General features: G+C 44.7%; 2 protein-coding genes across 2 annotated transcripts in view; both read left to right on the top strand.

The window, feature by feature from the left end:
• The first annotated feature begins 16,319 nt into the window (after positions 1 to 16,319).
• ARAP1 (ArfGAP with RhoGAP domain, ankyrin repeat and PH domain 1) lies at positions 16,320 to 64,605 on the top strand. Its single transcript, XM_044668111.1, has 31 exons — positions 16,320 to 16,384; positions 16,571 to 16,726; positions 17,239 to 17,308; positions 18,167 to 18,287; positions 18,659 to 18,861; positions 19,101 to 19,207; positions 20,097 to 20,296; positions 25,467 to 25,552; positions 26,624 to 26,806; positions 29,299 to 29,473; positions 31,368 to 31,502; positions 32,352 to 32,487; positions 33,366 to 33,468; positions 34,069 to 34,264; positions 34,850 to 34,895; positions 35,565 to 35,728; positions 35,856 to 36,068; positions 37,032 to 37,137; positions 37,447 to 37,594; positions 38,450 to 38,536; positions 42,416 to 42,484; positions 43,469 to 43,586; positions 48,533 to 48,646; positions 48,974 to 49,119; positions 50,334 to 50,342; positions 57,091 to 57,114; positions 58,962 to 59,044; positions 60,480 to 60,530; positions 61,438 to 61,501; positions 61,713 to 61,862; positions 64,278 to 64,605. The coding sequence occupies exons 2-31, from the start codon at positions 16,647 to 16,649 to the stop codon at positions 64,293 to 64,295; spliced, it is 3,405 nt and encodes a 1,134-aa protein (XP_044524046.1). The 5' UTR covers positions 16,320 to 16,384; positions 16,571 to 16,646; the 3' UTR covers positions 64,296 to 64,605.
• A 35,095-nt stretch (positions 64,606 to 99,700) lies between these two features.
• PDE2A (phosphodiesterase 2A) overlaps positions 99,701 to 135,066 on the top strand; it is a 192,113-nt gene continuing 156,747 nt past the window's right edge. The window contains exon 1 of the mRNA XM_044668911.1: positions 99,701 to 99,774. Within this exon, the coding sequence (XP_044524846.1) occupies positions 99,701 to 99,774 (74 nt within the window). The remainder of the gene's footprint in view (positions 99,775 to 135,066) is intronic.

Here is a 135,066-nt window from a genome sequence, read left to right as displayed (position 1 = left end):
TGTGTGTGTGTGTGTGTGTGTGTCCGTGTCACCAGGGTTATAGAATAACTATCATACAGAATGACTGAGCTAGGCAGAGACCATCTAGTTCAAACCCCTCATTTTTACAAAGGAGGAACCTGAGGCACAGGCATGCAAAGGTCTAGCCCAAGATTTCATGGCATGTCCTGGGAGAGCTAGACCTAAAACCCAGGATGCTTTCCCCACTGGATGGAGGGTCCCCATGCAGATCCCAGAAAGCTCCTCCTCTTCTCCTGGGGCTGCCTTTGGCTCAGCCAGTCCCTGGCCTCCATCCGGTTCTGGGAGGAAGGCAGAGGTGACCTGGGGATTTGGGATGGTATGATATGGTCTAGAGCTCCTTGGGCTGGGGAGCTTGGGGAATTGTGTTCTGGTTCTGGTTAGTTGCTTCCTTCTTCTGGGCTTTGTTTCCCTCTCTGTATAGAGAGGGGAATAGATTAGATGCTCTCAAGTTCTAAATGATCTCCCAGTCCCTCTGGAAAGCCTTGTCCTTCCCTGGCCAATCCGAGGTCGTCAGGTAGATGGTCACTTGTTGCTAGGGCCGTTATGGGGCAGATTTTGGTCTCTTGGAGGGAGAGTCCCTCAGAACTGAGCTAGGGGGAGGGAGGGACAGCCCCAGCCTCTCTTCTCTTATCTTGAACTATCTTTGGCAATAAAGGATGACACATGATTGGGGATGGAGGTGAAGGAGTGAAAGATTTTGGGAGGCATGCAGTCTGGTGGGGCTGGGGAGGAAGTGTCTGCCCCAGGGGATTCTGGGTGGCTTTTTTCGTTTTCTCTTTGTGGGATCATGTTTTCAGGAAGTATCAAGCGGTGGAGGGGGAGAGGCGGGGAGCAGGAAGCAGGCGGAGCTTTGGACTGGGCATAGAGACAGACACAAACACAGGGCACCTATACCCACTGAGAAAACAGATGGACATTCACAGTTACGTTACCTGAAACCTCAGCCTTGAGCACCCACTGATATAAACACATACACACACACAGAACAGCCCCATAGACACACACAGCCAGACATCACACCACAAACACACACACACCAACCATATGCAGACATCACAAATTCTGTTAGACACAGCTGGCCAGAGAAAGAAAGAGGAGGACGAAGAGGATACGACTTGAGGGTGAGCGGGAGTGGTGTCAGCTGGTCAGCCCCCTGCCGGAGTGATCAGGGGAGGCTGGGATGGGGCTGGCTTCAGAGGATCAGTGTGGCTCTTGTCCCCCTTTCTCTCAGTGCCTCTCATTTCTCCTACATTTTCTTCCTCTCCTCTTGTCAATTCTTTCTCGATCTCTGAATTTTCCTGTCTTGTTTTTTCTTGCTCTTCTCTCCATGTTTCCTACATTCTCACGCTTTTTCATTGTCTTCCTCATTGTTACTTTCTCTTTTCTTTCAGTCTTTTCTGACTTTCTTCTAGTCTTTGGCCTTCTCATTGAGTTGATTTCTTCCTTTTTTCTTCTGCTTCTCCCTTTCTCTCTCTTTTCTTTCTTTCCTTCTGCCCTTCTTTCTTTTCATTTGCTCTTCCTTCTTCCTCCTTCCCTTTCTCCCTCTTCTTTCCTCCTCTTTATCATTTCCTCTCTCTTTTCCTCTCCCTATTTCCTTCTCCTCTCTGTCTCTCTAGGTCTTTCTTGCTATAGGATTCTATATCTGGTAGTGTTTCTCCTTCTCTTCCTGCCCTTTGGGAAAGGCTGGTTCAACATGGAGGCAGCCAGTATAAGAAGGGATGAAGTATTTCTTCTTTCCCACCCCACCTCCAACAGGAAAGTGGTTTCAGGGGTCTCTGAGTCCCAAGTTGTAGTTCCTGAGCTCTTGAGGAACTGCCCCCTAGGATCACTTGGGTATCTTACCACCTGAACCTCAGGGGCTCTGTGTGGTTTTATCAGGGCAGCCCAGTCTGGGGATGCGGTTCCGTGTAGCTGGCACCTTCCCCATAACCTTTCTTGGGGGCTGGTGACTAGGATAACTTTGAGAAAGCATGGCTGGATTTTTGTTTCCTTAGGCAAGGACTGATTTTGAAACAGATTAATTCAGTGTTTTGGGTACTAGACCACTTGGGGCTGAAAACAACCAAGGGAGAGTTGCATGTGCTAGCACCAGAGGTGGTCCTGATGGGGCTGGAGGCTAAAGGTTGTCCGCACTTGTGTTACAGACTTAGACCTGGAAGGAGGTCATCTGAAACTGGTCAGGAAGCCTTTCTTAAATAGCCCTGCCAAGTGCTCATCCAGGCTCTGCTTGAAGACCTCCAGAAATCCATCCTGGAGTGGTCCCAAGTCCCCCTTTCTCTCACTTTGGGACAATTCTGGTTGTTGTCAGTGAGGGAAAGGGATTATGTGGATTGATTGATGAAAATGCCTGGGGTATGGGGTTCAGACTCCTAAGGGGATCTCCAAATGGCCCCTAGGGGCTAGCTGGCCAGGAAAGAGGAGAGACTGAGCTGTGCCTTGAGGGATATGGAGAGATGTTTCTACATCAGAACAAGTAAGCAAAGGGCATTCATTGCTGGAATGAGCTTGGTTTATGTGGGGAGAGGCTGGTGAGATGCCTGGTCTGGCTGGAGTAGGGGATGAGGGTATGTGTAGCTGAGAGCTGGGAGAGATGAGGATGGAGAAGAGAGATGGAGGAAAGACCCCAGGGAAAATAGCGAGGAGTTTGGACTCCCTGGGGGTCATAGGGAACCACTGCAGGTTCCTGAGCTGAGGAAATGACAAGTTGCAGGAGGATAACCTTGACTCCAAGTACAGAAAGGTCAGTAAGGAGGTGACTGCCTCTTCCACAGAAGAAAGCTGAGATGGGACTGGGAACCAGGGAAGGGGGGAAGGAAAGGAGGAGACTTGAACTCTCTTTGCTTCTGTTTTTTTCCTCCTCTTTTTCTTTGCATCTTTGAGTGTTTCTCTATCTTCATCTCTTTGTATCCTTCCACCTCTCTTTTATTCTGTATGTGGCAGAGGAGAGAGAGGAGGAGGCTAATCAAATGGTCTGGGCAGGAGGAGCTGAGGCCTGAGCTCAGCTGGAGATATCAGGGATGGAGATCATTGGGCGAACACGAAGGAAGAACCTTCTCCTCTCCAGACTTTGACTCATAGCAGGAGGGAAAGAGATTGCACAGCCTAAGATAATAGCAACTGATAATTCTATGGTGTGGCCGAGTTTGCCGAGTGCTTTACGCACACTGTCTGCCTTATGTGGAGTAGGAGCTTCATCAATGCTTATTTAAAGGAATTCACGTTCATTTGAGGCCCACAGCAACCCTTTGTGGTAGGCCAGACAGTTTTTATGATCCTCAGCTCCCATTTTCCAGAGCAGGATGAAGTGACCCTCCCCCCCCCCATGATCACCCAGCTAATTAAGGTGGGGGTCGAGGATCTGAATCCAGTGGCCAGTGTTCTAGCCCCTGGGCCTCCCTGGGATTTTGATTTAAGGCTGCTAGATAACCCCAGCTGGGGATGGAGCTTGGGCCTGGTCACTACCAGGAAGCCTGGTTCCCTCGGGCCTAGCCTGGGGAGAAACCCGATGACCTCTTGAGTCTTGTGATGCTGGGGAAGGGCCGGGGCTGGTTTAGACCCAGCTCAGAGGAAGCAGGCTAGTGTCAGACGGAGAGACAAGGGAGGAGGAAGAATAGGATTGAGGAAGTGGGGTACCCTGGGTCAGGGGATAAATGAGACCTGTGGTTCGGACGTTTGGGTCTCTTTGTTACAGTAGATCTAGTGCTGGGCCTGGAGGGAGGGATGACTGGGTTCAGATCCTGCTTTGGATGCCAGCTGTGTGACCTTGTCTTATAACCACTCTCAGCCTTAGTTTCCTCCTCTGTAAAATGGAAACCATAATATCTTCACAGGGATTTGTTGTGAGGACCAAATGAGATACCACGTGTAAAATGCTTTGTCAACCTTAAAGCATTCTAAAAATGTTATTTGCCGTTATCTCAGCTTCTAACTAAAGCCAGCAGGGCCCTACAGGTCTAGGCTCGTCTACCTGAGTCTGAACATGGCTGGGAGTTCTAGATGGATGAATAAATGACAGTGTTTGTCCTAAAGGAAGTCCTCCCCAGGCCCCAGTCGGAGGACATCAGGCTTCAGGACTGAAGCCCGGCCCGATCAGTCTTCCCACAGTGGCTTATCACAGAGACTACGAGAGGGTGAGGATAGCTCCCCCTCCCCAGGCTGATCTCAGCTGTCAGAGTCGGCACCTTGCTACGGGGGTGTCCTGGGAGCTGAGAGGTCTCACATTACAGACCTGTAGGGAGATATTGTCGGGTAAAGATACCTATCAGGCATCTGCTACGTATACGGTCCTCTGCAAGGCAGAGAGAGGACACAACTGAGGGGGCAGCAAGGTGGCCCTGGTGGATAGAGGGTGGGGCCTGGAATCAGGATGACTCGTCTTCCCGAGTTCACATCTGGCCCTTGTTAGCTGTGTGACTCTGGACAAGTCATTTAACCCTGTTTGCCTCAGTTTCTCATTTGTAAAACGAACTGGAGAAGGAAATGGCAAACCGCTCCAATGTCTTTGCCAAGAAAACCCCAAATGGGGTCATGGAAAGTAGGACATGACTGAAAAAATGAATAATAGCAACAGCAGCACATAAATGCTGCCCTCAGGAAGCAGCTTATAGTCTAATAGGTATGCACATAGTAGCTGTGCACAAGGTGTTATATTCAATGAGTGGAGAGGAGAAAATAAGACAAAATGGCCCAGGAAAACTGGAGGGGGAAGAGACAGATTGGGAAGGTTTCCTGGGGATAGGTGGGTCCTGAGCTGAGCCCCAGAGGAAGAAGGACTTCAACAGGTAGAGATGAGGAAAAAAGTGCATTCCAGACCTCACTGAAGGCCAGGATAACCCCCTAGTCGTGGTAGAGGGCTTTTGTGGGTCCCTTGTCCAGTCCATGTGAAATGAGTCTGCAAAGGGATACTGGAGTCAGATTGGGGGGGCCTTGAATGCTAGACTAATGGTTTTGAATTTTGCCATGTAGACAATAACGATTCTGAAGCAGGGTAGAGACATGGGCGGTCTTGGGCCTTAGAATGATTATTTGGCAGCTGTGTAATAGGAAAATTAAAGGGAGACTAGTAATAAAAGGGAAAAGGAGATGGTTCTTGAGCTGAATTTTGAAGGAAATGAGATTCTTGAGGGGAAGAGGAAGAACATCCCATGCAAAGGTATGGAGGTGGGAGATGGAGTATTGTATCAGATTGGACTATCTTGTAGAGTGTGGCAAAAAGTAATGAACAGTGAGGCTGGGAAGGAATGAAAGTGTGTCCTGTAAGATCAGGAGATGGACAATCTGGAAAAGTCCCCAAAGTGAAAAATGAGGAAAGGCCATTAGATTTGATGATGAAGTCACTGGTGACTTTGGAAAGAATAATTTCTGGTGAGTGATGGGGAGGGACACACTTCTGCTGTGGGCAGAGTTTAGTGTCATGGTCCTGGCCCTTAGGGAGCTCAAGATCTTGGGTGGGGAGAAAACACAGACATAGATAGCTGTTACACACCTTTAAATAATTGAATTAGAGAGGTTCAAACAACTGCAATGTCAGTCCTGAGGGAACAGGAACAGCGGCCTGGAGGAGATCGCTTTTGAGTGAAGATTGAAATGATGGGCAGGAATCCACCCGGTAAGGCTTTCCTAGTGTAGGGAACAGCCTGAGCAAATGTCTAGGGCTGGATAGCACTTAGACTAGAGCCTAATCTGGCCAGTGCATAGAGGTTGTAGAAAAGAACGATAGATGTTGCAATGGTGAGGTTGTAGAGGGACGTGAATGCCAGTTGGGGGTATTTGAACTTGACTCAGCAGTCAGTCAGCTAAATGGCACAGTGGAAGCAGTGCTGGGTCTGGAGTCAAGAAGACTCATCTTACTAAGTTCAAATCTGGCCTCAGACTAGCTGTGTGACCCTGGGCAAGTCACTTCATCCTGTTTACCTCAGTTTCCTCATTTGGAAAATGAACTGGAGAAGGAAATGGCAAACCATCTAGTATCTTTGTCAAGAAAACCCCCAACATGGTTGCAAAGAGTCAGCTAAGAGTGAAAAAGGAAACAACAGTAATGGTCAGTAGGGGGCAACTGAAGGTTTTGGAAGGGAAGATCGACGTGGTGCCTCTATATGTTAGGAAGATCATTTTGATAGTGTGTGTAAGAGGATTTGAAGTGGAGAGAGATTTGAGGAGGGAAGAAGACCTAGTAGAAAACCAAGAGAACTTCCAGGATTTGGGAAGGTCACTTCCCCAGGGGTTCCTGTGGTCTAAGCCGTTCCATAAATTCTGAGTAAGTGTAGGTGGTTACCTGAGCCCAGAAAAGCTAGGCTAGTCTCGTTTGGTATCTCATTTCTGACAATGACCAGAGAACTAGCTCCGCCATCTTTCAGAGTGAGAAAGACAAGGGCTCCGACAAAACAGTTTTCTTCATTTTATAGATAAGGAAACTGAGGCTCTGGTTGCTTCTTGCTTATACTCATAGAACCAGGAAGTGTTGGAATCGAGATTTTAACCCATGCTTGTCTGGACTCCCGGGCCAGTGCTCTTTATTATACCTTGCTCTGTGAAGGAGAACAAAAGAGTTTGAATTTTACTTGGGAAGAAACAGACCACTGAACATTTTTGAGCAGATGTGACCAGAGCTATAGAAAATGAAGGAATTAGTCTGCAGTGTATTAAAAACAAAATGATGGGTAGGGAGTTGGTGAGGGTGGTTTGGTTTGGGGAGAGAGTAGTGGTGGGAAGACATATTAGAAAGTGAATGCAATAATTGAGATAAGTAGTGATGGGGCACATATTAGGGTGGCAATGGAAGGAACAAATGTGGAAGGTGCTATGGATGTATAATTGAAAGGACTTAGTAACTAACTGGATTTAAGACAAAAAAAGGAAAAAGAAAAGTAGGGTTTTCTGGGGATGGGATCAGTGGAACCCAGGTTGACATTTGAGGCAAGGTGATGCCATCAAGCAGCAGAGGCCTGCAGCTGCAAGGGCGGGGCTCTGTAGGGCTTGTAGAACCAGCTGTAAGGGCAGGCCAGTGACCCCACCTCAAACTGAGCAATTGAGGCAGGGGGGACCATCTGGGAGTTTCCACCCAAAGGAGACCAGGAAGTCAATTCTCAGAGGTCTTGTGGATTCCTTAGTATGGTGTCATGAGAAGAGATCCAAGTTTAAGCTTTAATTCTCATACTTCCTAAAAGCATGCTCTTGATGCAGGTAAGAGATACCTGGGTGGGGAGTCAAAGGACCTGGGTTCAAATCCCACCTCTGATACTTGTGTGACCTGGGGAATCCCCTTGGTTTCTCTGATCATAAATTTCCTCATCTTCATTCCCTCCAGCTAAGGCATTCTGTGATTCCTTCTCTTTAACTTCCTGATCAAAGTTCTTTTTGAAAACTCCAGATTTGTCTCTGCTGAATGGAGATGGGACTTTGTCTTCTACCTTCCTTCTACCTTATATACTCGGTGACCAGGAAAGTCCCCAGGAATTGCAGCTGGGGAAAGGGTCAATGGCCACTCCATTTCTGGAGAGTTAGAGGGGAGATAGAGAGAGCAGGCAGGAACAAACAAGGACAGGCTGAGATTGTAGATAGACTTCATCTCTAATCTTCCCTTAAGGAAATCATGCTGAGCACTGAGCATGTCTTAATTGAGAGTCTTGGATCAGATGATGTTGGAGGCCCCCTTTGGTTCCAGATTGATGATTCTATGACCCTTTCTAGACCTCTGTTTTCTCTTTTGTAAAATGCAGCTAATCATTTTTGCTCTACCAGAAAGTACCCAAGGCATAGGAGCTCTGTTAAGGGAAAGAACCAGAGTAGACCTGTTTATTTTTTTTAAATAACTCTTACCTTCTACCTTAGAACCAGTACTGTATATTGGTTCTAAGGCAGAAGAGTGGTAAGGACTAGGCAATGGACGTAAAGTGACTTGCCCAGGGTCAAACAGCTACGGAGTGTCTGAGGCCAGATTTCAACCTAGGACCTCCTGTCTCTAGGCCTGACTCTCAGTCCACTAAGTTACTCAGCTGCCCCACAGAGTTTTGTTTTTTTTTTTTAGGATTTTTTTTTATTTTTATAGTAATATATAACATTTTAATAGGAAATTCCCAGTGTGGAAACTTCCTCTATCATTGTAGTTCATCGTATTCTCTGCAACTTAGAGTCTTCAGTAGTTGTCTAGCACACTGAGAGGTTAAGTGATTTACCTAGGGTCACAGAACCAATTTGTGTCAGAGACAGGACTTGAACTCAGGTCTTTCTGGCTCTGAGACTCACTTTCTCTTCATCATGACATGTTACCTCTCTCTGATATTTATTATTCATAGTCTTCCATCAGTCCACCCACAGAACCAACATGCCAGAGGTGGGATTTGAACTTGGGTATTTCTGGCTTTTTCTTCATCTTGTAATGCTACCTCTTGCTGATATTTATTATTCATTTTATTCTCCCATCAACCCCTGCCTCCCTCAGACTATGAACTAGGGAGCTTGGCTAGTGTCCATCTCAGACAAGGCTGGCCTGGGTACAGGCCTAGTGGTAGCGTCTATATTGGGGTATTGGATTGTGTCTAGAGCAGGGCAGCCCTGATGAGACACTGTGCCCAGGAAGATCAACAGAAAAAACTGGGGATGTTGGTCCTATTAGAGAGAAATCTTCGGGAAATGTGATAGCAATCTTTGAGTATCTATAAATCTGTCACGTGGAGGAACATTGTTCTTCTTGGCCCCAGAAGGCAGAACTACAAGTAACGAGTATGGGGAAGTTGTAGGGAAGCAGATTTCTGCTTGATATAAATAAAACCTCTTAAAAATAAGAACTATTTCAAAGTAGAGTAAAACTAGGAGAAAATAATTTCCAATAATGGCTGGATGGCTGCTTGTCTATGGTGGTAGTTTTGTTTGGGGATGGGGTAGCTCTTCCTGGGCCTCCTAACTCCTCTCATGATCTTGGATAATGTCCTCTCTCATTCTGAGTCTCAATTTCTCTCTCAAAAAGATTGGACTATGAGATCTCTTAGTCCCTTCTTGCTATGGCACTCTGTGATTCCTTTCCCCTAACTTCCTGGTCAAAGTTGTTTAAGAAAACTCTAGATTTGTCTTTCCTGAATGGAGACAGGGCTTTGTCATAGTCTTCTTCACACTTTACACCTTAAGCCCACGAAAGCCCCCAGGAGTGCAGCAGGGAGGAAGTCAATGGCTATTTCATTTCTGGGCCCCAAGGAGATAGAGGGGAGATAGGGAGAGCAGGCAGGAACAAGCCAGGATGGGCTGAGATAGTAGATAGGCTTCACATCTGTAATTTTCCCGTAAGGAAACCATATTGGGAGCTGAACTATCTGTTTCCCCTTTCTTCACTTCTCAGTCAGCAAATTTTGCTGATGGGAAGGCTGTTGGCCAAGGCTTCCCCAAGGATGGGAGGGACTGTAGTTAGGGTGATCAGAGAAGTTTTCTGGTGAGATTGGAGCTGGTCCTTGAAGGCTAGGAAGATTTGAAGAGAGGGAAGGAGAGCATCTTGGTGACTTGCCCAAGTGGGGTGGCAAGGACAGTATTAGAACTCTCAATGCACACTAGCTGCCTGGCCAAAGATTTCCTTGGCTTGGGTCAGGCTACTGGCAACTGGGAGAAATCAAAGCAGTTTTCAGAATGTGCTTCCTGGAAACCCAGAGTTCCACGAATTTTCCTAAAAGAACCTCAAGTTGATGACAGGCATATTTGATTCATTCTTCCTTTGTTTCTACTGTAATACTACATTGGGGCTGGGGTCAACTCTCTGAGCACTGCCAAGAAATTCACATGCTTTTCTTGATGTCTCTTTAGGACATAGCTCTAAACTCAGGTTCATTAAAGAGGAAGAGAAATCTAAGGAGTTTGTATTTTATCCAATAGTGGAAATCAGGTCTTACTGAAGATATTTTGAGAAGAGGAGTGATAAAGTCAGGATAGATTGGAAAAGAAAGAGACACTGAAAGCAAGGAGAGATTATTGCTTTAGTCCAGAAGAAAGGGAAAGGATTGAACTGGGATGATGATTGGGTGAATAGAGATTAGGAGATTCCCCTGTTTGATACAAGAGATAGTGTTGAGATAGAATAAAAAAGACTTGCAAGCTGATTGGATGTAGAGGGCAAAGGAAGAATGACAAATAACTCTGAAGTAACTTTGGGTTAATGGGAGGAAAATGGTGTTGCCCTCATAAAAAAATTGGTAAGTTTGGAGCCGAGGTTTTGGGTTAGGGATGATAATTGAACCCATGTGAGCTGCTGAGATCATCAAGGAAGAGTTGAGAGAGAAGAGGAGAGATACCAGAACAGCTGAACTCAGGGCTATATTTTAAAGGTATAGGATAGGACAGGGGTCCGCAATGTATGGCTCTCGAGCCATATCTGGCTCCACCTCCCGACCAGCCAGTCTGAGCAGAGCCCCAGGATGTGCCCCAGGGGGCCCTTGAGCCCCTGCCCCATATTCCAGCTCCTTACGCTTCCATCCTCCTCCTTCCGCAGGCGTTTATGGCTTTCATGGCCAAAAAGGTTGCCAACCGTTGTTATAGGAGATAGATGATGGTTCAGTAAAGGAGAATGAAATAGGAAGGAAGGAAACAAGAATTCATTAAGCGCTTACTATGTACTAAGCACTTTACAAATATCTCTCTCTTCTGATCCTCACAGCAACCCTACAAGGTAGGTGCTATTATTATCCCTGCTTATAGATAAGGAAACTGAGGCAGAGGTGAAGTGACTTGTTTAGAATCACACATCTAGTAAGTGCCTGATACCTGACTTGAATACAGACTTTTCAGGCCCATCATTCTATCCATTATACCACTTAAATGCCTCAGGAAGGGTCAAGAAGGATAGGGGAAGAACCAAGAAACAGAGCAACAAGGCAGGAGAAGATATCCAGGAAGGAGTGGTCAGTATTGTCAAAAGTTGAAGATCATGAGATGTTTAATTTAAGGAAGGAAGTGCGGAAGCCATCTAGTCCAATTTTACAGATGAACAGAGACGCAGAAAGGTTAATTGATTTGCTCAAGGTCACACAGATATGCAATGGTAAAGGAGGGTTTTGAAATCATGCTCTCTGGCACTCTATCCAGATTTCTTTCCATTTTGGCATGCTATCTCCACTTGGATGCTGCATTGGCTTCTCAAGCTCAACATGTCCAAAACAGAACTCATTATCTTTTCCCTTTCCCTTTTTTCTTCCCAATGTCATTTGGTTGAGAGCACCAGCCACCCGGGTTGGAAACCCAGGAGTCATCTTCAACTCTTCCTCCTCCTCTTCCCCTTATAGCCAATTTGGCAAGCCTTGTTAATTGTTGGTTCAGTCATTTCAGTTGTGTTTGACTCTTTGTGACTCCATTTGGGGTTTTCTTGGCAAAGACACTAGAGTGGTCTTCCATTTCTTTCTTTGGCTCATTTTACAGATGAGGAAATGGAGGCAAACAGGGTGAAGTGAGTGGCCCAGGATCAAGCGGCTAGTAAGTGTTGGAGGCCAGATTTGAATTCAGGAAAATTAGTCTTCCTGACTCCAGGCCCAGTGTTGTCTCCACTGTGCCACCTACTAGCTGCCTCCTTGCTAATTCCACCTGTACAATATCTCTCAATTTTCTTTCTTTCCACTCCTATAGCTCCTCTCTAAGATCACTCCTCACCAGGATTATTGCAATAACCTTAGTAATTGGTCTCCCTATGTTTGGTCTCCCCTCTTTGATAATTCTTCCACTTAGTCGCTGATGTGGTTTTTTCAAGTACAGACCTGACTGCTCAGAAGCTCCAATGACTCCCTTTTACCTTAAGGGTAAAGACAAATGAATTTATTTCACTTTTAAGGATAATCTGGCATCACAGTCTGGCCAGAGGACTTTTCTAGACTTACTGAACATAACTGTCCTTCCCATGTATTAACATTCCAGTGTTTATTGTACCTCGGGGTATGCTAGAGTCAACTCCTTCCAGCTTGGAAGAGCTGAGTGTTAAATTTTCAGTGTGAGCATTTACTCCTCAGAATTTGCTACAAATTCAGGGCTTGATTTATAGTTTTATTGATTGTCTAGACTGAAAGCGATGGTTCCAATGTCTTTAACAGATTCAACTTTAAAAGTGTGCTGTTGGCCTCAGATACTTCCTTGCTGTGTGACCCTGGGCAAGTCACTTATCCTCCATTGCCTAGCCCTTACCACTCTTTTGCCTTACTTACTCATGAGAATGGGCAGTTGGGTGGAATGACCCTTCTTCTACTATTGCCCTCAAGTTCTGGGATGTCCTTGGAGGTTCAAGGAGAATGATACAAAACCTCCCCACACTGATTCTAAGAAGGAAGATAAGGGTTTAAAAAAAAGTGGAGCAGGTGGTTAAACATTTACCAGCACATCCCTGCTAATCTATGACATTCCATTCTCTTCCTTTATATTTGTGCACAAGATGTCCCCCATGCCTGGATTACGTAGGGAAAGGGAATGAGCATTTATTGTTCGTTTTGTTCAGTTGTGTCCAATCTATTTGGGATTTTATTGGCAAAGGTACTGGAGTAGTTTGCTATTTCCTTCTCCACCATATTTTACATATGAGGAAACTGAAGTAAACAGGATGAAGTGCCTTGGCCAGAGTCACACAACTAGTAAGTGTCTGAGGCCAGATTTGAACTCAGGAAGATGAATCCTGGCTCTAGGCTCATTTATTAAGTACCAGCTATGTGCTAGTCTCTGTGCTTACCTTATGGGTAAGCACCTCCTTGACTCTTTTTGGTAGAATCTTCTAGCTCCCTTTTCAAAATTTAGCTTAAGAGCCCCTGTTTAGGGGAAGCTAGTCTTGTTCCCCCCTCTCAGTTGATCAAAATTATTTTAGATTGGTATTACTTAGTATCTATTTTATATACACTTTGCTTTTCAGTTTATACATTGTTCCCCTCCCACGGGATGTAAGCTCCTTGAGGGCAGACATTGTCTCATTTTTGTATTTGCCTAACACAGAACAGGCATTTCATAAATACTTGTTAAATCAATGAATAAGAGGATTGGCATAGATATTCCCTAAATTTCCTTCCAGTTTTAAATCTATGGCTTTCCCCTCCTTGTACTATGTTATTATGTGTCCTTCTCTCCCTGGATCTCCTTGGATCTCTATGTGTCTCTGTTAGAGGAGAAAGGTGAGGAAGTTGCTAAGTTGTCCAGGCAATAGGAGGAGAGACCTAGACTTGGGTCTAAGCTGGGAACATGGAGGCAGAGACTAAAAGAAAGATTAGACAGATTAGAGTGGGGGATGGCAAAGAGATTATCATGAGAATGGGCAGCTGGGTGGGATAACCCTTCTTCTAGCATTGTCCTGTTGTTCTGGAATGTCCTTGGAGGTTCAAGGGGCATGGTACAAAGCAGGGGGGCCCCCATAAGTCCATTTGGCCCATCGCTTCTTCCTTTCTTATAGCCTCCCCACAGAAGAAGAGAAGTCACCTGAGCCAGAGCTGGACACACCTCCATCCCCTGTCTCCCGGATTCCCTCCCAGCCCCCTCCCCTTCCTCTCAGCACCCCTGAAATCCCCCCGAAGCCCTCCCGTCTACTGCCTGAGTTTGGTGAGTCTTTTGTTTCTCTGAATTCCTGAGAGTCATAGTTTCTTAGGTTAAGTAATAGTCCTTGACTGCTTTCCATTAGTATTGTGTAGAGGAGCTGTAGGGATCACCTAGATGAACTTAGGGAAATGGGGCATTTAGGGGATCCCTTATTCTTGAAGAATTCCACCCAAATAGTTTCTTTGCTGTTTTCTTCAAGGTTTCCCTTGGTGTCTTCTCATCTCTGGAGATACCAGACCGTTTGTTGGGGGCAAACCTAGCCTGGGGCTAATATTCATTTTTGGACTTTCTCTGAGAAGACACTAATGCTAGAAAGTTGTCACTGAGCGCAGTGTTTCAAAGTCTCCCCATAGCTCTGAAATTTGCACCAATGTTTCAACTCTAGATCTACAGTCTAATTTCTTTTGGGCCCGCTGCCTGGTTTCCATTTAGCTAACTGCTTGATTTCCACTAACCAGAGGCTTATTTTCCATTGGGCCCCCAGCCTGACTTCTGTTAAGGCCTGAGTACAAGGTCTGGACCATTATTTCTAAAGGCCTAGCTGAGAAATAACTTCCCTCATCCTATCTTCTTCGACTGTCCAGTGAAAAGGTATTCTTCTATCCTGGGCCATCTGTCAGCCCTTGGAGTAGAAACCAGCCCCTTCTAGCTCTCCCATCCTGGCCCCCACCCTCAAAGCCTTTGCAATGACAGGAATTGTATTCCCTCCTTGGGCAGCCCACTCCATTGTGGGACAAACTGATATTAAGAAGTTTTATTTCCCCCTATTTAGTCAAATTTCCCTCCCTGTGACTTCCCCACATTGTTCTGAGTTCTGTCCTCTAGGGACAAACAGAACTTGCCTATGTCTCTCCGGTAACAGTTCTTTGAATAGTTATTGTGCTCCACCTCAAATCTTCTCTTCTCCAAGCTAAAAACTCCTCTGTTTTTTTTTCACCCAGACTTCCTCTAGTGTGAGCTCTAGTTCTCTCTCTATCCCATTTGCCCTTCCGGACAAGTTCCACCTTGTAAATGTTCTCATCAATTTCTTCCACCAGTGGTCACTAGATGACCACTCGCCCCTGTGGCCACACATTCCAGGCGAGGCACAGGATACTTTTCTGGCCCTACTCAAGGTGTTCCCATTCCAGCAGCCCCAGATATTCTACTGTGATGGGGCATCCTCTTCTCCCTGACCCGATGGGCTTCTCCCTCCCTCCCAACAGGATGTTACTAGCTGTGATGACACCAAGAGTGGGCTGAACACCCTCCTTCCCTTCCACACTGCCTGTTATAAATAGCATTTCCTTCCCCACTCTGCTTTTACTCCAAAAGGGCAAGATGAGGACAACTTAGGGCAATGGAGCCATTTCCTAGGATTGCAGGATTTAGAGCATGAAGAGACTTTAGATATCACATAGCCCCCTTATTTTATAGCGAAAAGGAAACTTGGTTCCAAAGAGAAGTGACTTCTCTTAAGGTCAGAGAGCTAGGAAGTAGCAGAGTCTGGATTCCAACCCAAGTTTTTGGCCCTGGATGCAGTGCTCTTATAGCTGCTTTCTTTTGACATCAATGATTCTCCCCCCCAGCCCCTCCAGTCCCCAAGACATTGCTTAAATCAGCCCTGGGTTTCTGAGAGGACTTAGAATTTCCTTGAACTATTGCTGTGGGCTCTGTTGCCTTGGGGGAGGAAGTGAACGAAGCCAGACGTAGAGGGGGAGCAGCCTCTAGCTGTGTGGCAGGTCCCCCTTCCCTCCAGGCTTCACTCCTGTGTCTCTCCCTCAGACAATTCAGACTATGATGAGCTCCCTGAAGAAGGGCCACCAGCCCCAGGCCTCACCCCAGTGATGGTCAACAAGGTGGGGACCGTGGGGTTGGATTGGGTGGGCCACAGCCATCTGTTACCATGAAGGCTAAATGTCTTTCCCTTGGGGCTGACTGTCTGTGTCCTCCTGAGGCTGCCTTTCTGTCTTACGTCTCTGTGGGGCCGCCCTTTTTCCATGTCTGCCCATCTCCACAGGGTAATCTGTCTCTCATCTGCTTGTCCAACCCACAGAATGAGAACCCTAGGGAAAAGGTGGGAGGGTCCAGTGGCTCCAGCCCTTAGCACTCAGTTAGGTGGCCATTGGGTCACAGCAAAGGTTAACCACAGGACCGTATACAGCCAATATCTAAGACTCACTTGCTGAGCCTTCTGCTGCGGTCCAGGGGAGGCACAAAATTTAGACCTAAGGCACAATCCATGCCATGTTCAAGCTCATAGTCTGGGTGGAGCGGAAGATAGAGTACAGTAAATGTGGGAGATGCCAAAGCTGGAGGGTGCTGATCAAAGCCTAAACTTGACTGTCCCTTGTGCCTCCTCTCCCAGCCCCTCATCATTCAGGAGGGTGGCTGGGAAGTCTCCGGGAGCCCAGACAGGCTCAACCTCACTTAGCAGGTCTGAGCAGGAGAGGACCTTCCTTTCCTTGGATCCCTTGGAGGATGGATTAACCAGGGCTTCCCAATTCCTTCCTGTGCTCAACCCCACAATGGAAGTGTGGGAGGAAGGCCAGTGAGGCGAGGCTCTGTGGGCAGTTTGTGTCTGTGTCTATGGCGGGGGCGCTGTGAGTGGGGTGATGGGGAGAAGCCGGAGTAAGCGTGAAACTGGCCGTGACTCCTTTGGGCCAAGAAGGGAGGAACTAGCTGAAATGAGGCTGTGAAGGTGGAGGGATGGAAGAGCCTGATCAGGGGTCCCTGGTGGGGGGCAGGAGGAGCCATCCCTACAAGATGTCTCGAGGGCTGTGAGCGTGACCAGTCTGCTGAGTGAAGGCGACGAGCTTGCAGTGGACCCCCACGACTATGAGGACATCCCCAAGTAAGAACTGAGATCCTTCTTTCTGGAGCTCTTCCTGTTTCTCTTAGGGGAGCAGTCTCCAGGTTGTCTTCTCCATCCCTCCCAGAGTTTCCCCTCCAAATGCCCAGACACCCCCCCCCCAATCTCTCCTTCAATGGGAGAGGATTTTCTTGCCCCTTACCTACCCTGGCCCTGTGTTTTCCCCAGCGGCATATGGGATGATGTTGGTCTGAGATCCCCAAGCCTCAGCAACACCCCAGCCCCAGAGCTCCCTCCGAATCCTATGGAGGGGCCGCCCTGGACCTCAGCTCCCTCCACACCTGTCATCAAGGCTGGCTGGCTGGACAAGAACCCACCTCCAGGGTGAGTGATGACCCCAATGTCTCTCCTGTTCCTCTGCTTCCTCCTCCCATGACCCCTTTTTCATAGTGTTTGGAGAATGTACTGTTGGTCATTTCTAGCTTTAAAATCTCCCATGAATAAGGCTTAGAAATTTCCTGTGGATGGTGTTTAAAGATCTCTCCTTCATGGGATTTGGGGCCAATCCCCTGCCTCCAGGAAGATTTCCCCCTGTCCCAGCTTCTTGCAGGCAGTCTCCACCATCCTGGCCTTCCACGGCCCTCAGCGTCCAGAGGCTCTGACTAGTCCTGCCTCCCTTGTTACTGAGTACCTCTTCCTCCCCCCAGTGAGATCTCTTCTTCTGTTGAAGGCCACCTGCCCCTCCAGAGAGATGGCAAAGCAGGCCTCCCAGGTGCTCCTGGTCTAGCTCTGTATCCTGTGAAACCTGTCCATTGGTCCTTGAGCTGTGAACCCTTGAAGCCTAACTCTGCCAATGGCTTTCTTCTCCTCAGGCCCCACATATCCTACACTCCCAGATCCTACATATATCAGAAGCGATGGGTCAGGCTGGATTCTGATTACCTACGGTACTTTGATAGTGACAAGGTAAGACTCCAGGAGACCCTGAACTGAGCCTTCACCCTGACCCCTGACAGAGCCCTGATCCCACACTGGGTCTTGACCCAGTCATTGGACTGAGACTCAGCTCTATTCCCAGCCCGAGACTTAATCCCTTGATTGTAAGGTAGCTGGTGGCATAGTTAATAGTGTGCTGGGACTGGAGACAGGAAATTCTAAGTTCAAATCTAGCCTCAAACATTTCTTAGCTATGTGACCTTGGGCAAGTCACTTTGCCTTGGTTTTCTTAACTCTAAAATGGGGATAATAACCACACCTACCTAGCAAAGCTGTTGTAAGGATTGAATGAGATAATATGTGTAAAAAGCACTTTGTCCAGGACAGCTAGGTGGCTCAGTGGATTGAGAGCCAGGCATGGAGACATGAGGTCCTGAGTTCAAATCTGGATTCAAATACTTCTTAGATGTGTGATCCTGGCAAGTCACTTAACCCCTAATACCTGGTACTTACCACTCTTCTGCCTTGGAACCAATACTTAGTATTGATTGTAAGGCAGAAGGTAAGGATTAAAAGAAAAAAGGCACTTAGCTCAGAACTAGGCACAAAGTAGGCACTATAAAAATGCTTATTCCCAACCGTATCCCATTCTATTCTAAAACCTGATCTTGACCCTGGAATAGGAATTGACTCTTAGCTCCAGATAGAGTTTGTGCCCATGCTGAATGCCGGTTCCTTCATTCGCCCTACAGAGAGGGAAGGGATAAGGAAAGCAAAGCCATTTTAGGGGAGCTCTGGAGGGTTGGGCCTCGGAGAGCCAGATCTCTGAGTGACCCGCCCCTGGGTGGCTGCTCTCCCTTTCCACCTCCTTCTTTTCTGATGCTCCAGGATGCTTATTCCAAGCGTTTCATCCCCGTCTCCTCCATCTCTCGAGTTTCTGGCATCAGTGACCAGAAGTTTGAAGTCATCACACACAACCGGACCTTTGTCTTCCGTACTGAGAGTGATGGTGAGGGGGGATAGAGGAGGGTGGAGGAAGGGGCATTGAGAGTCAGGAAAAGGCCTCCCCCCCATCAATCTAAGAGGGAGGCCCAGCCTTTCTCCTAGCATTGCTCCCCACCCTCTACCCCATTCTACACCTGGCTGAAGGGGAGACAGACCTCAATCTACAACCCAAACACCAAAGCTGAGCTGAAGAAGCATGCCCAATTGAAGGGATGGAGAATAAAGACCTGATTAGAGTTGGGAGTCAATCCAATAGGGCTTCCTGGCAGGAGTCACAGGCTAGGGAAGGGCTGAGGGTCATTGCTTGGTAGAGGGAAACGGAGAGGAGATGAACCTGGATCTCGGTGTCAAACCTTCTCCCCTCACCCCATGTAGCGGAGCGGAAGGAATGGATGCAGGCCCTTCAGCAGGCAGTGGAGGAGCAGCGGGTCCGGGCCCGACTCTCAAGGGCCAACCTTCTGGAGCCTCACTGCCCTGGGATCCCCGACCGAGCCGGCAGTCTGGAGCTTCGGGGCGTGAAGAACAAGCTCTATGTGGTGGTGGCTGGCGATAAGGTGCTGCTGTATAAGAACTTAGAGGTGGGCATGAGTCCTGAGAAGGAGCCCAAGAGGGCCTGGGAATTGGAGGACTTGGGAGCCAGAATCCTGCTTTCATATTCATCCCTTATCTCCCTGTACCATCATCTCTCCCTCCTCACCCACATCCCTTCCAATACCCAGATCCTCCCCATGGTGTACCCTCATCTTCTTCTTCTCCCATCCCATGCCCCCTTGTATGCTAACCTAGAACTCTAATCCCAGCTCCATCTTTTCCCCAGGAATACCAGTTGGGTATAGGCATCACTTCCATTGATATGAATGTGGGCAATGTGAAAGACTCAGATCGGAGAAGCTTTGATCTCACTACTCCTTATAGGATCTTCAGGTGAGCTCCTCTGACTCCCAATTCTGCTGGAGAAAAAAAGCCACTTGCTTTTCTCCTCCCTGGCCCCCATGTTTTAGCTCCTTCAGTTCCCTTCCCTATCTCCCTCTTACCTCATCCCCCACATTTTTAGGCTGTTCTTCTCACCCAGTCCCAGATTCCTCCCACCTTCTCCATCTCAGGCCCTTTTAGCACCCCTCTTTTCAGATGACTCCTCTCCTTCAGTTTAGTTCTTTATACTTTATTATTATTATTATTATTTTAAAACCCTTACCTTCCATTTTGGAGTCAATACTGTGTATTGGCTCCAAGGCAGAAGAGTGTTAAGAGTAGGCAATGAGGGTCAAGTGACTTGCCCAGGATCACACAGCTGGGAAGTGTCTAAGGCCAGATTTGAACCTAGGACCTCCATTTCTAGGCCTGGCTCTCAATCCACTGAACTACCCAGCTGCCCCCTAATTCTTTATACTTTAGACAACCCTACCCATAACCTCCTCCTTTCTGAAGCCATTTGTCTCCTTCAATTTTATCCCATTATCTTGGGATAACCAACCCCCTCACTTTCTCCATTCTTTGGTTCCTCAACCAGCTCCTCCCCTATCTCTAACAACCCACTTTTTCAATTCCATCATCACTGGGCCATTCAGCTGCCCCATCTCTGTCCACTGATATTGGACAAGTCAAGATGTCTTACTTTCTCCATTCTTTGCTTGTCACCTCTTTCAGCCGAGTTCTTTCCATATCATTCCCTTTGCCTCTGCCTTCCACAGCCCATGGGCCTCTTACCTCCCTGCTCTTACCCTGGGCCATTCTATTGCTGCTGCACCCCTTTCTTCAGGCTGTGTCCCCCATTATCTCCTCCAAGCCTTGCTCACCACTCAGATCTTCCTAGTTTCTCAGCCGAGTCAGAGTCAGAGAAGGAAGAGTGGCTGGAGGCCATGCAGGGTGCCATTGCAGAGGCCCTGTCCACCATGGATGTGGCCGAGCAGATCTGGGCTGATGCTCCTAACCGACTCTGCGCTGACTGTGGGGCCACCCATCCGGACTGGGCCTCCATCAACCTCTGCCTTGTGATTTGCAAGAGATGCGCAGGTATGGTAATACATGTATAATCCAGATTGAGTTGCTTGCCAGCTCAGGAGGGGGAGGAAAGGGAGGGAAGGAAGGAGACAATTTGGATCATATAACTTTGGAAAACTTATTTGGAAGTTTGTTATTAGATGTAATTGGTAAAAATAAAATATCTTTATTAAAAAAAGAGATGTGCAGGTACTTGACACTCACCCATCCCTCTACAAACCTGGGAGGCTGGCGGACTCTTGGGGAGGCTTCCTGGAGAAGGGCAGCCTTGAGAAGGTAGCAGAATGCAGGGTGAAGTGAAGAACCCTGGACTTCAGAGTCAAGAGATCTGGGAGGCTAACATCCATCGGTGGTGTGACTTTGGGCAAGACACTACCTCCTTGTGGGCCTTAATTTCTTTATCATGAAATAGGAATGAGGATATCCCAATAACTGTCATGGAAGGTTGTTGTGAGGCAAGGGTTTTGTAAATGCTAAAGATCTCTGAGAATGACAGCGGGGATTCTTTTTGTATGATTCAGAGACTCAGAAGGAAGAGGACCTGCCAAGAGCAGGCATGAGACCGAACGTGGGAGATGAAATATGCTTCAGTTGGGTTGTAATATGGACTTTAGGAAGGAGAGTACTGTGAGATAAAAGTGACAAATTGTATAGATGCTGGGCTGAGTTTGGGCAAGGAGATGTGGCTAGATGGCAGTGCTTGTGAAAAAGACCAGGAGGTCTTAATGGACCACAAACCTCCAGATGGCTCATCTTAGAACTGGAAGGAAGTTGAGAGGCTAATAAATCTAATTTTTGTCTTTGTATCCCTGGTGCCAAACACAATGACTAGCATGTGTAATAGCTTAATAAATGCACAGCAATTACTTAGTCCAGTCCCTAATTGAGCAGGACTTTCCCTATAAAACATTTCAGTTCAATTTATTAAGCATTTCTTAAGTATTTACTCAGCACCAGGCACAACTCTGGCCATTGAGGATACGAAGACAAGAATATTGCTGCCCAGGATGTGCTTATATTCTTCTAAGAAGAAAGAGTGCATGTACTGACAAGCATAAGCTAAATCTATGCCAACTAAGTACAAAGTAATTTCAGTGCAGGGGTGAGGTGGGGCAATTGATGATGGGATGCTTACAATTGGAAGAGCCCAAACAGCTTTTTGTGGGAGGCACACATGAGCTGAGAGCCCTGAAAGGACTTGGGGATCCTAAGAGAGGGAACCAGGTTTAGTGAATGGGGCACTGGAGTTAAAACGAGGAAAACCTGAGTTCAGATCCTACTTCGGACACTTATGAGAGATGTGTCTGGGGACAAATCACTTAATCTCTCTGTGCCTCCACTTCTTCATATGTAAAATGAAGGGGCTGGATTCGTTAGCCTCTAAGGGCCCTTCCGACTCTAAAACTATGATTTAAATGGCAGCTACAATGCTAGCACCTAGATACTGGGGATTCAGAGACCAAAATGGAACTGTCCCTGCTTCTAGAAGCTTATGTTATAGGTGGGGTGCAATATTTTCCCAAATTGGTAAATAAAAAAACAAAAACAAGATAAGTAGTCATGGGAAGGCAGGGTATTAACAATAGGGGAGGTGGGAAATCTCATAAGTATTAGCATCTTAACTACCTGAGCTGGACCTTGAAGGGGGTTAGGGATTCCAAAAGGTGGAGATGATGAAGGGAAGTATATCAGGCACAGGGCAACCCGGGCAAAAACATGAAGGTAGGAGGAAGAATTTCCTATAGGGGAAATGGTCACTTTGTGTGTAGCATGCATGGGGAGGTGGGTGAGGAATAATTTGTAATTAGCCAGGAGAGAGGGTTTAGAGTCAGATTCAGAGCTTCAGATACTAAAGAGAGGAGTTTGTATATGATCATTATTTTTTTAAGATTTAAATATTTTATTTTTTTAGAAAAATTTTCCGTGGTTACATGATTCATGTTTTTACTTTCCCCTCTACCTCCCTCTCCCATAGCCAATGTGCATTTCCACTGGTTTTAACATGTGTCATCAATCAAGACTTATTTACATACTATTGATAGTTACATTGGTGTGGTCTTTTCGAGTCTACATCCCCAATCATGTCCGCCTCAACCCATATGTTCAAGCAGTTGCTTTTCTTCTGTTTCCATTCCTATAGTTCTTCCTCTGAATGTGGGTAGCTTTCTTTTCCATAAATCCCTCAGAATTGTCCTGGGTCATTGTATTGCTGCTAGTACAGAAGTCCATTACATTCGATTTTACCTCAGTGTATCAGTTTCTGTGTACAATGTTCTTCTGGCTCTGCTCCTTTCACTCACCAATTTCTGGAGATCTTTCCAGTTCACATAGAATTTCTCCAGTTTATTATTCCTTTGAGCACAATAGTATTCCATCACCAGCATATATCACAATTTGTTAAGCTATCCCCCAATTGAAGGGCATGCCTTCGTTTTCCAGTTTTTTGCCACCACAAAAAGTGCGGCTATAAATATTTTCGTACAAGTCTGTTTATCTATGATCTCTTTGGGGTATAAACCCAGCAATGGTATGGCTGGATCAAAGGGCAGGCAATCTTTTAGCGCTTTTGGGGCATAATTCCAAATTGCCATCCAGAATGGTTGGATCAGTTCACAACTCCACCAGCAATGCATTAATGTCCCAATTTTGCCACATCCCCTCCAACATTCATTACTCTCTCCTTCTCTCATTTTAGCCAATCTGCTAGGTGTGAGATGATATCTCAGAGTTGTTTTGATTTGCATTTCTCTAATTATTAGAGATTTAGAACACTTTCTCATGTGCTTATTGATAGTTTTGATTTCTTTATCTGAAAATTGCCTATTCATGTCCTTTGCCCATTTATCAATTGGAGAATGGTTTAATTTTTTATACAATTGATTTAGCTCCTTGTATATTTGAGTAATTAGACCTCTGTCAGAGTTTTTTGTTATAAAGATTTTTTCCCAGTTTGTTGTTTCCCTTCTGATTTTGGTTGCATTGTTTTTGTTTGTACAAACCCTTTTTAATTTAATATATATAATCAAAATTATTTATTTTACATTTTGTAATTTTTTCTAGCTCTTGCTCGGTTTAAATTTTTCCCTTTCTTATAGATCTGACAAGTATACTATTCTGTGTTTACTTAATTTACTTATAGTTTCCTTCTTTATATTCAAGTCATTCACCAATTCTGAATTTATCTTGGTGTAGGGTGTGAGATGTTGATCTAAACCTACTCTCTCCCATATTGTTTTCCAATTTTCCCAATGGTTTTTGTCAAATAGTGGATTTTTGTCCCAAAAGTTGGGCTCTTTGGGTTTATCATACACTGTCTTGCTGACATTACTTAACCCAAGTCTATTCCACTGATCCTCCCTTCTGTCTCTTAGCCAGTACCATATCATTTTGATGACTGCCACTTTATAGTATAGTACCAGTAATATCTGGTACTGCTAGGCCACCTTCCTTCACGTTTTTTTAAAAAATTTTTCCCTTTATATTTTTTATCTTTTGTTCTTCCAAATGAACTTTGTTATAGTTTTTTCTAATTCAGTAAAAAAGTTTTTTGGTAATTTGCTAGGTATGGCACTAAATAGGTAAATTAATTTGGGTAGAATGGTCATTTTTATTATGTTAGCTCATCCTACCCATGAGCAATCAATGTTTTTCCAGTTGTTTAGATCTAGTTTTAATTGTTTGGAAAGTGTTTTGTAGTTGTGTTCATATAATTCCTGTGTTTGTTTTGGTAGATAGATTCCTAAGTATTTTATATTGTCTAGGGTGATTTTAAATGGTGTTTCTCTTTCTACCTGTTGCTGCTGTGATGTGTTGGAAATATATAGAAATGCTGATGATTTATGTGCATTTATTTTGTGTCCTGCAACTTTGCTAAAGTTATTGATTATTTCTACTAGCTTTTTAATTGATTCTCTAGGATTTTTTAAGTAGACCATCATATCATCTGCAAACACTGATAGCTTAGTCTCCTCATTGCCTATTTTAATACTTTCAATTTCTTTTTCTTCTCTAATTGCTATTGCTAGTGTTTCTAGTACGATGTTAAATAACAGAGGCGATAGTAGGCATCCTTGTTTCATGCTTGATCTTATTGGGAAGGCTTCTAATTTATCCCCATTGCATATGATGTTTGTCGATGGTTTTAGATATATACTGTTTATTATTTTTAGGAAAGGTCCTTCTATTCCTATACTTTCTAGTGTTTTCAGTAGGAATGGATGTTGTATTTTGTCAAAGGCTTCTTCAGCATCTATTGAGATAATCATGTGGTTTTTTATTGGTTTGCTTGTTGATATGGTCAATTATGTGAATGGTTTTCCTTATGTTGAACCATCCTTGCATTCCTGGTATAAATCCCACCTGATCATAATGAATAATCCTCGTGATCATTTGCTGGAGTCTTTTTGCTAGTATTCTGTTTAAGATTTTTGCATCTATGTATTTGATCTTAAAAGCCATAGGGAGCCACTGAAGGTTTTTGAGCAGGGGAGTGATATAATCATATCTCGGCTTAAGGAAAGTCCTTTTGGCAGCTATGTAGAGGAAACTGGAGTGTGGGGAAAGACTTGAGGCTGAGAGACCAATGAGGAGGTTTTACAATAATGGAAGTGAGAGGTGATGAGTGCCTGACCTAGCTAGGGTAATATGGCTTTGTGAGGGGAGAGAAGAAAATGGATGTGTGATGTGTTTATCTGGAACCTATAAGATCTGGCAAAGGGATCGGATTGAGTGAGAGCAGAAAGTCATGTTTGTGAGCATAGTTGTGACTGGAAGAATGGTGGCGCCCACAACAGAACTAGGCAGGTTAGGAGGGAGGGAATTCTGCAAGGCAAAAAAACAACAAATTCAGTTTGTTAGGAAGTTTTTCCTTATGTCCAGTTAAAAACTGCCTTTCTTGCCTAGAACCCTGATCCCTTGGTTCCCAGTTCAGAGCTCATTCCATTGGACGATACTGCTGTTCTTCTTTGCCCATCTTCCTCTTTCCCTTATTTCTCTGCCCTGGGCCCTGCCCCTCTGCCCATTATAATCTATCTTTTGCCCATCCATGGATGTGTGTCTCACTGGGGCCAAGGGCAGGATATCAGAAAGGTGGATGCTTGGGGGAAGAGGGGAATGGGGAAAAGGCAGGTTCCATACCTGGCTGGCTGTTTCACTCGGCACCCCTGTATCCCTCTGTCTCCAGGGGAGCATCGATGGCTGGGACCGTCTGTCTCCAAAGTCCGGAGCTTGAAGATGGACCGGAAGGTGTGGACAGAGGATCTCATTGAGGTGCGGATGTTATTCTTTCTCTTTCTTTTTCCCAGAATTCTTGGTTTTTGCAGCACAGGGATGGACTCTTGACTACCCTCAAATCCACACCCCCTTCTCTCAAGATCAAAGAAAATCCAAACCAAGGGGCAGCTGAGCCTGGAGACTAACAACAGAGGAAGCCCCCTCCCTGGCCCAGCCCCTTAGAGTGACCCTCCTGGGCCCAGGCAGGAATGTTTGGCCGGAAATCACTGGGGTGTGTGTATCTTGGGTTGGGGAGCTGGGGTAGAGGGCTAGCTTCCAAAATCCCGCCTTCCTCATCAGGAGGCAGACAGATGCTCCCCCCGCCCCCTCCCCAAGCTGCAAGAACCTCAGGAATGTAATGTTCCAGATGTTGGGTGGGGTAGGGCTGGCGGCTAGAGGCTCCCCTGTCCCTCCCCAATAAATGCCTGTCTTTCTGTTCCCTTAATCCGTATCCACTCCCTAAATATTCATTTCTCCATCTATTTATTCTCTGGATGTCTGTGCATTTATCTGTCCTGTTCTCAAATGTTTCCTAAATATTTATGTTGTTATGTCCGTCCATCTCCTCTATATATCCATGTCTTATTTTTGTTTTTGTTTTTAACCCTTACCTTCTGACTTAGAATGGATATAAGTGTTGGTTCTAAGGCAGAAGAGCAGTATGGGCCAGGCAAATGGGGTTAAATGACTTGCCCAGGGTCTCACAGCTAGGAAGTTTCTGAGGCCAGATTTGAAGTCAGGATCTCTCATCTCCAGGCCTGACTCTGTCCACTGAGCCACCTAGATACTTCTTCAAACACCTAGCTGGTTGTCTGCTTTTTAAATGTTGGCCCGTTTGTCCGCTTCTTGAATTGAGTATTGATCTCTGTCGTTGCCTAAAAGACTGAGCCCAGGTTCCGGACTAGGATAGGAGCAAGAACAAGTATTGACTTGTTAAGTTAGATCCTCCCCAAGCTTTTGACTTCACTTTCCCTTTCTGGAGAGGAGGGCATGGAATGTCAGGAAGGGGCATTGATGCTGTCAGTGCTAACTCCTGATCTCCTCTCCCTCCAAATTTTGTATCCTCAGCTCTTCCATCATCTGGGGAATGAAGCTGGGAAGCGGTTCTGGGCAGCCAATGTTCCTCCTAGTGAAGCGCTGCACCCCAACAGCAGCGCTGGGGACCGGCGGTACCACCTGGAAGCCAAGTACCGGGAGGGCAAGTACCGCCGTTATCACCGTTTCTTCGGCAAGCAAGAAGAGCTTGATAAGGTCAGCTTGAGGGTGGGTGTTGGGAGAGGTGGCATCCTTAAGACATCTGGGCTGGTTGTCTTAAACCATTGGGCTATTCCTGAGAAGTCACTTGTCCCAGGTCATACAGTTTAGTCAGGAGCAGAGCTAGGATTATAACCAGGGTCATTAGAGCAGTTTGTTGAACAGCCAAGTCCAAGGGGCAATAGGAGATCAATTTAATCTGTTGCCTTCATTTTATATGTGGGGAAAATGAGGTAAAGAGAAGGTTGCATAGAGAATGAACATCAGAACCAAGACTAGAAGGTTTAGAGTTAGTATAATGATTCCATGGGAAGAACTCTGGCCTCCTGGGTCGGGGATTCTGGGTCTCAGTTTACCCACTTATAAATTGAAAGGAATGGACTTGCTGATCCTCTAGCTCTGATATTCTTTGTTCTGAGTGAGGCCCTTTCCAATTCTGACATTGTTTTAAGGCCCTTCTAGCACTGACATTCTGGGTTCTAAGATCCTTCTCAGCTCTGACATTCTCTGTTCTAAGATCTTTCTCAGCTCTGATATTCTATGTTCTAAGGTCCCTCCCAGCTCTGGCATTCTGGGTTCTAAGGTCCTTCCCAGCTCCAATGTTTTGTGATTGTGTGTTCTAATCTAATGATTCTGTTCTAACGAAAATCTCCTGTCCCCTAGTCCACTCCACCAGCTGCTCCCCTCCCTTCTCTCCTCTGTCTCGCACCCTCCCTTCTTGCCGCTATGTCCTGCCAAAGGGAGCAGGCCTGACGCCCGGTGCTATTTCCTGCCGGGCTCATGGAAACCAGCTGGGCCTTTCCCGAACCAGCTCCCCTAGGCTTCATACTCCCCTCCTCTCCCACTCCCTCCCCTCCAAAAGCAAGGCTTTGTGGAGGCCTTGGGGATTCCATCCCCATGGAATGATAGGTACAGGGCCCAAGTGACTTTGGACACTTCTTTGAGCCATTTGAGAGCTGGGATGAACTCGTCGCCTCTGCCACAGAATAGGGAGCTGAACACCTTGTTCTAACTCTTCTCCCTCCCTCAGTATACACACTTGTTCCTTAGGTTGTGCAGTGTGTGTGTGTGTGTGTGTGTGTGTGTGTGTGTGTGTGTGTGTGTGTTTACACGTGTCCTGAGGCAGAAGTTTTACCCCAGTTTTACCTCTGGTGAAACATCTCTCTCAATCTTCTGAGCTGCCCCACCCCAGACCAGTCCTAAAACAAAGCCGAGCCACCTCTGAGCTGGAGGGACCCACAAGTCTGGCTCCCCAGCCAGGCCTGCTCAGGGTGAAGGAATTGGCTAGGTTCAGGCAGCCTGGGCCAGGCCAGGCGGCTCCCATTGGAGGGGCCAGTGGGCGGTCGGTGAGGAATTCACATATGGGAGGACTTTACTGTAGAATCATCCCGCCTTCTTTCAGCCCTTTCTTTCCCTCCCCTCCCCAAGGCCCAGAGAGATTGAGAGAGAGACTGAGCTAAAACTGGATTCGGCCACATCCCAGGGACCCAGACCTAGGAAACAGCTGCCCTGAGGGGCCCCCAAGCCTCAGGGTGAAGCTGGGATCTGACCTGTGACTCTGACCTGGCCCCACATTCTCACCTCTGCCTCTCCCCCTACTTGTTTCCCTTCTCTCCTTCTCTTCCCTCTCTAGTCACTCTCTCTTTCTCTTTCCTTCTCTCTCTGCCTCTTCCTTCCTTCCTTTCTGTCTCATCCCCTTTCTTCGACTTCTCCAGAACTTTTCTTCTCCCTCTTCTCCACCACCCTGCCCCCCCATCCCTGAATCTGTCTGTCTTCTCTTCCCCTCGTCCCAGGCTCCTTTCAAACATCTGTCTCCTTCCCCCCTTTCTCTCTTCATTTCCCTAGTGGTCTCTTTTTCTTGGTCTCTCTCTCCTCCACTTTACTCTTTATTTCTCTCAACTCTACCTTCTCCTCATCTCTGTCTGCTTCCCTCCCTCCCCATCTCTCTCCTTTTTCTTTTTCTCCCTTTGCCCCTTCTACCTTCCTCCACCTCATAGACTCTGTCTTTGTGTCTCCCTTTCTGCTCCTCTCTCTCTCTCCTTGCCCTCCATTCCCTACTATGCCCCTCTCCCTACTTCCCTGGGTGTTCTCCTTTCCCGTCTCTCTTCCAGCTCTCTAGATTTCTCTTTCTCTCCATTTTCCCTGTTTTTGTTCCTTTTTTGTATACCCACCATTCCTGGTACATAGTAAACTCTTAAATGCTTGTTTGTTGACTGATTAAGTTAAATGCTTGTTGACTGATTGATTGTTCCCTGTTTTTCTCTGTCCCGAGTCTCTTCCTGTATCTCTCCTCTCTCCTGTCTCTTTCCCTTCTCTCTTCTTCTTCCTCTTTCCCTCCAGCCCCCAATGCCCCCTTCCTCCTTCATTTCTTTGCTCCCTATGCCTGGGTCTGGATATCATTGCTATAAATGGGGGAGATTTGAAGGGGGAAGGGAGAGAATCCTCTCCCCTCTCTCCTGGGCCTGACCCAACTCAATCTCACCTCCCAGGCCCTTTGTGTGGCTGTCACCACTACTGACCTCGAAGAGACGCAGGCTCTGCTGGGCTGCGGGGCAGCCATCAACTGCTTCTCAGGGGACCCCGCAGCCCCCACACCCTTGGCCGTGGCCAGGCAGGCTGGCCAGAGGCTGCAGATGGAGTTTCTCAGGAACAACCAGACTACGGGTAAGGGGGAAGGGACCGACCACACACATGTGTGGTGGGGGTGATGTGTGTACACGTGCCAGTCTGTCTGTCTCTGTCAGCATTTGTGTCTCTGCTTCTACGTGTTTGTGTGTGATTGTATTTTGTATTGTTATATGTATATGAGAGAGAGATACAGAGATAGAGACAGTCAGAAGAACTAGAGGAGCATTGTCTAGAACTAGAGCTGGCCCATCCAGGGCGAGTGCCAGGGGGCTCTGGGGTCCTGGGTCCACAGCAGCAGAGTCATTGATTTCATTCCTGTCCAGGGACAATCCTTGCAGGGACTGGAGGAACTTGAGGGTTTGAGTCCTGGTTATTCCCCAGGCTCGGGGACCCTAGGAGTGGAGTGAGGAATAACACTGAGGCCTCAGGGAGTTCCAAGTTTGAGGTGGGAGTTAACCCTTGTCCTCAGGAAAACTTCCTGCCTGCCTGGAAGGATGCAATAACATTTATTAAGCACCTACTGTGTGCCAGGCATGCTGCTAAGCATTTTACAAATATAATCTCATTCGATTCTCATAATAACCCTAGGATGCTATTATTATCCCCATTTTATAATTGAGAAAATAGGCAAACAGAGGTAAAATGACTTTCCTAGAGTCACACAGCTAGTAAGTGTCTGAGACTGCATTTGAACTCAGGTCTTCCTGTCTCCAGGCTTAGCACTCCAACCACTATGTTACCCAGCTATAATTTGTGGGGCCTTTCTGAGCATGGACTGACAAGACCATCCCAAAGGGAATTAAAGACTATGAGGCCATCGGGGTCAGGGCCTGGGCTCCCCTTCTACTGTTGGTCAGTAGGTCTCTGGACTAGTGACTTCTTGGAGCTCTTGCAGGGGAAAGACCACCCACTCAGGAGCCACACGCAGCCACCACCCACCCAGAAGCCATGGCAGATACAGCCTAGATTGAGTGGGCCTTCCTCTGGGAGGAGAAGAGCAGGACCAGGTGGTGGGACCACAGAGTGGGTTGGGATTGGCCAACCTAGAGACCAACTAGCCCACCCGTGCTGAATCACAGGGTCTCTGAGGGCCAGGGAACTTCAGCCAGGCAGCCAGGCAGTCAAAGCTGATTAAGTGTCTGCTGAGGCGACACACTGCACTTGGCATCGGAGAAGATAAAGTAGTTGGCTCAGATACAGTTCCTAGCTTTGTGGAGCTTATATTCTGGGGGAACAATAAGACCCCTACTCTTCTCACTTCCACCTCTCTCTGTCTCTCCCTGTATGTGTCTCACTCTGTCTCTTTTCTCTCTCTTTCTCTCTCTGGCTCTCCCTGTGTGTGTGTGTGTGTGTCTGTCTCTCTGTCTCTGTCTGTCTCTGTCTCTCTGTCTCTCTCTCTGTCTGTCTCTCTCTCACATACACACACACATCCATAGACACTACTCTCATTCACCATTTTCCATGTTGGATGCATCAGAGAGGTGTTGTGGACAGAATGCTGGGTGAGGTCCAAAAGGGAGCGTCTTGCCCAGCCCAGTGCCTGGAGAACGTCGGGAGGGCATCTGAGGGGCTCCATTTGCCAGCTCTGAGTCCCCGCTTAGACTCTCAGATTCAGAACATCAGAACTCTGAGGACTTTTGGGGATCCCCTAATCCAGCCCTCCTCATGTGTGACAAAAGAGCAAAGTGCAGCCCAGAGAGACTTGGCCAAAGTCACACAGACCTGCTCGTAGCAGAGCTCAGATTTTCACCCAGTTTCTCTGACTCCAGCCTCAGCATTCTTGATATTTGAAGGGCTGGGGCTGAACATTGCTCTGTTGGTGTTTGTGGTGAGTGGGGAGTTGGGGGGACCCTGCCCCTCCTTGTGGAATTCTATCCCTGACCAATCACCCCTTTTGCTCCCTTCCTCACCTTTGCACTCCGCTCCCCAGAGATGCCTCGGCTGGACTCAGTCAGCATTGTGGAGAAGCATTACTCCGTCGTTCAGCCCACTGTGAGCCATAGTGGCTTCCTCTTCAAGACAGCCTCTGTGGCCAAGCCCCTGCAGGAGCGCCGTTCCCGAGAAGGTACGTGCTCCCTCCCTCCCTCCCAGCCACTTGCCTCTGCCTGAGCTTGTGAATCTCACCGATTCATTCACTGAACAGTAGGCTCAGGAGGGGAGAAGAAATACATCGTGGAGGTAAAGCAGGGCTCCTCCCCTTGAAGAGCTTGGTCTGGCAGATAAATTAGACCCATCTGTAGGAACTGATGTCCAAGACAACATAAGAAAGGCTGTTGAGTTGGAAAGAGAAAGGGCTGGGTGAGGACGGAGGAGGCAGGAACGTTGTAGATAAGAGAGGTCAGGAAGGGCCTCTTGGAGGAGGTGGAGTTCGAGTTGAATTTTCAAGGATGTCGAATTTGGTCAGTGAAGGAGGAGGACATTCCAGGCAAAGGAGCCATCCTGAGCAAAGGCATGGAGGTTTTCATGTTTAAGAGACCTGAACTGTTCCCATCAATTAGGCAGGTCCTTCGGTGGTAGGTGAAGCAATCAACCTTTATTGCTGTGGGTAGAATATTCCCTCTGCCATTTTCTGGGAGCATTTGGGGGGTGGGGAAGAGAGAGAACCTGGCCCCTACCCTCAGGGGCTCCTTAGCCAGGGAAGTCGATGATAGAGCTCCCTCGTAGAGTATTGTGATCTGGTGAAGCTGAGGGAGTTTTGGATATGATCATCAGACTCAGTCATGGAAGACTTCCTAGAAGGAGCCAGTTATCCTTGCACTCTGCTGAGAGAGGAGGTTAGGGGCATTGGAGCTTCCCCAGAGTGGGGCATGGGGACGGAAAAGGTGGTAGACCTAGAATGTGGTCTGGATGTAGTAAAGGCAAGCCCTGAAGGATCTCAACTTCTCTCCTTCCTCCTTCCTCTTGCCTTGGGCAGAGTTCAGCCGACGCTGGTGTGTTCTCAGCGATGGTGTCCTGAGTTACTATGAGAATGAGAGGGCTGTCGTGCCCAATGGGGAGATCCGAGCCAGTGAGATCGTGTGCTTGGCTATTCCACCACCTGACACCCATGGGTGAGCCCCCCTCTCCCTCTCTTCCAGCCCTGTCTAGCCCAGCCCAGCCCCTGCACTCTCATGAGGTCCATCCCATCTGTAGCACAGGGCTGCTGTCATGTTCCCTCCCTTCCCTTGAACAATCTTTCCACCAATCCCCAACCTCTCTATCTCTGAGTTATATCAGTGGAGTGGTCCCTCTCCATTCCTTCTCTGTGTTGTCAAGAACCTTAGTTGGGCCAAGCATAGGAGCCCTGGGTTCTAGTTCCAGTTCTGCCTCCATGTAACCTTGGGCAGTTACCCTCCCATCCCCTTTAACACTGATCTCCAATGATTGTGTGATTCAGAAATTCACTATGCTGAGATTCTCTTTTGCATAATTCTCTGTTCTGAGATTCCAGAATTCCATGTTTTTCCATATTCTATGATTTTAGAATCCTGTGTTTTACGTTTCCTAGGATTCTAAAATTCTTTGTCCTAAGATTATGCATTCTATGATCTAGATCTAGAAACTGCCTTAGGAGCTAATGAACATTCTACGAGGTGTCACTTTTCCCTACTTCCCTAACACTCTCCTCCCATCTCTATAACTCCAGCCTCTCTGGCAAGGCATGAGAACAAGGCAATCGTGTACAGATTCCTCAGTGCTGAGGAGAGCCTGGGTGGGTTGAACCAAGGAAGACTTCCTGTAGGAAGAGAAGTTGAGAGATAGATTTGGGGAGAAGACAGAGGTTGGGGTGATAGGGACTGACCGAGGAGATGAGGAGAGGTCCTTGAGGCTGATAGGAAGTAAAGAAGGAAGCAGAGAAGGGCTGAGTTATGAAGTGGGGGAGGGCAGGGGGATTGGCTGGCCCTTTGCCTCTTTCTTTTCTCCCATCTCTTTGTCCCTTTTTCTCCAGCTTTGACAGTACCTTTGAAATATACACGGAGACTGAGAGGATGTACTTGTTTGGATTGGAGAGCCCAGATCTGGCCCGAGAGTGGGTCAAATGTATCGCTAAGGTGGGTATATTTGGTGGGAGTCAGGAAGAGTGGCAGGCCATGGTGGACCCTTCCTAGATCTGTCCATTCATGTCTTCAGATTCTAAGGGATGGCCAGAATTGTTCAAGGAGAGGCAATATCCTTATTGCTGAAGCAGTCAGGGAGGGCTTCCTAGAGGAGGCAAGACTTGGCTCAATATGGATTTGTAGAGCGGGGTTGGGAGGGGCAGGGGGACAAGGGCTAAGGTCTAGCTGATGACTTTCCTTCTCATTTCAGACTACCTACAGCCTTGACTTTCTTTAGGCCTTTGTTTTGTTTAATCCTCTCCTGTCTGCTTTTCCACACCATCTTTGAATGTGGGAGCAAGCTAGGGCTGAAGCATCCAGGAGAAAACCTGATGGGGAGGCAGATGGAGAGACTGAGGCACAGGAACAGGGAAGATTACAGTGGAAGAGGTTGAGATCAGACTCTTCCCAAACACTGATGCTATTTTGCCTTGGGCTCCTAGCTGGTGAGGAATGCTGGAGGGAGGCCTAGAATAAGTCAGGTTTCCAGGACCTGGAGGCAGGGGGCTTCCAGCGTTTGACCCTACTCTCTCCCATGTCCCTTCCTCTCCACAGGCTTTCGTGCCCATCCATGCGGAGGAGCTGCTATGCAGGGACTTTGAGCGTTTGGGCCGCCTCTCCTATAAGGCTGGCCTTAGCCTGCAGCGGACCCAGGAGGGTTGGTTTGCATTGTCTGGCTCCGAGCTCCGAGCAGTATTTGAGGAGAGCCCCAGCGAGGAGACCCTACAGCTCCGAAAGCTGCAAGAGCTATGTAGGCAGAACCCCCTTGTGCTCCCTGACTCAGCCCCGCTCATCCCCTTCTTCCGAAGGTTGCTCAACCACGATGTGACTTTAAATAAGTCACTTCCCTCTCCCTGGGACTGTTTCCACATTTGTAAAATAAAGGAAGCGGGAGGTTGGACGAGATGGTCTCTGAGTTTCCACAGAAACTTCTGGGTTCTCTGTTCTGAGTCCTGGGCTTCTGATCCCTAATTTCCCCCAAACTCCCTGCATGACTGCCTGGATGATCTCAAAGGTCCCTGCCAGCTTTCACAACTTTGACCCTGGAACCTGTCAGATCCTCTCCTTGGAAGGCAGACACTTTACCCAACTCCTTCCTTCCCCCTTTTCTCCAGTCGTGGGTGGGACAAATTGAAGGCTCCCCAGGCCCTTCTGGTCTTCTCTTCCCCATGCACAGCTGAAGGACCACACATGATCCCTCTCATGGGATGATCCGTCGTGCATGTGTCCCACACCTGCTCTGTTGGAGCCTGACTCCTAAGGAGGGGAAGGGAGGAGTTTGGGGAGAGACGGGTGCAGATGTGAGTGTGTCTGAACCTATCCTCTCCTTCCCCAGCAATCGAGGGGGACAAGGAAGTCCTCGTCCTGGTGGAGAGGGGAAGGTGAGAATGGGGACCCAGGTGGGAGAGGGAAGACATCAGCTGTTGTCTTCCATGGGTCCCCGAAGGGCCTGCAGGGGGCATCTTGGAGTGGGACGTTTCCTTAGTTTTGAGGACTCTTGGGAGGGAAAAGCAGCATTCCAGATTTTCTGTAAAGTGGGTCATAAAGAATTCCCAACATAGAGTATAGCAGTGCTGGGCAACAGAGGGCAGAAATAGGAGCAATGGAGAAGAGGAGGTCGTAGGGAGGCTCTGATGTCAGGGAAAGCTCCCTATTGATTCGAACTGACCCAGAGGAGAACAGGCTGCCTCAGCAGGTGATGGCTTCCCGCTTAAACAGAGGCTGTTGATTCCCACTCAGATGTAGGGTAGACTTATATGCTCCCTGAGGTTCCTTCCTCCTGGAGACTGTGATTCTGGTCCCTGGACTTGGAACTGGGAGCTCTAGGTTCTATTCCCAATGTTACCCCTAGCTTCTGTGACCTTGGGGAAGTCCCTTCTCCTCTCTGAACCCCAGTTTTAACTTCTCTAAAAGGATGGGGTTGGATTGGATGACCCACTAAGGATCCTTCTTTCTGACAATATAAAACTACAAGGGCCCTGTGGATGGGATAGGGAGGGTGAATCCCACTGGGCTTCCTGGAGGTGACATTGACTGGGCATTGGGCCCAGGACCCTGTATATTCAGGGGGAAAGGAAGCTGGACTTCGCAGGATGGCTGGGGGCTATCCAGAAGGCAGCAGCAAGTTCTGGGGACACTCTGTCTGAGCAGCAACTGGGGGACTCTGACATCCCTGTCATCGTCTACCGATGTATAGACTACATCACTCAGTGTGGTGAGTGGAGCATCTGGGGCAGGGCTCTGGCTATGGCCATGGGTGGGTTACTCCTCTTCCTTTCCAAGGACCACCTAATTCTCTCTCTGATGCCTCCTCCTTTCTTCTCTCCCTCCTTGTCATCTAGGATTGACCTCAGAGGGCATCTATCGTAAGTGTGGGCAGACGTCAAAGACACAGCGGGTGCTGGAGAATCTGCGTCGAGATGCTCGCTCTGTGCGGCTCAAGGAGGGGGAGCAACATGTGGATGATGTCTCCTCTGCCCTCAAGCGCTTCCTGAGGGACCTGCCTGATGGGCTCTTCACCCGGACTCAGCGCTGTGCTTGGCTTGAAACAGCAGGTGCTGCTGTGGAGTGGACCTGTGGGCTGACCAGCTGACAGACAGACAGGCAGACAGATGGACGGACGGACGGATGATAGACTGTTGGTAGGCAGGAGAAAAGACCAAACCAAGAGCAGACTGTTGGACAGACTGATTACACTTTTGAAAAATGGGCCTGCTGACAAGCCAGGATAGTGAAGAATTTTGAGATGATGCTGAAGGGATTGGATGTTTGGTCTGAGAGAGAGAAGACTTAGGGGGGTCCTGAGAGCTGTTTCCCCAGAAGGCCTGTCCTGTTTGACCCCGAAAAGCAGAACTAAGAACATTGTAGGATAGGTAGGATGGAATTTCAAAATGATAAGTTTAGGCTCGAGATAAACAAAACTTGTTAATGATTAGAACTGTTCCAGCATGGAAGGGGCTGCTTCAGGCAGCAATGACTGCCCCTCTCGAGAGGTCTTCAAACAAAGGCCGACTGACCTCTTCCACTATGTTGTGGACGAGATTCCTTTTCAGCTGTAGGTTGGACTAGTTGGCTGTTGTGATCCCTTCTCACTCTGATTTTGTGACTGATGGCTGGACAGATAGATGTGCTAACTAATCAATGAATTGACTGACTGACAGAAGGACTGGTCAAGTGATTGACCAGCTGCCCAACTGCCTGATAGGACAACCTGACACCTGAGTAACTGAATGGCTCTGGCCAAATGACCAACTTCTCTAGTTCCCTTCCCTGCTCCCTACTCCCCAGCCCTTTCCCTTATTTCCTACACCTTTAGATTTCTACTCCCATGTGGCACTGGCAGAACAACTCCTGTCCTTACCTCCCCACCAGTCTCTGGGGTTTGTTGTGTGAAGGCCCAGGGTGGGTGCTGGGGGAATATGGGCTGGGAAAAGCTGGCTGGGGTTGAAAAAGAAACTAAAAGGATCATAGACTCTGGAGGGCCCAGACCTCATACCTTCCTATCTCCTGTTCCCCAGCAATTGAGAATGAGGAAGAGAAGATTTCTAGGTACCAGGAACTCTTGGGACTCTTGCCCCCTGTCAACCGGGCTACAGTGAAGGCCCTCATCAGCCACCTGTACTGGTGAGACCCAGAGAAGACATCATTTCTCCATCTCCCCCATATCCCTCCACCCCCTCCCCATGCTGGCCTATCCCATCTATGGAACTTTAGGCCACAGGTCAGAGGATCTGGCGCCCCACTCCCTCCCCTTGGGAAAGGTTTCTCCCTCTCTTCACTTCCAGGCCAAGAACCATCTGGGTTCTTGGTTCTCTCATCTAAGGGGTCTTTTTTCCCCTAATGTTCCAGGGCATTCCAGGAAAAGGGGATCTAAGGGGCTTATCAGATTAGGGGAAGGAGGACCCTGAATTAAGGTCTTCCCATCCTTCACAGTGTACAGTGCTTCTCGGAAACCAATCAGATGAATACCCATAACTTGGCAATTGTATTTGGGCCTACGCTTTTCCAGACAGATGGTCAGGACTACAAGGCTGGCCGAGTAGTGGAGGACCTCATCGATCACTATGTCCGAGTGTTCAGTGTACGTTTCGGGAATGGTGATGGCAATGGAAAAAACCTGGGAACTATGGAATCCATGTCCCAAGGGGTCCCAAGCCCAGGACTGGAAAGGGACTGGAGATTTTTCTGGAGTGGGAGTCAGGAGACCTCCTTTCTAGTACTTGTTCTACCTTTGATTCTCTGTGTGACCTGGTATAAGCCACTTCCTATCTTTTATCTTTGGTTTTCTCCTTTATAAAAAGAAGGAATCAGACTAGATGTTTTTTCAGGCCCCTTAGAACATAGAACATAAAATGTCAGAGCTGGAAGAGACCTTAGAACAGAAGAAGAGGCGATATGTGTGGGTTAGTGGAGAGAATGTGGGATTTGGGGTTAGAGGTCCCGAGTTCTCATCCTGGCTCTGCTTCTTAGTAACTCTGACCTTGGGCAAATCAGGGAGCTCTCTATCCTGTGGTCTGTTTCCTTACCTGTAAAATTAGGACTAGATGGTCTCTGAAGGCCTCTCCTAGTTCATAGAAATTAAGACTGGAATATTATCCTTGGCCGGGACCTTAGGCATACAATAGTCTTCTAACCGAGATGGCATGGCTGTGAAAAATCAGTTCCATCCAGATTATACACATATAAAGCCCTTTGTTGAAAAAAAAGAAAAGAGAATCTAGTCCAGTCTCTTATTTTCATAACTGGGGAAACTGAGGTCCACAAAAGGAAAGGATTTTCCCAAGGTCACACAGGGAACCCTCACCCTTAGTAACTTCCTTTGAGATTCTAGTGGGTAATTTGGGAGAGGGTAGCTAGAAGAGCCACCTTACCCCATCACAGGCAATTCCCCGACCCCTGCCCTCTTAATTCTTTGTTGCCTCCTATCTCCCCTTAGGTGGATGAGGAGGAACTGAGAAAGCAGCGGGAGGAGATTACGGCCATCGTCAAGATGAGGGTGGCGGGCTCAGCCAGTGGAACACAGGTAAGGCAGCCAGAGTCCTGAGCAGCCCACTGGCTCCAACCAAGCTCCATCCTTCCCTGAGTTTGGCCTCATTTTCTTTCTGCCTGGCCTGGCCTTTGGGCACTGACTGTCCAAACCACGGAAGAGGGAGACGCCCTTCTGTCTCTAGCCAACTGCCACTGGTCCCTGCCTGTTCTTGCCACTGTTCCTTTGGTTCCTTAAGTTCTTTCATTCTTTCCTTAATGAATAAGCATTCGTTAAGGGTTTCCTACAGGACAGACCCTATGCTTTGCTAGGGACAGGGGCTACCTAAGTACCAAAATGAAAAGCAGGCCTTCGAGTCAGCCAGCAGTCAGTAAAATATTTATGGGCCAGGCATTGAGCTAAGTGCTGGGGATATAACAAATGACAAGAACAGAGTCTCTGCCCTCAAGGAGCTTGGGAGAGGCTACATGCAAGTGACTATACAAATGATATATATGGAAACAATGCAAATGGGGAATAATCTTGGAGGGAAGTCATTAGCAATGTGTGTGTACACGTGTGTGTGTGTGTGTGTGTGCGCGTGTGCTGTAGAAGGTCCATTTAAAAAAATTTTTAAATTTTATTTTCCCATAGTTGCATATTCATGTTCTTTCCCTCTCCCCCAAGCCCCCCGCTCAGCCCCACTTAGCTGATGCACAATTCCACTGGGTTTTACATGTATCATTGATCAAGATCTAATTCCATATTATTGATAGTTGGACTAGAGTTATCGTTTAGTGTCTTCATCCCAATAATATCCCCATCAGCCCATGTGTTCAAGCAGTTGTTTTTCTTCTGTGTTTCTCCTCCCACAGTTCTTCCTCTGAATGTGGCTAGTTTTCTTTCTCATAAGTCCCTCTGCCTTGCTCTGGATTCTTGCATTGCTGCTAGTAGAGAAGTCCATTATGTTTGATTGTACCACAATGTATCAGCCTCTATGTACAATGTTCTCCTGGATCTACTCCTTTTACTCTGGAGGTCTTTCCAGTTCACATGGAATTCCTCCAGTTCTTTGTTCCTTTGAGCACAATAGTATTCCATCACCAACAGATACCACAATTTGTTTAGCCATTCCTCAATCTAAGGACATTCCCTCATTTTCCAATTTTTTTTACCACCACAAAGAATGCAGCTATAAATATTTTTGTACAAGTCTTTTTCCTTATTATTTCTTTGGGGTATAATCCAAGTAGTACTATGGCTGGATCAAAAGGCAGATAGTCTTTTAAAGCCCTTTGAGCACAGTTCCAAATTGCCATCCAGAAGGGTTGGATCAGTTCACAACTCCACCAGCAATGCATTAATGTCCCAATTTTACCACATCCCCTCCAACATTTATTACTTTTTTTGCTGTCATATTAGCCAATCTGCTAGGTGTGAGGTGGTACCTCAAAGGTGTTTTGATTTGCATTTCTCTAATTATTAGAGATTTATAACACTTTCTCATGTGCTTATTGATAGTTTTGATTTCTTTATCTGAAAGTTGCTTATACATGTCCCTTGCCCATTTATTGATTGGGGGATGGCTTTTTTTTTTTGTATAATTGATTTAGCTCCTTGTATATTTGAGTAATTAGACCTTTGTCTGAGTTTTTTGTTATAAAGATTTTTCCCCAATTTGTTGCTTCCCTTCTAATTTTGGTAGCATTGGTTTTGTCTGTACAAAAACTTTTTTGTTTAATGTAGTCAAAATTATTTATTTTACATTTTGTTATTTTTTCTAACTCTTGCTTGGTTTTAAAATCTTTCCCTTCCCATATATCTGACAAGTATACTCTTCTGTGCTCACTCAATTTACCTATAGTTTCCTTCTTTATATTCTAGTCATTCTGAGTTTATCTTGGTATAGGGTGTGAGATGTTGATCTAGGCCCAATCTCTCCCATATTGTTTTCCAATTTTCCCAGCAGTTTTTGTCAAATAGTGGGTTTTTGTCCCAAAAGCTGAGTTCTTTGGGTTTATTGAAGACTGTCTTGCTCAAGTTGCTTACCCCTAGTCTATTCCACTGATCCTCCCTTCTGTTTCTTTGCCAGTATCATATTGTTTTGATGACCACTGCTTTATAGTACAGTTTAAGATATGGTACTGCTAGGCCACAGAAGGTGCATTTTGAATTGGGCAGTGTTAAAGCCAGGAATACTCTCAGGTCTTCTGACTGGGAATCCATCCCCCATGCAGCTTCCTGTGGCTGAGATGCTGAGGGGCCAGAGCAGAGCCTGGGATCTATCCTCTGGTATTCAGAGAGAGACCACAGGGGCCTGGAGTTGGAAGGAGGGAGGGATCCCAGGTATCATAGAATTCCTAGGTACCAGAACCTCAGATCCAGCAGAGAGTTCAGGAGTCACTGAATCTCATTGTTCAAAGGAACTCCAGAAGGCATCCACTCTAGTCTCTCTCCCTGCAGAGGAAACCTTCTTCCAGCAACACCAGAGTAGTAATTCACCATTAGAGTGATACTGCTCTTTTCTCACAAAGAAACTGAAGTAGGTAATGTAAATATTATTCTTTTGCAGAGGAGGAAACAAGCTTAGAGAGATATTGCTATTGGCCTTTGGTCACACAGCTAGTCATTGTCACAGACTTTAAACTCAAATCTGTCTGTATGCTTTCCAATACCAAGTGGTCACGAAGACCTGTAGGGATGGGGAGCTCACTCCCTCTCCTGAAACACTTCTATTTGGGGACATATTTGATTATTATTGTTATTTTTTTAAACCCTTACCCTGTCTTGGAATCATTGCTATGCATTGGCTCCAAGTTGGAAGAGTAATAAGAACTAAGCAATAGGGATTAAGTGGTCACACAGTTAGGAAGTGTCTGAGGCCAGATTTGAACCCAGTTCCTTGTCTCTGGGCCTGGCTCTCAATCCACTAAGCCATCTAGATGCCACCTTGACATCTTTGATTATTAAGAAATTGTTCATTGGTGCTCTGTGCCTTACATCTACCTCTCTGCGCTCTTCCTTAATACTCCTTAATTGTAATTTCTGCAGCCAAATAGGACAAATCTGATCTCTTTTTTACTTGACATACCTCTAATTGAAGCTAAATATCTGCTGAAGGATGGGGGCGGGGTAGATTAGTTGAGAGGGCATCAAACAACCCGGGGAAGCGTCCTGCTTTCTGCACTGGTGATGTATAAGGCAATCTCTCTGCCCTTGGCTAGCCCAGTGTTGTCCTCACCAGACCCTCTTCTGTAGGTCCACCTTGGTCAGACCCCCATTTTTCATTGTGCCTCATCTAGAGTCTCCCTCTGTCCTGGCCAGGCCCCTCTTTCCCCTCACATTGGCTAGCATTTCCCTTTGCTCAGCTTTTCTAATTTCTCCCCTGGACTCAACGTGCCCAACCCAGACAGACCTCTCCCAGGACAAGGCCATTCCCTAAGAGGGATAATTCTGGGGATGAGACATAGGGGTGGAGTCCTAGGAGTCATAAGATCATAGATTTTAGAGCTAGAAAGATGAAAAATGACATAAAGGCTGCCCTCAGGGACCTTAGGAGGGGGGCAAAGAGGACACGTGCACATGGGATGTAATTGGGACACACAATAGAGCGTAAGAAGGTTCAATGAGTCTATCTACAGGCTTTTATTAAACTCTTCTACTTACTGGACATTGTGCTAAGTGCTGGGGATTCCTAGAAAGGCTAGTAGAGGACCCAAAGAAAGGCTTTAGGAAGTTCTGAGGTGGGAGAGATGACTTTCATCCCGGTCCAGCACTGTGCCCTGTACACTACACTGTCCTTAGCCTTCTGTAGCTCCGTATATGTCTCAGAGGGTAGAAAGAAGTTGCCAGAAGACTAGTGTTCTTCAGGGGAGACTTCTGTCCCTTTTTGTCCCCTTTCACCTTCTCTAACTCTTTCTTCTCGTCCCTCCACAGCATGCTGGAGATTTCATCTGCACCGTTTACCTGGAGAAGAAAGCAACGGAGACAGAACAGCATGTTAAGGTGAGCCCGAGGAACCTCAATGCCCAGCCTTGGCCTCTGCTCCTGGAGCTGTCCTAGGTGCTGGAGCCCATTCACCCCAAGCCTGTCAAACAGAATTCTTGATGCCTCCCAGTCAGGCCTGTCTTCCAGGGACCTCCACACTGGTTTTTTTCTAGAACTGATCAGTGTTGAGGGCTGATACAGGCCATCTATAGAACCAGGCGCTAGAGGAAGTTAAAGAAATGATCCTAGTAATGAGAGTGCCATTTGCAAAGTGTTTTTCTCAAAATAGATCTGTGAGGTACTAGGTAGGGTCAGGTTGAGCATTTCCCTTTTTTTGGTGTGAATGAATGAGGCTCCCAGAGTGAGGCAGCCTCTAGTCACACAGCTAGCACATGGCTCCCATTTCCATAGCATTCTAAGATTCAAATTGCAGTAAATGGCAAAAATATTATTATCATTTTAGAGATGGGAAAATGGAGGCTTATAAAAATGAAATGACCTATTTAGAACCAGCAGGTAGTTGATGAAAGAAAGGGAGCTCAAATCCTGGCCACTTGACTTGCAGGTCTCATGAATACTTGATACCTGGGGGGAACTTGGGGATTTTGGCCCTATAAAGATGGAATAAGGTGGCCTACTTAACCCAGTCACAACTTACAATGATAGGTTCACAGATTGGGAGCAGGAAAGGACTTTAAAGGTCATTTAGTTGGCCAGTTGTCTCATTTTAAAGATGAAAAAATCAAGACCCGGAGAGGTCACACAGCTGGTAAATTTTGGAGGTCGGATTTGAATCCATGACTTTGGACTACACATCCTATCTTCTTTCCACTATATCTTATCAGGGCGCACCTGAACTGGAGTCTGGGTCCTGGTTGATTCAGGTTTTCCCTTTGCCCTCTTTTCAGGGATCAAGCTGTGGCCCAGGCTTTGGGGGACAGTAGTCTTCTGGGATTAGGAAAGAAAAGTCTTATTTCTTGACGTTATGCCTCTTTCCCTCAGATCCCAGCATCCATGACAGCCCAGGAGCTCACCATGGAGATCCTAGATCGTAGGAATGTGAGGATAAAGGAGAAGGACTATTGGACCTGTTTTGAAGTCAATGAGAGGGAAGAGGCAGGTAAGTGGTCTTTGGAATATGGATGGATTAGACTAGCAAGAGGTGACATAAACATGCGTTCACAGAGATTCATGCTGTGTTCATGTGAACCAGGGCCACTCAGTACAGCAATTTGAAAGAGGGCTCTCAGTGTGAGTCCTGGGAGTTGAAAAATGAGGCGACTTGATTAATTTCTCCCAGTAATTTCAATTCCTTCAATTCTTCATAAAATGAGTACAGGTCTGAATTTTAAAATGAGTTCGCTAAAAAAAATGGAAAGCAAAGGCTTCTCTAAAGAGTGATTATATATTAGCTCTACATCCATACTAAGGAGTGAAAAGAAGAACACTCATGCACAAGATTTACATATCCAAATGAGATTAATTAAATAATATCCTGTATAGCTAACTGAGGCCTCTGGAAGTCCAGAGACAGGAGACTGGTGGGTACTATAGTCCTCCAATCTTCATCTAGGTTGGGGATTTGGTATGGCAGCTCTCTGTTTTCCCCCATTTGCACAGGAAAAGGCCCATTTCAAACCTCCCTTCCCTTCTTTTCAGGAGGTTCAGCATGTTGTCTGGGGGCGAGCAAGATGTATGTTATCTGTTTCCATATCTGGTCTCTGGGATCATTGAGCACAGTAATTGGTTAAGAGGGATGAGAAAAGGAAATTGGAATGCTCCTTCTCAAAGTTGGCTAACAAAGGAGACAGACATTGAGTACTTTATCTGTGACCTCAAGTACTACGAGACCAATTGGGCTAAATTCAATCCTTAAACAGAGTTATACTTGGGGAGATGAGAAGAACATCTCAGCCGATTTTAGGGGTGACCACAAAAGAAAGACAGAAGCAATTAAAATCATGTAGTTATACTGGAGAGTAATCAATTAATAGAGGCATGAGACTTCCCAGAGAATTCTGCCTTAAAATTGCCTAGCTATTGCCAGGAGAATGGCCTCTGGTTGTTCTTTCAAGTGAGGATCAAAAGCTCTTTGATGAAGTGCTTATAGCTTTTCCCCTTGGCACTTTATGTAAGAATGTTAACTCAGATTATATAGAGGAGGGGTAGAATACATAAAGCTCCCCACGGGGTGGGGCAGCCTCAATTATTAATATAGCTGCCTAGAAATATGTATATGCATGTATGTATATATTCTCTGGTAAGTGGTGTTAATGCATTTACATTCCCCTGAAAAGGGATGCCACTTATGGTTATAAAATTCCCCAAAGCAATCATCTCTCTTTGTACAAATCTTAAGAAAGGTCCTAGAAACAACAGACTAGGCACCATACAATGTACCATGGCAGCTGTACCGTGATGGTGATGGGGTGAGGGCTGTAGACACCGGAGAGTTTACTACCATGTTCTAGGTCATGAATAATGGAAGCGATGGTGATAGAGGTGATGCGATGGTGGTGACGGAGGGATTGATGGTAAAGGGGGGATGATATGCGCTGATGGTTAGCATAGGATCTTAGACTTGCAAGAGACTTCAAAGGTGAAACAGTTTGAGCCATACCTGAACAAAAATCCTTCTTACAACATCTCCCAGAGGGGTCATTCATTCTCTCTTTGAGCACATGGAGAATGAATATTAATCTGAACCTCTTTTTAGCATCCCTAAAACCACCTTTTGATTTTAAAGCAAAAAACCTTAGGGCTGAAGCTCTGAACCAGATCTCTCTGAGGCCATGGGTAGAGTTCTCCCTCTTCTTGTCTACCACGGTAGAAGATGCCATACATGTGCCCTGCAGTCATTCTAAACATGACGTGGTTACTCCTGGTGTCCAGAAGACTAGCCTCTTGTTTGGACTGAGGTCTGTCTGGCAATCAAAGAGGCTTGGGAAAGGGATGTCACAAGGAGCATGAATTGGCGGAGGGGAGAGGAAGTGGTGCTCTTTCCTTGCAATCATAGACTGAGAAGGTGTGGGGTCTGGCTCCGAGCTGGTGGTGCTGCCTGCTCGAGGAGGAGGTGGCTAAGAGAGCTGGTCAGTCACATGTGGCTTGGGTTTTTCCTCTTTCTTTCTCTAGCCCACTTTTTATTATTTGTTGAATAATTACAAAATTAAGATAAAGTCTCTGAAGAATTTTAATCATGACACGCACTTCCATTGAGAGGGTACTCACTGCTTTCTGAGGACACCTATTTTGCTTTCAAGCGCCTTTGAGGTGCTGCAAATCATAAGCTGTCTGTACCTTCTTGTCCTTTGCAATTCTTTTCCATGCTTCTCATAAATATTGCAAACAGGACTTGCAGGGTGTGTTGGAGGCCTTCCTCTCTGGGTCAAAGAACCCTCAAGGGGTCCATGATAGATTTCAGGGGCCCCGTAAATGTGGATGGGGAAAAATTACATCTTTATTTCAATATAATTACATTTTTATTTCAATACAATTTGTTTTCTTTGTAATCCTATGTATTTTATTTTATATAATTAAAAACATTATTCTGAGAAGGGGTCATCAGACTGACAAAGAGATCTATATCATCAAAAAACCATTAAGAACTACTACTGTAGGTCTTTTTCAACATTGCAAGGATACCTGAATATGCCTTGGGCCATCTCTTGCTGTGTAACTAGTTCACTACCTTTTCTTATTATGCTTTGCCTGTTTGTACATCACATAGATTTCCCCCCATATACCTCTAGCTAGCACTCATGGTGCCATGCCTTATAACAAAGAATTTTTAAAAAAATTCTTTAAGATTTAAATTCTTTAAAATTAAAAAAAGAAACAAGAAATTCAGCAAAACCGATTGACACACTAAAAACATCTGACATATGCATCATTCCGCCCTTGTGGACCACTGCAAAGCAGTGGGGGAAGGGGATCTTCTCATATTTCTTCACTGGGGCTAACTAAACTTGTTCTTCAGTTTCCCAACATTCAGTTTCGATTGTTTTGTGGTGGTTGTTCTTTCCATTTACATCATTGTAGTCATTGTGAATATTGTTTTCCTGGCTCTGCTGACTTCACTTTGCATTGGTTTCCTGGATATCTCTTACACAACATCTCATATGCAAGTTATTATTGGAAATGTGCTGCCAGCCTATTTACGCCTGCCATGCATCTTTCCCATTGATCTTTGAGTGTGCTGCCATTTTAAGGTTTTGTAGGTTGTGGTCTATATATACCATGACTTCAAGCCATGTAGCATCACCAGAAGAGGGTTAAAATTGGTGCTAAAAAGATGGATTTTTGTTGCAGGGGATAGCTTGGGATAGTGGGAAGAGTTAAATCATTTCCTATATACCATTCAGCCTGTTTTGCTTCCTCTTTATCAATTCTGGACCCAGTTGATTGTCCAACTGCAGTGTCTGATATATTGCTGAATCAGCTCTTTGAGTTATTCATTCAACTCCTTCATTTACTTGGTTTTTCCTATGAAGATAGAGTGAGCTTTTTTGAGTGACTAACTGTAAATCTCTTTTAGTTATTCAGGGTTTAGTATCATCAGCCCAAATCAATCTACTTCAGCATTTAAAAGGAAAGTGCCTACATCAGTAATTTATTTTATTTTATTTTTTAAACTCTTACCTTCTGTCTTAGAATTGATACTAAGTACTGGTTCTAAGGCAGAAGACTGGTAAGGGCTAGGCAATGGGGGTTAAGTAACTTGCCCAGGGTCACACAGCTAAGAAGTACCTGAATCCAGATTTGAACCCAGGACCTCCATCTCTAGGCCTGGATTTCTATCAGCTGAGCTACCTAGCTCGCCCAATAATTTAAATGAGAACTATTCATATTGTTCTTTGATGAGCTTTCTACTTTTTGTTGTACTTAGAATTTAATTTTCGAATTCTTCTTTTCTCTTCTGGGACAGCTTTCTCCAAAAGATATTAGACCATGGGATCCTACCTCTCCTTTTTTCTGATTTTGAAATCTGCTCTCCCAAAATCTAGGATGGATGTACATTTAAGCCATCTTTTGTCTCTTCTCTATGATGGGCTCTCCCACCAAGTGGTCACTTCCCCTCAAGATTCCTGTGGTTTCTTCTTCAGCATCCACCAACTCCTAATTGGTTATAATTCGATCCAAAAAAAGTTCCTCTTCCCTTACTTTTTTACTTTCCAAAGGATAAAATTATTATTGAGGCAAACCGAGAACTCATTCGCTTCAGAGAGTGAACTCCTGGGTAAGTGAGAGTTCCTCATCACTACATGATACCCCCATGTCAGACTTATTATCTATTTTCCACTCTTCATCTCTTCTCTTCTTCTGCCTGGGTGATCTATAGTATATAATCCCATGACAATTTTGGATCTTCTATTTTTTCTGATTCCTACCCAAATTCTCTTCACTATGGCTTTCATCCTATGGTTCCTAGATATCTTCACATGAGGAAGGTGATGATGATTTTAATGCTGATGGATGAGCATGAGAGTGATACAATGACCATGGGGTTAATTGTCTTGCTAGAGATGGTGATAGTGATACTGGTGATGACAGTGTTGGTGCTGGTGATTGATATGGAGATGATGGAGGTAAAAGTGATGATCAAAGATCTAGTTACAATAGTGATGACTTCTGGAATGGAGATATCCAGAAGATAATGATGGTGCCAGTGATTGATACAGAGATGGTCAAAGATGTGGTGAGAATGGTGATGACCACCATGATGGGAGGGATGGAGATGATCATGATTGTTACATTGATGGCTATGAGATGAAGGTGTTGGTGCTGGTGATTGATATGGAGATGATGGAGGTAAAAGTGATGATCAAAGATCTAATTACAATAATGATGACTACTGTGATGGTGGTAGTAATGGAGATGGCTAGAAGATAATGGTGGTGCCAGTGATTGATATAGAGATGGTCAAAGATATGGTGAGAATGGTGATGATCACCATGATGGGGAGATGGAGATGATCATGATTGTAACAGTGATGGCTATGAGATGTTGGAAGCTAGAAGAGTTTCATGTTGGTGATGTTGGCAGTGATGATTATAATGTTCTCCACAGAGAGGCCCCTGCACTACACTGAGAAGGTTCTCCCTATCTTGCACAGCCTGGGCACTGATAGCCATCTGGTGGTAAAGAAGTACCTCTCCATGGAGGCCATGCTTATGTATCTAGGTAAGAAGCTCCTTAGTTACTTACCCCTCTCCCCTCCTCCACTCCAAGGTCCTGTCCCTTCCCCTCTCATATATTGACTGGATTCTGGGCCTTCTGTATATTCTGATTCCCGTCTGTGGAAGAGATTCAGCTCACTCTCAGTAACCACCATGTCTGAGGGAGACATAGCATAGCCTTGCCCTCAGGAAGCTCCCAGTCTGAGGGAGACATTCTGCCAGCTCTTGGTGGGAGTGAGGTCATAAATCCTACCTCAGGGAGCCCCTGGTCTTGTTGGGGGGGGGGAATATGCAACCTCTTCCCTCATCCCCCTCCATCCTCCCTCCCCAGCCAGCAAGGTGGGGGACACCAAGCATGGCATGATGAAGTTCCGTGAGGATCGAAGCCTCTTGGGCCTGGGCCTCCCCACAGGCAGCTTCCATGACCGTTACTTCATGCTCAATGGCAGCTGTCTAAGGCTCTTCAAGGAAGTCAGAGTGAGTAATGGGCCAACCCTTCTCCCATCCTCTGTACTCAGACCCACACACACTGACTTGGTTCCTTTTCGGTCAGGGCCAGGCTGCTGTTTTGTCAGGTCTGCCTTGTGCCTTTGACTCTCCTGTGTTACCGAGAGAGGAGATGGTGTGGCTATCGGAGAACCCTCTCCTGTGGGCATGGGCCATACCCCTTCCCTGTGACACGTGTATCTGTGCTTTCTTGGACCTCCGATCCAGATTCCATGGCTTTATCCTGGTGTATAATTTTTATCCACAGCTTATACATGCTCTGGGTTGGTGGGCACATTTTTCTTACTGATCAATACAGGAAAACTTATCCCAGACATGCATCCTTTTCCATACCCCTGACTCATCCTAGCACCTGTACCCATCACATATCTCCTTCACACCTGGTCCTGCTATCTGTTCTATCCCAGTCCTGCCAGGGATGCTCGCTGTCCTGGCTCTCATAACCCCCCCAATCCTCTGTCAAACAGAATCCGAAGCTGCGCAGTGGGGGCCTTGAGAACGTGAGTAGTAACCAAGCCTTAGGCCAGCTCCAGCGGCTGGCGGTCACTGTGGCATTGCTGCCTTACACACCGAGGGGAAGAGTCGGGCCAGGGATGGGTCTGGGCACAGCATGATGGGCATGGCTCCTCTCCCTCTTCTCCCCTCCTTGCTTCTCCTGGTACCCCCCTCCCTTCTATCTCGGCTGCCTCACAGGGACACGAAGCTCAGCTCAGTTGGAAAAAGCTTCTGTCAGGGATATCTGCCAAGTTCTGCTCAAGACACAGCTGTCGTTATTTCTTTCCTGTATCTCCCTTCCAGCAGCTATCTTGGCCATGTCTCCCATAGCCTTTGGTACCTTGCACTAGTCAGCAACTGCTCCTGGGATTCATCTTCCCTACCTTTAGATAGCTGGGGATTAGAGGATAGAGCTCCAGTTTGAGATTCAGGACACCTGAGTCCCAGCTCTACCCCAGACTTACTGTGTTACCTTGGGCAAGTCTCTTTCTTTCTCTGGCTCTCACTTTCCCCATCTTTAAGATGAAGGGGGTGCTCTTATAGCTCCTCTTGACTGCTACCTTTCTCCCCACCTAACAGTAGCTGCAGCCTGGTCCTTCTCAGAGCTTGGTTAGTTCCCTCTTCCCTGTGTGGTCTCTCTCAACTCAGATGCCTGGGTTTTAGCTAGGCTTTTGCATAGCAAGGTCTAGACCCAGAGAGTGGGGGCCCCTCTGGTCCTCCTCCTTCTCTGTTATTTCTCAGCATTAATTCACCAACCCTACATGAAGAAAGAGGCAGTTCCTGTGATTTGAACCTAGAATATGTGTAAATTATAGACATGCCCACTTATTATTCCCATTTTACAGATGAGGAAACGGAGGCTTAGAGAGCTTAAATGGCTCCTCTAGGGTTACACAGCTTGTAAGTGCCTGAAGTCATTTTGAAAGGGTCACATCTGGGATTTGAACCCAGGCTTTCCTGAGGCTATGTCCAACTTTTTCTTCATGGCATCTCAGTGGTTCTAAGGCATAGCTTTCCTAGGTTCCTGCCTGGTACTCTCCCATTCATCGGGCTGCCTTTTCTCCTTCTTGCTGGCCTTCAGAGAGGGGAGACTCCCTCACTTCTCCTGGTTTTCAGGCTCCTGGCCCCTTGGGAGTTATTCTTTTCCTCTGTCCTACCTCTCTGTAGAAGCAGAGTTCAGAGCCTCTTGTTCCATTGTCCTGGGATTCTCTCCGGGAGACTTCAAGAGGAGGAAGTGGCCATGGTTTCTCTTCCCAAGGCATCTGAACTCCCTGGTCCTTGTAGCCTGGGCTCTTGCCTTTTCTCTCCCTTGACTTCCTGGTCCCGGGAAGCAACAGCATCGGCTCATTTTGCTAAACCCTGACTTGGGGCCGGTGTTCAGAACCACCGATTGGTCTTTTTAAATCAGTTTCCATCTGATGTTGTGGCAGCCAGCCAGTTCATTTACTCTGGCACTGAAGCAACCCTTCCCAACCTCCAGGGGTGTTGCAGGCATCTTACATTGATTGTCAAAGTTGGGTATTGCTCTTCCTGGGGGTTGTAGCTCCTGAGTCTCCTCCTGCCCTCCTTTCCCCTAAGGACGAGCCCCGTCCTGTCTCCCTTTTGCTTCCTTCTCTCAAGCACGAACCCGGTACAAAAGTAAACAGCTGTTAACGTGGCATCTCTAGGTTCCCAGAGGCCTGGAGTCAGATTTGGCTCCATCTTCAAGAAAATCTTAAAAGTGTGAGTGTCTCTCACTGCCCCCAGCCCCCACCTCCCCCATGAGCTCTCTTCTTCACAAAGGACAAACTGTCCCAGGCTGAATTTAGCATTTCCAGGTAGACCATCTGGACCAATATTTGTTCTCTTCCCCCTTCTTGTATATAGTAGTCCCTTAAGAAAGCACACAGTCCTTTCCAGTTTTTGAAGGATGTTTATTACTGATAACTACATCTGTGAATGCTCATGTCTAGGGCATTCCTACAGTGTGTGGGAAGCTGGACTGGAGACGACCTCAGGGCTCCCTTCGAGCTCTGAGAGCCAAGAATCCAAGATTCTATCAGCCGGAGTCTCTGTGATTCGAAGATTCCAGAAGCCTAGGATTATTTTTTTTTAAATGATTGTATTTTATGTCTCTCTTTTGTTTTTATATCACCCTCCTCCTTTCTGAATATATCCCTCCCGTCCCTTACTCATCCCTTGGAACAAAGAAAAGATCTCTTCAGCTTTGGCTTGTACAAGCTAAGCCAGCTAAAACATGAATACGCTCTGATACTGTCTGCTCTGTTCCACACCCAGAGGCCTCTGCCTCTTCCAAGAAGACAGGGGCCCACTTTTTCCCGTCTCCTCTTCCAGACCTAGGATTCTGGGAGTCTTTTATTTCTGAGACACTGCTTGGGGTAAGTGGTGAGAGGGCTGTTTTTGGAGTCGAGAGACCCGAAATCAAAACCTCGATGATACTTGTCTGTGTGCTCATAAGCACATCTCTGGGCCCCCATTTCCTCATCTGTAAGAGAGGATCACAATACCCAGGCTGCCTACTTCATAGAGCTATTGTGAGGCTCAAATAAGCTATGTGGAGTGTTTTTGCAAAGCTATAGAAATGTGGCCTGCTATTATGATTATTTCAAGAGTTCTGGGTTGAGAGTGAGGCTTAGAGAATCCTGACTCCCCGTGTGGCTAGGCGAGTCACTTCTCCCTGGAGTTCTCTTTCATCTGTAAAACGAATAGGTGGAGGGGCAGCTAGGTGGCTCAGTGGATAGAAAGCCAGGACTGGAGACAGGATGTCCTGGGTTCAAATGTGACCTCAGACACTTCCTAGCCGAGTAAACCTGAGTAAGTCACTTGACCCCAGTTGCCTTACCACTCTTCTGCCTTGGAATCAATACTCAGTATTGATTTTAAGATAGAAGTAAAGGTTTAAAAAATATCTCTGAGATCACCTTCTCACTCCAAATCCATGGAGTCCTTGACCCTAAGATGCTATGACTCTGTGGTGTAACTCGGAGATAATGAAAGCTAGGGGAGGGAGGTGGTTCATGAGCAGGGTGTATTGGTTGATTTATGGGTTTCCCTATCTCTTTTCAGTAAGGATCACCTCCCACTGCTGTCTGGCCAGTAGTATTCAGGGTGCTTGAAGACAGATCAGGTTAGGGATGGGGAGGATGGGGTTATGGATTCCAGATTTGCTCAGATATATTGGAAAGCAATGAATTAGAGCAAGGGCATACTGATAAATATTTAACACCCGGCTGTCCTTATGCATGACACACTTTTTATGTTTAATTTGCATTCTTAATATTTCCTCCATGACTTCCTCAAGTCTAGAAATCAACCAAGTAATAAATCAGGCCTCAATTTGTAGCCTTTGTACATTTCCAAGATGCTCACAGTGAATATTTTAAAATTTAACATTTGACTCAAGCTGGTGCTAGCACATCCCTGAGTTAAAAGTGAGGAAGACCTGAGTTTAAATTCTACCCTTTTCAAGACTAGAAACCAACAAAATAATATATCAAGCCTTGATTTGTCACATTTGCACATATCCAAGGTATAAATGTTCACACGGAATATTTTAAAATTTAACAATGAGCTGGCGTTAGCACATTTCCCTGAGTTAAGAGTGAAGAAGACCTAAGTTTAAATTTTTTCTCTGCAGCTTATTGCCTGTACAGGACCTTGAGTTAACCCCCTTAACCCCTCAGAGCCTCAGTTTCCTTATCTGTCTAACATGAGGAGGTTTGGATTACTTAGCCTCTGAGGTCCTTTCTAGCTCTAGGTCTGTGAACCCCTGACTATGAAAAGTCCAAAGAGAGAAAGAAAAAGAAGCTTTCCTGCATTTCCAAAGGTCTATAGAAGTTCCTTTTTTGCCTTTTCTCACTTGATTTCCTGTTCACACTCTTCCTTTTCCCGGGTCCCATTGAAATAGCAGTGGGGCAGAGCCCTGCAGAGCTGCTCAGAAGTTGGCTCACTGGCTGACCAGCCTCTCTCTTCTCCACTGGACTTTGGCATTCTGCCTCCAGTGGCTTATGTTCCCTAGCGTTTTTCAGAGAGCATCCTTAGAAAGCATTAAAAAAATATATATGAAGCCAATATCTGTCTTGGTGGTATCCACCAAATTGTTTGTTTAGCCCTGGGCTTGCGGGGGGGTGGGGGTCAGGAAACTTGGGTTCGAGTCATAGGCTCTGCTCCTGACTCACTGTGCCACCTTGGGCAACTCTTCCTCATTCCAGGTCTCAGTTTCCTCCTCCATAAAGTGGAGGACTCTATTATACCTTTAATGACTTTTCTATTCTTTTTTCTATTCTTTGCTATTTTTGCTGTTTTCCAAACTGGCCTCAAAGCAAGGCCCCCAGCCAAGCGCCCTGGAGTTTTCCTTATTCCCATTCTCAGGAGTCTGTCATACTGAATCCTGAATGACCTTCCCCTCCTTCTCCTGCCATTATGACTGAGAGCCTATTTGGTTCTCTTCTACTCTTTCTTTCCTCCCACTGTTTGATTTTCAGCTCTGCCCCTGACTCATTTTGTTCCCTTAGGCAAAGGTCTTCCACTGACCTCTGGACATTAGTTAGCTTCCTTCTCTCTCTCTCTCTCTCTCTCTCTCTCTCTCTCTCTGTGTGTCTCTGTCTCTCTCTCTGTCTCTTTCTGTGTCTCTCTGTCTCTCTCTCTCTCTCCTGTGTTGCTCTCCCTGTCTCTCTCTCTCTTTTTCTGTCTCTGTCTATCTCTGTCTCCATCTCTGTGTCTGTCGGTCTCTCTTTACCTTTCCAGCTCAAACATTCTAACTCTTCGTTGACAGTGATGACACTCGGACATCAAGGTTTGCATACAGCTTCAGCCTCCCTGCATAGGGCTGTTCATTTATGGATCTAGCTTCCCCTCAGCCTCCCTCTGGTCAGGCAAGTGTGGGTCTGGAGGCTCGAGGTGGACCAGGAGCTTTGGATTCAGGAACCGTTGGAAATCTAACTGCATACCACCAACTTTCTTTTCTTCTAAAACTCGAATTCTTCCATGCCCAGCATTGCTAGTAGGCTTTGGCACACTCCTGAGAGACTCCTCGGACCTGATTTCACTCAGAGTTCCCAGAGAGTTTCTTCCGTGCCCCAAATTTGTTTTCTCCAAGCCCTGACGTCTGGCCCCCCACATGTTGGTAGTCCAGTATGATCTGAAGTCAGTGCCTGGTTTCCTCCATTCCTTCTGCTCAGCCTCCTCCATGCCTGCAGCTCAGCTTGTTGCAGTGTGTGGACTGTCTTCTTTCAGGGTCACAGTCTGGCTTCAACCTGTGTCCTCAGCCTAGTTTGGCCTGAACACACGGCCTGCTTTTTTTCCCCAAGCCTGCAGCCCAATTTCTTCCATGCTTGCTACTACGTGAGATCTCACATAGGCTTTGTTAGTGACAAACCCATTTTCAGGGCTGGGGAAAGGTGGATTATATCTCCTTTAATGGCAAAAAGTATGGAAGGTGGTGAAGAAGGGCCCTGGCTCCCGCTCTCCCACTGCACGGGGCTCTTTCTGTATACTATAGTGATATCACAAAGGGGACCTGGCAATCCCTGGAAACCCTTGTCTTGTCAATCTCCCTCCTCCTGCCCCCAGCCCCAAGGCACATTTTATTGATTTAATTTTTTAAAACCCTTCCCTTCTGGCTTAGAATCAATACTGAGTTTTGGTTCTAAGGCAGGTAAGGGCTAGGCAATTAGGGTCAAGTGACTTGCTCAGGGTCACATTGCTAGGAAGTATCTTAGGCCACATTTGAACCCAGGACCCTCCTGCCTCTGAGCCTGGGTTTTTATCCTCTGAGCCACTTAGCTGCTCCTCAATCTGTTCATTTTACAGATGAGGAAAGAGAGCTCCAGGAAGAGGTGACTTGCCTCGGGCCACACAGGGAATAAATGACAGGAGTCAGGATTTTCTAAGCCAGGTTCTTCTAAGCCAAGTAGCTGCCTCCCCCACACCCTCCCAAGGGATGACCCTCAGAGCCTCAGTTTCCTCACTATAAAATTGGGGATGGAAATCTGCCCTTTTATTTGGAGTGTAGTACTCAGCTCTGGGCATCACAATGGATGAAAGACATTACTAAGCTAGGCAGCATCAGAGAGGAGGGCATTCAGAATGGGGAAGAGCCTTGAGTTCATGTCCTACAAGGGTCAGAAGAAGGAATGGGTCGTTGATCCTGGAGAAGAGAAGGCTTGGCCGGAACGTGACGGCTACCTTCTAGTATTTGGCATGCTCTCCTGTGAACAAGACATTCATTAGACTTGTCCTGGCGGGCCCTGGGGACACTAGGTGGAAATGGGAAATGAGCCAATTTAAGCAGAACATCTAGAAAAACTGTCGCTCATTTAGAGGCGCCCACAAGTGTCGGGCTGTGGAGGGAGCAGGTAGGATTCCCCATCACTACTGGAGGCGTTTGAGCAAAGCCTGGAGACCGCTCGGCAGGTATCGTGTAGAAAGGAGTCATGGTGGCCTGGCCCGCTTGGTCCTTCCAAATCTCTTTCCAGCTGAGATTGATTCCACGGCTCCGTGATCCTTGCTCAATCTACCTCACCGAAACATTGACCCAGGAGCATTTATTAAGTGTACTTGTGTGCTGCGCCAACCTGAAAGTGCTTACAGAAATGGGAGCTATTAACCATGCTGTTTTTGACCCAGGGGAAACCATGCCACCTTCCTCTTTTGTAAGATGAATAATAAATCTTACCTTCCTTTTCTCCCAGGGCTCTTATATCAAAAGTGCTCTTAAACTGCCCTGTGCCACAGAAATGAGAATTATTATTTCCCATTCAACTAGGTGGCACAGTGCTTGGGCTGCTGGGCCTGAGTTCAAATATGACCTTAGACACTTACTAGCTTTGTGATCCTGGGAAAGTCACTTAACCTCTTTTGCCTCAGTTTCCTCAGCTGATAAAAGTGGGGAGGGGTGAAAATAACACCTACCTCACAGGGTTGTTGTAAGGCTTAAATGATATAATGTTTATAAAGTGCTTGTATAGTGTCCAGTGCATAGCAGGTGCTAAATAAATGTTTTCTCCCCTTTTCTTCTCTTCTTGTTTCCTCTCTTCCCTTCTTTGGAGAAGCCATACCCAAGGGCTCATGCTGGGGGGGGGGGGGAGGAACAAACTTGGCCTCTGACCCCAATTTCCGGTTGTAAGTGGTTTTATTCCCCCTTTCCCGACCTCAGTGTGTCTGCCCTATCAGCTCTTCCACAGGGTGCCTAAAGGGAGGGACCGGCCAGCCTTTGGGGAGTTCAGATTGAGGTGGGGAGACTGAAGAGAGCCTTTGTGTTCTCCCTCTCATTCTGGATCATAAGAGCAGGGGGCCCAACTCCCCCAAACCCTCCTCACCTCCTTCAGTCAGCCTGCCACTGCCAACCCTGTCCTGGCCTGCTGCAAGCTTTGATGTGTCTCCCTCCTTTTGTTATGGGTTCCCAGTAGAGCTAAAGAAGAGCTGGGAGCCCTGCTCTTGGCCCAGAGCTGGGCCTTTTCCCCTCACACAGTCAGCCCTCAATTCTAGGCAGCTAGATGTGTAGTAGATGGAATGTCGGACCTGGAGTCAGGATGACAAGAGTTCAAGTTCTGTCTCAAATCCTTAGTAGCTGTGTGATGCTGGGCAAGTTCATTAAACTTCTGTTTGCCTCAGTTTCCTCATATGTAAAATGGGGATTATAATGGTACCCACCTTGCAAGGTGGTTTTAAAGATCAAATGAGACTTGTAAAGCACTTTGCAAACCTTAAAGCATTATACAAATGTTATCGTCATCATCATCATCATTATTTATTCTCCATGATGACCAAGTGGGGCAAGGACGGATCCATATATCAGGTAATTGGTAATCGGGCACATCCCTAAATCTGGAATCAGAAGGCCCAAATCCCATTTAGGACTCCTACCACATGGTTTTTAAAGTCACTTCATCCTAATGGGAGCTCAGTGTTCCCTTCTGTAAAAGAGAAAGTCATGAATTCCCTGCCTACTTCACAGAGTCACTATGAAGACTATTGACACCATAGTAAAATGTCTAGGAATGCCAGCTATCATGATAATTTAATTAGCCGTGGCCCCTGCTTCTCTCCCCCTAGAATGACGGCTGTACTAACTCTTTCAGCTGATAGTATGGCCACTAACATTGTTGTGAGTGTGAGGCTGCCGGTCATTGAGAGTTGACTGTCTGATGGTGCCAAATGTGAGGATTTCCTAACCTTAGATGGAAGGGGGAGGCATGGGAGAAGAAAGAACAGGACTCAGAGATCTGTGGTTGCCATCTGGGATGCCAAGAGCCCATTGATTAGGGAATCTGGGTTCAACTGGAAGAAGAGCAGAGTTTCACCAGAGAAGGTTTCATGGGGAAGATGGCCTAGTGTTTTGGAGGGCAGAGGAGGCAAGCTTGGGATTAGAAGTCAAGAAGAGCTGGGAAGTGAGGTAATAAGGGGGTCAGGCCCAGAAGTTAGCAGGGACCAGGTTGGGTGACTTGGGTTTCTCCCAACTTGATATTTGACTTTGAATAAATGCCCCCCCCCCTTCCTTCTTCTTTGGGGCTTAGTTTGCCCCTTGGTGTAACAAATAAGGAAACTGAGCTTAATGGTCTTTAGGTTATTTTCCAGATCTGACATTCTATATTCTCTGTTCTTAGATCTCTTCCAGCTTTGACAATTCCCTGTTCTAAGGTCCCTTCCATCTTTGACATTGTTGTAAGATCCCTCTCATCACTGACGTTCCTGTTCTAAGGACCTTCCAGCTCTGACATCCCTGTTCTAAGTTCCCTTCCATCTATGACATTCCCTGTTCTAAATTCCTTCCACCCACTCACCCTAAGCACTGACATTGTGTTCTAAATTCCCTTGCTCTAGCACTGGCATTCTGTGTTCTGAATTTCTTTCCAGCTGTGACATTCTCTGCTCTGCCTCCTCCTACCACTGACATTTTGAATTCTAAGGCCCTACCAGCGTTGACATTCCCAGTTCCAAGGTCTTTTTAAACTCTGCTATTCTCTGTTCTAAGCTCCCTCCCAGCTCTGATATTCTTTGTTCTAAAGTTCCTCTCATCTCTGACATTCTCCCGGCTCTGATTGTGTATGTTCCAGGTCTCCCCCAGTTCTGACTGCTCTCAAGTCTTTTTCAACTTAGACCCTCTTGGGGTTTAGGCAGGTCAGATTTGAGAAGCAAGAAAAGGTGCAGTGGGAGCCTGGTTGGGGGGTGGGAGTGGAGGAGAAAGCTTCACCCTGAGGCCAATGGAATTGTGTTATGGAATGTCCACCTTTCCTTGCCCAGCCAGAGGCAGCCCTCTCACTCTATGTCTTCTCTCCCTTTCCTCTTCTGTCCCTCTCTGGCTTCCCTGCTCACAGAGTCACAAGCCAGAAAAGGAATGGCCTGTGAAGAGCCTCAGAATCTACCTGGGGGTGAAGAAGAAGTTACGACCGCCCACTTGGTAAGTCCAGAAAGATGTTCAACTCACCAACCACTTAGCATGTGTGTCAGGGCACCAGGGCTATGAAGGAATGCAAAAACACTCCCTGCCTTCAAGGGGCTTCCATTCGATTTGGGAAGACAACATGGAAATAAATAATTAAGTGTATACGAGTTATATTCAGAAGAGATGGAGAGTGATCTCAGAAGGGAAGATCTAACTAACAGCTGGAGGAATTGGGTAAGGCTTCCTGCCTTTGGTGGTGGGTTGGAATTTGAGCTGAGACTTGAAAGGAGCCAGGAGAATGTAAGAGATGTGCATGAGGAAGGAGAGAGAGTGAGTAGTACAGGCACGATGGACAAACCAATGCAAAGTCATGGAGATGTCACTTTTGAAGAACAGCAAGTAGGCTCATATGATTCGTCAGTAAAGTGAATGAAGGAGGAAGAAAGTATGAGAAAACTGGAAAGACAGGAAGGAACTAGGTTCTAGAGAGCTTTCAAGACCAGACAAAGGACTTTGTATTTGATCCTGGAGGGAAGAAGGAGCTGATGGGATTATTGAGTGTTAGGGGCATGGAGGTGACAAGGACAGGCCTCTACTTTATAAAGGGGAAGCTCTTTGGCAGGTGAGTCAAGGATAGATTGGAGTGGGGAGAGGGTTGCAGCAATCAGAGCAATTTGGAGGCTGTTGCAATAGTCTAGGCCAGTTAGCCAGTCAATAAACATTAACAGGAGCCTAGAATGTACCAGGTGCTGTGCTAAGTATGTGCAGGAATGAAGTGATGAGGACTGAGGGTGACCAGTGTGAGTGGAGAAAGGGAGACATACATAGAAGAGGTATTAGGAAGGCAGAAACGACAAGCTTCTGCACCCCCCAGGGCAGACCTTGCCAGGGAGACATGGTCATGTGGAGTTCCTGATGCATGGAGGGGTTGTCAGGGAGCCCCAGGTCTGAGAGTCCATGTCAAAGAGGGAAGGAGAGGAGAGGAGAGGAGAAGAGAGGAGAGATCCACGTTGGCTGGCAATGATGGAGGAAGGCTTCTTGGAGATAGGGAGGCTGGGGTAGATGTTAAAGGATGAGATTTGGAGGGGAGCAGTAAAGGGCAAGGAGCCCATTCTAGGCAGGGGAATGTCTTGGAAGAAATCACAGAAGCAGGAATGAGAGGATGAGCTTAGTCTGAAACCTGGTGAGGAAGGGCGAAGTGGTTGGGGTGTCCCTTGGCAAGGAAGGCTGAGTTCTGGGCTTGGAGCTCATGGGTCCCCTGGCTCCCAGCCCCCGACGTGGGACAGATGGAGGGAAGAGAAGGCATGCGGTTCCCCATCTGCTTGCCTGCGGGTTCCCCAGAGATCTCCATGGCAACACAAGGATGCTGCCTGTTGCTAAGTGATGAAGGCGTGGGTGTGGGAGATCTGCCCCTGCCCCGGATCCCTCACCTGTTTTCTCCCCCCTGCAGCTGGGGTCTCACTGTGGTGCATGAGACAGAGAAGCATGAGAAGCAGCAGTGGTGAGTAGGGGGGCTGTGCAAGGCTCCAGTGTGAGGTAGTAGATGTGGCCCCTGGGCTGAGAAATGGGGAGGGAACCCTCATAATAGATTATTGATCAGGGAGTGTAGAAGGTGGGCAGGCTCCTAAAGCCTCCTTAATGCTATCCACATTGAGAGAAAGAACTATGGGAATAGAAACGCAAAAGAAAAACATGGGACTTATCACTCATCACTTGTACATATGAGTCTATGAATTGCGGTTTTGGCCTTCAAAGATCACTTTATAGCAAAAATGTGTAATATGGAAATAGGTATCAAGCGACAACATTTGTACAACCCAGTGGAATTGCTTGTTGGTTCTGAGAGGGGGGAAGGAAAAGGGGAGGGAAAGAAAATGAATCATGGAAACATGGAAAAATATTTTAAAAAATAATAACAATTAAAAAATAAAACATACTTAAGGAGGGGAGGGGCATCATAGGGGGGACAACAGTCTGGCAAAATGGAAGGAGCACAAACTCTAGAGCCAGAGAGCCTGGATTCAGATCCCATCAAATTTCAGATTCTTACTAGCCATGCTTTGTGGGCAAGTCACAGAACCGCTGTCTGCCTCAGTTTCCTCCATAGGTAAAATAAGTGGATTTGGTTAGATGGCCTTTAAGGTTCCTTCCCAGCTCTAAAGCTTTGATCCTTTGAACCTACGATTCATATTTAAAGAAGCTAAGCTCACATCTTGGCCTTGCCACTTAACGACCCCTGTGACCTGGAGTGGTTTCTATCTCCTTGATGAGCCTCAGTTTGCTTATCTGTAAAATAAGAGCATTTGGACTTGATCATTTTTAAGGCTCTGAATGGGGAGTCCAGCTTGTCCATTTCCCAGGCTTCAGTAAGATATGCTCATGTACTACTCAGACCCTTCTTGCTTTAGGTACCTTTGCTGTGATACCCAGATGGAGCTCAGAGAGTGGTTTGCTACCTTCTTCCTTGTGCAGGTATTGGGCCAGAAGGGCAGAGGCTGGTGGGGATCCAGGAGGGTGAAAACGTGGAGAGGTTGGGGAAGGATGATGGTCAGCCATTCAGGTCTGGGGGAGGAAAGAAGGAGGCCCAAAGGGCCAGGCCAGTGGGTCCTAGGGATTTGATGGTGGGCTCCTATTGCCCACTGACCTAACTTACTGGCTTTCCTGCCTGCTTGCCCGCCCCCAGCATGGTGGGACTGTCTGGCCTTCCGAGCCGTCAAGGGTGGTTCGACCTGTACCTGAGTCGAGGCTGGGTAGTGTGTCGCTCATCCCCCTGAGGGGCAGCGAGAATGAGATGAGGAGGAGTGTGGCTGCCTTCACTTCTGATCTCCTGTCTGTAAGTAAAGCCTCATTGCCCCTCCCCACCTCCCCACCTCTCCCAGGGAAAGGCCTGCTGTAGAGAGGATCGCTTCCTCACCTGGCCTGATCCGTACTCTTTCTCTTTCCCCCACTGATATCCGAAACCTGTATCTGCAGGTCCCCTTCATGCTAAAGGCCTGAAAAGAATCAGATATTGGGCGTAAATAAAATCAGGCATTAGGCCTAGCAGAAATCAGGCAAAATTGGGTGGAAAGTAGGGGCTGGGTCCAAAAGAAATGGATCTCTTCTAAACCTGCAGGTCTCTTCCCTCCCCGCCCCTACCTTGAGCCCAAGGAGCCATTCCCACAGGGCTCACAAGTCCCTTCCCCTGTGACCCCCCCCCCCTTTCTCCATCACCTGCCCAGGAGTCCAGAGAGAGTCACTGTCTGTCCCTACAGCTCCCCTGGAACTTCTGACAGCAAGTTGGAGGGGAACCAAGCCCAGAGTAATGGACAGGATGAGATGTAGATTCCTTTATGGTGTGAATAGCCTGTTCCCCAGGTTTCTGCTCAAGATTTTACCTCTTTTTTCTGCTAGGGTGTTTGGGTTCCCTGGACAAGTACCAGGGCCACCAATCCAAGGCAGAGGAATGGGGGGGGGCGCCCTGAGTTGGGGCAGTTTTGCCTAGTAAAGTGTATTGAAAGAGTTAAAGGATAAAAAAGAAGGATTGAGGGTCATCATATCCATATTAGGTCATGCTTGTCTCCAACATCCTCTTAAGCTCACTCCTTTCTTAACTACTTAAGCTGCCTCCTTTCCAGTCCTTTTAAACTGTGCTTCCCCCCAAATTATGTCATCTTTAATGACCATCCCTACTCTTTGACTGGCTCTAGTTACTAGCTATGTGACGTTGGATAAGACACTTAAGCTCTGTAGGCCTTAGTTTCCTCCTCTGCAAATGAGGGGTTTGGATTACATGATCTTCAAGGTCAAAGGACAAAAAAAGATCATTTAGAACATGAAAGTACGAGCCCTGGAAACATACTGTCAAAGCTTGAAAGCACCTTACAACCCAGAGGTTCTTAACCTGAGATCTAGAAACTTGTTTAAAAACAATTTTTTTTGATAACCATATTCCAGTGTAATTGGTAGTCTTTAAAATCTGATGTATCTTATTTTATGCATTAAAAAAAAACATTATTTGGGGAAGGGATTCTAAGGTTTTCTCAGATTAAGAATCCGTGGTCTAGAACTGTGTTGTCGAACTTATGGCACGTGTTCTGGAGTGCGCTGGAGAGGCGCTGCTCCCTTCCCTCTTTCCACATACGTCTGAGGACATTTCTCCTATGACCCACCCCTCTGCCCAGCAGCCCAATGGGAGTGCTTCCTCTCTCCCCTATTTGGGGTAAGTGGGTGTGTGGCTCACATGCAGTGTGAAGGTTGCAGTTTGGACACTCAGTCTCTAAAAGGTTCACCATCACTGGTCTAGAACATAGACTATCAGAGCTGGGAAGAGCATTCAAACATAGACTGGTTGGAGCTGAGAGGGACATTAGAATACAGTCTGACAGTGTAAAAGGAACCTTAAAGAACATTAACAATAGACTATTAGAGTTAGAGGAGACCTTGGAACATAGAATGAAGATATGAAAAGAACCTTAGAACAGAGAATGTTGGTGCTAGGAGGAGATTTAGGACATAGAATGTCAGAGCTGGAAGAAACTTTTAGAATACAGAATGCCAGATCTGGAAAGGGTCTTAGAGTACAGAAAGCCAGATCTGGAAAGGGTTTTAGAATACAGTATGCCAGATCTGGAAGGGGTCTTAGAAGATAGAATATCAGAGCTGGAAGGGGTCTTAGAACAGAGAATGTCAGAGCTGGAAGGGATCTTAGAAGATAGAATGTCAGAGCTGGGAGGAGCCTTAGAACACAGAATGAGGAACTTGGAGGGAGCTTAGGACACAGAATGTCAGGACTGGAAGAGACTTTAGAACACAGATAAGTGGAGCTGGAATATAGATTTTTCAAAACTAGAAGGGGCTTTAGAATGCAGAATGTCAGATCTAGAAGGGACCTTAGGACTTTCCACCTCTTTCCCCCAATCCCTCATTTTGCTAAAGCCCAGGGGACTTGGCTAAGACCACAAAGTGAATAATTAGGCTAGAACCCAGGTTACCTGATTAGGAGGCTCTTTCCCCTCTACAAATACACTTTGCTCTCTTTGTAAAAGAGGCGAGGGGAGGAAGTCCTACCACTCACCCCTGTCCTATCACCATTCTTTGGTTTCTTAACTTTTCTAAGTCTTCCAGTCTCCTCTTATTCCAGAGGCTATGTGGTCTGACTCTTCCCAAATGTTCAGGTCTCTCTGAACCCACTAATTTGGAAAAGAAGGGGCCACTTCCTGAGTTCTCCCTTCTCTACTCATAACCTGTTTCATCTTCTTTCCCACAGGCGCAAAGTCCACCATGACCAGGTGCTTCCCCTTAGCACCCCTGAGATGAGAGGGGTCCAGATCTTCTCAGTCTCTACAAGAAAGAGGCACAGGCCTCATGGAGAGGCCCAGCTAGAGCTGCTCGTTCCATCAAGACTCTATCCTAGACTTTGTGTGTGTTGGGGAAGAAGAGTCTCCTAGGGATCTGGGTGGCAGGGGTTAGCTACAAGGCATTGGAATGGGTGAGGGCAGACCCCTATTTTTCCTACTTCACCCTCCACCTGCTTTCTCCCTGACATCCAGGACCTTTTTTTTTTAAAAATAATATAAATATATCTGTATATTTTACCCTGTGACTAGGAGGTTTGTGTTTGGTTAGGTATGGTATGATCTGTGTTTTGGGGACCATGGAGTACCAGGAAGAGAAAGGGATTCACACAGTCTAGAGGATGCCAAGGGGTCTCATAGTCAGAGAACAGTGAAACCAAATGATGGACTAGATTTTGGACATCACACTGAGGCAAATAGACTTAACCCTGTTCATTCCCACAACTGAACCCCCACAGCTTCCATCGAGTGGAACATTAAATCCAGATTGGCCCTTACATATCATCTAGTCTAACCCCCTATTTTTCTAGATGGGGAAACTGAGGCCCAGGATGAGGAAAGGGATATGTCCAAGGTCTCAGAGTCTAGGATTAGAGCCCGGCACTAATCTGGACATTCTGAACCTCCAGGGGTTGGCAGGGACCTTATACTCCTTGAATCAATACAGCTCAGCGTTTCCCAGGAGACAGGCAGGGATAATAAGCCTTTCTGAGAAACCCCTGAGATTCCCTGGGAAGGTGTCAGACAGACGCCCGATTGCCTGCTTGGCCCAGAGCTTCATCGTCCCTCCCCCATGCTGCTTGCCCCACAGCTCTGAGAGCACCGAAGAAAACCTGAGAATCTTAGAACTTCTAAAACCAGAAAATGTTAGAAATACAGAGGCAAAGAACCTCCATATCCCAGAACCTCAGGACTGTAGAATCTTATGGAACATCTTATTAATGGATTGATTGATTCATTCACTTATAGTCTGGACTTGTTATTTAACTGTGGGAGGTGGGGGGAGTGGGGGGACTTCTAGTGTGAAAACTCCTACCACCCATCCACCTTGTCAGCAACTTACAGCTCTCAGAGAACTGATTGCTTTGGGCAGTGATGAGCAAACTTTTTAAAGAGGGGGCCAAAGGAAAGGAAATGTTCATCTGTCAGTCTGTTTCTTAAGGCAACTCTTTCGGCCGGATGGAACATTTCAGGGGGATGAATCTGGCCGTAGTTTGCCGATCACTGGCTTAGGGCACTGAGAAAGTGACTTACCCAGGGTCACTCATCCAATGTATGTCAGAGATGGAATTTGCATCAAAGTTTTCTCCCTCCAAGGCCAGACTTTAGGGCCATCAACTTTTCAAAGCAAAGACTATTTCAAGCCTTAAGAGTCCTAGGGCCAGGGGCAGGTATGTGTAGCACAGTGGCTAGGGTGCCGGATCTGGAGTCAGGAGGACCTGGCTTCAGATATTTCCTAGCTGTGTGACATCACAAATCACAGCCTCAGTTACCTAGCCTTGCTGCTCTTCCATCTTAGAATTGACCCTAAGGCAGAAGGTAAGAGTTTTTGTTTTTTTTTAAAGTCATAGGATCTTGGGGTCATTAAAACCTGGAATCTAGAAACAGTGGATTATTGAGATCTTAGATTTAGAGCAGGAAGTGATGGTGGAGGCCATCTAGGATAATCCTCTCATTTTAAAGATGGGAAAATTAGGGCCAGGGAAGCTGAGTGATTGCTTGTGGAAGCCAGCTCCGGGGACGCCAGTGCCCCATCCATGTTACCTCATGGAGTCTTTGCTCAGCGAACCTTAGAAATAATCAGGGGCAACCTGCCTCATGATTCAGCTGGCGGCAATGGGCAAGTCAAGTGACATCACAGCCATGGCTCTACCTCCTCCAGGAAGCCTTTGACGGCTACAGGGCAGCCAGATCTCGCCTACTTCTGGGCCCGTGGACCCAGGAATCCAGCTGAGGACCACAGCTGCCCTGCCTGGTTCGGCTCTGTTTTCCTCCTTGTGTTGGGTCTCCCTCCTTGAGAACGTGGCCTCTCAAGGATGCGTGACCTGTAAGAGCGAGCTCTGGGGGTGTGTGTTACCTAGTATATACTGGGGAAAGGCTGAGAGCCTGGGTGGGGGGGGGGGGGTCTGAGTTCAATTCCCAGCTTGCCAGAAATGATTGCTCTTGAGGTCAGGAGCCCAGCAGCAGAGTCCAACTTGTCATTTTCCCTGATTTATACCAGTTGAGCCCCCAAGACTAGGGGCTCCCTGGGGCCTGTGATTGACTGACCCCCTTCTAGATGGATAGAGCTCTTTCCACATCCTTAATGGCAGGACCAATTGGGGATGGTTAGCCTGGAGGAGAGAAGTGGAGCATTATAGCTGTCATCAAGTGTTTTTGAAGGGCTATCACGGGGAAGAGGGATTAGATTTATTCTGCTTAGCCCCAGAGGCTAGAACCATGAATAGTGAGTGGAGGTTGCAGAGAGGAAGGTTTAAGGAAAAACTGGATTAGAAAAAGCTCTCCCAATGTAGCTGCTCCTCGCTGGAGGTCACCAAACAAAGGCTGGTTTGACTGTTCGGTGGGTGGTAAGGGGGATTTTTATTCCCTCCCAGAGCTGACCTGCAGTATCCCAGGGGCTTTTTCAGCTCTCCTTGATTTGATAGGAAGATGAGCAGCTTCTGGAAGTCCTTTGCAGTATTTATCCTTTGCAATATTTACTCTTTGTGGAATCCCCTCTGCTAAATTTAGAAGAATCTTGCTCAGCTCTTCAGGGTGGCAGAGAACAGCACTGGACACAGTCTGGGGAACCCCAGTTCAGGTCCTCCCTACAGTCCCCAAGAAGCCAGGCTGGCCGAATGGAGTCTAGCTGCCCACTAGGTGGCAATGTGGGACAGTAGACAAGTTCCCATTTGCTCCCCTCCAGTTTCTTCGCTGAGCCCTTTTGGGGAGACTCACCCAGGTTCAGCTCAGATCCAGGCCTTGGAGGATGACAAAGAGGAACTGACCTGGGTCCTATCCTTAAGTAGCACGCCATCCAGTTAGGGAACCAGGAAGGGATTTGATCGTAAATCTAAGAGGGAAAAGGGCTGATCAGGGAGACAAGATTGTGGCTGGACTTACAGGAAAGAGAGAGCATTTCTAAGGTCGTGGGGGTAGAGGAGGATCAGAGGTGGCATGTAAGGAGGGGAATGAGGGGGGCAAAATGTGAGCAAAGCATCTTAGGGGTAGGAGAATGAGTAAAGGGGATGGAAAATCAGTGGAAATGGTGCTTGGGAATGGGGGAAGGAAGATGAGCCAGATCCTTGAGAGACTTGGATGCCAGACTGAAGGAATCTAGACAATCATGGGGACTTTAGGCAATCCGTGGTAGGTTCCTGAGAAGAACAGGATGAGGTAGGGGCTGGATTGTGGAAAGGTGATTCTGGCCCCAAGTACAGGAAGGATGGAGGGGGGAGATTGGAAGGTGACTATAGTCTTCAGGTAGGAAGAAGAGGGGTCTTCTAGGCAGGGCAGGGGGGCCATGAGGATGGAAAGGAGGGAACATATGCCTTTACCTATGTCTGCTTCTCTTGTTTATCAGTTTCTCTTATTCTGTCTCTGTCCATCTGCATCTCTGTGTTGTTTCCTCATCTCTTTGTCTCTTTATCACTATCTATCTTTTTCCTGTGATGATGTCTTGTTCTGCGTGTCTCTGTCTGATGCCGTCAGTTTCTATCTCTGTCCCCCTGTCAGTGTGCCTATGCCTGTCTCTCTGACTCTTCCTCCTTCTCCTCTTTCTTGACAATCTATTGATTGCTCAGGATGGGCCTGCTCTGGGTGTGTCAGGAAATGGATAAAGGGCTCAGAGGAAGAGGCAAAGTGAATGAATGGTTTTTAACCTCCAGCCCCTTTCAGACTGGAGGGTTATCATGGTTGAGGAGGAAGGGAGAGAGCCAGGCATCAGCTCTTCTCTTCTAGCTCTCTCCCTGCCTATATTCAAATAGCACTTGAAATTCTTCCTTTTCCAGGGAGACTTTCTAGATCAACCAGGGAGAGGTCTTGACCATCCCCATAGTCACTCTGTCTAAACATTCATGCAACAAATATTTGATACCTGTTAAGTGCAGAGGCTAGGACTAGAGAGACCGACACGTTTTACCCTCAAGGAAACCTAGAAGAGTAAACCCAAGTGCTGTCCAAAGGGACCTTACAGTCTGATTGATGAAATGAGACATAGCAGTAATAACATAGTCTGGCACCAGGGTCACAAGAGGGGACCGTTTATAGGGCTATGAGAGCTCAGAGGAAGAAGAAAGCATTGTCAACTAACCATTCAGGGAAGGCTTCCTGAAAAAGGTAGTGCCTGTTTTGGGCTAGGAAGGATGGATTGGAATTTACAGAGGTGGAAAATGGCGGCTGAGAGTAGGGCACTGGTAGGAGGAAGTTATTCAAACTTACCTGGCCTGGAAAAACGACATCTTCAGGTGTGAAGAGACCTAGCAGGTGTGACTGCTGAAAGATATTTGGAAGATGATGGAAAGCAGGAGAGGTACCAGAAAAAGTAAGGTATTTCCAAAAAAGGGAAGAGAAGGAAATTTGCAACATTCTAACCAATATGCTTGACTTCAATTCCTGGGAAGATTCTAGAACAGATCATTAGCAAAGTAGCTGGTGAAACCCTGGAAATGGGGCAATAATCCCAGAGAGCACCTCTGGCTTCATCCAGAGCAGGTCATAACCTTGATTCCTCTTTTATTTTTTATTTTAAAGAGGGCTACCAGAGCTAGGGAATGCTATAGTTGTTATCTAGATTTTAGCAAGCATTGGATAATCAGCAATTGACTATATGTCAGGCACTGTGCTAAATGATACAGAGAACAAACAGCCGCTCTCTTCAAGGAGCTCAATATCCAAATGGGGGAGCCATTATGTATAGATCTGTTTTTGTTGTCATTTTAGTCATGTCCAATTCTTTGTGACCTCATTTGGGGTTTTCTTGGTAAAGATACTGGAGTGGTTTGCCATTTCCTTCTCTAGTTCATTTTACAGATGAGGAAACTGAGGCAAACAAGGTTAAGTGACTTGCCCAGGGTGACATAGCTGCTAAGTGTTTGAGGCCAGATTTGAATTCAGAAAGATAAATCCACTATGCCATCCTGCCACCCATAGATCTGTACATACAAGATAAATACAGAATAGATGGGAGATAGTCTTAGAGAGGATGTTACTGGCTTCTGAGAGGACCAGGAAAAGACCCTGCAAGAGGTGGTATTTGAGGTGAGTCTTAAAAGAATCAGCTATTCCAAGATGTGCAGGGAAAAAAAAAGGAAAAAAGGAAAGCATTCCAGGCATGGGGGTGGGGGGAGGGTGGGACAGCCAGAGCAAAGGCACGAAGCATAATATAAGAAACGGCAAGTAGATGAATATGGCTGGGATATAGAATGAGTGTAGGAGAGTAATGTGTTGAAAGACTGAAAAGAGAGGTAGAGCCTGGGTGGTGAAATATCTCATTATTCTTGCAGAAGAGATGGAGAGCTGGCAGCTGGACAATAGTCCAACCTGATACACCATTCAACTAGTTGAATGGACCCAAAGTGCGGTCACTAATGGTTTAATCTTAACTTTGAAGAGGTCTCCAGAGGAGGCAGTGTCAGGCACTGGATTAAACACTGACCTTATCATCTGTGGACTTGAATTAGAATCCTGACTCTTCCATTTACTACCTGTTTGACCTTGGGAAGGTCTCTTAACTTTTCTGAGCCTCCATTTCCTTCTCTTTAATATGAAGGCACTGGGGTTCCCTTTTAGCTCTCTATCAGTGATCCTAAGAGGAGTATCCCAGGGAGCTGAGCGCTGAACATTGTTATCGACAACAGAGAAAGGCATCTAGAGATAGTATACGTAGCAAAGCTGTAGATGACACCAAGCTGGGAGGGAAAGGCAGAATAGGCAGATGAGAACGATCCATTCTGAAGACCATGAAGGCAGCTAATGCAGGCTAAAGTAGAGCACCTAGAGCTTGGTCAGATATCGAAGACATTGCATCCTGGGCCATTGCTGTCATCCTGATTTCTGTCCTGCCACTGGACTTTGATGGTTCTGCAAGAGAGAGTGAGGCTGATGACTTTCTGCAACTCTGTCTCACGTCCAATTCAAGCACAAGACATCACCCCAGGATACCATTGGTCCATTTTCAAAAAATGAAGGATGAACAGCTGAATGATGCCAAGCTGGAAGGGATAGTTAACCCTTTGGAGAAAAGAGTCAAAATCCAAGCAGAGCTTGCCTGGCCAGAATATTGAGCTAAATCTAAAGATGCAAAGCATTGCTCCAGGACCTCAGAAAAATCAACCTCTTAGCTTACAAGATGGAGGGGCTTGGCCTAAAAGACATCCATTTCCAAAACATCTGGGGGGCTTGAGTGAAATGCAAGCTTTTTAGGAATCAACAGTGAGATACGGCATCCAAGATAGCTAATGTGATCCAGGGGACACAGTATCCAGGTTGTAAGGACTCTTCCCTGGTAAGATCAGATCTCTAGTGTGTTCGGGTCAGGACATCACAGTTTTGGGGAAGACATTGATAAATTGGAGAGTGTCCAAAGGAGGGCAAGAAGGTTGGTGAACAGCTGTGAGTCCATGCCATCTGAGGGTCATTTGAAAGAACTGGGGACGTTTAGCCTGAAGACAAGAAGATTAAGGGAGAATGTTTAGCTGTCTTCAAGTATTTGAAAGACTTCCATATGGAAGAGTAATTAGATTTTTTTCTGTTTGACCCCAGAGGGCAGAAGGAAGAACAATTGGTGGAAGTTGCAGAATGGGCAACTTTAAATTTGATGACTGGCTTCCCATATTCGGGAAGGATGGTGACCCAGGAGGCAGGGAGGCTAGTGACTGCCTCAGGTAGGAGGCGCTGAGATCTTGGCTGAGCTGGGGTGGGGGACTATGGGAATGAGAAGAGACCAGGTGCAGAGACATCATATAGGTGCTTTGGGGAGGCCAGACTTAGGGCTTGAGACCTGACTGAGATTAGGGTACGCTGCCAAACCAAGCCAATTGCTTTTAGGATGATTAATGGAGGGAATATCCATCCTTATTCCAGAGCACAACCCATCTCTCTGGCTGGGAGATGAACAGACTCCAGGTGGTTGCTCAGCAAATCTCCCATTGATCAATCACTCCTCTTCACCCCCCCCCCCCCTTCACTCCACTCCTTCCAGCTGTCAGCTTCCTCAGTTGACTTCCTCCTCCCAGGAGAAGACACCCACAGCCCTGGCTGCCAGCCCTGAGCCCGTCCCTGTATGACTCTTCTAGTGTGAATCTAGTGTCTAGAGTAATCTTATACAACTCTTGGCCTTTATGATGAGAATAAATTTAGAATGGGGCCATAGAAGAACAATGAGTCCCTGGGGCTACAAAATCATCTCCCCCTCCAAAGGCTACTATTTATAATGCATTTAGGAATGTAGATTGGGGACCCCACCTATGGGGGCTCATGGGCACTTGCCCCCTCTGCCATACAGTTAGTAATAAAGAGTACTTTAACAGTTGCTAACACTTATATCTTCGCATTTTTGTCAACATTCCCTAGAAGTCAGTAATTAGTGGTGTTATCTATTACAGTTAAGGAAACTGAAACTCCCAGAAGAGGACTTGCCCTTGGTCACATAGTTAAGGACCTGGCTGAGGCAGGATTTGAACCCAAAGCTCTCCTGGTTTTCTCTGTCCGTCTCTGTATTTTGTTTTAATCACTTAAAAACATTATTTTGAGAAGGGGTCCATAGGCAGGGCAAATATGCTTTTCTCCCATACCAGCTACCTCTCCTACTGAGGCTAAAGAAGCTTTTCGGCTACTCTTGGGTCGGGCACTGACTTCAGGGTTGGACCCCATTCTAATACAGACTCACAGGTAGAGGTCCTGCTCTAGGGGTCCTCTGGGTCTAGGAGTCTTGGTCACACCCAGACTATTTTCATGACCTTTTCCCTGGGGTATCTCACCAAGATACCCAACTGTACACACATCCATCCATCCATCCATCCATCCATCCATCCATCCATCCATCCATCTATCCATATACACTCTACCCTCTATAAGTAGGGACCACTTTTGTACCTGGGACTAGGACCCCAGACCACAGTCAGTGTAGGCAGCATGAAGCACAGCCCAAGTTAAGAGAAGTCACAACTCTAATCCTTAAATATAGGTTGTCTGTGTATCATCCTTTGCTTTCAGAAGACCACTGGAGGAGGTGGAGACGTAACAAACTGTCTTAGGTTCTGAATTTAGAGGGTACTAACAATAGTTCAGGGGAGCTGGGTGGAGCAGTGGATAGACTCATCTTCTGAGTTCAAATCTGGCCTCAGACACCTATTAGCTATGTGCCCCTGGATAAGTCACCTAACTCTTTTTGCCTCTGTTCTTCATCTCTAAAATAAGCTAAAGAAGGAAATGGCAAACTATTCCAGTATCTTTGCTTAAGAAAACCCCAAATGGAATCATGAAGAGTTGGACAAAACTCCAGCAACTCAACAACACTTGAAATTCTTCAGTAACTAGAAACAACAAAACTTGGCACCTACTTACCCAGAATAACAAATGAAAATAGGAAACTCCTGTTCCTCTCCCCTTCCCCCTCTCACATACCACTGAGTACCCTAGTCACCCTTTTGCTGATGACCTAAAAGATTCTTAATTTGGGGCCTATGAACTTGGTTTTAAAAAATACATTTTGATAACTGCACTTTAATATTACTGGTTTCCTCTGTCTGTCTCTGTATTTTGTTTTAATCACTTAAAAACATTATTTTGAGAAGGGGTCCACAGGCTTCACTTGACTGCCAAGGAGTTCAGGACAAAAAAAAGGTCTTTAAAAAATGCTTATCTTCTTTCTTAGATTTGATATTACATATTAATTCTAAGACAGAAGAGTATAAGGGATAGGCAACTGGGATTAAGTGACTTGCTCAGGGTCACACAGCTAGGAAGTGTTCCCCCTTTTTCTCTCATCAGGAGGGCACAGAGAGGTTTATCTCTAGGTTCCCTTCTAGCTATGAACACTATAATCTCCAAGCAGTGGACACTATTTCCCAAACCCCACTCCCACCCCTTCCTTCCTCTGGTATGTCCAAAGCCATGGAAATTTCTGTACTTTCTCTGCTCCAGTTACCATTTCTGCTGCTGTACTTAACCACCCTGGAGACAGATGTACTAGAGTTCTCTCTCTGTCTCTCTGTCTGTCTGTCTGTCCGTCTCCCTCTCCCTCCCCCCTCTCTCCCTCACACATGCACACACACCACACAAATACACACTTGCACACACACTCCACAAAGAACTGTACTGGGAGATCCAAGGATCTCGTTCTTCTCCCACCCCCCAACAATTATCTCCTCCTTTTTCTCTTCCTCTTCCTCCCCTTCTCATCTTCCTCTACTCCCCCTTCCTTCTCTTGTTTCTCCTCATTCTCCCCCCACCTTCTTATTTTTCTTCTCTTCATTCTTCTCCTCCTCCTCCTTTCTCTCTCCTAGAGACAAGGAGACAGATGAGAGGGTGTCTTGATAATTCTACCACTCACTGCCAGGGGCTTTTGTCTGCCTCTTTCATAACATCTCTTGTCTTTGTCTCTCATGGTCCACATCTCTGTGTCAGAGTCTTGGTTTCTCCAGCCTTTGGCTTCTCCTTATTTTCTGTCTTCCTCTAACTCTCTCTGCTGTGTGTTCCCTCTACTTCCACCCCATCTCTCATTTTATGCTTGTGTATGTCTCTATTTCAGCAGGCTCTGTCTGCTTCTATGTTTGTGGCTGTTTTAGTCTCTGTCTATCTCTATATCTCTGTCTCTATTTTTGTCTCTGTGTCTATCTTTGTGTCTGTCTCTATTTCTGTCCTTGTCCCTATGTCTGTCTCTATTTCTGTCTGTGTCTGTCTCTATTTCTGTCCTTCTCTGTCTTTGTTTCTCTAATTTTGTCTCTCCTGTATTCATTTTTCTGCATATGTCTCTGTTTCTGCCTCAGTTTCTGACTTTTTGAGGGTGTCTGTATTTCTGGCTCTGTCCCTGGGCTTCTGGCACTTGGGGTCTCTGTCCCTCCTTCTGAGACACTCTGGGAAGGGCTATGTCTCCTCCTCAGACCAGGGGCTCCTGGGGGATTTATGCCTGGGGGTGGGGAGAGGAACAGATGGATGGACTTGCTGCTGCTGGGTACAGCCTCAGTAGCCTGTAAGGATACAGTGAATTCAGAGTCATACACTTCAGCTCCTGTCAGCCCTTTGTACTGTGTTTCCCCCTTCCCCCAAGAATGGAGGCAAATGCTACATGTGCCTTAGCTCTATGACGACCAGCGTCATGGCAACACAGCTGGGAGGGGAGCACATCCTCCCCCTCATCTTCCTCATCCTCACCAGCCCCTCAAGCTCTGCCTCTTCTCCACAGCCTGCCTTTCTCTGGGATAAGCAGGCCTGTAGCAGTCATCTGTCTAACCCTACAGTTCCTTCCTTCTGCTCCTGTTTTAATATTACTACTAATAATATCAGTGACACCAGACCTACGCGCCTTCTAGATGGCACAAAGATTATCATTGCCATTTTATATAAGAGGAAATTGAAGTTCAGAGAAGAAAATGAACTTGCCCGAGGTTACATAACATCAGTAGCAGATCTGGAATTTGAACCCAGGTCTTGACTCCCACCACGAGTCTCTTTCTTACCCACTCTCTTTCCCCCATTCCAAATTGCTTCTTCTCTTCAGGCTTCGACTTAGAGACAGGAAATAATTGCTCTGATTTTGTCCTAGTCAGGAGTTATATCTCACTCAGAGATCCCACGCAATATATTCAATTCTGAGATGCTTCTGTCCAGATTCTTCTTCCTTGAGCTCCATGAGAAATCTCTTTCATTTTCCCGGTCCCCTTCCCCACTAGCACCAGTGCCCCTGTGCAGGACAAAGCCCACCTCCCCCAACTCCTCTTCAGAGAACCATAGAATGCCGAACTTAGCGAGCCAACAAAGAATGGCAGAGCTGGGCTCGTCCTTAGAGAATATGGAATACAAAATGTCAGAAGTGGAATGGTCTTTAAGAGAATATGTAATGGGGCAACTAGGTGGCTCAGTGGATTGAGAGCCAGGCATAGAGACAGGGGATCCTGGGTTCAAATCTGGATTCAGATGCTTCCTAGCTATGTGACCCTGGACAAGTCATTTAACCCCACCCCCCATTGCCTAGCCTTTATTGCTCTTCTGCCTCAGAACCAATACTAGTATTGAGTCTAAGAAGGAAGATAAGGTTTGTTTTCTTTTTAAAGAGAGAATATGGAACACAGAATGTCAGAACTGGAATGGTCCTTAGGATGTGGAACACAGAATGTGAGAGCTGGAATGATCCTCTAGAGCATATGGAACACAGACTATCAGAGCTAGAGTGGCCCTGAGAATATAAATGCAGAATTTTATCACGCTTTATCTGCTATTACAGGGGAATGGCTTTCTTTGGTGCAACTTTACATGTTTTAATCACCTCATTTTCCTCCCTCAACATGGAGTTCAGTGGCCTGGTGCCATCTTAGATTTCTGATATGGAAGAAAAGAGCACCTCATAAGCTGGTATCGAACTAGTGAGAAAACCCATTCTACCAACACAAATAACTCTTATTCTACAGCTTTATAGCCTGAGAGAGTTTCCTGGGGGTCACTTAACCAGGGCCACATAGCCAGTTGTTGAACTTAGTTCCTCAGGTCTCTCTATCCATTATGCCTTTCTGCCCCTTTCTCAGTTCCATGGATGTAGAAACTGAATTCAGGGAAGGTTATGGTGATTTGTCCATAGAAACTAATTATCAGGGGGCAGCTGGGTGGCTCAGTGGATTGAGAGCCAGGCCAGAGACAGCAGGAGATTCTGGGTTCTAATCTGATCTCAGACACTTCCTAGCTGTGTGACCTTGAGCAAGTCACTTAAATGCCATTGCCTAGCCCTTTCCATTCTTCTGCCTTGGAACCAATACACGGTATTGATTCTAAGATAGAAGGTAAGGGTTTAAAAAAATAAAGTAATTATCAGAAGTGGGATTTGAACTCAGGTCTTCTGATTCTGGAACTCTTTTTACTGTATCATGTTTGCTCTCTATACTCAGATTCTATAATTCAAAGTTTCCTAAAACTAAGATTATTTTTGGTTTGAAAGAAGAGACTGGTAAGAACCACGCTATAACCCAAATGAATGGATAACTGAATGAAGATCTAATGGTAACATGTTAGGCAGTGAGACTGTCTGGAGAGGTTTTATGAGGTTTCTGGGGGAAGAGGAAGAAGGGGAGCTAACGGTGAGCTTTCCTGTGTCCCCATAACCAATAAGGCTATTCCTGGTTGTACACAAATTCAGATTCAGCCAACCATTATTAAATGCTTCTCCCCTGAGAGATGTAAGCTCCTTGCGAGAAGAAACGGCTTTACTGTCTTTGCATCCCAGGCACTTGGCACAGCACCCTGACACACAATAGGAGCTTAATACACGTTGATTCATTGATTGGTTATTACAGAATCATGTGTTAGAGCCTTAGAGAGAAGCAAAGTTTAGGAAAAACCTAATCCCTAGTCATTTCATGGAACTTAGAGCCTAGTAGGGGGATATGAGGCACACACATGGGTAACTACAAGTCAGCATTGTGCTGTATGAAATGAATGAATGAAAAACATTTTTCAAGAGTTTACTATGTTCTAGGTACTGTGTTACCCACCAGGGCTAAAATGTAAGTAAACAAGGGTCTACCCTCAAGGAGCTTACATTCTAAAAGAATACTACATGTAAAAAGGAGCTAGGAAGGAAAAGGAATGGGTGTGGATGTATATGAGGCAGCAGGTTTGGGGCAGCTAATTGGTACAGTGGATAGAGTTGTGGGCCTAAAGTTGGGAAGACTTACCTTCCTGAGTTCAAATCTAGCCCTAGATACTTTCTAGCTATGTGACCCTGAAAAAGCCACTCAATCCCAGTTGCCTCAGTTTCCTTGTTTATAAAAGAGTTAGAAAAGGAAATGAGGAAATATATTTCAAAAAAAGGAAATGGGAAACCACTCCAGCATCTTTAGCAAGAGAACCCTACATGGAGTCACAAAGAATCAGATGTTACTGAAAATAACTGAAGAACAATAACATGGTTTGAGAATGGTCAGAAAGTGAAGTGGCATTGGGCTGGTTCTGGGAAAAAGAAGCTTACTTAGGGACAGAGTCTGACTGTTCCATTCGGAGGAGGAAGAGGAGGAGAAGGAAGAAGATAGCAAGTGAGTAGTTGGAATGAGCACTGAATTTGGAATCAGAGTCTCTGAGAATCCTTCATTTTACAGCTTAAGAAACTGTAAGGGAGGGAGGGAGAGAGAGAAAGGGGGAGATGGAAAGAGAGAAGGAGGGAGAGAGGGAGATGGAGAGGGGGAGGTAGAGAGACAGAGACATCAAGTGAGAGAAAGAGAGAGAGATAGAAAGAGATCAATAAAGAGAGGGAGGGAGGGAGACAGAGACAGAGACAGAGAGATGGAAAGAGGGGAGGAGGGAGAGAGATGGAAAGAAGGGGGAGAGAGACAGAGACAATGAGAGAGAGATAGAGATGGAAAGAAAGAGATTGAGAGAGAAAGAGAGAGAGAGGGAGAGAGAGAGAAAGAGAGAGGGAGGTGAGAGAGAGAGAGAAAGAGAGAGGGAGGTGAGAGAGAGAGAGAGAGAGAGAGAGAGAGAGAGAGAGAGAGAGAGAGAGAGAGTTTCCCAAGCTTGAATAGAGGTATTGTGGCAGCCAGGACCAGAACCTGGGCCTCCTGGTTCTTAGACCAGAGCTTTTCCCATTTCACCAAACTTGGGAGTGAAATTTCTCTAAGGTAGTGTACAGAAGGGAGGTAATACTTATTCCTGTGATTTCCCATCCCTCAGGCTCTTCCTTCCATTCTCAAGATTTCTTTTTCAGCTCTGGGCAGCCTCAGGGATCCTCTCATCCTTCCCTCTCCTCTTTTCTTCCCTCCCTTTCCTCCACTACTATTCAAAAGGAAATATGACAGGCACTTGTGATGAGTTGGCAGCTGCCATAGCTAAGAAACCTAGGAGTGATGGGGCAGGTGACAGAATGACAGGTGCCAGAAACAATGAGGGAAGAAGACTGGGGGCAGGAACCTCCATGTCAGCCAGCCCCAGAAGGGAGCAAATAGAAGCTGTATGGCCTCCCCTTCCCTTATTAGGTAGGGATGCTCCAGAGGGGATCCCTTGCCTAGGAGTGAGGCCAGACTAGATGTCCTTCGAGGACCCTGCCAGCTTGCAGATTCTACTTGTCTATGATTCTCTGGAGGACCAGGCTGAAAATATAGACTTTTGTGACAGTCAGCCTACATGCCACAATGGAACAGGATGCTTCAGGAAGGTTTTCCTGTCACTAAAGCATCCAAGCAAGGGCTGGATGCTCCTTGCTAGGGAGGCCAGAAAGGGTCCTTGCACTGAAAATCTGCTTCAGTTCTTATAAGTCTTCCCAAGTTTTTCTGAGCTTGCCACTTCTTACAACACAAGAGTATTCCATTCTCAGCTATTCCCCAATTGCAGTGTATCTCCTCACTTTCTAAATCTTTGCCCTCACAAAAAGAGCTACTTTAAACATTTTTGTACATATGGGTCTTTTTCTCTTTCCCTCTGAGGACCTTTCCAGTTATGAGCATCTGAGCCTAAGATTCAGTGCCTGTGAAAGGGCCTGAGGGTGTGAAAAATGAAAAGCAGGGAGAGAACATGGGTGTCATTCCTTTGGGGGAGCTCTTCCAGGGGTAGAATCAGTAAGGATTTATTTATCTTTTATGCAGCCTTCTTTTGTTGTTCAATTATTTCAGTTGTGTTTGCCTCTTCATGACCCCATTTGGGGATTTCTTTTTCTTTTCTTTTTGTGTGTATTTATCTCTCTATTTTATTTTTATTTATTTATTTTTATTTTATTGATTAATTATGAAAAATTTTCCATGGTTACATGATTCATATTCATTCTCTCCCCTCCCCCCTTCCCCCTCTGCTAGCCTACAGGCAATTCCACTGGGTTTTACATGTGTTACTGATCAAGATCTATTTCCATATTATTGATATTTGCACTAGAGTTATCGTTTAGAGTCTACATCCCCAGTCATATCCCCATCAAACCATGTGGTCAAGCAGTTGTTTTTCTTCTGTGTTTCTGCTCCCACAGTTCTTCCTCTGAATGTGGCTAGTTTTCTTTCTCATAAGTCCCTCAGAATTATCCTGGATCATTGCATTGTTGCTAGTAGAGAAGTCTATTACATTCGATTGTGCCACAGTGTATCTGTCTCTGTGTATAACGTTTTCCTGGTTCTGCTCCTTTCACTCTGCATCAATTCCTGGAGGTTGTTCCAGTTCACATGGAATTCCTCCAGTTTATTATTCCTTTGAGCACAATAGTGTTCCATCACTAAAAGATACCACAATTTGTTCAGTCATTCCCCAATTGAAGGGCATCCCTTCGTTTTCCATTTTTTTGCCACCACAAAGAGTATGGCTATGAATATTTTGTACAAGTCTTTTTCCTTATGATCTCTTTGAGGTATAAACCCAACATTGGTATGGCTGGATCGAAGGGCAGACAGTCTTTTAAAGCCCTTTGGACATAGTTCCAAATTGCCATTCAGAATGGTTGGTTCAGCTCCACCAGCAACACATTAATGTTCCTATTTTGCCACATCATTTGGGGATTTCTTGATAAAGATACTAGAGTGGTTTGCCATTTCCTTCTCCAGTTCATTTTACAGATGAGGAAACTGAGGCAAATAGTCAAGTGACTTGCCCAGGTAAATATCCAAGGCCAGATGAATCTTCCTAACTTCAGGTCCAGCACTCTACTCACTGTGCCACCCAGCTGCCTCCCCACATAGCCTTCTATTATATATCTATGTGGCTAATTTTGCTTAGTTATCTACATAAAACATGCCCAAATCCTGCCCTGATGAGCCTTAGGCCTCACTGACCCATATCAGCTTCCACGAGCACCAGCTTTTCCTTGGAGTCAAACCAAGGGACCTTGGCCTTTAGCTGCAGAACCCTAAACTTTCATTATTTGTTCCCTTTCTCTGATTTCAAAGGCCTCTGGGTTCTTGGGCCTTCCCACTCTTTGAACTTCAAGATTTGAAACACAATATAGATGATGGTTAATATACAAAATCAGAAATAACACACCGAGGGAAGGTCATTATGGCGATAATAACTAACATTTGTTTGCAAAGCACTTTCCTCACAACAACTCTGTGAAGAAACCAGTTTCCTCTATTATTAATCTCATTTAATTATATAAAATTTTTTTACTTTTTATTGAGATAGTTATATAGATGCATCTTTGCTGTTAGGATATAATATTGGTCAAATCGGGATACTTAGTCCTTGATAAGGGTCTGACCTCACAATGATCACATCGGTTCCAGAAAAAAAAATGTCCTACTTTATATTACAATTTCCAGAAATTAGGAAGAGGTCAGGGAGAGAGGGAGGAAGAGAATTTGGATTGTAAAATATCAGAAAATGAATATAAATTTTTTTCTGTATGCAACTAGGGAAAAAATACAATACAATAAATTATTTTTTAAAAAATTCCAGAAATTTGCAAAGGCAAGAAGTCAAGCCACTTTATATTCTGTTGAAATATGAGACAATTTATTTTACACTGGTTAAGATACAAAATGCAAAAGTAGAGTTGTGAAGGTCACCTATCAATGTGCCTTATTTTTGCAGTAGCTACATTCTTAAACAGTTATGTGTAAATTAAATTTCTGTAAATGGAATTAGTTTTAAAATTAACCAAAGGAGAGAACCATTCGAAAGAAATGTATGTTTGAACCATTTTGTAGCATGAATAATAATGGCATTGGAAAATAATAAAAAGTGCATGGGATTTAGAGTGAGAAGACTTTGGTTTCAAATTCTAGCTCTGCCTCTTACAATCGTGTGTGACCTTGGGCAAATCACCTGAGCCTCTGAACTTCAGTCATTTATTTGCAAAATGAAGGGGGTTTACTAGATGGTCTCTAATGTTCCAGAAAGCTCTAAATCATATGACCCTAATCATGTGCTAGTCTTTTTAAAAATAATTGTTATATATAGTGTGTCCTTTTAAAATTATTATTAAATTATATTTTATTTTTACCCAATTACATGTAAAAATAGTTTTCAACATTTTTCAAAGAATATTAAGTCTCAAATTCTCTCCCTCCCCCCACCCTGCCACCTCTGTTGAGATGGTACGCAATCTCATATAGATTTTACATGTATAGTCATATGAAACATTTTTCTACATTAATCCTTTTATGAAAGGAAACTCAAATAGAAATACATTAAGAAAGTGAAAAAAGTGTGCTTTTGTCTGGATTCAGACTCTTATCAGTTCTTTTTCTCTGGAAGCAAATGGCATTCTTTTTATCTTGGGTCCTTTGGGATAGTTTTGGATCATTGTATTGCTGAGAATAGCTGTTATTTGCAGTTGTTCATTGTATAGTATTCCTGTCACTGTGTATAAAATTCTCCTTGTTCTGCTTATTTCACTCTGCTTCAGTTCTTATAAGTCTTTCCAAGTTTTTCTGAGCTTGTCATTTCTTAAAACACAAGAGTATTCCATTCTCAGCCATTCCCCAATTGATGTGTATCTCCTCACTTTCTAAATCTTTGCCCTCACAAAAAGAGCTACTTTATATATTTTTTTACATATGGGTCCTCTCTTTTTTAAAAACTCTGTGATATAAGCCTAATAATGGTATTGCTGGATCAAGGGTATGCATTGTTTTAAAGCCCATTGGCCGTAGATCCAAATTACTCTTCTAAATGGTTGACTCAGCTCACAACTCCCCCAATAATGGCAATCATATGCCAGCTTTCCCATATCCCCACTAAATTTTGTAATCTTCCTTTTTTGTCATAATAGCCAATCTGATAGGTGTGGGGTGGTATCTCAGAGCTGTTTAAAATTGTATTTCTCTAAGTAATAGTGATTTAGAGCATTGTTTTGGCATGACTATAGGGAGCTTTAATTACTTTGAGAACTGCCTGTTCATATCCTTTGACCATTTATCAATTGAAGAATGACATGACTTGTATTCCTACATATTTAAATCATTTCTCTATATATTTGAAAAATGAGGCCTTTAATAGGTAGACTTGCAAAATTTTTTTGTATCTTTTTAATTCCTGTGTATACTTTCCATCCCATTTCCTGTGTTTAATTTCTGACCTCCACCTCCCCCAATTTGTCCTTTTTTTTATCAGCCCCATTCCCTCCTCCTTTCTTTCCTATATCCAATTAGCTTTCTATACCCAATTGATTGTGTATGTTCTTCCCTAATTGAGTCAATTCTGAGGAGAGTAAGGTTCACATATTCTCCTTCCCAATTTTTCCATCTTCTCCTCCATTGTAAAAGTTCTTTCATGCCTCTTTTATTTTCGATAATTTATCCCATTCTATTTTCCCTTTCCTTCCCTCCTCCCAAAGCATTCTTTTTTCTCATGCCTTAATCTTATTTTATTTTTTATATCTTTCCGTCATATTCAACTCATTCCCTGGCCCTTTATCTATGTATACTCCTTCTAACTGCCCTAATAAAGACAGAGTTCTTTGGAGTTACAAGAATCATCTCCCCATGTAAGGATATACACAGTTTAATATGAATGTCTTTTGATTTATCTTTCTTGTTTACCTTTTTATAATTCTCTTTAGTCTTGTATTTAAGAGTCAAATTTCCCATTCAGCTCTGGTCTTTTCATCAGGAATGTTTGAAAGCCCTCTATTTCATTGAATATAAATTTTCTCCCTGAAGGATTATGCTCAGTTTTTCTGGGTAAGTTATTCTTCATTGAAGTACTAGCTCCTTTGCCCTCTGGAATATCTTATTCCAGACCCTCTGATCCTTTAATTGTGGAACTTGCAAAGTCTTGTGTTATCCTGATTGTTGTTACATGATATTTGAATTATTTCTTATTGGCTGCTTGCAATATTTTCTTGTTGACCTGAGAGTTCTTGAATTTAACTATAATATTCCTGGAAGTTATCCTTTTGCAATCTCTTTCATGAGGTGATTGGTGGATTCTTCCCATTTGTATTTTGCCCTCTTCTTCAAGAATACCAGGGCAGTTTTCCTTGATAATTTCTTGAAAGATAATGTCTAAGCTTTTTTTTTAAATCATGGTTGGTTTTCAGGCCAACCAATAATTCTAAGATGATCTTTCCTGGATTTATTTCCTAATTCAGTTGTTTTCCCAATGAGATATTTCACATTTCTTCTATTTTTTCATTCTTTTGACTTTGGTTGTTTCTTGATGTCTCATGGAGTCATTAGTTTCCATTTGCTGGATTTTTATTTTTAAGGCATTTTCTTGAGTAAACTTTTGTACTTCCTTTTTCCTCTGACCAATTCTATTTTGGAAAGAGTATTTTTTCCTCAGTGAATTTTTGCTTCTCTTTTACCACAGGGTCAATTCTGCCTTTTTAAAGAAGTTCTATTAAGTGCATTTTGGTATATCTTTTCCCATTTGGCCAATTCTGCTTTTTAAGAAGTTATCCTCTTCATTTGGATTTTTGTGCCTCTTTTACCAAGGTCTATTCTGTTTTTTAAGCTGTTAAATTTTTTAGGGTTTCTTTTGCATGTGACTCCTTTACCAAGCTGTTGACTTTTTTCCCTCAAATAATTTTCTTTTATCACTTATTTCTTTTCTCAATGTTTCTTCTATCTCCCTTATTTGGTTTTTAAAATTCTTTTGGAGCTCCGCCATTCATTCTTTTTGGGCTCTAGAGCAATTCCTGTTTTTCTTGGAGGCTTTGGATGCAGCAGTATTGACTTTGTTGTCTTCTTCTGAGTGTGCATTTGGTCTTCCCTATTACCAAAATAACTGTCTATATTGAGTTTCTTTTTTGTTGTTGTTTGCTCATTTCCAGTCCTTTTCTTTTAATAAAAAACAACAACCAGTTAAAATTGGTCTCTGTAATTGTCATGAAGGGAGGACTGTTCCAAACTTCATGTTCTTTGTGTAGCAGCTGCCTTCAAAACTGGCTCTGGGGATCTCTCTTTTCAGTACTTCCAGGGTGGTATGATATAAGGAGTGTTGTGGTTAAAGATCTCGTACCTAGAGCCAGCACAGAATCCCCCGTAATCACCTTTGGAACGGTTGTCTGATCCCCCTACTGTCTGTAGCTGAGAGTTCTAGGAGACTTTGCTGCTGCTTTAGCTGTGCCCTTGACCTGTTACCACAGTGGGGTCTACCCTGGTGTGTTGCACTCCATTTCCACCCTTTACACTAGATCCCTCATGCTGGTCTTCTAAGTTGTTTTGGGCTGAAAAATTGCTTCACTTTGTCTTTTTGTGAGTTATCCTGCTCTAGAATTTGTTCTGAGGTGTTATATCATAGTTTTTTGGAGGGTAATTTGGTAGAGATCAGATGGGTACATGTATCTTCTCTGCCATCTTGGCTCTGCTCCCAGTGTTTTCTTTATCCTCATTTTATAAATGAAGAAATTGTGGTCACACCATTACTATGTAAAGGAGGATTTGAACCCAGTACTTGTTCAAAATCTAGCCCTTTACCTTTTATATCATAATGCCTACTCAAGAAAGTTACTCAGTCCCAGATTGGGTGAGCCTTCTGTAAACTTCTAATCTCTCCCAAACTCAAGTTCCTTCAGGCCTGGCCTAACCTGACCATTCTGACTCCCCCTGTGTTGAGAATGACCCCAGGCTAGAATGGCATTCCTTTTCACTTTCTAGAGTATTTTTTTTAAATAATCCTTACCTTCTGTCTTACTATAAATTCTAAGACAGAAGAATGGTAAAGGTAAATGACTTCTCCAAGGTCACACGTATATGGGGCCAGATCAGAACCTAGGTTCTCTTGACTTCTAGGCCTGACACTCTATCCACTGTACTATCTAGCTGCCCCTCTGTAAATTTCTAGTTACTCCTAGGCTCATGTTCCCTCAGGTCTAGCCTAATTCAACCATTCTTCCCCTGTGTTGGGAATGACTACAGGTAAGGTGTAGTATAGAGAGAGGGGGTCATATAGTTTTTTCTAGCTTTGGCTGAGTTCTAAATCAGTTAGGGTTTTGGAATCTTGAGGAAAAGACAGTTGATTAGGGTCTCCCGTGGAGGAAGGTTGTCTGATCAGCCGAGCTGCTTCCTTACCTAGCGGTAATATTCAAATTTAGCCTAGCTTTGAAATATTTACTTAAGAAATTATTATTTTGGATAAACCCTTTATATCTTCCTTCCCTAATATTATGTCCTACCTTCCCTCCCTTACCTTATATGTCTGTGGAGTTAATAAGGAGAGTAATTAGAGAGGAGTTCAAAATCTGTGAAGGGTTAATTGTTATTTGACAGTATTAGATATAAAGAAACTAGTCAGTCATCTTTTATTCCCTTTAGTTATCAATAGCATTTGTAAGCTGAGTTAAAGGCAGGTCCTTACTCAGACTCCATCTTTGCCTCCCTTCCCCCACCTGAGGTTCCTGAGACAACTGTTAGGGCTTTCCTTTGATCCACTTTCTTGACAAATCATCCTTTAAAGATATTAAACCCTTTTGTATTTCAACAGACCTATTAGTACAATTGTCTGTTAGTTATTAAGAGAGGGAAGAAGAGGGGAAGAACCAACATACTCTGGGCTTAAAGGGAAGCCGGGCATCCATCTTGGAGGAAGGTGTAACTTCAAAACAAATCCCTTCCTGTGAAATTAACTAAACCCTGTTTGTTAATTTCAGTTTAGTCTATTTCCCTCAGCCTGTGTTTGAGTCTAAGTCCCAGTCTGTAAAGCCTGCTGTTTGTCTGTTTAGTTTAATTTCTCCTCTCCCTGAAGATCTCTGTTTCCCTTCTGTGTTATACTCCTGACTTCAGTCCTATTATATCCTGAATCTCCTTAATCCCAGCCTACCTGTAACCTAGATTACCTACTTAGCAAGTCTCTGACAATCTCCTTTCAAATTCCCTTATCCCACACACCTTTCCTCAAATTATCCCCATTACAAAGGGTGGTATTCCTTCCCACTTTCTAGTGTCAAATTTAGGATTTGCCTAACTGGACCATTGGCTCATTCTTCCTCTTCCAAGTTTACTATCAGTCATTCAGGACTGATGGTCTGATGGACTTCTAGTGAGTTTCCTGTGTCTTCCCTTTTTATCTCTTGAATTCCTACCCATTCTGTTAAGTCCAACTCAAATATCTCCACCAGAGAACCTTCCCAGGCCTTGTGGATGACAAATTTCCTACTAGAACTTAAAAGACGACTTTGCTTGCCCTTCTGTGGTGTAGGGATGAAGATAGGACTGAACCTATGATTTCACTGATAGAACGAACTCCTTGATGAGGAAATATGAGGAAAGCCTCTCCACCAATGCAGACTGGTACCTTCTTTGTAATTTATAATCTTTTTTTGCTGTTATTATTTTATTGCAAATGCAAGGACATTAGATTATAAATGATATTGATGAAGCCAAAAGCAATAAATCAGTGAGTATTTAGGATGGTTGACTTAGTATCTAGATCAAGATTCCTCTGATTCAGTAAACTACAGATCCAGATGTGGTTGGTGTTGAGGAAGTTTGAGGGCTGTTCCATTTGTTTTCATCTCATCATCTGTAAACATCTGGGAAAGAAAACCTTGACTGCATTTTTAATTTCCTGTTGGACATCTTCCCTGGATATCCTTCTGCCAACCAGCACCTCACATCCAACACATCTAAAATTGAATTCATCTTTCTCACCAAGCCTATCCTTCCTTGTGACTTTCCTATTTCCAATCATGGTATCATCATTCTCCATAAATTATTCGAAGTGACTTGTCCAGAGTCACACAGCTACTCTACATCAGAGGTGGGCCCAGTCTCTCTGATTTCAAGGTTTGTTCTTCATATACTACACCATATTGCTTGTTAACATTGTATAGCTTATTTATCTCTTTATGTGTCATCTCCTTCCTAGATTGGGAACTCCAAAAGTAATTTGAATTGAATTGCTCTCCCTGCTGTCTTAGGTCTGAAAAGGGGTCTTGGAAGCAAATGTTATGTGCTACATTTTTGCTTTCCCTTTTTGTTGTGGAGAATTTGGGGTAGAGGGAGTTGGACTTTATTGGGCTGACCAGGTCCCAAACAACTAATGGAAGAGTTGAGCAAAGAGGAAAGAGGCCTGGACATGGAGTCCAAGGACCTGAATTTGAATCCTAATTGCCACTTAAACTGTGACTTTGGACACATTTCAGCTTCAGTTCCCTCAGATCTAAATGAGATCCCTTTCTAACTCTGAGTCTTAATATCTCTGGGTCTGTAAGAGGTAGTCAGTAGGTCAGATCTTTTTTGATTCCTAGTCACTTTGCTATATAATTTCCAAAAATATATTATCTTTACTTTGTCCATGAATCACGAAAAAAGCAGTTGCCACCCCTATCCTCCCTGAGAGTTCTGGACTCTTCCCTGAGAAATCTTCTAACCATAGCCTTTTCCTAGGCCCAGAGCTAGGGATGCTCTCCAGGGTTCTGAACCCTCCTTTGGAATTAATGTTCAGTAAAGAGCATTTTAGCTTCTAAGGACGCTTCAATGGCAGATGACGCATGGTCAGTTGGGAAGGGGCAGGTCTTTGTTTACCTAACCACACTGCCAGTCCTCTTTAAGGCAGGCTCCAGGCTTTATACATTCAATTAAGTTCAATAAACATTCATTATGAAGCTATCTGTGCTAGACAGACCCAAAGACAGACAATCCCTGACCTCATGGAGTTTATTATCTTATAGTGTGGCTACAATAGGTAGACAAATAATTGAAACAAGATAAGGTTCTAGGGAGAAATTCAGACAAAAGGCTCTAAGGAAATTTGCAGAAGGAAAGAACACTTTCTGCTGGGGAAAGAGGTAAGGAAAGCAGGGGGGAAGGTTTTCTGAAAAAAGTAGCATTTGATATTAGCCTTAAAGGGAGAGAAGGATTTCAGCCAGTGATGATGCAAAGAGAGTGAATTCTAGCCAGAGTTGAAGACTTTTGTGATTAAAGAGAGACAAGAAAGGACATAGATGAGAACAAAGAAATAATAGTCCAGTTGGTCTGGAATGCAAAGTGAATGAATGGAGAATAGTATGAGATAAGACTTGAAGGGTTGGAATTAGTTTATGGAGAGACTTGAAAGCCAGAGTCGGAAGTTTCTACTTCATCAATTTGGCATGTTTTTGGTTTGAGGAATGACATAGAGCATTATTTTGGTAGCAACATGAAGGGAAGATGAGAATGGGGAGAAACTTCAGTCAGGGAGGCAAGTTAGGAGGAATTAGTATAGTCTAGACAAGATACCTAGTGTGGTGGGCAATGGATGAAAATATATTGTGGTGTTTGAATCAAGAGGGTAAGGAAGAAGTTGAGTTTCAGATGCTAGCAAAATTTCAAGGAAGAGCTACCCATCTAGCAGATAATTGGAGTTAAAGATTGAAAGCTCAGGGCAAAGTTGGGGATAGCAATTTTGGGATCCATTTGTAAAGAGGTTAGAGATATGGCAGTGTTGGTGTGATCAATAAGGGACAGAGTGTAGAAAGAGAAGAAAAATCATTGGGCAAAGCTTTGAGGAACAACAGTGAAGGAAATAGAAAAAGAGTGGAATCTTAAATTCCTTAAAGGAAGCAATTATTTCTCTTGTCCTTGTAATCCCAATATCTATTATAGTTCATTTCATATAGAAAGAACATAGTAAGACAAGCACAAATCATTACAATAATAAGGGTAAAGTTCTCTGGGATGGCTAAGAGGCACGAGGGCAGAAAGATTAGAAGATATTGCAGGGGCAAAGGTACAGGAAAAAAAGCACAGGGAGTGTCCAAGGAGCAGAGCGATGTCCAGTTTGTCTGGAGCAGATATTACAAAGAGGGGAGTAACAGGACATAAGGCTAAAAATTCCCAAGACCACATACCCTATTCCAGTGTACCACTTAGCTGTTAACATAATACAATAAATATAAGACATGAACAAAACATAATACAACTCCAGTTTGTAGAGGGCTTTGAAAACTAGTCAAAGGAGACACAATTTCATTTGTGTAAGCAGTAGGGAAACATGGAAGGCTTTTGAGCAGAAGAGTACATGAGAACAGATGTGTACATGAGAAAGTAATTCTGATGCAGTCAGGATCAGTAGTTTAAACTTTATTAGGCAGATAAACATGTTGAATTTGAACATGATGATGATAATAATAATGATGAAGATGAGGACTATCACTTATTTCTATGAAGTGCTTTAAGGTTTACAAAAAATCTGTATAGTAGGTCGTGTTGAATGTCAGCATCTCTTTCATGGAAGGAATATGTCCTTACTCTGAAAACTGCTTAGGATATGGCAAAGTCATTGTATTGATTAGGCACAGATCATTGCAAGGGGAACTGGTTTGATCAAAGAGTTTGAAAGTACAGAAAAGTCTGCATACAAATTATACAGTGTGTCCCAATAGTCTCCATGACTTTTAATCTTTAATAACTTTACAAATATAAATTCATAAGACTTACAAATGGCAACATTTGAAAGGCCAGTTATTTGATATTTTAAAATGCTGATGCTTCTGACTATAATCCATTACTACCATCTTATAGTCTACATCACTCTATTCTTATTTTCTTATTAAAATTAAAAAGTTATTATTAAAAATTCATAAGTCTAAGCAATGTAAACTAAATTTTAATAATTATGTTTCAAATGATGTTTTCTGTAAGTTTGCAGATTTTACACTGCTGAAATGATTAAAACTCAAAATGGACTAAGACTTTTGGGACAAGCTGTATAACATAAGGAAGGAAATAAACATTTATTCAGTGCTACTTTGTACCAGGCTCTGTCAACCCTCTTATAAATATTATCTCATTTAATCCTTACAAAAACTATGGGAGGTAAGTGCTATTATTACTCTCATTTTATGGGTGAGGAAACTGAGGCAGACAGGTGAAGTGACTTGCCTAGGATCACACAGCTAGGCAGTGTGAGCCCCATACCTTACCCCAGACAGGAGAGCGAGGAAGTGCTCCTACTGGACTGCTGGGCAGAGGGGTGTGTGATGTGAGAAATGTCCTCATGTATGCATGGAGAGGAAGAGGGGAGCAGCCCCTTCTGGCACGTGTGCCATAGGTTCGCCAACATGGCTCTGGGCCAAGTGCTCTATTCCATTGTACCAAGAAACTGCTAATGTATAATATAATAAATATAATGTAATTTATCAAGTATAATATAATAAATATAATATAATATAATGTAATATATAATGCAATATAAAATATAATGTAATGTAATATACATATATAAGCTAGAATGATTAGACAGAAAAAGATGACTACAACCAATATTCCATATTAGGCAAGATTTTCAACAAATATACAGCACATTTTCTTAAGACACTTTGGTTATATATTTCACCATTGGCTGCTTACAGAGAGAGGGAACTAGTCTGTGCAATATTGTGCCTCATGAGGAAGCCTTAGTCGTCTAATTTTTAAGCAGGCACAAATAGCCTTTCTCTTTTTTGACTCAAGGCCCAGAAAAGAGGGTCTGGGGAGTCCACCTTGCATCCACACCATTTTACAGATGGGAAAATGAAGACTTCAATGAAATGGAGTTACTGCCCAAGGCCCCCCAACCAGTAAGTTAGCAGATGGAGCAAGCAATGTAGGATGAGGCTGGATTGTGAAGGGCTTCAAATGCCAGGGGAAGGAGTTTGAACTTTATTTAGCAGACAATAGGGACACATTTTGCCCAGAAGACTCTGCCTCTGGTCTCCTCACTCAAAGTCGAGCAGGCTTTTCATTAGGCTATTATGCCTCTCTACCAAGGAATGTCGTGAAATAATGTAATCATAGAATACCCAAGTTGAAGGAGGCATCAGGTCATGTAACCCAAGCCCTACCTGAAGAGGAATATGCTTTACAGCTTCACTCAAAGTGGTCCCTCAGCCTCTGCTTGAACACTTTCTTTTTTATATTTTATTTTATTTTTTTAATTACTTATTTAGAACATTTTTCCATGGTTCCATGATTCATGTTCTTTCCCTCCCCTCCCCATAGCCGACATGCACTTCCACTGGGTTTTATATGTGTCATTGATCAAGACCTATTTCCATATTATTGATAGTTGCACTAGGGTGATCGTTTAGTGTCTACGTCCCCATAATATCCCCATCAATCCATGTTGCTTGAACACTTTCAAAGATGAAGGGCTCACTACTACTAGAGGTGGTCTATTTCATTGTTTCTCTAATCAGATGTTTTCCATTAAGTTCCACTCTCAAGGACAATCACCAGAAAAACAAAGCAAACATCTGACCCAGAATCATGCCCATGCCCATGCCCAGGTTTCATCACTGCTCTGTCTTCTCAGTTTATTTCCAGTGACTGGAAAAAGCATGGTAAAAACATCAATGTTCTTGTTATTTCTTCTTCTTTTCCCCAAACAACTACCACACTGAACCCTAAGCCTATTTTTGGGTGGGGATTGGGGTATGGGGTGAGAGGATAAGAATTATTATTATTTTTTTTTAAACCCTTACTTTCCATAGAACTAATACTGTGTATTGGCTCCAAGGCAGAAGAGTGGTAAGGGTAGGCAGTGGGAGTCAAGTGACTTGCCCAGGGTCACACCGCTGGGGAATAAGAATTATAACTAAACAGCTGTTACATTTGTTAGGAACTCTGGGCACCACATTTCAGGAAAGATATTGTTAAGCTGAAAATCATTGAGGAAGGCAACCAGCCAGGAAGGTTCTCAAAGTCCACGATATTGGAAAAGCATTGGAAGGAACTGGGAAGGTGCAGCCTAAAAAAAAAGAGAAGGCTGAGGGGAGTGTGTGTGTGTGTGTGTGTGTGTGTGTGTGTGTGTGTGTGTGTGTGTGTGATCCCGGTGTGATAGCTGTCATCAAGTGCGAAAGTTTTTGTGGGAAAGGGATTAGACTATTTGCTCTCAGAGGGCAAAAGTAGGAATAATGGCTGAAAGATGCCAAGAGGCAAATTTAAATTTGGTATAAGGAAACAAGTGGAAGGGGCTGCCCCACTCCTCAATGAGCTCTCTGACCTTGGAGGACTTCAAGCAAAGGCTAGACCACCACCTGTTGGTTGTATTGTAGCCAGAATCCTTTTTGGGGCAGGAGTTTGACTAACTGGCCACTGAGGCCCTTTCTAACTGAATTTCTGAAATATGGTGAAGTCAGTTCTTCCTCATGTTAAATCCAAATCATCTGTTTGTGATTCCTTCCCTTGCCCTCAAGTCCTATTTTGCCCTCTGGGGTCTAGAAGAAGTATGCTCCTTCTCCTCTAGGAAAACCCTAGAGAAATTGGAAAACAGTGATGGTGGCCCTTGAGGAGGAGGGTGATGACAGTGGGTAATGGTTCACATGGGAACCCTCTTATTCCCAGTGTCAGTCTCTGGGCTGTGGCTGTGAGGGCTGAGCAGGGCCAGAGCTCCCCAGGGGCCAAGGGCAGGTAATTGGCAGAACATTGATTCTGAGGCCACGGCAGGAACAGTCCCAGAGCGGGTAAGAGGATGAATGAGGCAAAGCTAATGATCTGGAACAGCTGTGACATTCCCATGCTGCCCAAGGCCCCAGCTGCAGCCCTGACCTGACAGGCTGGTGTGGGCAGGGTGGGTGGGAGGAGTGAGGATCCTCGACTGGGCCTTGTATTTAGCAGGGTGAGGGTGAGGGGGCAGGAGATCTAGCTCTAGCTAGAAGGGAACCCCCGCTTTGAGGGATGGAGAGGCATGTCCTCCACCCTCAGAAAGACCTTGGGCTGGGTGGGAGACCCAAAGTTAGACTGGAGCCCCAGGAGGCATGGTTTCTTCAGTTGAAGGAAGAGGCCATGTTTCATCTGCAGAATTAAAGAGAGGGGGAACACCACAGCTGTCTTTAAGTATTTGAAGGACTGTCATGGTGAAGAGGGATTAGGCTTGTTCTGCTTGGTCCCAGAGGGCAGCAGTGGATGGAAATGGCAAAGAAATGAATTTAAGTTTGATGTTAAGAAAAATGTCCTACTAATGAGAACTACCTCAAAATGCAATGGATACAGTAGGCTCCTGCTCACTGGAGATCGGCATGCCAAGACCATATGACTATTTGTAGGTTATGTCATAGAGGGAATTCATAATCAGGAAAAGGAGGCAGTGTAGTAGAGCAGGAAGATCCCTCCCTCTGAAGTCAGAAGATTCAAGTTCAAATCCCACCTCCTACCCTTAATATCTATTTAGTTGTAGGCAAATTTTGTTAACCTCTTTGGGAAAAAAGGAAGGAAACAAGCACTTATTAAGTGCCTACTTATGTGCCAGGCTCTGTGCTCTGCACTTGACAAATATCTCCTTTGATCCTCACAACAATGCTAGTATTGTCATTATCCCCATTTTACAACTGAAGCAGACAGAGGTGAAGTGATATACCGAGGGTCATATAGCAAGTAAATGTATGGATCAGTTTCCTGATTTGTAAAGTGAGGGGGTTTGAACTAGATGGACTCTGGGGTCCTTTTATCTTGTTTTAGAATCAATACCAAATATGAGTTCCAAGGCAGAAGAGCAAGTCAAGTGACTTGCCCAAGGCTACATAGCTAGGAAGTATCTGAGGCCACATTCGAACCCAGTACCTCCTATCTCCTGACTTGGCTCTCAATCCACTGAGTCACCAAGATGCCCCTGGAGTCCCTTTCTGAAAGATTTTGGGATCCTGACCAGCCCTGGTCCAATCTAGACAGGGGAGACCATAAATTGACTTCAGTAAGGAGGTTTGAGGATCATCAGATATTTTCAGATTAATCTCATTAGAAGACAGAACAGAAGCCTGGTTTCAGTGTACTGTGGGAGACTCCAGTATCTTTGCCTAGAAAACCATATAGACAGTATTGGCCCACAAAGAGTCCACCACAATGGAATAACAACAGGAATAGATTAACTAACTGCTCCCTGGGGTCCTTTCCAGCTCTGAGATTCTATGATTCTAATATTTTCAACTTGGCATCTACTTGATCCCAAATCTCCCTTCTCCATCCTGTCTCATCAGTTTTCTTTCTCCAAAACCATAATTTCAAATTTGGAGAGATCTTAAAGATTACCCAGTCCAGCCCTCTCATCTCTCCGTGCATCTCTTTGACCTTTCTCAGCCATAGAGTCAATCTTTCTCTTTCTCTGTCTCAGTCATAACTGGGCCATCCTAACTCCAGCCTGAGTCCCAGACCTGGCCTCAGACCAATCCCAGATCCATAATAAGGTCTAACCCCCGACCCTGGCCTGAGCCCCAACCCTGTCTCTAGCCTAATCCTAGGCTGAATCCTTGACTCTAGCTCCAAATACATGGAAACTCACAGATACAAACACACACCTACATCCCGATATACCCTTTCTTTGGAAGTCTCTCTCCTATCCTTCTTGATTTTACATACTATACATATGGTGTACTGAGTCTTCCTCCCTAGTGGTCCAAGCAAAACATGGATGGCCACCCACTAGCTTGTAAACGTCTTGGAGTCAAGGACTCTTTCATTTTCCTCTCTAAATTCCTGGCACCTTACACAATTTCTTGTTGAATTGAATCATTGAAGATATTTTAGAGGGGATTTTCAGTCAGGTCCAGTTTGGGTTAGATCAGTGATTCCCAAAGTGGGTGCTACTGCCCCCTGGTGGGTGCTGCAGCGATCCAGGGAGGGCGGTGATGGCCACAGGTGCATTTATCTTTCCTATTAATTGCTAAAATTAAAAAAATTAATTTCCAGGGGACTAAGTAATATTTTTTTCTGGAAAGGGGGAGGTAGGTCAAAAAAGTTTGGGAAACACTGGGTTAGATGGTTTCTGAGTTCTCTTCCAAGTCAGAGATATTCTGAAGTCATTTGCATGCTTCTGGTTCTCAGTTTTCATCTTCATGGAAATGGGGATAATTATCCACACTCCCACCCTTGTAGAATTGCTGAAAAGGAAATGCTTTGTATTATTTCTCTGTTTACAAAATGTACTGAATTTCAGTTCCCCAATTTTATAGCCCCTACAAGTGAACACTCAACCCAATGCATTCCCCTGTCTCAAGGACTGTGGGCCCAGAATTGCGGAAGCCTGGGTTTCTGTTAAGAGTTCTAAAGATAAACCTGGATGGCTTTATAAAATCACAGATTCTCAACCTGAGGATAGTATTTAGGGAGCAGCAGAAAAACCGCTAAACAGGAGATCAGGAGAGATGAGTTCAAATCTCAGCTTTTATACTTATTAGCTGTATGACCCTAAGCAATTCTCTTTGAAGTTTGGTTTTCTTACCTACAAAATGAGGGTGATAATGAAACTTATTATGCTGTGAAGCTCAAATGAATATAATCCTATTTAAAGTCTTTTGTGAACCTTAAAGCCCTATAGAAATAACATTTATTGTTATTATCTAGTACAACCCATCCCTTAATAAGCATCCTCTCCGCAGCATGCAGCCTCTGCTTAAAGGCCCCAGAGATGGGAGAAGAATTCTTTGCTTTCCACAGCAGCCCACAAAGACTTTGGGACAGCTCTCTCTGTTCCAAAAATTTTCCTTAAACTGAGTTTAAACCAGCCTCTCTGTCTCTCTCATCCCAAGTTCTGACCTCTAGGGTCAATCAGATGTCCAATCCCTCTACCATATAGCAGTCCTTCAGGCCCTTGAAGGCAGTTGTCATGTCCTCCTTAAGTCTTTTCTCCAAGTTAAATAGTCCCAGTACTTAAAGTTAAAGAGCAGCCAGGTAAGTCAATGGATAGAGTACTAGGTAGAGACAGGAAGACCTGAATTCGAATCTGGTTTCAGACACTTCCTAGCTGTATATGACCCTGGACAAGTCACTTAACCTCTGATTGTCTGACAAAAGGATCCACTGGAGAGGGAAATGGCAAACCATTCCAGTATCCTTGCTAAGAAAACCCTGTCGATAGTTATAGTCCATGGGATCACAAAGAGCTGAAAACAACTGAATGACTAAATAGCAACACCTTGGATGAATTCTCCCAGGACTTGATTTCAAGTCCCCTTCCTGCGCTGATGATTTCCCACTGAGTGAGCTCCACCTTGTTAATGTCCTCTCTCAGATGTGCCATCCAGAACTGAACCAACTACTCCAGCTTCGGTCAGACCAGACCAGAAGATGACGCTGGTACAGTAAGAAAACAATAAAATGTTATATTTCTGTAAATTTGGACTGAGGTTTGGAGGAAAGGGTTTCATCCATCCTAGTCCCTCCTTGGAACACAAACCCAATTCCGAGACATAAGGAAGATCTGAGAATTGGAGGAAATGAAAAGAGAAAATGTATTTGGTAGTGCCACTGAGAGCAACTGAGGTTAGTACTAAGGTGGAACTTCTCCAGACTAGAGTAAGAATCATTCCCAGGTCCCTTCTTCAACCCTGGGACTGCCTGATTTCTGGGCTACGAGTTTTGTGGAGCCAGGTATAGACTGGAGTTCTAGTAGTTCTGGGACTGGCAACAGCTGGGGCCAGTCCCAACTTTCATTAGCCTCTTAACCTTGGAGGAAAAGTCCCCTCCCAAATGCCTTTTTTCTTGCTTATGTAATAATGCAAATATCATACTTTTCATCCCCCACTGAGCTAAAAGCATGTGCATGCGCATGCATACACACACACACACACACACACACACACACACACACACACACACACACAAACACGGACAGAAAGGCCTCTGAACTGGAGACACCAGGAGACTGGGTGAGGCTTCCATGGATAGTGAAACAAACACTGAACTGGGAGGCAGAGGACCTGGGTTCTGGCCAAGCTTTGTCTCTTCCCACCTCTCTAGGCTTAAATTTCCTCCTTTCTAAAATGAGGGGATTGGAAAAGATGGCCACAATTGTTTTTTGGCCTATTAAGGCAAAGATCAAATATGAAAACATTCCTCCGTCCTGTTACTAGGTAGGCTGAGTGGGACAAGCCAGGGTTGGGGGAGGGTGTAGACTGCTATCCCCATAAGCCAGCCTGATTGCTTCAGGAAGCCAGGTCACTAAGCTGTTCCTAGCACCACCACCCCCATCTCAAGCCTTGAGGAAGGCCCAAAAGGAAAGGTTATATTAGCTCACTGTGTCTCTCCCCTTACTATCTCTCCCATAGAACCCAGGAGCCTTTCTTCCCAATATTCCTTCCTGTGCAGGGGAGAAAGTGGGGAGGAGGTAGAATAGTTAGAGGAGAAAGAGTTAAAAAGAAGAGCAGGAACATAGATCTATCTGTGGCTGCCCCACTGGGACAGTGTCATTAGAAGACCAGGAGGAAAAGGGCAAGAGGAGAAAAATAAGGACACTTGCTACCTATTGGGACATGGAACAAATCAGTTCCCTTCCTTAAACCTCATTTCTTCATTTATAAAATGAGGAAGGTGAACTGGATGAGTTCTATGGTCCCGTCCAACTCTTAATCCTATGACCCTATACACCAGAGGAAAGGAGAATGAGAAGCCACAAAGAGAAAGGACAGGATAGGTCAGACTGATGGGATCTTCTCCCAGTAGTTAATGAGCCCTTGGATATTTCCATATTCTTGTGTTGTCTCTCATCCTCCTTCATTACCCTACCACTGCTCTCTATTCTCTGAGGGTTGGAGGGGGGGGGGGTCTGTGAGTAGAGAGAAATGAATACGGAGGTTATACCTGAGCTGAAGGCCTTTTTGAGGAGTAAGCCATCATTCACCATGTCTTAGAAACAGACTTAGAAGGACCACTTTGGAGAAGTTTTAGATCTCCAGATCTATGCCTCTGAGCAGGATGGTCAGATTTGGTCTAGGGATCACCATATCTCTCATTCAGTCCCTTCTAGGGCCTAACAGTCTTCCTTGCTATTAAAGCCCTTGTCATTAAAACTGGAAATGGTTTGCCATTTCCTTCTTAAGGCAAGCAGAGGTTAACTGACTTGCCCATAATCACCTACCTAGTAAGGGTTGGAGGCTAGATTTGAACTCAGGTCTTTCTGACTGCAATCCACTGAGCAATCTGGCTACTCCGATTCATCCTGTACCTTAGCAGAAATCTCCTTTAACACCTAATTCCCAACAAGTGGGTATTAACCTTCACTTAAAGATCTCCAGTGACAGAAAACCCATCCAACTGTTTACTTAGTTCCTTGTGCTTTTGGATAACTTTGATTGGTAGGCAGTTTTCCCTTATATTGAGCCTAAAGGGGTTTCTCTGATATTTCAGTGGCATTGATCCAAGACACCCATCCTTGCACTTGCTCTTTTTTCCAAGGGTCCAAAATGTCCATCTCCTTGCAGCTGACAAGGGGAAAGCATCCAATTTAAGCAGGACCTGTACTGGGGGCATTTGCATTTTGAAAGAGGAGCTTCTGAACCCCAATGAATATCTATTTGCTGGAATAGGGAAGTGAAGATCTCTGGAGCAAAGAAGCCTTCCTGTATGTACCACTTCCCCAGCATCCTTCTCTACTCTTGGCGTCATTCCCGTCCTCCCTCCCCACCAGAAGAACATAGGTCAGCCAATTTGCTTGGCCACTTCTGAAAGGCTGCCAACCCCTGACTTACCCTGCCTGTGTTTTTGTGCCACATTTATTGTTCTGTGTGCTTGTGCCTCGTGAGGCTCCCTGAGACAAGCCCAGCCCCCTCTTAGGCCTGGGCTGCTGTAGACTCCACATGAGGAGAGGGTGTGTGTATCTGTGTGGTGGGTTGTCTTCTTAGGCTAGTTTTCCCTTGGGATTTGGGAAAAGTCCCTGACTCCTTGATTCCCACCTTCTCCCACCCTCCCCCAACAGCCCTAGGACCCAGACATTGGGGAGTTCTAGAAGTCTGTATTAGCACTCTTTTTCTGTCTCTCTCAATTTTCTACCCTCTGTCTTTCTGTCTGACATCTCTCTCTCTCTCTCTCTCTCTCTCTCTCTCTCTCTCTCTCTCTCTCTCTCTCTCTCTCTCTCTCTCTCTCTCTCTCTCTCCTTGTCCCTTTCCCTTTCTCCCTCTCCCTCTCTGTCTCTTTTCTCCCTCTGTCCTCCCGCTCTCCCGGCCTTTCCTCCCTCCCTTTTTTCCTCCCTCTGCATTATCAGACCTGCTCCGGCATCCGTCTTCTCGCTAAGCCGAACCCCCTCAGGGAGCTGAGTGGAGCAAGCAGCAGAGAGGAAGGAGGCCGAGGGAGCGGAGAGCAGCCAGCGAGGAGCGCTGTCCGGGAGAGGCCGGGAAAAGGCGGACAGAGCGGAGCCGGGCCGGGCCGAGCCGAGCCGGGCCGGGCCGGGCCAGGCTTGGGGAGGGGAGGGGAGCCCCCTCCTCTCCCCTCCCTTCTTCTCTTCTCTTCCCCAGCCTTCCCCTCCCCTCTGCAGCCCCGCCCCTGCCTTCCCCTCCGGGCCCCGCCCCTCCCCCCTGGGGCTGAGTGGCCCCGCCCGGGCCGGGCCGGGCGCCGGAGGATGAGGAGCGATGGGGCAGGCGTGCGGCCACTCCATCCTGTGCCGGAGCCAGCAGTGCCCGGCGCGGCCCGGGGAGCCCGAGCCGTGAGTGTCCGCGGCCAGGGGCTGAACAAGGGTGGCCGGGGAGGGCAGCAGCTGTGGGGGACACGAGTGTTGGGACAGGCCGGGGGGAGGGTAGGGTCCGGGGAATCTGAGGTGTGGGAGCTGGTGTGTATGTGCCGGGTATCAGAGCCCGGAGTCTTAAGTCCGGGCTGAGTCTAGAGTGGGTGTGAGGGGGTCCGCCGAAGGGGTGGGGCTGAACCAGGAATGTTGGTGGGCCTGGGGCCGAGCCCAGAGAGACCCGAGAAGGGTGGTGGTGGTGGCTGATCCAGGAGTGTCAGCGGGGACGCGGGGCTCTGACCCCGGAATGGGGACGACATGCGATCCAAGCGGGAAGGGTCGCTAGAGAAACCGAGGAAGGATGGGGAATCAGCTTAGCGGACTAGGGCTGGGGGACGCAGTGGCTCGGGGAGGCAGCTGGGGAGGGGCATGTGCGGGGAAGGGATAGGGGTTCCCGCAGCCACTTTGGCCAACTTTACTGGGTAGTCCAGGAGAAAGGGAGGGAGGAGGGTAGTGCGAGGATTTTATCCCTTTAATTAGTCTGGGGCCAGATAATTCCAAACCAGGGATAATTGTGAATCTCTCGTTTTCAGCCGCTCTCCTGGTGTACAATCGGGTGTGGGGGTGCCAGGGAGGGTTGTCTTGTAGAGTTTTCGCAAAAGAGGGATTGGGAGTAACGAGGGCAGGTGCAGCCAGGGTTAGCAGCCGGGTGGGGCTAGAGGACACCTATAGGAGTGTTGGGCTCTCCCTTCAGACTCGCTGGGTTTCCTGGCCTTTCTCTGTGGATTCTAGATCGAGGAAAGTAGGAGGCTGGGGCGGGGAGCAAGAAGAGCCCGGTGTGTGCACGTGTGTGCTCACGCACGTGTGTGAGGGGGCCGGGCACGTGCGAGGGGCTAGGAGGCAGGGAGGGAAGGCGAGGAGGGACAGGGAGGAGGAAGGCGGCGGCCCCGCAGGTGGGATCGCAGCAGAGTCTGCCTGTGCCTGCGAGGGGGTTAGTGGGTGGCTGAGATTGAAGCTTGTGGTGGTGGGGGCGGCCACGTGTGAGCTATGGAGCCTGTTCCTGTGTGTAGGTGTGTGTGCCCAGAGCTTCTTTGTGTGTGCGTGTGTGCGCTCTAGTGTGCATTAGCCTGTGGATGTGGGACTTTGTGATATTGGACGCCTGCATGTGACTCCCTGTGTGTTTGTACATGGTGTGTGCTGACCCCTCCAGGACAGGAATGTGCTCGTGCGTTCTTGTGCGCGTGGACACATATTTAAGGGGCTTGGGTCTGTGTATGTATTTGGGAGGGGAAGCTATTTCCACAGGATTCTCTGCATGCCTCACTGTGGGAATGAATGTGGGTCCGTGTAGACACGGACACGTATACCCCAGGGACATGTACCCACGTTAGATACATACAAGACGTTCCCACATCTGTGCACACCCATAATTCATAGACAGATATTTCCTGCACACAGAGGATGATCCTTCACTTTGGGAATTGCTGGAGAGCTCCTAATTGACGGCCAACCTTCCTTTCTCCAAGTACACCCCAACCCCCCACTCCCCACACCCATTATCCGAGTGAGAGACGCCTCCTAGGACGTACAGTGAGAACCGAGATCCCCTATTTCAATTCCCTCAATTTCACAGAGGGGGAAACTGAGTTCCAGAGAGGGAAAGGGACTTGCCCAAGATCATATGGCAGTCAGAGCCAGAGTTAAGCCAGATACCCTTATGCCTTCCTAATGCAGTATACAGAAACATACCCTCATATGAATATGTGCATATTAAGTGTGTATATATATGCATAAACAGATTCCCAACCCGTCCAAGATGAGTATTTCTGTAGGTAATGGGGGTGGGGTGGAGAGTGTGGGGCTCTCCAAAAATTAGGAGCTCTCCAGCAGTGCCCTTCCTTGGTCTTAACAGACTGGGTAACTGTTATTTCTTCTTTGTATGACTACGCATGTATCTGCATGAATTATAGGTGTTTATGCAGACCCAACTAGCATTTGCATTGCTAGCATTTATGTAATGCTTCAGGATTTGCAAAGCACTTCACATGTGAACTCGTTTGATCGCAGACAAGTGAATGTGTCTGAATAAATGCATATATATATATATATATAAATATATATGGATGTGTGAGAGTTTGGCTCTGGGGCTCTATGTATCAGTGTATGTGAATGCATATCTTTATATCTAGTTATATATATATATATTTTTTTTTTTTATCAGAGCTGTACTGAGATTTTAGCTGATTTGGGAAAAACTTTGAAGTCCTTCCTTTAGCCCTGGAGCCCTGAAATCCTTTCTCTGGCTGTATCTTGCCTTTCTAGATCCATCTATTCTTTGGCAGCTATATGTCCCTCTCCCACAATGGACACACTCATGTGGGCATACTGGGAAATGTTCTGGAAGAGGAGTCAGGGCTCATGGGATTTGAATCCTGATCTTGCATTTGTGTGCCCTCTTGAGCTACTTACTTTAATTCTCTGGGCCTCATTTTCTGTTTCTGTAAAATGAGGTGAGTGGATTAGGTGATCCACAAAGTCCATTCTAACTCTAAATCCTACGACCTTTCAGAATGTGGTGGACAGAGGGAAATGCTTAAAGACTCTAATGGAATCTTGGGAGGACCTCCAGGGGAGGGAGATTTTAGGGATAAGCTGTCCTTGAGGGTTGCCCATCCTTGCCTTTACCACCTTCCGGGGCAATGCCATCTCCTCAGAGGAGTCCTCCTGGATCTTGATGAAGAAGAAAAATCCCTGGATTTGGACTCAGGAAGCCTAGTTTCTAGTCTTGGCTCTGCTTCCCACCCATTATGTGACTTTAGCCAAGCCATTTTCCCTCTCTCAGCTTTAGTTTCTTCCTCTCTAAAACGATGCAGTTGAACCCCATGATCTCTTGGTTCCTTCAGCTTCTCTATCCTATATTTGATTAATGATAACAATAGCTAGCATTTATGTAGGATTTTACAGTTTGCAAAGCTTTACAAATACCACATTTTACCCTCACAACCACCCTGGTAGGTAGGTGCTATATTATAATCCCCATTTTATAGATGAAGAAACTGAGGCAAAGGTTAAGCATTACTAACACAGCTAGTAAGTATGTGAGACTAGATTTAGATTCAGTGCTTTGTCCAGTGTACTATCCTTCTATCTATGAGCTCCTTCCCTAATGTGACATTCTGTGTTCTAAGAGTCCCTTCTGGGTCTATACGTTTATTTATTGATGATTATATGTGTTTTCTCCCACCCCCTGCCCCACCTAAACATGCATGAGGATTTCCATTTTCTGGACCATCCCTGAAGGCATATTGAAACGGGGCACATGTACATACATAACCTTACTTAAGGTCAGACATAGAGTAAATACACAAATATCTCCAAGGAAATGGACCATTTTCCCATTGGCAGAAGGAACATGGATTTAGTGGCCCCTTTGGGGTTGAGTGGTATATGAAGGTGAATGAGAAAGAGTATTCTACAAAACCGGGGCCAGTGTGAGCACAGGAGGAATGACATGGTTGTACACTGGGGTTTGAAGGGAAGGGGGTCGGACTTCAGAAGTGAGTTAGGAGCAGACTGGAGAGAGCTTCAAATGTCTGGTTGAGAAATCGGGAATCCTAAGGAGTATAGGAAACCATGGGAAAGTTTCTGAGGAGGGGACACATCCTCGAGGTCTGCCCATCCTTTCTTTTCCTTTACCTCCTCCCAGGGTCATGCCACCTCCTCTGAGAAGTCCTCTTGGATTGTGGTAAAGAGGAAAAACTCTGGATTTGTACATGGGGCATCTGGTTTCTGGTCTTGACTGTGTATAGGAGGGATGGAAGGAGAGACATCGAAGGCAGAGAGGCTGATGGGGAGGTTGTTGCAATGATCTGGGCAGGAGAATAAAGGCTGCCATTCTGGACCTTGGAAAACGGAGAGACTGAGAAAGTAAATCCAGAGACACTGGCTCTTGAGAAGGAACAGAATTTAAAGATTAATTATGTAGGGCTGGAGAGGGAAGAGTCGGGGAAGAAGCCCAGGGTCCATATGCCAAGGGGGTGACCACAGCAGCCAAGCTATTGAGAAACTGACAGAGGAGTCACTTGGAAGAGCAAATGACTCTGGTGGTGTCCTGGAGTGGGGGACATGGTTAATGTATAGGGTCAGAGGGATGTGCTGGGTAAGAATTCCAGCAAGAGACTGATTTGCTTCTCCCTTCGGAGAGGGAGCACTTCCTGAAGGGCAGATGCCCCTTCTCCCCACTTCCTGAGAGTAGGTGATATTCTTCCCTCTTCAGAGCCCTGGGCTCCTTTAGGGTAAGAGCAATATCTTCTCTTTCAGGCTCTTCCCTCTCCCCCAGCCCAGGGCTGGGCCCCATGCTGACAGGCGTTGGGACATCTCCCCAGGTTGGGGGTAGGATGGGTCAGGGCAGGGAGTGGTGCAGTAATATTGGCTTCCCTATCCTGTACCGGCACCACAAAGGTTACACCACCCCCTCTTCCTACATCCTTCCCCTCCCGTCCCCTCCTAACCCCTCTCTGCCCCTCTTCCTTCCTTCCCACTCCCAGTCTGAGTCCCCCTGGGCCTGCTGATGGCTTGGCTGGGCTGTGGCCAGGCTGGGGGTGTGGGGAGGTAGGAGGGAAGAAGGTACAAGGAGCTCTCAGCTAAACCCTTCCCCTCATTAGTGGCCTGGGGACTTTCCCCCTCAACATCTCCTTTCTTCAATCAGTCACTGGGTTTCAGTAGGGGTGTCACCACCCCCTAAGTGTCACACTCCAGGCACTTGCTTCTGCAATTCCCACCTTCCTTTGCTTTGCTTTTCCATCTCATGCATTTTCAAGCCCTGCCTTAAGCCCTACTTTCTCCAGGAAGCCTGCCCTGACCTCCCAGCCCAATGTGGAAATCCTCAGAGTTCCTTTAGAGGAGACGGTCAGAGGCAACCTGGCTTCCATTTCAGGTTCTGCCACTGACTTGCTATGTGATCCCTCTGAGCCTCAGTTTCTCTAGCTAAGGAACCTCAATAAAACACTTACAAAATACATAGAATAAAACAAAAAATATAATATTAGTATTTTATGTATATAACATAAAATATATACATATACTTCTTTTTTTGAAGAATTTTATTTAATTAATTGATTTAGAATATTTTCTCATGGTTACATGATTCATGTTCTTTCCCTCCTCTCTCCTCCCCCCACAGCCAATGAGTAATTCCACTGTTTTTACATATATCATTGATCAAGACCTATTTCCATATTATGAATATTTGCATCAGGGTGATCACTTAGAGTCTACATCCCCAATCACGTCCCCATTGACCCATGTAATCAAGCAGTTGTTTTTCTTCTGATACACATACTTCTTAAAGCAAAATATACATAAAAAAGTCAGTCTCTTTTACCAGCATCTTGGTCTTTTTTTTGTATTTTGAAATGCTTGTGTTTGTTGATAAATAAGTTCACACAAAAAAAGAAAATGTAATTCCAAATGGAAAACATTAAAGAGTTTGGATTAGATGATTTCCAAAGTTCCTTTCAACCCTACATTTCCTCTTTTTTTTTTTTTTTTTTTTTTTTAACCCTTGTACTTTCGGTGTATTGTCTCATAGGTGGAAGAGTGGTAAGGGTGGGCAATGGGGGTCAAGTGACTTGCCCAGGGTCACACAGCTGGGAAGTAGCTGAGGCCAGGTTTGAACCTAGGACCTCCCGTCTCTAGGCCTGACTCTCACTCCACTGAGCTACCCAGCTGCCCCCACCTTTTTTTTTTGAGCCTTCTCATCTGTCAATATGAGTCCTTCACTTGTCTGGGTCCTCTTGTCAGCCCTTGGTTCCTCTCTGGGCCTGTCCTCAGGCAGGGAAGTCCCTAAAGGCCAGACCTCTTTCTGCTGCTCATTCCTTTCTCCCAGGGCTGTACTGGATACACTTGTTCATCCTCATTGAAGCTGAAGGGTTTGAGCCAAAGTTAAGCCTCATAGCCTCGGTTTTTTAGAGAAACTTGTCTTCAGAATCATGACTTCTTTACCTTAGGGTCCACCATCTAGATCAAAGGCAGAGGAGTGAGATAGGGCGGATTTGGGGGATTTCCAAGCACTGAACTGTCTGATTTCCATACTTGGTTGTTTTCTTCTACATTGGATGGGCACTGTAAGCTCAGTATCAGCATGCAGGGTTGGGACCATCAAGAGGAGAAGATCTGGTTTTACCATCTTTTTGTGCCCTATTAGTCTGGGGAGGTAAGGAAAACACACTGAAAGCTACCAAAGAACAGGACAGGCAAGATTCAAGTGTGAGACTGTCTGAGCAAAGCTTTGCAACAACAACAAAAAAAGCTTTGCAAACATTTGCCGAAAAAGAAACTGAAAGCCAAAAAGAGTTGGACGATTCTGTCTAGGGTCATATAGGTAGTAAGAGGAAGAGTTAGGATTTGGATTCAGACCCTTTGATTCCCAACTCAGCCCTCTTTTCTCTCCTCCATGCTTCTGGAGTCAGGATGGCATTTTAGGGAGAGATCATTAGATCAGAGAGCTGGAAGAGAATTTGGAAATCATTGAGTCTAAACCTTCATTTTTTAGATAGGGAAACTGAGACACAGAGATTAAAGGGTTTGCTCAGGGTTACCCTGCCAGTAGTGGGGCAGTAGCTAGGTGACATAGTGGATAGAGCACCTGGCTGAAGTCAGGAAGACTTGGATTCAAATCTGGCTTCAGACACTAGCTGTGTGACCCTGGGCAAGTCACTTAACCCTGTTTGCCTCAGTTTCCTCATCTGTAAAATGAGCTGGAAATGCAAACCACTCCAGTATCTTTGCTGAGAGAATGCCAAATGGGGTCAGGAAGAGTTGAACACAGCTGAAATAATTGAATAACAACAACCTAGTCTGAACTGAGATTTGGACCCAGGTCTTCCTGAGTTCAAGTTCATTGTTCTATCCAGCAGTTTTGGCTGTCTCAGTGCTAGATAGAGGAGCCTTGGGATCTTGAATGTCAGACCAAGGTATTTCTTTCGAAGACCCTAAGACAGGAAGGGAAGAAATACTTTTTTCCCCTTAATGGGGAGGGGGAGGAATTACAGTATTTTTTTTGAAAGCTAATATGGGGTAAAGGAGGGACCTCTCCTTTAGAGTGGCAGAACACAGTGCCCCAATACAGTACACGTTAAATAAATGTTTGTTTCAGATTGTGACCAGTCGGGGGCAGTCACCAGGAGAACCTTTCCTGGAGAAAGGAGGTTTCTAAAGCTGGCCTCAAGGTGCATTTAGGAGTCTGATGGAATCAGAGGACCGACGTTCAGTGCCTGGCTCTGCTCCTTACCATATCTGTGCTCCCAGATGTCATTCCTCTTCATCAGACCTCTGCTTCCTTAACTGTAAAAGGAAGATGTTGAACAAAATGATCTCTAAGACTCCTTCCAGCTTGAGATTCTGTGAAAAAAAGAGCAGGACAGAAAGAAAATAGAAAGGAGAAGTGGAAAGCTAATATCAGGACAGACAAGGTTGGGAATATAGCCCAAGTGGCAAGGGTAATTAATGGCCTCCTTCTGGCCAAAGCTTGGAGGTGAGGGGAGAACTAGAGAAAGGAGCTTTGGGAAGGATTATTAATCATTCCCAATTCATTCATTATTCATTCAGCAAACGTTAGGCACCTTCTGTGTACATAGTCCTGTGCTTGATCTTGGGGTAGGGGAAAAATAGAAAAATAAAATATAATTGACTTTTAAATGGCCAGACAATTAATCATTCAATCAACAAGCTTTTTTTTTTTGTGTTTACTTTGTGCCAGGCGCTACTCTTGGACCATGGATCTAGAATTGGAAGGGACTCCAGAGGGCATCTAGTCCAACACCATATTTTGGGAATTGGACTGACTTGCCTAAGTCCATATAAGTGACTGGTAGAGGCAGGACTTGAACCTGTGTCCTCCTATTCTCAATCTAACAGTTATCACTGTGTACCATGTTCCCTCCCCTGAAGGTTTGCAAAGCAATGAATACCATCTCTTCTGATTGCTATCATAACCCTGGAGGGGAGGCAGCTTGGTACAGTGGGCAGGGTTGAATTGAGTCTGAGCATCTCAGTTCACCTCTGGTGTGGTCGGGATCCCTGTGAGACTTGGGATGAGTCACGGAACCTTCCTGGGTCTCCTTTTCCTCATCTGTAACAGAAAGGGCTTGTGTTAGATAGGATGGCCTTAGAGATCTCTTCTAGCTCTTGATGCTCCTGTTTTCTAGGCATACCTTTGACGCATGGAAATGGGGCAGCTAGGTAGAACAATGGATAGAGTGCCATGCCTGGTGTTGGGAGGAATAGTTTCAAATCTTGTATTAGACACATCCTTGCTGTGTGCCTCTGGTCAAGTCACTTAATCCTGTTTGCCTAGCCCTTTCCTTTCTCTTTTAGAGTTGCTACTAAGATAGAAAGTAAGGTTTAAATGAAAGAAAAGAAAATACATGAGACTCCAGACAATTCCAAAGGGTTCATAATGACAAAATACTGTCTACCTCCAGAGGGAGAACTGATGAACTCTGAGAATGAACTGAAGCATACTTTTATATTTTTAATTTTTTCTTGCATTTTTGGTATTTTTTTGCAATATGAAATATACAACACATGGAAATATGTTTTGCATGACTTCACATTTATAATTGACATCATATTCTCAAAGAGGGGGGAAGGATAGGAGGTAAGCAAAGAGGGGATTTGGAACTCAGATTAAAAAATAAATATTAAAATATTTTATATGTAATTGGGAAATATTTAACAAAATAAATAAAAATATTAAAAAGAAGAAAATATGTAGGGATTAGAGAACAATCATTAAAAATAGATATTTTTGTTACCTCCATTCTATAGATGAGGAAACTTATTAGAAAGGTTGAGTCTTACCCAGAGCTGCACCACAAGTATCTAAGGCAAGATTCACATCCAAGTCTTCTTGACCTCAAGTTCAATTTTCCAGATAGTAAAGCACGATGCCTCATGAGGCATGATCCTTGCTTTCATGCAGCTTACAATTTAACAAGAGGTGATAAGATACATGGAGAAAACTTTTTTAAAAGTTAAATTTCATTTTTTAAATTAACGAGTATTTATTATTTCCTACCACTTCCCCCTTGGTCCCCATTTATTTTTTCTTCCTCCCCAGCTAAAAAAGAAAAAAGAAAAAGAAAAAAAGAAAAACCCTTGCAACAAATATGTGTATTTGAGCAAACCAAAATTCCCACACTGGCCAAGTCCAAAAATGTGTGTCGTCTTTTATGTAGTGAGCCCATCACCTCTCTGCTTCATTGATGGTCCTCTGGAATCATGACTGGTCTTTGTTTTGATCTGAGTTCTTAAATCTTTCAAAGTTTTATACAGTGATACATGAACCAGAGAGGTGAGAAAACTGAGATTCTGGGTAATGAAATGACTTGCTTAAGGTCACATAGCCAGAAAGCAGCAGGATTCAAATTTGGAACTGGAGCTCCTAACTCCAGGTCCCAGGAGCTCTCCCAATTCTTTTTGTAGCCATTTACCGGGAAGCATTTCCTGCCTGTAACAATGGGCCTGAGGTGGGGCGGAATCTTCTCCAGTTTGTCTTGGAGGGCAGGAGGAGGATGTCAGCCTCAGAGATGTTTTAATTCAGGCTGTTTCCCATAGTTCTTCATCTGGAGTCTCCCATTTGCCCTTAGGCAGTGATGCCGGATGAACTTAGTATGGATCTATCCTCTTCTCCCCTAGTTAGTAGTAAGAGCCTAGGGGGAAGGGTCCCAGCCCTCCTGGAGTTTAAAATCAACTAGAAGAAATATAATCCTTACACAATCGCTAATAAAAGAGCCCTGGATTTGAACACTGCTAGTTACAACCTGGGTGACTTTGGGCAAGTCATTTAACATCTCCGGACCTCAGTTTCCTCATCTGTAAAACGAGGGGATTAGGCTCCATGACCTTTCCAGTTCTGAATCTGTGATTTGAGTGATCATGTCATATACATATGTATACGTGTCATAGATTTAAACCTGGGAAGGTGTTTACCCATAATCTATTCCAGGCTTCATAGAGGAGGCCCTGCCGAGGCAGGTCTGGAAGGAAGAAAAGGATTTTAATAAGCAAAATCGAGATGGAAATGCATCCCTGGTGTGAGGGGCAGCCGGAGTTGAGTAGGCAGGGAGTATATATATATATATGCATATATATCTTGGCTGGAACATAAAAGGCATGGAAATGAGTAGAGTGAAACGTAGCAGGAAAGGTACGTTGGAGTTCGAATGGGGAGGGCATAGATTGCCAGGTGGAAGAATTTGTTTTTTATCATCGATAAAACCATTTGGGATGGGGCGGCATCAGGGACCCCTGTGGCAGGCTGGGAAATCCTATAGAGCTTCTCAGAATTATGTTTTTAAATGAATAAATAAAATACAGAAGAATACAAAGGAAACCAAATATATTGAAATAAAGATTCCATTTTTCCCTTTCCATCCACATCTGTGGAGGCTGCTAGGTGCCTCAATGGATAGAATACTGAACCTGGAGTCAGTGACTCTTATTAGCAATATGACCCTGGGCAAATGGTTTCACCAATGTCGGCCTCAATTTCAGCTGTGAAATGGAGATGATGATAGCACCTACCTCACAATGGTGTGAGGATCAAATGAAATAATATATTTGTAAAGTACTTAGCGTGGTGTCTGGCACATAGTAGCATACCAAATGCTAATCTCTTCCCTTCCCTATCCATGGTCCCCTTCTGTGCCCCTAGATTCAGAACTCCTATCCTAGAGGTAACAGGGAGCCAACCAAAGGCTTTTGAGGTGGGAGAGGATAGCATGAAGGGCCTGGAAGCAAGAAGACCCAGCTAGGAAGCACGGCAGTGGTCCAGGCTAGAAGTGATGAAAACCTGAGGTGGGGTGGTGGCTGTGCCAGTGGAGAGAAAGGGGTGGATTCCAGAGATATTACTGAGACAGAACTGGTAAGACTTAGTACCTGATTGGTTGATAAGAGGGTAGGAGAGGCAGGAGTCAAGAGCACTCTGAGTTTTTGAGTCTGGGTAACTGGGAGAATGGTGATGTGCTCATTAGAAATAGGGAAGCTAGGAAGAGGGAGAGGATGATGAATTCTGTTTTAGACATGCTGAGTTTGCTCCCAGGAATTGAGGAGATCAAGAGGGATTGCCCGCTGAACCTAGGCCATTTTGAGTCCTCTCTCCCCCAGGGCCAGGACTGATCGGTGCTGGTGCCCCAGGTATCCAGCGGTTTAAAGGATGAAGGGAAAGGAACAAGCATTTCCTAAGACCCTGATGTGTGCCAGGCACTATGCTAACCACTGATATTATCTGTTGGTCTTTAGGGGATGAGACTGGTTTCCTGGCTTTTCTTCTGAACTTCCCCGTCTCTCTCCCTGCCACCTTGCCATCAGTCAAGTCCCCAGTGGGAAAGATAGGGAGAAAGCAGAGGAAAAACCAAGATCCAAAGAATGGGGGAAGGAATGATTCCTACCTCCATGTTAGGATTCTGAGGTGGGGAGCAGGAGTTGAAGGCAAGATTTGGTAGGGAGAAGGGGGAAGAGAGAATGGGGAGGGGAGGCTGTGGCATGTCAAGGTACCTGTGTGTCTTTGTGCCTATCTTTCTTGTTCTGTCTTTATCTCTGGTCTTTTCATCTCTTATTGACTGCTTCTTTCTTTCTTTCTTCCCATCTCATCTCTGGCTTCCTACCTTTCTTTGTCTCTTTCTCCGTATCTCCGTTTCTCTGTTTCTCCTCTCTCTACTTCTCTTCAGTAAACACCAGCAACCTCATTCAGCCTGGGATAGGTCCCATGGGCAAGGGGCATCTCTTTGAGCTGAGGTCAGCTTATCTTCACTAGCCAAACCCTTCACCAGGCATCCCATAGGAAGGAGAAAAAGGGTACAGGGACAGATATCAGGAGTCCTTAGTCCTTTCTAGGCTTAAGACAATGTGTTGATGGGTCAGGAAAGACCCTTCTTATTCTTTAGGCAGTCCCCTTACCTTCCAAAGACCCCACAAAGAGGGAGTAAGAAGCCTTCCCAAGGTCTCATGGAAGGAGAAAATACACAATATGAGAGGGAGAATGTCTTAACAACCCTCTCCCCCTTGGATTTCTCTCTGTCTTTTCTTTGTATCTTTCTCCCTGTCTTGGAGAGTCTCTCTCTAGCTGGCTGGCTTTGGGCTCTTCCGTTTCTTATTTTTAAATTTTATTTTATTTTTAAATGTATTCGTCTTTCTCTCTGTCTCCCTGTCTGATGTCTTCTGTCTCAGTCATTTTTTCTCTCTGTCTTCCTAGGATCATAGGATTTAGAAAGAGGAGGGGCCTATCCTAACACTCTCATTTTTCAAAGGAAGAAACTAAAGGCCGAAGAAGTTAAATCATTTCCCCAGAGCCACAGAGATAGTAGATTTCAGAGCTGGGATTAAAATCCCACCTTTTGGTTCCAGATTCACATGGAAGCATTGTACCAAGCTGTCTGGATCCCCTTTCCCTCTGCCTCGGCTTAACTCTCCTTTTGCCTTCTTTCTGTCTCTTGCCCTATTTCTATGCCTTTCTTCTCTTCTGTGGAGGAAGGAGTCTCTCCCCATTAGACTTTGAAAGGAGAGGAGTAGGGATTGGGGGAGCAGGGCACTCCCCTTCCATTCTGGCTTTTTATAAAGGCTGGAAGAGGCTGTGGGTTCCCCCCAAGCCTACAATAGCACATTTAATACACAAGAGCTCTCCTGGCTGTCTGGACTTTGGGGACCTAGATCAAGAGAGCTGTCCTCTGCTACTGTCTCTCATTTATCCCTGGAGCCAGTATCCCTCAAGGCATGGGCATCTTCATTGTCAAGGCATGCCTCTGGGGCTCCTCATTTTATGGCAAGTTGGAGAGAATCCTCACCTGGGACACCCAAGTTCAAATCCCAGCTCTGCTACTGCCTACCTAGATGGCCTTGGGTAGGTCCTTTCTCTTTGTAACACTCTGAACACTCAGTCTCTTTCTCTGAAAAACAGGCAGGGTTGGAGAAGGACTGTTGTGCGAGTCTTAAGTCTGGTTCTCACTCACTTGCTGAGTGACATTAAAAATTATTTTTCTTCTCTAGGTCTCAGGTTCCTTTAGGGGTCAGAATTAATGGTTTCTAAGGACCTCATCCTTTGGTTTGCACTCCAAGGCTCTGCCCACTACACCATACTGTCTCTCAGATAGTTCTAATTCTCTTTCTTCCTGTCTCACTTCCCCTCCGTGGATGGGGAGCTTCCCATGATAGGATTCTCTTTTCTTCTTTTACCCTCTGTCCCATCAGGGCACATGATTGAGAGAGAGGGAGGGGAGAGACCCAGGAAACAGAGCTAGTTATGGAACTGGGTACATGGTGGCAGGGTCAGGGGAGAGAGGGAGCATGGGAATATCTGCTGATTGCATGTGTGGAGGAGATGTGGAGGGTAAGTGGATACAGACTCTTATGCCCATTTTAAGAAAACACATGCAAATGTATGGAAAACAGATGCAAATCAGCTCTGCCCTGAGCTCTGGCCTTTGGGTCTGGAACGCAGGCTCTGGAGCTCCCTTTATGGTCCCCCCCTACCCCCCCTAAAGGACAGCTGTGGCAGCTGAGTTCCTGAGAGCTTCGCCCATCATGAAAGACAGCCTCTGGGGTGTGGGGGTGTGCGGAGTCTTGCTCCCAAGTCAGCTATGGCACCCCCTCCCCATCCTCCTCAGGGACAGGGGTATATTTAGCAACAGGGATGTTTTCACACATTCATCATCCTCCATTGTTACAAAGCCCAGGGCTCTGGCTGGCACAGGGAGAGGCTACGTCCCTGGTGATGTGACCAACTTCCTGAGGTCCCTGTGGTCACCCTGCCTCACCCCTGCCCCCCTCCTTGGCTCCTCCCATCCCACTGTCCTTTGATACAGACAGGAGAAAGCTCGGGCTGTACCAAGAGGGACAGATCTAGACCTAGACTTGCTCACCCATTGTATTAGGGGCACAAGGGACTCTAGTGATCCAGCCCAGCTTGACTGCGTTACAGATATGGAAAACAGCCTAGAGGCAGGAACAGGAAAGGATTGGCCCAAGACCCCACAGTGTGTGGATGGAAGAACTAGGACTCAAGCTCGGGGCTCTTTTTATCACATTAGACACTTGGAGAATTTTCCAAGTGATGAGACATAGGGACCAGACTGATGAAGAGAGGTCGAGAAACCCTATCTGAAGACACCCACATGGGGGAAGGGGGCAGTGACAGAGGTGGTGTGTCATAGTGGATAAAGAACTGGACTGAGGAAGACCTGGGTTTAAGTCCTGCCTCTCACACATGATAGCCACATGTTAATTAGTCATTTAACTTCTAGGAACCCTCATCTGTGAAATGGGTATAGTTCTAACAGTATCAAACTCACAGAGGTTTTCTGGGGCTCAGATGAGATGTACAGCTATTGGAAAAAAATGTTTTAAATTTAATATTTTATTTTTTCTCTAATTACATGTAAAAACATTTTTTAACATTTAAATAACTTTTGAATTCCAAATTCTCTCCTTTCCTCCTTTTCCTCTACCCTCCTTGAGAAGGCAAACAATTTGATATAGATTATATATGTGTGGTCATGCAAAAAGTTACTTCTGTATTAGTCATAGAGTTAAAACACAAACAAAAAGTCAAGAAAAATAAACTTTAAAAAATAGTATACTTTGCTCTGCATTCAAACTCCATCGGTGCTTTTCTCTGGTGGCAGATAGCATTTTTTATCATAAGTTCTTTGAAATCAGCTTGGACCACTGTATTGTTGAGAATAGCTAAGTCATTAAAAATATTGCTGTTACTGTGTACAGTGTTCTCCAGATTTTGCTTACTTCAATCTGCATCAATTCATGTAAGTCTTTGTAGGTTTTTCTGAGAACAACCTGCTAATCATTTCTTATAACAGTATTACATCACAATCATATACCACAACTTGTTCAGTCATCCTTTCAGTTTCCAACTGTTACCACAAAAAAGTTGCTATGAATATTTTTTGTACACATAGTTACTTTTCTTTTTTAATCTCTTTTGGATACAGACATACAAGTGCTATTTCTGGGTCAAAGTCTATGAATGGTTTTATAGCCTTTTGAACATAGCTCCAAATTGCTCTCCAGAATTGTTGAATCAGTTTACAACTCCATTGACAGTGCATTAATGTTTCAATTTTCCCATGTCCCCTGGAACATTTGTTTTTCTGTCATATTGGACAATTTGATAGGTTGGGGTGGTACCTCAGAGTTATTTTAATTTTTATTTCTCTAATCAATAGTGAAGAAGAGCATTTTTCAATATGTCTATAGATAGTTTTGATGACTTTATCCAAAAACTGCCTGTTCATATCCTTTGACCATTTATCAATTAGGGAATGACTTGTGTTCTTATACATTTAACTCAGTTCTCTACATATTTGAGAAATGAGGCTTTTATCAGAGACACTGGCTGTAGTTTTTTCACCATTTTGATTCTGTTTTCCTCCTGTTTATTCTACTCTCTCTCTCCTTTTACTCTGTCCGTCCCCCAAAATGTTTTGCTTCTGATTACTGCCTCTCCCAATTTGCCTTTCCATCTACCAGTCCCCCTTTCTCTTATTCCCTTCTCCTTCCTACTTCCCTGTAGGGTAAGATAGATTTCTATAACCAACTGAGTGAGTATGTTATTTCCTCTTTGAGTCAATTCTGATGAGAGTAAAATTCAGCTGTACCCTCTTATTCCCCATTTCCCCTCCATTGTAAAAGCTCTTTTGTGCCTCTTTGGTATGGTATAATTTACCCCATTCTACCTCTTCCCTTCCTTCTTCTCTCAGTGCATTCCTCTTTCTCATGCCTTAATTTTACTTTTTAAGGTATCATCCCCTCATATTAAATTCATACCTTTGTCCTCTGTCTATGTATACTCCTAACTGCTTTGAAAGTGATGAAATTCTTAGAAGTTAGAAGTATCATCTTACCATGTAGGAAAGCAAACTGTTTAACTATATTGAATCCCTTATGATTTCTCTTTCTTGTTTACCTTTTTATGCTTCTCTTGAATCTTACATTTGAAAGTCAAATTTTCTATTCATCTCTGACCTTGTCATCAGAAAAGCTTGAAAGTCTTCTATTTCATTGAATATCTATTTTTTCCCTGAAGGATTATACTCAGTTTTTCTGGGTAATTGGTTCTTGGTTGTAATCCTAGCTCCTTTGTCCTCCAGAATAGCATATTCAAAGTCCTCTGGTACTTTAAGTGGAAGCTTTAAATCTTGTGTTATCCTGACTATGACTCCACAATATTTGAATTGTTTATTTCTGGCTGTTTGTAATATTTTTTCCTTGATCTGTGAGCTCTGGAATTTGGCTATAATATTCTTGGGAGCTTTCATTTTGGGATCTCTTTCAGGAGGTGATTGATGGAATCTTTCAATTTCTATTCTACCCTTTGGTTCTAGGATATCAGGGCAATTTTCCTTTATAATTTTTTGGCTCTTTTTAAAAAAAATTATGGCTTTCAGGTAGTCCAAACACTTAAATGATCTCTCCTGGATCTATTTTCCAGGTTGATTGTTTTTTTCTTCTTCAAGTATTATATAAAAGGCTGTCATGTCAAGGAGGGATTTATTTGTTCTGTTTGGCCCTAGGAGCAGAATCAGGAGCAATGAGTAAAAGTTACAAATAGACATATTTAGTCCTGGAGTCAGGAAAAACTTCCTAACAATAAGAGTTGTCCAAAAGCAGAATGGCAATAGGTTCCCCTTTGATGGAAATTTTCAGGCAGAAGATAACTACTTGCCTCAACTGTTATTGTGGAGATTCCTTTTGTGTATGGGTTGGTCTGGATGGCCCTTAAGATCCCTTACAATTCTTACATTCTGTGATTCTAAGGTTTCTCTTAGCTCTGACATTCTATATTCCAGAGTCCTTTCTATCTCTGAGATTCTATGATCTAAGTAGAACTCAAAGGCAATTCAAGGAGTTTTGATTTAGGTAACTTGTGAATTCAGTATTCAAAGTCCATTGTAATGATGAAGATTTCCTCCCTCATATTAAGATCCCTCAATAAACTGAAATGAGGACTTTTGGTGCAGTAGGGTATAGGGGCCCCATAGAGTGGTATGGTTCAAAGACTACAAGAAGACTTTTTAAGCTTACACTCATTTCTTCTCATTTCCTCCCCTATAGGAATTTCTTTCATTCCTGGGGCAAATCACATGACTTCATAATTATAATTCTTGGCATTTAATTTTCATTTTTTCTTAAATCTGTGGAATTACCTGTCTAATAGAACTGGGCTGTAATATCACAGGTATCTAGGGGCATAACGAATAGAGCTCTGGGCCCAGAGTCAGGAAGACTTGAATTCAGATTCAGTTTTCAGACACTAGGTATGTGACCTTGGGCAAGTCACTTAACTTCTGTTTGCCTCAATTTTCTCTACTGTAAAACGAAGATAATAATAATACTTGCCTTATAACGTTGTTGTCAGAGTAAAATAAATTAATATTTGTAAAATGTTTAGCACTGTGTCTGGCACATAGTAGGCACTGTAAAAATACTTATTCCCTTCCTTGCTCCTTCTACAGGTCACCAGTAGGTGCTGGCATTTAAAGACAGCTAGAGTGAAGCATTTAATTTGCCCTTTGCAATACAAATTATGCTCCTTGTGGCTTATTGTCCACTGGAGGCTTGGAGCCTTCTCTGTAGCCCATATGGCTTGACATCACAAAATCTATCCCTATGGGCTATGAAGAATGAGGTTGCTGGCATTTAAAACATGTGCAAGTACACGAAATATTATTAAAAAGCTTCTCTCATTGCATTCATCATGTGTGTTTTTCCCTACATAGACACACATAACTGTTCTCTTGACAGGAATATTCTTTAAAGTCTGAGTCCTGTGACTCAGAGATCAGGTGGCAGAGTCCATAGAGTGCTGAGCTTAGACCTCAGCACAGGGTTTGAATCCCACCCTAGAAACTTACTAGATGAGAATCCAAAATCTCCAAAGTTCCATTTTTTTATCCATAAAATGAGGGCAATAACAATAATGTGAACAGGAAGGAGATCTTACTCCCAGGGTGGTGAGGAAAGCTCTTTGCAAATCTTAAAGCATTAAAGAAATGTGAATTAGTATTATGGTTCTGTTATAAGTCTGTGCCTTGATTTGTCAATCCTGGGAACTCAATATTTTCTAAGATGACTCTCTTTAAAAAATCAAACCCTGGGGGCAGGTGGGTGGCTCAGTGGATTGAGAGCCAGACACAGAGACGGGAGGTCCAAGGTTCAAATCTGGCCTCAGACACTTCCTAGCTGTGTGACCCTGGGCAAGTCACTTAACCCCCATTGACTAGCCCTTACCAATTTTCTGCCTTGGAATCAATACCCAGTATTAATTCTAAGATGGAAGGTAAGGGTATAAACTAAAAACCAACAAACTCTTACCTTCTGCCTTAGAAACAGTACTATGGCAGTCCCTGTCCTTAGAAAGGACTTACATTCTGTTAGGGCTGAGATAACATATACAAGGAAGTAGTAACCAAGGAAGGGAATTTTGGTTTGGGGCATCACAGAACCTTGAGACAGCCAATAATCCGGCCCTTTGGAGAAACGGTGTCAGTATTGATTTGGTTACAGTTCCTAGAGCAAGAGATAGAAAGTTAGAGAGCAAGATTAGGATAGGTGGTGACTGGCAAATGGTCAAGATCACCTGAGTGGATGGTCCAATGCGGTGTGAAGTATGGTCTGGTTTAGGATAACCAAAATGTAATGAGCTTGGGGGGGGGAGTTTTGGGGGAGGGGGAGAAAGAACATGTATGTAACCATGGAAGATTTTTCTAAAAAAAATAAAATAAAGACTTCCCCAGAAAAAAAAGATGTAATGGGCAGGTGGGTTTGTACTCATTAATCAAATCAGCTTCCTTCCAGGGCAAGGAGTTTCAAAGCTGAATGGATTAACTACCCCAGTGAGTAGGAGCTTGATTTCTGGAATGCATCCTCAGAGTGAGGTTTGCATCATTATGTGGGACATGTTAGAAATTGTCCCATAAATTCCAAGGGTAAAGGGCATGGAGTCAGGAGAAGCAGTAGCAAAGAAGTTAGAGAAATTTCAGAATTTGGAAGGGATATTATGTTGAGAACTAGAAGCAAGCTAATAATGTTCACCACTGCTGAGGGTAGAAGTCAAGAATCATTTATTAAGGGCTTTTTATATATTATGCACTGTGCTAACCACTGGATGTACAAGTTTAAGCAAAAAGAAAAAGTCCCTGCCCTCGAGGAGTTTACAATCTAACAGGAAAACAACACATAAAAGGGAGCTGAAAATAGAGGATGGAGGGAGAGGTATATGCACGTGATGATATAGTCTGGAGAGTGAAGGATGACTGAATTGAGACCTTTGTTGGAAATGGAGATTCTGGGAGAAACTCACCCATGGCAGAAGCAAGCCTCAGGGTTGGAGGGAGGAAGGTAGTTGAGGCTTGTAGTCATGTAGTCCAGAGAATGAAGGACGGCTGGTCTGGGTCTTTTCTTAAAATGGAGGTTCTGGGAGGAACATGCCAATGGAAAGGAAAAAAGGGACTGAAATGGAATTGTTAGCTATTAGGAAGGACTTTCCAGGATAGGCTGTTGGACTGTGCCTTAGAACTACCGTGTGTGTTTGTGCTTTCAGTGGTGACTAAACACATTTGTGTGAGGGTAGTTCTCTGTGAGGGAGTCATCATCTATGTATAAGTAGACATCCTTGCACTTGCCCACATGTCTTTTCCATGACTATACAGATAGGCAATGCCAATTGTCTGGGTTGCCTTCTTTTCTCCCTGTACCCTTCTCCTGACTGTTTCTGGCCAAAGGAGATGGCCTGGAAGGTAGAGAAAAAGGGCGAAAGCTGGTTGGGTCCTCAATTATACACCCAAGGCTCATTCACTACATAATTGAATGTAACTAAAAATAGATCCGGTATTAAGTGCCTACTGACTGCAGAGCTCTGTTCTAGGCATAGAGATTGGGGAGGGAGATGTTGTAGCTTAGCTAAAGATGGTGTAAACTTCATGGAAGTTACAGTTTACAGACACCAAAAACCAAAAGACACAAAAATTGCTGATAAGTAAATGGGGGTGGGGTGGGGGTTGTCTCTCTCCCTGTGTCTCTGTCTCTCTGTCTGTCTCTCTCTGTCTCTCTCTCTCTGTGGGGTTTGTGAGGGAGAAGATTGTTACTGAATAGGAGGATCAAGAAAGATTTCCAGAAGAATGCAGCATTTGAGCTGGGCTTTAAAGGTGGGATAGGAATTTAGCAGAGAAAGAGTGGGTGAGAGGCTGTACCAGGTATAGGGAACAGCTTGAACAAAGAAAGCTGCAGAGGTGTAAGGGTGGGTGGTAGGTTCAAGGACAGGGAATCTTCCAGTTTAGCTGAAGCATAGGCTTCACATAGGGGAGTACTCCATACCAATTTTGAACACCAGGCTCCTTGAACAACTGATACTCAGGCAGGGGACCGGCTTCATATCAACTCAACCACCCAAAGTCAGGTCTCCTGACTCTCAGCCTTGGGCAAGTTTGTGTTTCTTATTCTTCAGGAAGAAAAAGATCAGCATGGGTTTTTGTGAATCTGGGAAAGATTCCTAGAAGAGGCAGCATTTGAGTGGACCTTCAGGGGCCCCTTTAAACAATAGGACCCTTCCTAGGTACCACATTTGAAGTTAGATGACTTGAATTCAAGATCGGACTATTCTGTTTCTTGTGGGTCTTGGGCAAGTGACTGCTTCTCGATGGGCCTCAGTTTTCATATCTGTAAAATGAGGGGGGGCTTTGGCCTTTCCAGCTCTAACTCTAATGACACTTGGGTGCCTATGCTCTTCCAACAATAAATGCCATGAGCTCCTCTTTCCCAGCCCTAGGCTCTGTCATAGTCTTTCCTCAGAGTTCTCATTTGGAGTCCCTCTTCAAGGGAGCTGGGAGAAGCCCAGCTTCCTGTTGATGTGCCCTTTATCTTTTGGTGGGGTGGAGGGAGGACCGGAACCCCAGGGTCCTTAGACTTTTCTTCCACTGCCATTGATTCTGCCTTTGATGAATCAGCAGGGGCCAGCCTGGCTGGTCTGTTTCTTCCTCCTCTTGGTGGGGAGGCTTGGAAGTCAGGGTTGCCTGGATGAGCCGGGGCCAGGATTGTCTGAGAGGAGTCATTCAGCTAATAGAATCATAGAAGCTTAGAATAGCAGGGCTTAAAGGAACCTTAGGATATAGAACATGGGCAATCAGGGTTAAAAGAGATCTTTGAGATCATCTACATTTCACAGAGGAGACTGAGAAGTACTATGCCCAAAGTGTCTCTGACTCTGTCTCTCACACTCACACATACACATCCAATAACAGAATCAACAACAGAGGGAAAATTAGATCTGAGGTCTTCTTCTGGCCAGCCCCAGGGCTCTCTACACTACAACACCAACCTCCTTGATTCAATTCAGTTTAACTTGGTATTTACTACTTGACTATGAGCTCCACAAGGGCAGGGAACATGTTTTAGCTAAACTTTTTATCTTCCCCTTCAGATTTCTCATTGCAGAAATAGAATCTCAAGGTCAGGAAGGAGCCTCAACTGAACCAGTCCAACTCTGATCATGAATCAGTCCTGTTTGCAGTGTTCCTGGCAAGTAGTCATCCAGCTTCTCATAGAAAACCTCAAGCGAGAGGCAACTTTGGTGGGGTGGAGGGAATTCCACTTTGGAATAGGATACGATTGCTATAGGGAACTCCCAGGAACTCTGGAGCTCCACAAATGCTGCTCAGAACCTTCTCAGCATTTTATATTCCTATATTCTTTTTTATATTCTTATTTTATTTTATTTGATGTTCCTATTTTAATTTATATTCTTAGAGAGGTGCCCAGCATCTAGAAGTTAAATAAAGGGTTCAGAATCATACAGCCATTCCAAGGAGGGCCCTGAATCCAAGACCAAGTCTTCCTGATTTTCAAGACAACTCTGTCACATCAAAACATGTGTTGGGGGCAAATAGGCAGCACAGTGGATAGAGTGCCAGACCTGGAGCGAGGATGATACGGGTTCAAATCTGGTCTCAGATACTTCCTAGCAATGTGACCTTGGGTAAATCACTTAACCTCAGTTGCTTGGTTCTTGTCCTTATGTCTTAGAACTGATACTATTGATCCTAAGACAGAAGATAAGGGTTAATTAAAAAAAAAACCAAAAACCCCCAAATCAAAACATGTCTCTTTGGATTTGTTTGAATTGGTAGGAAGTGTTGCTTTACATTGAGCTTAAATCTACATTGCTGCAACTTCTCTTAAGTCCTTGTAGTTCTGTCTTCTGGGGCCAAGCAGAGCAAATCTGTTCCACATGACAATCTTCCAAATACCCAAAAAGAGCTTTCATGTCTTTCCTGTGGCTCTCCTTTTCCATACTAAACAGCCTTAGTCCTTTCAAGTGATTCTCATGTGAACTACTCTCTGATCCATTCACCATCCTGGCCATCTTGAAACTTTCCATTTTTCCAGTGATATTTTCCAACGTCCCTTTCTCTCTCTATTAGCTTAAAATCCCTCCTAAAATGTAGCCCCACAACTGAAGGAAATATTCTAGGTGAGACTTGACTAGGGCAGAATATGGTAGGACTCTCAGCTTGGTCATTCTGGGGACACTATTCCTCTCCTGCAGCAGAGGATTGCATTTTGCATGAGCTTTTTTGGTTGCCATGTTGCACTGTTGAATAATATTGAGTTTTCAGTTTATTAATTCCACGAGGTCCTTTTTTCAGTTGGATTGTTATCTAGCCATGCCTTCCCCATCTTATATGTGTGAAGGTGATTTTAAAAATTCAATTCCACATACACTCACTACTTGAATCTATTTAGATTTGTCTCTATTACATTTCATCACATCTTATTCACTGTTCTTCACAATCATCAGTTTTTCTACATGTTCACATATCTTATCTTTAATAATATAGTATAGAAAGTTGCCAGTAATTAAGTTGGGTTTGCTGGCCTTTAGTTTAGAGGCAGTCCTTTTCCTTTACTGTAAATAAGACTATTTGGAACACTTATATGGTTATGAAACACCTTTTTCTTTTTCGGTGACCCTTCATCAGTCACAGACAGTGAATCAGCAATCACATCTGCCATTTCTTTCATATCCTGGCATGTAGTTTTTAAGGACTCGGTGACTTGAACTCATCTAGGACTATTTGATGTTCTATTATGATTCCCTTATCTTGGGTCTCAACTTCCTATTACCATTTTTGTTTTGTCCTTTCTGGTCTGAGAATCATTCTCCTTAGTGTAGAAAACAGAAGCAAAATGAAAATTGAATGGCTTTTTCTCTGTCATCCATTATCCTTGTTCTGTCCACACTAAGCAACAGTGCCATCTCTTCTTTGAGCCTATACTTTTCTCCATTATAGTGAGACCCCTAACCATTTTGGTGTTTTTTTCAGCAGTGTTCACCAGCTTTAGCTGCTTCTGAGTGGAAACACGGTGGGGATTATTTTTAGGGGACCATGCTATGATTTGGGATTCTTTCCTTGTTGCCTCTCTTGGCTTCAATCTTCTGTATCTGGAATTTAAATCAAGGTTGATCTATAAGTTCCCTGCCTCTATCTTTTTTAACAGCTCACCCATTTCTTCCTCATCAGAACTGGTGCTGTTTGTGTCTTCAGGATTTAACATTCCTGTGAGCATCCCATCCCTCTTGGGATGACTTCCCATGCAGAATTTTAGGCCACAAGCTCTTACCCTTTCTTCTCTGAACCCTTTGAAATCTGCTGTCTCTAAATCACAGGGGTGTGTCAGAGTTAGCCCGACTCTCTTTTCCTTCTGTATCATGAACTTTCTAATTGAGTGGTCACTTCCCTGACCCCTCCAAGGTTACTATTGTCTCTGCTTCAGCGCCCAGCGGCTTCCTGTTTTATCAGAATCAGGTCTAGAATAGCAGTCCCTTCCATCACTTTCCTCCTTTTAAAGAATGAACTTATTATCAAGTCAAGTCACACACTTATCAGTTGCTAAGCTTTTGGCACTTGGAGGCTCTCTGATTTACTTAATATGTAATGTATGTGTATTATAGTTATCTGTGTTCCTGTCTTATCTCCCTACTTGTCGGTGAGAGAAGGAATCATGTCTTATCTAAAGTTTAGGACTTCTCTAATGCCCAGCCTAAGACTCGGAACACAGTAAATCCTTAATACATTTTTGTCCAATTGAATGGGATTGAATTGAAGACCCTGGCCTTCGTCTCTGGAAACTCTCAGTTCTTAGGGCAAGATGATCAGACAGGGACACGCCTATTTACAATGGCAGGCAGAAGGAGAACAGACTATAGGAGGAAGACACATCTAGCCTTTATAGCTCTCAAGAGAGGCAGAAAGACTACCGGGTCTGGAGTCTAAGGGAAAGCTGCCCAGAGATGTTTTAGCATTGTGTTGATGTTTAGAAGGACAGAGAGCAGATAGGACACTTTTGTAATGGTAGAAACACTAGATCTGGAGTAAGGAGAACTGGCTTTGCGTCCTAGATCTGTTACCTCCTAGCTATGGGAATCCACCTCTGAGCCTCAGTTTCCTTATCTGTAATATGGGACTAATAATCTTCATACCATCTTTTTTTTTTTTAAACCCTTGTACTTCGGTGTATTTTCTCATAGGTGGAAGATTGGTAAGGGTGGGCAATGGGGGTCAAGTGACTTGCCCAGGGTCACACAGCTGGGAAGTGGCTGAGGCCGGGTTTGAACCTAGGACCTCCTGTCTCTAGGCCTGACTCACTCCACTGAGCTACCCAGCTGCCCCATACCATCTTTTTTTTAAACCCTTACCTTCTGTCTTAAAAATGATACTAAGTATTGGTTCTAAGGTAGAAGAGTGTAAGGGCTAAGCAATTATGGTTAAGTGATTTATCCAGGATCATATCTAGCTAGGAAGTGTCTGAGGCCAGATTTGAACCCAGGACCTTTCATCTCCAGGCTTGATTCTCTCCACTGGGCCACCTAGCTGTCCCCTTATACCATTCCCCCCCACCCCCATCTGAACAGCACCTTGCAAACTTCAAAACTTTAGAGCTAGGAGCTGTTATTATAATTGTCTTAATGAATAGAATTTGAATTGGCAGAGGTGGGGAAAAGGGGGAGGATAGAAGGGAAGGATTTCCTAAAATGAAGGCAGGAAACTTCAGGGTATATTCAAGGATGTTCAAGGGACATTTAATCATACAGTTTGACTGGAATGGAGAGTGTAGTTTTTGGAGCAGGTAGAGAAGGGACTGGAAAGTGAGACTGAGCTACTTTTGGAAGAGAGCTGTTATGTTTTTCTTAAGCCTTCCCCATCATGGTGGAAGGCTCCACAGGGGACAAGAAGACTGAGAGAAGTCTCTTTCTTTGGAATTCTGATATATATGCTTGTTATACAGAAGGAAGGGAGCTCACTGTTCTCCCACACCCAACTGAGGCACTGGAGTCTTAGACTTCAATTAGTCAGTCATTCTACGAACAATTATTAAACGCCCACTATGTGCCAGACGCTGTATTAGGCATAGATGATATGAGTATGAAATTGAGACAATTCTTTCTTTTAAGGAACTCAAGCACTTTTGGGAGAATGGAAAAATACAACATGTTTACAGATAAAATAAATACAAAATAGGAGGCATCCCAAAAGTTTTAGTGCAGCTTTAGAAACTTAAAATTGCACTTAGACTTTAGGGACACCCCATCTGTACAATATCGATATAAAGTGATTTTGCTGTGTGGGGATTTACAAGCGGTAAAATCATGGGGGTCTATTTGAAGGAGGTCATCCTTGAGCTGGGCCTTGAAGGGACCAGGGATTCCAAGAGGCTGAGATGGGGAGAGAGCATTCTGGTCATGGGGGCTGCAAGGCAATTTGTAGAGGAGAGAGGTGGAATGCATTTGTTCAGAGAACAGCAATTGGACAGGTTGGTTGGTTTATAGAGTGCATAGAGGGAAGCAACGTATACCAGGCTTGGAAAGGCAAGCTGGAGATGGATTATAAAAGGCTTTAAATGCCAAACAGAGGAGCTGGAGGGGAGGGAAAGGTCAGGTGAAGGTTTTTGAAGGGTTGGGGATCAGAGATCTGGGCATGTTTGTGGGAGTCAGGGAATAAGCCAGTGGATAAAGAAAGGTTGAAAACTAGGGAGAGGAAGGGGATAATTGAAGGGGCAAGTTTTTAGAGAAAGATGGGGCACCTGGATGGGATCAAGGGTACAAGCAGAGGGGTTGGTGTTGGCAAGGAGAAGCCTTATCTTCTTACACAGGAACCATGAAGGTAGATAGGAAGAGAATAATGAATTTAGAATTGGAATTTAGAATTCAGGAGGGGAAAGAGTTCTAGAGATTATGGATGCAATTTTTCATTTTTTTTTCATTTCATCAGAAGTATAAGACCTGCTGAGAGGGAGGGGATGAGTATGGTGTGGTGGTATAGGTAGTTGAGGAGAGAAGAGATAGTTTGGGTCAAATGCAGTCAGGAATGCAAAAGTCTATCAGTGAAGAGTAAAAGGATTGGCTTGCAGCAGAGAGGACCCAGTAGGCAACAGATAAAATAAATTTGTAATGGACATGCTCAGCGTGATAGTATGATTTTCTCTAGTAGCATGGAGGCAGATGGTGGGCATAATGCAGGATTGTGTTTTGGGAAGGGATGGGCAGGGATAAGTTAATGAAGCAATGAACTCAGAGGTAGAAGCTAATGCAAAGCTGAACTGGTTAAGTCTAGAGTCAGGATTTTGAAAGAAGGAAAATTAGGCCAGAGCAGGGGTGATAACTGTAGGGTTGGATGTATGCCTTGTCTGGAGGAGAGATTCTTTTCTTTCTATGTTTAGGGACAATGCATGTATTCTTGAAAGGAGTCAGGAGAAAGGAAGCAATTCAGCACTGAAGAAATGGCTCTGAATAGGGAATATAGAAACCTGGGTTTTAGTCTGAGTTCTGCTACTTAGGTGCTAGGTGGCCTTGACCCTTCCCTTTGAGTCAGTTTCTTTCTCTATAAAATGAAGGGGTTGTAACAAATCACCTCTAAGGCTCCATTCAGCTATTATAATTCTGTTCTAAATGTTCTAAGCTTTCCCTAGATCTAATGTTTTATTGTCTCTGTACTAGCTTCTACCCCAGACATTTTATGTTTTAAGGTCTCTTTCAATTTAGGTCCCTTCTTGTTCCGATATGCTGTAAATCTTAACAATGCAGTTGGTCCAGGGAGAAACTAGACGGTGACTTTTCCAGATTGAGATGGGATTAGTCAAAGAAGGGGAACACAAGGAGGAGGTGGACAGGTTTGATGGAGTATCAAGTGAACAGTTGAGTAGATTATCATAGAGGCTAGAACACAGTAGTATTCTATGGTGGGGAGAAGGGCAGAAATGGAAAGTAAAGACATGTTTAATATTCTGGGGGCCTTCTCTGCTGTCTTCCTCTTAAATTGAAGTCTCTCCTATTATTGGGACAGTTGTTTTCCCTTCAGACTGAAAAGGCAATATCTCCTTTTTCCACCTGGTAGAGAGTAAAATCCTCCTCTCAGACCAAATATTATCACAGGTTCCTCTCTTAGGACAATCTCCACCCATTTAACCTTAGTCCTTTTCACTGAAATGGTGGTGCTTGTGTTTCTGAGGTTAACTTTTATGGGGCTTCTGGCAGAGAGAGGGTCTGAGGCCTTGTAGTTTCTGAGGGTGGTCAGGGGAGGTCAGGGGGCCCAGGCTTTTAGCAGCTTGTTGGGAGAAATCCACATTTTGACTCTAACTCTCAGTTTCTGGTCTAGCCTGTGCTCTGGGTTGCTAACTTATTAAGGCTTCATTTTCACCCCCAGATCTCTGAAAAGATTCTTGTTCTTGACTAACATTAAGTGTTACTGTGTGAAACTGAGTCAGAGAAAGAAGAGTTCCAGCTCCTTTCCCATTCTTTGACTCTTGATTTGTCCACATAGGAACACATGCACATAGAAAAACACTGAAAGAAAAAAAAACCAACATGTAGAAAATCATAATGAAGATGGACAGATAAGTTCACATGAACACATGTAAAATGGCATCCACCAACATGCAGACACAGACTCATACTGCTGATTACACATAGGCATGCTCAGAAACATACAAACACATTTGCTATTCCCCCTGTACCAACATCCATATATAGGCATGAAGCCCATATAAATATGCACAGTACACAAACAGAAGGCAAACATCACTGAATATATATCACTGAGTATAACTATATATGGAGACGATGACAGACATGTGCATTCATCCTAAGATAAGTAGAGGCATAGACTAGAAGGAAGAGAGGAGCATTTCGGAGAATCGAGGACTAAGTCAGCACCATAGACAGTGTCTATCCCAGGCTAGGATACCAGCTCAGGACTGCAGCTTCTTGGCTGAGAGACTGGTCGTAAGACCTTTCCAATACACTAGTCAACAACTATACACTGACATAATAGGGAGGCAACAACACACACCTACTGTGTAATTTAATGAATGTTTGTTAAGCCTCCACAAGGTACAGAGCCTTTTAATTGGCACTGGGATCTATCTATCTATCTATCTATCTATCTATCTATCTATCTATCTATCTATCTATTCTATCTATCATCCATATCTATCTATCTTCCTCTCTCTCTGTCTGCCTCTCTCTCTCTCCCCTCTCTGTCTGTCTATCTATCTATCCATCCATCCATCTATCCATCTGTCTGTCTATATCTATATTTTTAAAACCCTTATCTTCCATTTTAGGATCAATACTGTGTATTGGTTCTAAGGCAGAAGATTGGTAAGGGCTAGGGCAATAGGGGTTCATGACTTGCCCAGGAGGATCACACAGCTAGGAAGTGTATGGGGCCAGATTTCTGTAAAATTCTTTTCAACTTTCCCTTATGGTACTTGTTGACTGTCCTGGTTCTCAATCCACCTAACTAGGAAATATTTACATTATATATAATCAAGGCTCTGCCCTCAAGGAGCTCACAGTCCAAGAAGGAGTGAAGACACAAACATAGATAATTATAATACATAATATTATGTGATAAGTATATCAGAGAAGTTTGAGTAAAGTACTACACAAGATCGGAGACAAGAAAATTGTTATTGGCTGGAGAGATTAGAGAAGGCTTCCTAGTGAAAGTGAAACTTGAACTGGACTTTAGAGGATCCACAGGTATTTAGCAAATGAACAGAGGAAGGGAGGGAATTCTGGGAATGAGGAATAGTGTGAACAAAGGCATAAAAGCAGGAGAGTGAAGAACATAGTCTGAGTAGAGACCACAGGGAAAGAAGATATTGTTCAGTCTGACTAGAGTGTAGCAATCCAGGTATACATTAATTGTGATATTATTTTAAGAAGTATTCAAAAACTTAACTCTTATACTGCTAATGATTGATCTCTGCAATCCTGAGTCAAATTGAATGTTGACCTTGCCAAATCCCTAGCCCTTCCCTAAGGCTACACCCCAGAAGAGAGTCAGTTATCTCAGTCTCCTTACTTTTCCTTCAATGATCAATTAACATAGGTATCAAACATCAGTAGATGCCTTAGGCCCTATCCACACTGGATCCTGATCTTAGCTCTACCTATTGTTTCAGATTTTGGTAGTTTGCATTTTATGATGATTACCTCATAATGTTAATGTATCAAGCCACCAGCCTCTCCCCTTCCCCCCATACTGTTGTAACCCCAATAAAAGTGACAAGACATCAGTTGGCAAGAGAGCTCTCAACCATCAGAGCTCCTAACCATAGAGCTCTCAACCATCAGAGCTCCTAACCATGAAGCTCTTGACCATCAGAGCTTACTTGCTGTCTGTCTACCTTATGCCAAAACTTTCTGTGTCTGTGTGTCTTTATTCTCGCCTTATATTCTCTTTCCATTAATCCTTAACCCGTAACCCATTTTCACTCAGTCCTTGGTTCCCCTTTCTGAGTGTCCAACCCACTAGGAATCTTCGTGGAGTCGGTGGACGGCTTCATAGAGCATAGAACACATGGAAGGGCAATAATATGAAATAAGGCTGGAAAGGCAGGAAGGCACTAGGTTGTAAAAGGCATGGAATTTTAAGCTAAGGAATGAACTTTAATAGAGAGACAATAAGGAACCGCCAAAGGATTTTGAGTAGGGTAGAGCAGGCATGATTTATACAAAAAGATTAGATTGGATCCAATGGAAGAGTGGACTAGTTTAGAGAGGTTTAGAGTGTGGAGGTGGGAAGACCTGACAGGAGTCTAGTGTGTGGTCTGAGTGGGTGTCAATGAGGGTTTGTATTAGAGTAATGGCAGTAGGAATAGAGAGAAGGGAAAATATTTTAGAGATGCTGTGGAGGTGGATTTGACAGAGCTTGGTAAGAGAACTTGAAGCAGAGCTCAGCCCCATTGGGTTTGCCTTGGGAGGGTTAATGGAGGGAGTCTTCATCCCATCTGGATCACTAATCAATGTGTGACTTCAGGGAAGTAATTCTCCTTCATTCTTCAGTTTTTTCTTTTCTTTTTTTTTGTAGAATGGGATAATGGTCCCTGATCTGGCTCCCTCAGAAGGATATTGGGGAGAATCAAATAAAACAATGGATAAGAAATGGCTCCATACCTACAGTAGTTGGGAAAATGACAGCCTCTCCTCCCCTGCTCAGCCAAACCTCTAGAAAGAGTTTCTGTGTTTTTTATCTGCACTTAATTGTACCTCCCACTCTGTCCTCAGCCCCCTGTAATGTGGCCTCTGTCCCTATTACTTCACCAGAACACCTCTCTCCAGAGTCACTGTTGATCTGCTAATCATCAATCCAAAAGCCTTTTTTTTCAGTCCCCATTCTCTTTTCCTTCCCTCATTATTTGACATTGTTGGAAACCCTCAGCCACTGGGTCACTATTATCTCTTCGTCCTTGGCTTTACTAATTACTACCAATGTGACTTTGGATGACAACAACAGGCATTATTCAACAATTTAAAGTTTGCAAAGCACCTTATTAGGTACATTATTTTATTTGAACCTCAAAACAGTCCTGTGAGTAGGGTACTATAGCTTTTAGTGCCCCATTTTATAGATGAGGAAATTGAGGTTTAGAGGTTAGGTGACTTGCCATAGTCACACAGCCATTAGGTATTAGAAGCAGGGCATGAGACCTGGTCTTTCAGAATACAAGACAATCAATTGATCAATCAGTAAACATTTGTTGCCTACTATGTATGAGGCATTGTGGACACTCTCCATTATGTCACGATGTCCACTTAACCTCTCAGGGCATCAGAGCCTCAGTTTCCTCCCTGTTAAAATATGGGGTTGGCTTATACCAAGATAAGGTCAAAATGGGCATATGGTTTAGATATAAAGGGGGAATACCATAATTAAATTAGGGAAACATAGAATAATTTTCCTGTCAGATTTATACAGAAGGGAAGAATTTATGACCAAACAAGAGACAGAGAGCATTACAAGAAGTAAAATGAATGATTTTGATGTTAAAATTAAAAAAGGTTTTGTATAAACAAAACTAGTGTAACCAATGTCAGAAGGGAAACAACAAACTGGGAAAAACTTTTATAGCCATTTTTATGATAAGGGTTTAATTTCTCAGATTTATAGAGAACTAAGTCAAATTCATAAGAATACAAATCATTCTCCATTTGACAATTAGTCAAGGGATATAATAAAAAACAGTTTTTAGATGAAAAAAATCAAAGCTATCAATAATCATATGAAAAATGTTCTAAATTACCTTTAATTAGAGAAATGCAAATCAAAACATCTCTGGGGTGCCATTTTGCCCCTAGCAGAGTAGCCAATATGACAGTAAAGGAAAGTAATGAATGTTGGAGGAAATGTGGCAAAACTGGGACACTAATGCATTGCTGGTGGAGTTGTGAATTGATTCAACCTTTCTGGAGAACATTTTGGAACTATGCCCAAGGGACAATAAAACTGTGCATACCTTTTGAATCTGTGATACTACTACCAAGTCTGTATTCTAAAGAGATTAAAGAAAGGGGGAAGGACCTATTTGTACAAAAATATTTATGGTATCTTTTTGTGGTGGCAAAAAAATTGGGAATTGAGAGAATGTCTATCATTTGTAGAATGGCTGAACAAATTGTAATGTATGATAGTGATGGAATCCTATTGTGCTATAAGAAATGATGAGCAGGATGATTTCAGAAAAAGCTGTAAAGGTCTTCATGAACAAAGTGAAATGAACAGAACCAGAACATTGTACACAGTAGCAGCAATATTGAGCTATGATCAACTGTGAAAGACTTTGCTACTCTTAGCAATACAATGCTCCAGGACAATTCTGAAAGTCTTATGACAAAAAAATCCTATCCACCTTCAGAGAAAAAACTGTTAGAGTTGGAATGCAGGTCATCATATACTGTCTTTTACATTAGTTTATTTATGTTTTCGTTTTGGGGTTTTGGTTTTCTATGAGTATTCTCTAACAACAATGACCAATATGGAAGTATGTTTTGCATGATGATATATGTATAACCCAAATTAAATTGCCTATCTCCTAGAGGATGGAAGGAATAAAGGGAGAGAGACAATATGGATCTTATAATATCAGAAAACATTTGTTGGAAATGGTTATTAAAAGTAATTGGGAAAATGAAATATCTGGAAAAAAGTGGGCTTGGAGTACATCATAAAATCCTAGATCCACATGATCTCTAAGGATCTTTCCAGCTCTGTATCCATGATCTTATGGCCTTCTTACCTGTTTGCTTATTCCTCAGTATCCTTTGCTGACTTACTTTTCCCCTCTTGCCCCCAATTGTGCCTCCCCTCTAAGATCCAGTTTTAGTACTCCTTAGCTTCTCTGTCTAGACTTTCACCCTTGTCAATCTTATTCAGTCCCATGGCTCCAATTATCACCTTTATTTGGCTGACTTCAAAATCAATATATTTGTCCCCAGTCTTTCCTCTGAAGTCCAGCCCTACACTTACAATTTCCTGTTGGACATGACCCAAGTGTCCTGTTGTCACCTCAAACTCAGCATGTCCCAAACAAAACTCATTATTTCCCACTCCAAACCTATCTTTCTCTTAACTTCCTTATTTCTACTGGCAGCACGGTTATCTTCTCAGTCACGAAGCCTTGAAACTTGGAAATCATGTTTGACTCCTCCCTCTCCTCCAGTTCCCCATAGTCAATAAATTTGCCCCATTCTCTTATTTCTATCTCTACCTTATTCAGATTCATCTTTCCCTCTCTACTCCTATGAACATGCCATCAGGGCCATTATAATCACTTTCCCAACTTGTACCCCTATCTCCAGCCTCTCCTCTTCTACCAGCCGTCACACACCATCCATTAATCTTCCTAATGTACATATCTAAAATATCGCTCCCCTGCACAAAAAAACTCCCATGGCTCCCTATTGTTTGCAGTAAAAAATATAGACCATCTAGCCTGGAACTCTATATTTTAGCTAGTATGGATTACTTAGGGACATCAAGGTGGTGCAGTGGCTAGAGTACCTGTCCTAAGGTCAGGAATATTCATTTTTCTGAGTTCAAATCTCACCTCAGACACTTACTATGTGACCCTTAGCAAGTAATTTCACCCTGTTTGCCTCAGTTTCCTCATCTGTAAAGTGAACAGGAGAAGGAAATGGCAAACCACTCCAATGTCTTTGAAGAAAACCTTCAATTGGGGTCACAAAGAGTCATACACAACTTGATATGACTGAACAAAAATAATGGATTACTTGCTGTCACTTGATACTCTGGCCTGTCTTGGTTATCTGCACTTACACAATATCCAAGATATAAAACAGGTCCCTTTTTCCAACCTCCTCATTCCGACTTGTTGAAGGCATTCCCCTTCCTTTGAGGTCCAGTTCAAGTATACATCCTCCATGAAGCCTTTTCTGACCCCACCCCCACATGAAAGTGGTGAGTGAATGAATCAAAACATTTACTATATGCTTATTAACTGTGTATTTGTCTCATATATGGTATCCCTTAGGTGCTAGATGAGGAAGTGGTTAGGGTATTGGACTTTTAGTTAGGAAGAGATGCATTCCAGTGCAGCCTCAGATACTTACTGTGAACTCTGGGTAAGTCATACCACCTCGCTGAACCTCAATTTCCTCATCTGTAAAATGGGCATGATAATAGCATCTACCTTCCAGGGTTGTTGTGAGGATCAAACAAGGTAACATGTAAAGCACTTTGGAAACCTTAAAGCGCTATATAAACACTAGCTATCTATTATCAATATTATTATTATGTTCTAGGAAATAATGCTAATTGATGAGAACATAAAAATAAAAGAGATATAGTCTTCAAGGAACTTACATTCCAATATGGATAATCAACATAGATAGGCAGAGAAGGATGTTTTGATCTGGGAAATCATTGGAATGATGAGTAGAGCCATGGGGGAGTTGATTGTCATGCCCTTTCCTGAAGCAATGGTAGTATTGATTTGATTGCTGCTTCTAGCACAAGAGGTGGAAAGTGGGGGTGGTGGGAGTCCTTTTGGCAGGGTAAATGGCAAGAAGATGACTGAAGTGGATGGCTGAATGGAATATAATCCAGCCTTCCCTGGTCTTTTTTTTCTCTTTGCCTGGTACTTCCTATTCTCTTATATTCAAGCTTGTGTCATTAATTGGTATTTGTGAACTTTTCTTACCTCCTTGATGAGTCTGTGAACACCTTAAAGGCAGTGACTGTGGCTTTTTCCATATTTGTATTCCTAGCACAGATCCTTGCACATTAACAAATATGTAATAAAAACTATTTGAGTTGTTTGTCATTACATGATGTTATTATTTCTGAGGTTTTTAGTGACTACCAGCCCAATGTAACCAGAACATTAGAAGCCTAGTGTCCAGAATGAAGGCATAGTTCCTTCCTGACTCGCTACTCCTTCTTTCTCCTCACTTGACCATTTTTCAGTAGACTGTGCTTGTCAGATCTCATCTAGAGGATTACAATTGCTTCTGGATCACCTTTTAGGAAAGATTTGATTAACAAGTGCATTCAGAGTAGTGTGACCAGGATGGTGCGATGACAGAAAACTATGCTATATGAAGATTGGTCTAAAGAAGAAGAGACTTGTAGGAGTGGGTGAGCAGAAGATGACGGCCCTTTTCCAGTTTGGGAAGGGCTGTTCTGTGGAAGAGGGCCTAGATTTATTCAGTTTGGCCCCATAGCTCAAAGATTCAAACAGGTTCAGGGACCAGGAAATTCTGGGACTTGAGCCTCAAAATTAAGAAAGTTTAGAAATGAGTGAAAGTTAAAAGGTAAAACCCAAGGGGCCAAGGATAGTTTTCCCGAATCATTTCCAAGTAGAGGATTTTAATTGAGTCCTGAACCTCTCCCTCCTTTCCCCATT

The sequence above is a fragment of the Gracilinanus agilis genome, chromosome 3, assembly GCF_016433145.1.
Source record: "Gracilinanus agilis isolate LMUSP501 chromosome 3, AgileGrace, whole genome shotgun sequence".
NCBI classification, from domain to species: domain Eukaryota; kingdom Metazoa; phylum Chordata; class Mammalia; order Didelphimorphia; family Didelphidae; genus Gracilinanus; species Gracilinanus agilis.
The sequence above is the reverse complement of the archived record's forward strand: the minus strand, read 5'-3'. Positions and strand labels throughout refer to the sequence as shown.

What these genes read in the sequence shown, in the direction of transcription:
- ARAP1 (XM_044668111.1), top strand. Translation starts at nt 16,647, where the DNA reads ATGGAGGGGCCGCCCTGGACCTCAGCTCCCTCCACACCTGTCATCAAG. An exon ending in CAGGAACAACCAGACTACGG is followed by an intron (nt 29,474 to 31,367) that starts GTAAGGGGGAAG and finishes TCCGCTCCCCAG; the next exon opens with AGATGCCTCGGCTGGACTCA. An exon ending in GTCCTGGTGGAGAGGGGAAG is followed by an intron (nt 34,896 to 35,564) that starts GTGAGAATGGGG and finishes CATTGGGCCCAG; the next exon opens with GACCCTGTATATTCAGGGGG.